The 144,179-nt window shown below is 37.5% G+C and overlaps 3 protein-coding genes across 4 annotated transcripts in view; 1 reads left to right on the top strand and 2 right to left on the bottom strand.

The window, feature by feature from the left end:
• Positions 1-1,555: 1,555 nt before the first annotated feature.
• Positions 1,556-16,561, bottom strand: LOC115422498 (transmembrane protein 26-like). Its single transcript, XM_030138845.1, has 5 exons — positions 16,368-16,561; positions 6,057-6,201; positions 3,433-4,087; positions 1,842-1,947; positions 1,556-1,679 (listed from the first exon to the last, which is right to left on the bottom strand). Exons 1-5 carry the CDS (start codon positions 16,559-16,561, stop codon positions 1,556-1,558), a joined length of 1,224 nt encoding a protein of 407 aa, XP_029994705.1.
• A 19,493-nt stretch (positions 16,562-36,054) lies between these two features.
• gabrd (gamma-aminobutyric acid type A receptor subunit delta) lies at positions 36,055-119,805 on the bottom strand. 2 transcript variants are annotated; one of them, XM_030137746.1, is made up of 9 exons: positions 119,307-119,805; positions 73,382-73,497; positions 65,869-65,936; positions 55,079-55,299; positions 50,002-50,084; positions 46,028-46,165; positions 41,570-41,725; positions 40,046-40,257; positions 36,055-37,120 (listed from the first exon to the last, which is right to left on the bottom strand). In XM_030137746.1, the coding sequence occupies exons 1-9, from the start codon at positions 119,372-119,374 to the stop codon at positions 36,794-36,796; spliced, it is 1,389 nt and encodes a 462-aa protein (XP_029993606.1). In that variant the 5' UTR covers positions 119,375-119,805; the 3' UTR covers positions 36,055-36,793. The 2 variants fall into 2 exon arrangements, with proteins under 2 accessions (XP_029993606.1, XP_029993607.1); XM_030137747.1 differs by lacking the exons at positions 65,869-65,936; positions 73,382-73,497.
• Positions 119,806-134,417: 14,612 nt separating this feature from the next.
• The window catches only part of LOC115422497 (cilia- and flagella-associated protein 74-like), a 120,781-nt gene continuing 111,019 nt past the window's right edge, over positions 134,418-144,179 (top strand). Inside the window, exons 1-3 of the mRNA XM_030138844.1 lie at positions 134,418-134,493; positions 138,479-138,582; positions 141,730-141,811. Coding sequence (XP_029994704.1) covers positions 138,483-138,582; positions 141,730-141,811 — 182 coding nt within the window. The 5' untranslated portion in view covers positions 134,418-134,493; positions 138,479-138,482. The remainder of the gene's footprint in view (positions 134,494-138,478; positions 138,583-141,729; positions 141,812-144,179) is intronic.

Below are 144,179 nucleotides of genomic sequence, written 5' to 3'. Positions count from 1 at the left end.
GTCTGCGCTCTCTGAGTGCTTCTAGTTATGGGCTGTATTATCAGTGAAAACTTTAATTATTGGAATTATCTTAATGACATCATTTTTTTTCCAATATGGACCACTAATTATTGTTGCAGATAATTATGGTACATCCCTATAAAAAAGTCCCATTCCAACAAACCCTGAAAATTTCATCAAAATCTGTCATAACTTTTTGAGTTATGTTGCACACTAACGGACAGACAAACAGACAGACAGACAACAAACAAACCCTGGCAAAAATATAACCTCCTTGGCGTGGGGAGGCCCACGGGGGGGGGGGGGGGGGGGCACTGATCAGCCTTGGCGGAGGTCTGCGCTCTCCGAGTGCTTCTAGTTTATAGTCATTTCTATCACCAAAGGTGTTTGTTCTTTGTTTATTTGAGGAAAACAGGAGGAAAAACAGCGCATAGGCAAAAGAAGCTGTTCTAACCTTCGATGTTTTTTGCATATTTGGATTCTTATTTGGTATTAATTTATCCTTGCACTAAACGGACTGAAAACTAGCTAACGCTAGAGCTGCTGCTGATTATGCAGAACATTCATTCATTCATTTTCTGAACCCGCTTTATCCTCACTAGGTCACGGGGGGTCACTTGGAGCCTATCCCAGCTACATAGGGGTGAAGGCGGGGTTCACCCTGGACAAGTCTCCAGTTCATCACAGACTGAACATATAGACACAAACAATCACTGTCACATTCACACCTATGGGCAATTTAGATAAACCAGTTAACTTATCAGTGCATGTGTTTGGATGGTGGGAGGAGCCAGAGTACCCAGAGAGAACCCACGCAGACAACATGCAAACTCCACACAGAAAGGTCCCACCCCCTGTAGACTGGTGTTGGAATCGAACCCAGGACCTTCTGTCTGTGAGGCACGAGTGCTAACCACTGCACCACCCTATGCAGAACATTTGCAGATAAGTAATGTCAGAGCAATACCTCGTTTTAATAAACAATCTGCATAAACACCACATCCATGGGGGGGCGCCATTCTTATGTGATGTCATAACTCATAACTGTGAGTACATGGATCTAGTACGAATTCACGGGTGGAAGTCACAGGTTTGACTGACATTCCAGTGCATTTACACCGGAAGAAGGTTGGAAAAACATGAGTTGTGGGTGGACTGGAATGCAGCATAAGACCACTTCAAAGATGTTAAGCCTATATTAATCTATTAAAAATCACACATTCTTAAATTTTAGCGTTTTCATCCTCATTACACAAGACTTGTCAGTGAAAAGACTCTTATTGTGGTTTTAAGAAATCCAGCCAAGCCCATCCAGTGGCAGATTTCTGTGTTAGATGTAGCTAAATTGTTCTGTATTAAAGAATCTTCGTCTTCTTTCTCCCAGGGCTGCAGCTGTGGTGCAGGAGCAGCAGGTTTCTACTGGTAACCAGGTTTGAAAACCACAGAACTGCCCTGTGAGTGCCTCCTCTGGTTCTAAACGTCTCTATCTTCCTGTCATCAGGACCTTATTGAAAACAAAGAGTCTGCTTTTGTTCAGTAGTCTCAGTATCATCATCTAGCAGAGCAGGTGAAGAGCAGCAATTTGACAGACGCAGATACAGGGCAGCGCCACAAAGACCTCTGATTGAATTGCCTCTCGCTTCTGAAGCTGCTCTTCATTCCCAGCCGGTGCCAACATGCTGTAGGAGACGGAGAGTAAGAGGGTCATCCATAAATGCACCAGGGCTTCATTCGATCCTCCGTTTGACAGCAGAGGATTGTCTGAGCTGACACAGTAGCGGGTGGAGTGGGGATGGGGATGGGGGGGGGGGGTTCACCCACACCGTGAAGTGGCTCAGAACCTGGAGACCTCAGCCGTCCTCTCAAACATTCTCCTGTCCTTGTGGACTCTCAAAGAGTTTCTGGCTTTAATGGGCAGTGGAGGAATATCTCCAAAGCACCTTGCATCTCTCAAAAAGAGAGAAAGCGAGAGCAGATTATGTCGAACAACTCCCACATAATCACGAGTGTGCTTTTTCAGACAATGCAAAAAAAAAAAAAAAAAAAACATCCAAAATGCAGCGAGCTCTCAAACAGCCTTCCACCGATGATTGTGCTCGAGAGGAAAATCAACCTTGAAAAAAGAAGCAAATCTCTCCACATTCCTCCTACTTGTTACTGTATGAGCAGTCTCTGGTGTGAATACATCAGACTATTAATTACATATATGCAGCCTGAAGGGCTCTACATCTGTTACATTCATCTACCGTATGCATGCCGTCTCCTTCAGTGGACCGTCACATCCTTCTAACAAGGCACACAGAAGAAAACTAAGCAAAAAAATAAAGTTTGACACTGCCTGTGTTTCTGTGTTCCTGCTTCTTTTTTTTTTTTTTTCTTGTCGTCTGTCACTGACATGCTAAGTTCCACCAGACAAACACACCATATTGAGCTTGGCTTTGGTTGACTTGGCAACACTGCCATCTCATGGTGAGCAGAGAGAATAAACAGCACTGGGCTTTTCTGAAGAGGCTTTATTGAAAAAAAAAAAAAAAAAAAAGTTTATTAATTAAGAAATGCATGTTACTAGTGACTAATTCATTTCATATATTGTCTCCTGCCAAAGTCGTCATTCAGTCCTATCATCACAGTAACACACGTTTGATTAAATAACCGCATCGTCATAAATCAGAATTTAACAAGTCACTGATTAGAACCGATCTGTCACAGTGTAAGTCATAAAGCAATGATCATTTCTACCTACTTTATTAATTACAAAGACATTTCAGAGACTGGCAGATCTTCATCTGATCTTTTGTTCCCCACTGTCTGAAATACCACCTTTTTTAAGGGGGCGTCAAAGGAGTTGCATAAATGACACTTAAATCACTGTTTAGATCTTTAGTTACAGTACTGTACAGGAAGCCCTTCTACAGTAGTTCTTCTGCAGGTGTCTTTTACAGCAGATATACTAACCTGAAGGTTAACCTGGTACTGACGCACTGTTGTGTTCTGGTCAGTCTGGTTTTTGTCTTCTTGTGCTGAACGGAAAGCTGCTGAAAACTGAAATTTCCCTCGGGATCAATAATCTATCTATCTATCTATCTATCTATCTATCTATCTATCTATCTATCTATCTATCTATCTATCTATCTATCTATCTATCTATCTATCTATCTATCTATCTATCTATCTATCTATCTATCTAAATTCCTCTCAGATCTGTTCTTCTCTTGGGTTCCATTTCTAGTCACTGAACCTCCAGAGAACAGAGGCTGTCTCTGAACAGAAGTGAAATGCTAGAGCTGGCAGATGGATCGGACTTTTCTCTTAGTGTGTGAAAGCCAGCCCCCCCCCCCCCCCCCCCCCCCCCCCAGGGCCCCAGTCATGCCTCACGGCATTTTAAACCTTTCTATACCTGGACACTTCTCTGATCTTCCTGGCTCACAGTACTTCTTTCCATTTCTGTTTGACAGCTCTGCTCTCCACTACACGCCTCCGTTCTCACGTCCTCCCTGATGCCCGTCCGTGTTCGCCATCGGATCACCAGAGCGGCACACCCTTCTGAGCCGGGTTCACACTGCACCACCAAGATTCGGTAAATCTCCAGGAGAACTATAAGGATGTTTTTGCAGGTGAAAAAGATCATCAGCTGGTTCAGTACCTGTTCTTGGATCATGAGGTAGAGTCGGTAAAGTAGGAACGGGCCGTCTTGGAGTCCGACTGTGAGCAGTAAACTCCACACTTCGCTGGAGCAGAAAGAGGCCAGTGAAGATGTGACTCCAGGGCAGCGAGGCCGACCGCCACCGTCGCCCTTCTGCGGCGCTCGAGTCTGCGTGAGCACCAGAGGAAACTGCATGAGGGCCCATGAGAAGAGGGCCAAGCCCACCACCACGACCACACGCTTAGTTTGGACCTCAGGTTCTCTGAAGGTGTCGAAGATGTCCAAGATGTCTGCGCCCAGTCCCACGTAGACCATGAGGAGCTGGGAGAGCTGGTCACGGGACATGTCTCCTTTAGGCATGAGCCAGCGACCCAGGACCAACACAATGAGCATGGTCTGTTCCAACCCGGCCACCCAGTTCTCTGGCTCCAGCTCCACAATGTCCTGGATGAAGAAAACAGGGAGTCTGTTCACGTCAGGGCTCTCAAACTCATGTTCTTTCAGGTTCCACATTCAGCCTGATTTAATGTCCAGTGGGCCGAACCAGTAAAATAATTACAGAATAACCTGTAAATAATCACAACTCCAAATTTTTGTCTGGTTTTAGTGCAAAAAACCCCAATTAAATTATGAAAATACTTACTATCCAAAAAAAAAAAAAGTAAATAACCTGAAAAAACTGAAATTTCTCAAGAAAATTTAGTGCAATTTTAACAGTATTCTGCCTCAACTTATCATCTATTCATGGCCATTATGGATCAGATCTACAAAGACACTAAACACTTAGTAAAAGTCAGAAAATTGTTAAAATTGTGCTGAATTTTCTTTAGCCATTTTAGGTGAGGACAGGTTTCCTTCCTGTCGTCTGTCCAGAGCAGACGTGTTTCTGAGCTGTCCTTGCCTTCCTCTTTTTTCTCCTGCTTTTGCCTCTGTGTCTTGTTTAACTTTGTCTTTGGATCCACTGCTTGCTGTACTCCCGAACGACTAAATTATGGAATTGATCAACTGGTCACTCAGCGCAACTGACAAGATTTTTCCACCCAGGAACAGGGGCCTGGAGGAGCCCACCTGCCCTGACAGAACTTTTACAGTATGCTATCCACACTTGGAACAAGTGGAGGTAGTATGACTTACCAATAAAAATGTACATTATATAGTCTAAATGTTGTCTAAAATTAACATTTATTTGCAACATATTATAGCAAACTATTACATGATCAAAAACAAATGAATTTTAGCCCAAAAAAATGTCTCTGTTTTGAACGTCTGGGGTCGCCTGACATTTGTGATGTTAAAATGGGGTCACGAGCCAAAAAAGGTTGGAAACCACTGGCTTAGATAATCCTTTCTTATTTTAACAGAACTTGATAAGTGCACTTTTCTTGCCGCAGTGGGTGATGATTTTACTTGATATGACATTTCAACCCAATAATGACTTTAATTTTCTTATTTTTGTACAAGCCTTTTTTGCAGTGCACTTCCTGCCTCTGAAATGTGTAAAGACAAAAATGTCCCAAACTATGTTTAAAGAAAGGAATAATCAAGTTTTTGAACTACCTCAGTTCAAACATGGCTTAAATGTAACCCTGACCATATCCCCCTGAAGGGTCTTAAGGGAGCAGGTGTAAATAAATTGCTAATTGTTATTAGACTGTAATTAACACATTTTTTAAAAAACAAAAAGTTGTTTGTTTATTTTGTGGCATATTATCTGAGTGAGTAGTAAGTAGTATTATAGTATGTTAAAAATATGAGGAAAATATCAGATTTGAAGCATTAAAAAAATAATTTCATAGCTTCAGTCAGTAAATGCATGTTTCTTTGCTTCAAAAATTAAATGTATGGTGTCCAGCTGAGTGGATATTTTTGTTACTCCATGAAAAACAGATTCATAAAAAACTTCCAATTACATTGTTTTTTTTTTGTTTGTTTGTTTTGTTTGTTTTTTTTAATCTCTAAAGAGGAATAAAATCACTGAGGAAAAAAAAAAAAATTGAATAAGGTTGTCATAATTCATGCATGAAAGGGTTAAAGAGGGAACCGGCTCACCAAAGCTCAGTTGTCAGTAAAACACTACAGACTGGTGAGTCCACTCTAGGGTGGACCACGTTCACCCTGATGCCAGCCCACATTTCACTAAAACTTTACATCTATAAGTTTGAAAAGGTGCCACTCAGCCTAAAGCACAGCCAAGGGCTAAAAAATCTCCTAAATCCTACATGAAAGAATTTGTTCCAAAGCCACCCCAGAAAAGCAGAGATCTAAGAGTTTTTTAAGCAGGTGCATGTCTATTACACATTTACTACAAATAATAGTTGATCCGCCCCGTTGTTCCATTTAAATTTGATCCAGTGTTAAGTTTGGAGGTCTTCAATGTGACCATGTGGAGGTGGAGGCAGGGGAAGGCACCTACCACTGTGATGGGGATGTGAGCCAGCAAATGAAGCTCAGGGCCTGAGGAATTGTTGACGGGCAGCTTGGACTGCAACAGGCTTAGCTCCAGAAACCAAATGGAAGGGATTACAGTACTGAGGTAGAGGAAAACCATGGGTGAGAACCTAAAAGAGGACCGCCAACAGAGAGAGAGGAAGAGGGAAGAAGATAGGTTAGGTTATTTTTAGTGCCACACTTCTTTTAAAGAAGAAAGAGGTCCCTTTTTTTCCCCAAAGAAGCATCGGATTTCAGACAGGCAATTATTCTCATCATATATGCAAATCCCACTTGGCAGCGCAAAGCCTTCTCCATGAGAAGCAAACTTCAAAGTAAGACTCGATGAGAAAGAGAGAGGCCTGAAGAAAGCTCATGTCTGTGGATGTCGTCTGCCACAGAGCTACAGCTGCTGAATGTGACTCTGCGTTGAATGGGATGAGACGCTAAATGTTCATATACTTTGGAGGCTGCTGTCATGATGATGGACCTCTGTTTGTTTGGTTTTTTTAACCAATTGTTTTTTAGAAAAGACCTTCGTTGGTCAGGAACAGTGTTGGGAATAACGGCGTTAAAAACAGCAGCGTTACTAACACCGTTATTGTTTTCCAGTAATGGGTAATCTAATGAATTACTTTTGAAACATTACGCCGTTGCCTAGGGCTGTGCAATTTATCGAAATTCAATGACGATTTCGATTATTACACTCAATGATTACAAAAATTATGTAATTATGTAAAACGATTATTAATTTTGAGTTTTAATTCATGTGCATGTAAGGTACCATGAGCTGCTTGGCCCCGCCCCCCTCTAAGCTCCAGCTGCCAGTTAGCCGGCAGGTCCAGCCCACCAGGACAGTTGTACCCAGCGGTCTGGAAAAATGGCAGGAGAATCCCAGCAGAAGTGCTTGGTAAACAAAAAAGGCAAGTCAACTTCAACTGTATGGAATCACTTTGGGTTTGATGAAGAAGACAAAGAGCAGAAACCCATCACGTACAAAAAGTGTTTGGTAGTTGTGTCCGCACCGACCGCTAACACAACAAACCTTTAAACCATCTAAAGTTCAACCACCGCCACCTTTAGGATAATCTGATGAAAAACCGAAACACACAGAAAAACTCTGTCTACAACTTCGTCCGCAATGCAAACTTCAATCTTCGAATCTCTTTACGCTGCAACTCCCTACTCATCACCATCAGAGAGAAAAGAAAACAGCCTCCACTGTCCATGACCTGGTTAAAGGTATGAGCTCCATGAACACCACTGACAACTGGGGCTGCAGACAAATGCTGAATCCACTGGACAAACACTAGGTTTTGCCCTCAAGACATCATTTTACACCAGCTGCTACTACACTGAACATGCTTGAATTTATAATTTGCACTTTACGTGAGTTGTTTTTTTTTATTGCTCTACTTCTATGGTAAGTCTATAGCAGTTTAATTCCAGTGCACTATTTATTTACAAAAGGAAACAGACTTGAATTTACAGTACACTTATTTGCATTCAGAGATTTTTTTGTTACGTACAAAAGTGAACATACTTTGTTTTAGTGGTTAAAAGCTTTATTTATGTTTAAAGAGTATATTTTACATTGTTTTGAAAGAAAAAAATAAACAACTTTAAGGTTAACAAATAATCGTTTTTAGTAATCGTGATTTCAATTATTGCTAAAATAATCATGATTATTATTTTTTTCTATAACTGAGCAGCCCTACCGTTACCGTTACTGGCAGTGAAATGCGGTGCGTTACAATGCACTGATACCTAACAGCTGTTATCTGTCCTGGTTGGCTCAGCCAGGCAACCAGAGGTGTGACGTTCACAAAGGAGTCGAGTCTTTTGAACGGCTCTTTTCAGGGAACAATAAGAACCGATTCATTGCTAGCCGTTCGTTTACGAGTCGTTCTTCTTTTCAAATCCCCCACACTGCCTTCATGCTTCACCTGTGTGTCCATGAGTCTGAGTTGTCCACGCCCCCTTCACCTGAACGACTGATGACATCTACGAGTTTGAGTTGTCCCAGCACAACACAGGCACCTGAACGCAGCTGTGTGCAACTCATTTAGGGGAGGAGTTATCAGCTATTTTAAGGGAGGAGTTATCAGTGAGTCTGACTGAACTGAACACATTTACAGCTGGATCAGGGAAGAGCGACTGAAAACAGTGCAGATGTGGGATTAACTGGAGGAGCATCTTCATCTATAAATGCAGATATGCACCTATCAGGGTTCCCGCGGGGTCTTGAAAAATTCATTAAAGTCTTGAATTTACAAATTGGATTTAATACCTTAAAAGTCTTTCAAAGGTATTAAATTTGATATGGTGGCCTAGGTCTTAAGTTATGTTGCCATAAACTTGGTCACTGTATTGTGTTTAATTGTGTTTGTTAAACGTTCAAGCTGCAAAGAAAGCAATGTTAGTCTATTCGGTTCCATCCTTTCAAACCCGACAATTTATATTGAAATTAGGAACCAATTATTTATTTACTTCTACTTTAGCTAACTTTGCAGCCCCCAGTGGGAAATAACTCAGAATAGTAGGAATCAACATGTTGGAATTAATAAATGCATCCTCCTAAATTCTAGGAGTCTAGGAGCCGGTATGGCTGTGAAATAGGCTTTGAAATGGGCATTAAATTCTGTTTAAATGGTCTTAAAAAGTCTTAAACTTAATTTGTAGAAACCTGTAGGAACCCTGACCTATGTGGTGGACCCCAGCCTGGCCCTGGTGGACCCCAGCCTGGCCCTGGTGGACCCCAGCCTGGCCCTGGTGGACCCCAGCCTGGCCCTGGTGGACCCCAGCCTCACCACAGTCCTGGTATTCAGCAGGCACGTGCACACATAGGACCCAAAGGGGGCTTGAGCCCCTGCCCTTTTCGCCTCATAGAAAAGTGCCCTTTTTACTTTTAAAAAATAAATAAATTCCTGTTCTGCAAAGGAATGTAAAAGAAAATGGCAGTATAAAAACGCCACGGTTATCTACCGTACACATTTCCTTGTAATAGTGCGACATGGTATTGTATGTGTGTCTGATGCCGCTTCTCTGTCCACTGTCTGTCACTGAGGGGCGGGGCTTCCCCATGCTGCACGCTCACATGTATGTCCGGAGAAAGAGAGAGAGGGAGAGAGAGAGAGAGAGAAGTACAAGCTGCGGTCACTCTGTGTGTAGTTTGTGCACAGATGAGACAGGACAGTGGACTGACTTCAACCTTTGTGGCTTATCAACCCCCCCCCCCCCCCCCCCCCAACATTACTGAATGTATTGAATCACAGTGGAAACAGAATCATTCACTCCACTTGATTTTACTGACAATTTACGTTTGTTTCCAGATATTGAGTTTCTTGTACGTTTGCTGCTGTGAATGTTTCTCCAGTAGGAACAGGAAACTCCAGCAGAAGTCACAGTAGGACTGGTTTATGTGGAGCCTGGACTAGTTTTTTAATGAAAGCTGCGTTAATGTGCACCTAGGGAAAAATATCATATTAGCCTTAGCTTACCAGTTTGGAAGTTATAACTCGGGAGTCAGGAAATTATTGTAGTTTATTGTGTAGCTAATCTCAGGTCTCAGACTATGTTAGCTATGCTACGTCAACAACAAATCCTGTAGATCAACATGTTGACTGCAGTCCTGTAGACATGCAGGCTGAACTACAGACTAAACACGACTGTTTTATAGTATTTATTTCTACATTTTTGTCAGTGTTCAATGTTTCACAGTGGAATGTTCATGTGTTACAATCTTTATCTTCAACAATACATAGCCTGATAATAAGCCAATGTTTTATTGCTTTTTAGAATTGCAGCTGAATCACATGTCCTCCAAACCTCAGTATTATGAAACATTTTGACAATAATTTGATGACACAAGAGAAACAGCAATTGCATCACTCACAGCTACACGATACACACAGCTATGTTGTTGTTGTTGTTATCTATGGCTACTTTATTCATTTTACAGTAAGCTACATATTGTGTTATTAAGGCCTGAAAAAAATTTGGCGCACACATACTGCTGTTTTGTGACTTTGAGCCCCTGGCCCTCTAGAATCCTGTGCACGTCCCTGGTCTTCAGTACCTGTCTGCTGTTCTACTCTGTGAAACTGAACCATGAAACACACTCAAACATCAGTTTCCTTTTACAAATTTGAGGGTTTTTCAAAAAAGTAACACAATAATTACATTCCCTGGTAACTAATTACATTTATGAAGGAGTAATTTGTTAACTAATTTAATTACTTTTCGGAAAAGTAACTAGTAACTGTAACTAATTACTTTTTAAAAGTAATTTGCCCAACACTGGTCAGGAATGACTTGAGTGAGACGGCAGGACAGAGGGTGCTGTCAGAGACGTTTCAGCAGATTCAGAACATCAGCTCAGTGAAAGACAGCGCAATAACAGCAGAGAAATAAACTTGTCTTTGACAGACAGTGAAGGAGAAACAGCACCGCAGAGGGAAATTTAGTGGCAGAATATTCCAGGCCCTTCCACCGGCTGCCTCACACCACCCTGGGCAGATGGGACTTTAAAGCATCACACACTTACAACTTTACAAGTTATTTACTTCCCACACAAAAGCAGGTTTGCAGACTGTGACAGCTACACCTCAGTTCTTGTGTTAAAAGAGCGTTGACCATTTAACCTGAAGCCTTTTCACAGACTCTTAACCCTGAGGTCATGGACGTCCTTTCCTTTAGGTTTAGAACAGTACGAGTGTAAAGGCTAAAAGTCATGTATCAGCCTCATCTTCTAGCTTCTGTGTCTAATATATGACTGAAACACTCAATGACTCAAATGTAACCCTGACCCTAAAATGGGTCTCTAATGCTGCGTTTCCACTATGTGGAACCGGCGCGACTCGACTCAGGTACCAGGTCCTATTCCTGGAGACCGTTTGCATTACAGGATACTACTGACTTTACAGTACCTGGTTGTCATAGCGATGCAGCGCGTTATTTACGTGTCGTCTGCTCTTAGAGTTGCTGATAAACTCACTCGTTGCGTGCTGTCTCGTCAAACTCATGCTGAATTTTTATGTCGGCCACCAAAGACTGAATCTCCCGACTGACTGGTGTAGTTTTACGGGCTGTCATCATGTGGATTAACCTACCGACAGATTTACTGTCAACTTCTGTTTTTTGTAAAATGGCGGGTCACAGAGACGACTCTGACCAATCAGTGGTCTGCAGTGTTTACACAGTGTCACCTTTCAGTATATGGTCCCCAGTCCTGGAACCTCAGCAGAGGTGATACCAAAAATCTAGTACCAGGTACCAGATTCCAGGTCCTTTTTCCTAATGGAAACGCAAAAAGGCCGAATCGAGTTGAGCCGGTACCACATAGTGGAAACGTGGCATAAGTTTCCAAAGTTTTCAGCAGTTGTTTACCTGTTAAAGGGACACTGCTTTAATGGTGAGCAATTCCCAAGAAAACATGTACTGTACACATCTGAGTCAAAGTCAAATAAATAAATACACTCTGTGTTTCAGCCAAACACCGACCTCTGGGGCTGAAAACTGAGGTCAAAGGAAAAGAATCCAAATCTGCGGTAAACTGAATGTCCACTAGGAGGCTGCAGTCAGTCCCCTTTGACCGCTGCATGTTAAAATGTCCAACTTCACTGCAGAAAAATGAAAAACTCTGCGTAATTGTGACTGACAGCTGAGTACAGTCTTCTGTGGTTTACTAGTGTTGGCTCAGTTGCATAATAGGACATTCAGAGTTCTTTTGTCCATCCATCCATCCATTCTCTTCCGCTTATCCGGGGCCGGGTCGCGGGGGTAACAGTCTTACCAGGGATGCCCAGACTTCCCTCTCCTCAGACTCCTCCTCCAGCTCTTCCGGGGGGACCCCGAGGCGTTCCCAGGCCAGCCGAGAGACATAGTCTCTCCAACGTGTCCTGGGTCTTCCCCGAGGTCTCCTCCCGGTGGGACATGCCCGGAACACCTCCCCAGGGAGGTGTCCAGGAGGCATCCGAAACAGATGCCCGAGCCACCTCAGCTGGCCCCTCTCGACGCGGAGGAGCAGCGGCTCTACTCCGAGCTCCTCCCTGGTGACTGAGCTCCTCACCCTATCCCTAAGGGTGCGCCCAGCCACCCTGCGGAGGAAACTCATTTCGACCGCGGAAATGAGGAGTTCTTTTGTATTGAATAAAATGTATTTTTCTCCTTTAAAGACAGTTCTGCTGTAGTTGTATTTATGGACTCATGTTTACAAAACCATCACAGGATTCTGTCATGAATTTTACTGGTGCCTGGTTACAATAATCAGTGTAACTTAGCTGCATTAGCTGTTGTTAGCATTAATATGCATTGAATTATGTGGTCTGTCAGCTAGCCTGCTAATTAGCTGAGGCAGCCATCAGTGTACTTGTTCATTTCACACTGTTGTTAAGCACAACTCTGCTGTGTTAATATGTATAAAGAAGCTGAAATGACTTGATGTTTGTTATTGTGACAGTGTTAGTGGATGTGGTCGGTGTTTTCAGTAACACTGTCTCCCCTACAACGATATTAGGGGGAGCGTTACGTCCCCTCTGAATGTCAAGTTAATTGTAAATTATTGTGTCACTACACGGAAGTCCATCAGCTGAAATGTCAGTACGTCAGTCTACCCCCCCACCCCTGGCTGTTAAATATTCACCCACACATGACTGGACACCAGCCGTTCATGGACATGAACCTGGGGAAACACTGTCCTGGTTTCATTCCTTGGTTTTCTCTGCCTCCATCCAGTTTTTTTTCTCCATCAAACCCACTTTGTGACAGCCATGTTGCACATCTGGAGGTTTCAGAATTCACAGAGGGTTTGTTTCTACGTAAATATTGTCTGTGACTTCAGCGCTCCACTCCCCAAAGCCTAAGGCTGCATTCAGACTGCAGGTAAATGTGGCCTAGATCCGATTTTTTCACCCATTGTGTGTCCGATCTGTTAAAGACAGTTCAAACCAAGGTTATAATCGTTATGAAAACTAATGAAATGACGAAAACTAGAATTGAAAAAACATTTTCGTTAAATATAATTTTATATCAATAAAAACTATAATTAAAAGAAAAAAACAATAACTAACTGAAACTGTATTGTGTGTTTACAAAACTAACTAAAACAGATAAAAATGATGGACAAAATTCCCTTCGTTTTCATTTTTGTCTTTGTCAATGTCAGATTGATATGAAATCAATTTATTTATCTCAGGCAGTTTTCTCTAGCAGCACCATACGACACTTTTTGGTCCATCACTTGTGGTTTCCATTCGTCTTCTGGTCCCCACTCTACCTGGAAACATGGAGACTAAAGTTGGGAGAAAGCAGCAGAGTCCTGTCTGGGATTTATTTGAATACGCCGACAGAGAAAAAGAGAAAAGCGACGACTAAACTAAAACTAAACCAAAACCAAGCATTTAGAAAAAAAATTTAAACTAATAAAAACTATCAAACCTGCTCTAAAAACTAATTAAAACAAACTGAATTAGAGAAAAAAAAGTCAAAACTAAATAAAACTAAACTAGAATGAAAAATCCAAAACTATTAGAACCTTGGTTTGAACAGCACTAATCTGACCCAGACCACTTTCATATGTGGTCCTGAATCTGATATGTATCTGATATTTTGCAATGTGACTTCAGTCTGAACGGCTAGGTTGCATTTATCCGACCATTACTTCACTGAAATGCGACAAACGTCACAATTCTGCGTCCCAGGAGGAGGAGCGGCAGAAAAACATGTTTCCTTCTGTAAACACAGTGTGTGTCTGCATGGTCTCGTATTCCATCAGGACCTTTTTAGTCCATGTGGGTCACTTCAGGACCTCTTTAGTGCATGTGGGTCACTTCAGGGTCACGTTCAGTTCAGACTCAAAACTGATAGAAGTTGCATTTAACCCATAAAACCCAAACAGCCTCTGACAGCCAAAATCATCTACTGATCTAAACTGTTAAATAACTTCTGACCCACTAAACCTGTTCATATGTTGAAATAATTGGTGTAAAATACAGTTCTTCATCTTTTCATGGTCATCAGATATGACCCATTTAGATGTTCAGGGGGTCCATAGTTACCATGGAAACACCGTCATCTTCATAGAAGTCGTGTTTAATGTGAAACATTAATGAACGCAGAAAAAAATTGAATTGCACTAAAAAATCCAAATTGTGCCTAACCTCCCGAGACCCAGGAAAGTGAACGTTTTTAGCTTTTTTACATTAAACAGTTGTCTAGACTGGAACTGCATAATGCAACAGTTTTTTCAGATACATTTTAAAAATTATTCTTATCTATCTATCTATCTATCTATCTATCTATCTATCTATCTATCTATCTATCTATCTATCTATCTATCTATCTATCTATCTATCTATCTATCTATCTATCTATCTATCTTTTAATGGAATGTCCTTTGCAATGAACAGCATTTTTAAAGTAAAACTGTCAAACTTTTGTCCCCTACACTGTAAAAAAAAAACAAAAACAAACAAACGTAAAAAAAACGGTATTATTCCGGCAGCAGGGGTGCTGAAAAAATACTGTTAAATAATGGAAAATAACCATTTCATAAAATACAGTAATTTTCCATAATTAAAATACAGTTTTTTACCCTAACTTTATGTGAGATTTTGCTTTTTTTTTTTTTTTTTTTTTTTTTTTTTTTTTTGTTTTTTTACTTTTTAATGTTTAATAAAGAATATTTATATGTATTAAAGCAATCAAATTCCGTATAAATATATATATATATATATATATATATATATATATATATATATATATATATATATATATATATATATGTATAATTTTCAGTGAGACTCAGTTGTCCAATCCACTGATAAAAACTGTATTTGGACAGTTTATCAGTGCTTATACATGTTATACATTCACAAAAATACATTTATTCAACATTTTTGTTGTGAAACCTCCTGTAATTACACAAGATATTTGTCAATTAACAAACAAGTCTGGTTCAACTGACAGAACAAATACTTCTTTAACGGTTAATTGTCAGTAATTTTATCTGGTTTTATTTCTTTTTTTTTTTTTACAGTATTAAACTTTAAAATAACAGTTTAATTTCAAAAACAGAAAAGAAATATTTGTGAAATTATGATACATTTGCAAATGTGTTTTAACTGTATTTTTCTGTGAAAAAAAAAAATTCTTTTAAAAAATGGAAATTTTATGGTTATTCACAGTTACAGTTTTTTCATGTTTTTTTCCATTTGACATGTAAAATCACAGTCTGTTTTTGTCATTTCATTGATATTTTCCTGTATGTGAAAAATACAGGAAAAATCTATAAAATAAACGGTGAAAATTCTGTTAAATTACAGATTTCTTTTTACAGTGTACAGAGAACAAAACTGCATTGCTGGGTCTCTGGAGGATAAGGCCTGCTGTTTGAACGTAGTTTAACTTTGCATTTGATTTATTGTTTTTCAGCTTAAAAAATCTAAACTGTGTACTATAATTGCCAGCTCACATCTATGCTACTGCTGTCATTTTAAGAAGAGTTATGATACTGGTGCAAAACAAACTGGTGACTTGTGTAACAGGATAAGACCAGTTAAACTACAGGTGTCAAACATGTGGTCCGGGGGCCACAACTGTCCAATCTGGCCCACGAGATGAATTTACAAAGTGCAAAATGCAAAAATTACCCTGAAGATATTATCAGTCAACGGCATCAAACTCCAAAATAACAGCATAGTAACCTAGAAATAATGACTGCAAATGTTCCTGTTGGTTTAATGTGAGAAAAATAATATGACATAATGACTATAAATAATGGCAACACCAATTTTTTGTCTTTGATTTATTGCAAAGAACATTCAATTCTGATCACCTTTAATAATAAAATGTCAATAATCTGAACAAATATGAACAACCTGGAATGTCTAAAGAAAAATAAGTGCGATTTGAACAATCTTCTGCCTGTTTTGTTCCTTAGTAGATCTGATCTGTAATGCACATATAGAAATCATGAGTTGAGGCAGAATATTGATAAAATTGTACTTGTTTTTCCTCAGAAATTTCAGTTTTTTCCAGTTATTCACATCTTTTTTGTTTTGGATAGAAATAGTTTCATCATTTAATGCTATTTTTTGCACAAAAAAAATTGGAGTTGTCATTATTTATAGGTTATTCTGCTGTTATTTTACTGGTCCGGCCCACTGCAGATCAAATTGGGCTGAATGTGGAACCTGAAAGAACATGAGTTTAGAACCCTGAGTTCAGTGTTGTGTAGTTTAACTCTGTGTAACTGTTTCCCCTGTTTGGTGTTCAGTATGTGGGACATAAACCTTACCATTTCCACTCGGCGTTGCGGGTACACTTCAGCGTGACGGCCATTTCCACGCCCAGCAGAGCCACGCCCGTCAGCAGCAGCCAATAAAGCGGCTCCCCTTTAACCGCCACCACACGCCACACCGTCACCACCCCGTGGACCGCGAACAGGAAGCGGCTGAGCACAGCTAGCAGGGCGTTCAGGAAGTGACACATAACGCACCGCACAACACCTGGAACACACATGGACACGTGTGGAGCTCACATTCACAGCGCTGGACTCCTGTCAACCCCATAATAATGTTAACCCTTCAATGCACCTTGTATCATATATGATACACACCCATCAAAGGCATTTAGTTATTCATTAACCCTTTCATGCATACTGGTCACTACAGTGGACAGGTATTCTCCAGCCGTTCTCTTATATAGAGGGTCTGCACATACGTCACCTCCCCCCCAGGCCACGCCCCTCTCAGTCAGACTGAGTGTCTTAAACCAACCTGTTCAACATGACGGAGTATAGCAGTAAACACAGCCAGAGCAAAGGACCATGGGAAATCTGAAATGAAATGAAGGACAGTTGGACTGGACATGGATCTGAACGAGCTACCAAAGAACAAGTGGTCCATGAACACTGACATGTGGACCCAAATGGAGGATCCAGACCTGATCCAGGGGGGAGGGGGTCAGTTCTATTTGGACCTGAAACTAATATACATGGTTTCATCAGGACTGACAACCAGGGTCCAAAACTAGGACCAGAACCAGCTGATCCAAAGGGTTTAAAACTAGGGCCCAGAACCAGCTGATCCAAAGCCTCCAAAACTAGGACCAGAACCAGCTGATCCAAAGGCTCCAAAACTAGGGCCCAGAACCAGCTGATCCAAAGGCTCCAAAACTAGGGCCCAGAACCAGCTGATCCAAAGCCTCCAAAACTAGGGCCCAGAACCAGCTGATCCAAAGCCTCCAAAACTAGGGCCCAGAACCAGCTGATCCAAAGGCTCCAAAACTAGGACCAGAACCAGCTGATCCAAAGGCTCCAAAACTAGGGCCCAGAACCAGCTGATCCAAAGCCTCCAAAACTAGGGCCCAGAACCAGCTGATCCAAAGCCTCCAAAACTAGGGCCCAGAACCAGCTGATCCAAAGGCTCCAAACTAGGACCAGAACCAGCTGATCCAAAGGGTTTAAAACTAGGGCCCAGAACCAGCTGATCCAAAGGCTCCAAAACTAGGGCCCAGAACCAGCTGATCCAAAGGCTCCAAAACTAGGACCAGAACCAGCTGATCCAAAGGCTCCAAAACTAGGGCCCAGAACCAGCTGATCCAAAGGGTCCAAAACTAGGGCCCAGAACCAGCTGATCCAAAGGCTCCAAAACTAGGGCCCAGAACCAGCTGATCCAAAGCCTCCAAAACTAGGGCCCAGAACCAGCTGATCCAAAGGCTCCAAAACTAGGACCAGAACCAGCTGATCCAAAGGGTCCAAAACTAGGGCCCAGAACCAGCTGATCCAAAGGGTCCAAAACTAGGGTCCAGAACCAGCTGATCCAAAGGCTCCAAAACTAGAGCCCAGAACCAGCTGATCCAAAGGGTCCAAAACTAGGGCCCAGAACCAGCTGATCCAAAGGCTCCAAAACTAGAGCCCAGAACCAGCTGATCCAAAGGCTCCAAAACTAGGGCCCAGAACCAGCTGATCCAAAGGGTCCAAAACTAGGGCCCAGAACCAGCTGATCCAAAGGGTCCAAAACTAGGGCCCAGAACCAGCTGATCCAAAGGGTCTAAAACTAGGGCCCAGAAACCAGCTGATCCAAAGGCTCCAAAACTAGGGCCCAGAACCAGCTGATCCAAAGGCTCCAAAACTAGGGCCCAGAAACCAGCTGATCCAAAGGGTCCAAAACTAGGGCCCAGAACCAGCTGATCCAAAGGGTCCAAACTAGGGCCCAGAGAACCAGCTGATCCAAAGGGTCCAAAACTAGGGCCCAGAACCAGCTGATCCAAGGCTCCAAAACTAGGACCAGAACCAGCTGATCCAAAGGGTCCAAAACTAGGGCCCAGAACCAGCTGATCCAAAGGGTCCAAAACTAGGGTCCAGAACCAGCTGATCCAAAGGGTCCAAAACTAGGGCCCAGAACCAGCTGATCCAAAGGCTCCAAAACTAGAGCCCAGAACCAGCTGATCCAAAGGGTCCAAAACTAGGGCCCAGAACCAGCTGATCCAAAGGCTCCAAAACTAGAGCCCAGAACCAGCTGATCCAAAGGCTCCAAAACTAGAGCCCAGAACCAGCTGATCCAAAGGTCATTTCCAGTAGACCGTGGACTGACCCCAGTGAATATATGCATGATCTACTGGGACTGAGCAGATTTACTGAGTCTAGTTCAGATCCAGTCCTTTATCCAACACAGATACTACTGCTGTGGACCAGCAGGGCACCACTGCATTCTGGGAAATTAGCAGATTTACACCACCTGTTTTTAAATTAACACATTATTCTGAGAATATTACGGCTTTATTGTCAGAATATGACGACTTTAATCTCATAAACAAATGACACTTTTGTTAAATTATGAGGTTTTTTTATAACTACGACTTTATTCTCATAAAATTACAGGTTTTATCTCCATATTTTCTGACTTTCTTCTGGTAGTGCCCAGTGTTTTTCTTTTCTTCTGTGGTCCTAATACTCCGTCGTAGCTTTATTCTCCAGTTCCTCCGTATTTGTAAAACTAGGTTGGCCTCAGTTTCAGTTCGTTTACTAATCATGTAGGAGCACAAGGTTCACAATCACAAAATGAGACAAAAACCAGGAAAGATCTGATCATGAAACCAAGAGCTGCACTAAGAAGGACCGTTAGCCAAAACAATAGGTCATTTCAGGTCTGATTGGAGCCAAAAATACAGCATCAGTGAATGTTAGCTGACACCAAACAGGGTCCACAGATCTAGGTTTGGTTTCCTGGATTTGTGGATCCATCTCCTTCTCTTTTCTTTGTCTTTGGGTGTCTGTAAACGATAGCTCCCACTGCTTTAAGAACCTGAAAATACAATCAACCAACAACAGCTCTGCCCCATTTTGGATTCAGTATTGTTCTTCAGTTTAGACAGTACTGAAGCCAACGCTGTCACTCATCTGCCTCTGTCTGACACTCAGTGGGCGGAACCATGGTGACTTCCGCTGGTGGTGACGTCACGTGCAGACCCTCTATATAAAGTAAGTAAAGTAAAGTAAATTTTATTTATAGAGCACTTTTCACAGACAGAGTCACAAAGTGCTTTATCAATTCAAATCAGAATCAAATTAAGTTTACAGAGACCCAACAGAATCCTTCAGGAGCAAACACTTGTGATTGGTGACAGTGGAAGGAAAAACTTCCCTTTAACAGCAGAAACCTGGAGCAGACCCAGACTCCTGAAGGATGGACGTCTGCCTTGACCAGTTGGGGTTAAAGAGAGAGAGGAGAGTAAAGGAGGAGAAAAGAGAGAGCGATAGAGATATAGAGAGACTGGGGGGGGGGGGGGGGGTGGATGACACATGGAGTACGTTATGATGAATACATAGAGTGTAGTCAGTCTGTGGTGGTCCTGGGTCAGGTGGGAGACTAAAAAGCCTTTTTGAACAGGAGGGTTTGGAGGTGTTTCTTAAAGCTCTCTACAGAGTCCATGGACTGTAGGTGTAGAGGCAGGTCATTCCATAGACGTGGTCCACAGCTTTAAAAGACCTGTCACCGCGTGTGCTAAAACAGGTCCGTGGAACCATCAGCAGGTGCTGTCCTGAAGACCTCAAGCTACGAGTCGAGCTGTAGGGCTGGATCAGGGAAGCAATGTCTGCAGGGGCCTGGCCATGTAGGGCCCGGAAAGTTAGCACAAGAATTTTGAAATGAAGACGATATAGAACAGGGAGCCAGTGGAGAGATTTAAGGATGGGAGTGATGTGGGTTCTCCTGTTTGTGCGGGTCAGGAGCCTGGCAGCAGAGTTCTGGACAAACTGTAGACGGGCCAGCTCCTTCTTGTTTAAGCATGTAAACAGGCTGTTGCAGTAGTCTAAGCCAGAAGATACAAAAGCGTGAACGATCATCTCGAGCTCATTTGTGGACACCATAGATCTGAGTTTGGAGATGTTGCGTAGTTGGAAGAAACAGTTTTTGACTAGGTGTTTGGAGTAGAATTCTAAAGACATGTCCTGGTCAAAGATGACACCCAGATTCCTCAGTTTGGTCTTTACCGAGGAACTCAGGTCTCCAAGGTGATGTTTGATCCCTGGGATTGCACTATCCGGGTCAATGATGAGGGTCTGTGTTTGACTGGAGTTCAGCTGGAGGCTGTTATCATTTAGCCACTGCTTCAGCTCTGACAAGCAGATGATTAAGGAACTCAGTTTGTGGGGCTCAGAGGAGTTAAAGGAGCAGTATATCTGGATGTCATCTGTGAATAGATGATAGGAGACATCACTGTACTGTCGGATAATGTGGCCAAGTGGGAGGACATAGAGTAAGAATAGGACTGGTCCCAGGACAGAGCCTTGGGGCACACCACACAGTAGATCCGCTGAGTCAGATTGGAAGTTGTTTATTGACACAGTGAAGCTTCTGCCGGTCAGGTAAGAGGAGAACCAGTCTAGCACAGGACCTGACATCCCTACCAGGTCCCTCAGTCTCTCAGTCATTATGGTATGGTCCACTGTGTCAAAGGCCGAGGACAGATCTAGCAGGACCAAGACCGTGGATTTCCCGGAGTCAGCCGCCATCAGGATGTCACTAGACACTTTTAATAGTGCGGTTTCTGTTGAGTGGCGTTGTCTAAACCCAGACTGAAAAGTGTCATAGATCTGGTGTGTCTCCAGAAAAGCTGTAAGAAGGTATATTCATGGTTTTGTTGTTTTAGTTCCAGATCAGCCAACACAGTGGACACTTACGCATCATCCTAAACACTGCATTTCATATCATTACTGTAACCTTACTGTTCTAGATAAACCTGATCTGCAGTAACATGTTTGAGTGTAAATCAATTGCTAGTTATTATTAGACTGTAATTAACAGTTTTCTTAAACAAACAGTTTTTTTTAGTGTATTATCTCCATGAAGTGAGTAATAGTTAGTATTAGAGTATGTTAAAATGTGAAAAAACATCAGATTATCGGCATTAAAAATGTTTTTATTTCATAGTTTTCACACAGTATATCACTTTCTGATGATGGGTTTTAAATACATGTTTCTTTGCTTCAAAAATTAAATGCATGGTGTCCAGCTGAGTGGACATTTTTGTAACTCCATAAAAAATAGGTTCATAAAAAAATTTTCAATCGCATTGTTGTTTTCATGTCTAAAGAGGATTTTTTTTCTGTCTCATTTTGGTTGTTGGGAGTTGATGTTTGTTTCCTGTGTTGAAAATGTTGTCTTCAGTTGAACAAATATTGTATTTCACATCAGAAAAATCAATAAATATATTTGATTTAAAAAGAGGAATAAAAACACTCTGGACAAAAATCTCAACTAAGGTTGTCATAATTCATGCATGAAAGGGTTAATTGTTAAATGAAGTTATTTTCGGCTTTTCTTCAGTTATTATTATTATTTTTATTATTATTATTTTTTTTTTTTTTGTACTCAAATTATGTATTAAAATTTCCACTATTTTGATAAACATTTGTTTTATTTTGTACTAGAATTTCTTAATTATTTTATATAGATTTTTATAATTTTTTACTAAGATTTTTCAATATTTTTTGCAGATTTTTTTTTTAGAATAAAACTTTTCAATCATTCTTTTTATTTTTTTATTTATTTATTTTTAAACAGATTTTTTTCATTTTGTACCAGAGTTTTTCAAACAATCTATAATTTTTACTCAAACATTGTATTCAAGATTCAAGAATGTTTATTGCCATTATGCACACATAACAAATTTTTTCTTAGAGGTAGTTAGTTCTCAGCTAGATGAAAAAAAAAAAAAAAAAAAAGAGAATATACAAACACTCAAGAATATGTGTATCAAGACTATGTACAATTTATATAGAAAGAAATGTAAAAAAACAAAAAAAAAAAAACAAAAACAACAGGTTGTACAGTCCAGTGCTATAACAGTAACAATGAAGTTGAATTAAGTAACTAACATGTTTAATTTACCTAATCTAAACCATCTATTAAATTATTTATATGAAAACAATTATAATTGCATTAAACATCAAATGTCAAATAAAATGCCAATAAAATAATAGGAGTATTAGAAAATATTGGTTCTGCAATATATTGCAATACTTCATTTTACAATACTGTATTGATATTAAAAAGTTTTGTATCGATATTTTTAGGTATTTCTTCAAACGCAGATATTGCAGAGGTTCATTTAAGTTTTTTCTTTTCTATTTTTGTTTATATTTGATGTTGTGACATTAGTTCTGAACTAATAGAATATGAACATTTGAACAGGATCTGAAACTGTACTGTCCGTAAAACATAATTTAAGTTTTAACAGAGGATTATTTTTTGATAAAAATTAGATCCTGTTCTGATTAAATAAAAATGTGTTTAGCATTTATGCATATTTCTAGTGTATCTAAATTCTTCCAGGAGACAATCTTTTACGAAAAGAAACAAAACCAATAAAATATTTAACTTTTTAACAGTATCATGACATATCGTGACATATTGCATTGTGATCCTAGTATTGTGATTTGTATTGTCTTGCCAGTTTCTTGCCGATACACAGCCCTATAAAATAAATATATGTTTGATGTTATCAGTCGTTTCCATTTTCATTCCTGTCAGTAGTTGCCATAGGGGGCCCCAGTTCACTGCTCTGCCCCGGGGCCCCATGATACTGTTAAAACGGCCCTGGGTTGACTTATTACAGTGGAATTCTAATTCAGAAAGAAAGTCAAGCTTTCTTGTGTCAGTGAAAATGCTGTTTAGGTGGCTCTGAAGCATATCCCTAAATCTTTTCTTTAATTGAAAGAACTTTCCATTAGTGGATTGTTTTTGTCTTGTTGATAATAATTCAAGGGCACAATGCAATGATCGTCTTTGCAGATAAAACCACATTTAGATAATGAGACAAAGTAAAACACCTGAGTAAGGGAACTTCCTTTTGTTTTTTCTTAAACACCATTCCTGCGAAAAGTTGATGAAAGCTTATAAAGCATTTCTGGGAAAAACTGGCATTGGGACTCAGTAAATCTGGAGGAAGGTCGTCCCAGACAAGTGCTTTATGAGGCTGTGGACCTAATAGACTTGTTTTATTGTATTTCTGCAGTAAATTGAGTGTCCAACAGGAAACGCTGTCTTAAAGGAAAGAACAGAACAGGCCTCTTCAGTTCAACTGCAGCCTGTAATAAATCCACATCCAGGACTGGACTCCCAGCATGGCCGTTGTCAGAGCTCATAAAACAAGGCCAACCATGAGCAAACACATAGATCTGACATCACTGGGCCATCAACTACTGCTGCATGACATGAATGGAAAACATTCCTCACTGTCAATTAGTCCGCTCTGCAGACGAGCCTGGTGGATGTATGGAGCTGGACCAGTAAATAAGAACAGCACTACACTGAAAAAAAAAAAAAAATCTGGAATTTAACAGAATTTTCACTGTTTATTTGACAGACTTTTCCTCTATTTTTAAGATACAGGAAAATATCAATGAAATGACAACAATAGACTGTGATTTTACATGTCAAATGTAAAATAACACGAAAAAATTGTAACTGTGAATTAGTGATGTAACGATTACCGGTATAACGATAAACGGCGGTAAAATTGCAGACAGTTAGTGTTACCGTTTAAATTCTAATGATCATAACTGTGTTTGAAGCTGTTTTTGAAACGTAGCTCTGTGTCTGTGTTCTCCAGACTTCTAATGAACAGCCTCTACAGCAGGGGTGTCAAACATGCGACCCGGGGGCCAGATGTGTCCCTGCCAAAGGTTCCAATTCGGCACCTGGGATGAATTTACAAAGTGCAAAAATTCCACAGTCTTGAACTGAATTAAGCAAAAAAAAAAAAAAAAAAAAAAAAATTAGTTTGAATTAAGAAAAAAATGCTGAATTAAGCAAAAAAAACAAAAACCTTCAGTTAAGCAAAACATTTTTTGAATTAAGCAAAAAATGCTGAATTAAGCAAAAAAAAAAAAAAAAAAAAGAGAGAGAATTAAGCAAAATCTGAATTTAGCAAAAAATCTTGAATTCACAACTTCAAAGTTTTTTCTTTGTTTTAGTCCAAAAAATACCATTAAATTATAAAAATATTTACATGTATAAATTATCCTGTAACAATAAAATGTGACTAACCTGAACAAATGTGTCCAACCTGAAATGTCTGTATTAAATTCAGTCCAGTTTGAACTCTTTTCTTCCTGTTCCTCAGTGTTTAGTGTCTTTGGAGATCTGATCCAGAATGCACATGGACTAATGAGAAGTTACTACTCAAAAATCACCCAAATTCACTCAAAAATTACCCAAAAACCACCTAAAATGATCCAAAAACACCTAAAAACCACCCAAAAATCACACAAGAAAACACATTAAAAATCACTCAAAAATTACCCAAAAACCACCTAACATTATTCCTATAAATAATGACAACTTCAAATTTTAGTGCAAATACATAACATTAAATAATGAAAATCTTTCCATTTCCAAACTCTCCTGTACCAATAAAATGTGACTAACCTGAACAAATGTGTCCAACCTGAAATGTCTGTATTAAATTCAGTCCAGTTTGAACTCTTTTCTTCCTGTTCCTCAGTGTTTAGTGTCTTTGGAGATCTGATCCAGAATGCACATGGACTAATGAGAAGTGGAGGAAGAAGATTATTTTAATTGCACTTATTTTTCTTCAGAAATTTCACTTTTTTCAGGTTATTCACATCTTTTTTGTTTGGATAGTTTAGAGAAGTAAGTGTTTTCATAATTTCATGTTTGTTTTTTTTTAACACTGAAACAAAGACATAAATTGTAATTCTGTTCTTATTTTACTGGTCCGGCCCACTGCAGATCAAATCAGACTGAATGTGGAACCTGAAAGAACATTTGTTTGACACTCCTGCCGTAAATTCATTAATGACCCTAAGTCCTGGTTGTCTGACTCAGGTACTTAAACCTTCAACTGGATCGACTTTGTGCCATTGAACTGACCTGGACATCAATGCACTGGACGTCTCCCCAGCTGTTATCTTCTGTCTGACATGTGTGCTGTTGTTGTGAATGCCAATAACCCCTGAACACAGTGTGTCCAGTATGTACGGTGCACTTGAACGCAGCACAAACCTACAGTGAGCCGCAGTCCTCCAACAGTCAGGTCACTTTCCACAGTTCCCCCAAAAGGTGTCCGATGGTGTGCAGTGGAACAGGACGAAGGCAGAGCAGTGTCTGCAGCGTTCAGATGTAGCCTTTTAAATGACAGCCCCCCCCCCCCCCCAGGGTCAGTGGACATGTCAGAGGTGTGTTTGTGGGACCAGGACTTCATGGATGTGTTCAATGGGCAGCGACTAGTGTTCCAATGGAGTCTGTGGTAGTGTGTGTGTGTGTGTGTGTGTGTGTGGGTGTGTGTGTGTGTGTGTGTGTGTGTGTGTGGGTGTGTGTGTGTGTGTGTGTGTGTGTGTGTGCACTGTAAAAAAAAATCTGTAACTTAACAGAATTTTTAAGATACAGTAAAATATCAATGAAATTCCAAAAACAGACTGTGATTTTACATGTCAAATGGAAAATAACATGAAAAAACTGCAACTGTGAATGAGCACAAAATTTCCTTTTTTTTTTTCCACAGAAGAATACACTTGAAATAAATTTGCAAATGTATCATAATTTCACAAATATTTCTTTTCTATTCATGAGATTAAACTGTTTAAAGTTTCATCCTGTAGAAAAAAAAAACAATAAAACGAGATAAAATTACTGACAATTAACTGTAAAAAGTATTAGTTCTGTCAGTTGAACCGGACTTGTTTGTTAATTGACAAATATCTTGTGTAATTACAGGAGGTTTCTCAACAAAAATGTTGAATAAATGTATTTTTGTGAATGTATAACATGTATAAGCACTGATAAACTGTCCAAATATAGTTTTTATCAGTGGATTGGACAACTGAGTCTCACTGAATATTATTTATATTCATATATATATATATATATATATATATATATATATATATATATATATATATATGTATTTATTTATAGGGAATTGGATTGTTATAATACATGTTAATATTCTTTATTAAATAGTGAAAAGTCCACAAAAAAAAGGCAAAATCTCATGTAAAGTTAGGGCAAAAAACTGTATTTTAATTATGGACAATTACCATATTTTTATGAGATGGTTATTTTCCGTTATTTAACAGTATTACTCCGGCACCCCTGCTGCTGGAATAATTCTGTTTTTTTACTTTTTTTTTTTTTTTTTTAACAGTGTGTGTGTGTGTGTGTGTGTGTGTGTGTGTGTTTGGATCCCATTGGTGCCACTGCAGGTGATAACGCTTCCTGAACCCGGTGCCCACATCTTCATCTCCATCCGTCATGATGTCATCTCTGCTGGCCCAGAACAAAGTTATCTCCCTGGGAGAAGGCGGCTGGTGCGCTCCCTGTGCACACAGCGCCCCGCCCTGCCCTGCTCCCACCCCAGCCCACCCCACGCCTGCATCGCCGGCCCTGATAACGCCCTCGCTCACCCCAGCCTGGTCAGGCACATACACAGATAAAGGGAAAAAAAAGAAAACATGCTGCAACAGAGGGGAGACGAGATGGGGATGCACCCCTGAGCAGTCAGTGTGTAGGGGTTTGGGTCTGGAGCTGCTGTTGCATCAGCCTGAGGGGGGCGGAGCTGTCCAGGCATGTCTGTCCACCAAAGACAGCCGGCTGATAAGGTGCTTCAGATTTATTTTGGTCAAAGTGCATATTCTAGTCTGGGGCTACGTTTACACATAGTCAGGTATTTTGGAAAATGGATATTGCTCCTTTTTAAAAAGTATCTTGTGCACACATGACCGTTTTCAGAAAAATCTGGGTTTAAACAACCCCCTATAATAATAATAATAATAATAATAATAATAATAATAATAATAATAATAACTAGAAGCACTCGGAGAGCGCAGACCTCCGCCAAGGCTGATCAGTGGCCCCCCCCGTGGGCCCCCCCACCCCCGATCATCACCAAAATTTAATCATTTTTTCCTTATCCCATTTCCAACAAACCCTGAAAATTTCATCCAAATCTGTCCATAACTTTTTGAGTTATGTTGCACACTAACGGACAGACAAACAAACAGACAAACAAACAAACAAACAAACAAACAAACAAACCCTGGCAAAAACATAACCTCCTTGGCGGAGGTAATAATAATAATAATAATGGATTAGATTTATATAACGTTTTTTCTATGAATGCATACTCAAAGCACATACAGTGGCTCCATTATTCACTCACACATTCGCACTCTGGTGGTGGGAAACTACATATACTACAAACAAAAAGTGAAGGATATTTTAACCCTTTAATGCATGAATTCTGAGAACCTTAACCTTAACTCAAAAAGTTAAGGATGGATTTTCAGGAAATTTTCAGGAAATGCTGATTTTGGTGGTGATCGAGGGGGGGCAGATATGTCTTGGTCAGTGCTTTCCTTGTAATCATTTTGTCATCCGTCCATCTGTCCATTCAAGATATAATCACATTATTTGAAGAATGGATTCAGATATCTGCACCAGATTTCTCTTGTGGATGCATCTTGTCATGGAGCAGAAGAATACTGAAAACAGGTGACCTTTGACCTGCTGTTTCCAGGTCCAGTGGCCTTGTGCAGTTATAATATCTGAGTACTTTCACATATAAATATATATGTAATAAGTTTTACACAAAGACAATCTAATCTAAATTATAGGGCAGGAACTTTCAAGGAAAAGCAAGTTTATTTGTATCGCACATTTCAGCAACGAGGCAATTCAAGGTGCTTCACACAGGACGCTGAAATATGACAGGGAAAAAGAAACACATTTAAAACATTCTAAAAGAAACATGTAAAAGGTGATTAAAAACAGCAAGGAAGAAAACAACACATGAAAGCCAAACATATAAAAACACACACGTTAAAGTAAGAGTTACAGTGCAGAGTTTGGAAGGAGAATCTAAAATGTAAAACGTCAAAAGTCTTGTAGTCAGCGGCAGCAGTGAACAGGTGAGTCTGGAACCAGAACCAGGACCCAGTGAACAGGTGAGTCTGGAACCAGAACCAGGACCCAGTGAACAGGTGAGTCTGGAACCTGGACTGAACAGAACTCAGACTCTCAGATCTCAGACCTGATATTTTCTGGTAGTTCGTTCCAGATCTACGGAGCATAGAAACTGAACGCTGATTCTCCAGGTTTAGTTCTGACTTCTGGAACCCAGAGCAGACCGGCACCAGACCACCTGAGTGGTTCAGACTGGACTAGAAGGTCTGTGATGTATTTTGGGCCTAAACCATTCAGTGCTTTATATGCTAGCAAGATAATTTGAAAGTCTGTTCTCTGACAGACAGGGAGCCAGTGTAGAAATCCAGACCACCTGAGTGGACTGAATTTCAACAGAATCTGAAACTATATTTGGGGGGATTAAAAGTGCACAGTACATTATGTTACAATATGTGAGACCAATGCTAAAAGGAAGTACCAGGTACAGTAGAAATGACCTTCCTCTGGTCAGTGAGTAGATCTGTAGGTAACACTACTTATATTTGAACATGTGCTGACAGCTCAGTGGGTAACATTACTGGCTTCAGACATTTATGTTTTACGTTGATTTTCAATTTTCTAACACCATGTGACCTACCTGTCCTACCTCCACCTCTGGTCTAAATGCATCGTCCAAACTATCAGTGGAAAAGACATTTGTCAGGGACACGTCTGACTTTAACAACAGAATCATGGATAAATGTGCATGTTTGAAGGATAGACGGGGAAATTTACATATAAAATCAAATGACTGAAAACACATACTGTGTATTTTATTTTAACATAAATTAATATTTTAAAACGGTGGTGCATGTGCTTTGGTGTCTCCTAGTGGTGATATGTGGGTATAGTGCATCTGAATACTGACTTCACCACCAAAAATAATTTCACCAGCCGCCACTGATCTCAAATAATATACAGAAACTGCATAACAATGTCCTTTTTCAAAGAAATAGCAACATGTTAATTACAAATGTATCCTCCTCCTCATTTTCCACCTCTTTGTTCATAATCTGATGTTTGTCGGGGTTTTCCTGTGAACACACGTGTGCCATTTACTAGTATTGAACTGTAGAAACTAGCAATCTGTGCTGCAAAAGGTTACATCAATAATAACACAATATTCCACAACAGGCATCAAGTAAACAGAATATTCTACATAGATTTTCTGAATTACACTGAACAAAAATATAAATGCAACACTTTTGTTTTTGCTCCCATTTTTCATGAGCTGAACTCAAAGATCTAAAACTTCTGTGTACACACAAGGTTTATTTCTTTCAAATATTGTTCATAAATCTGTGTAAATTTGTGTTAGTGAACACTTGTCCTTTGCTGAGATAATCCATCCTCCTCACAGGTGTGGCAGATCCAGATGCTGATTAGACAGCAGGATTATTGCACAGGTGTGCCTTAGGCTGGACACAATAAAAGGAAGGCCACTCTAAAATGTGCACTTTTATCACACAGCACAATGCCACAGATGTCACCAGTTTGGAGGGAATATCCACTGGTCATGTGACTTCAGGAATGTCCAGCAGAGCTTCTGCCTGTGAACTGAATGTTCATTTCTCTACCATAAGCCATCTGCAAAGGGGTTCCAGAGAATTCATGAAGAAGACTGATGAGGAAAATGGTGGTCACACCAAATACTGACTGGTTTTATCTGACCCCCCTGGACCAGCCAATCCAGTAAAAGTGCACATTTTAGAGTGGCCTTCCTTTTATTGTGTCCAGCCTAAGGCCCACCTGTGCAATAATCCTGCTGTCTGATCAGCATCTGGATCTGCCACACCTGTGAGGTGGATGGATTATCTCAGCAAAAGAGAAAGGAGAAGTGTTCACTAACACAGATTTAGACAAATTTATGAACAATATTTGAGAGAAATAGGCCTTTTGTGTTCGTAGAATAAGTTTTAGATTGTTGAGTTCAGCTCATGAGAAATGGGAACAAAAAAAATTTTTTGCGTTTCTGTTTTTGTTCAGTGTAGGTCTTTTTCCAACAGACAGACTGATCTTCTTCCTGTTTTTAAATACACAGAATATTTAGTAAATGAATCTGGTTTGGGTGTTTTACTGCAGGTTGTGACCTTTGACCCTTGTTTAATGGAGTAAAGACAAAGATCCTCCCTGGTACAGATGGATGCGCCGTAGAAAAGTGCCCATTTGTGTTCACACCTACTGTTAAACACAACGACAGAGGAGATCCACAGGTTTATGTATATGAGCAAGTATGTAAAAGTAGTGTCATGAAATATTTACTGCCACAGGTGGTAGATATCTTTGGTCCCTTTTGGAATTCTTCCACACTATATTTCAGAAACGTATATCTTTATAGCTCTGTCTAGGTTGTGAAGCTCCGTTGAATAAATGCACACAGAGTCAAGGCAAAAGTCGGAGATCGAGAAGAATTCGAGCCGCATGAAGTGTTTTTTTCTTACAAAAAATAAACACTGAGTTGACATCTGCAGAAACAACTGACTTTTCACCGTGGGAGACCATTTTTATATTGTCAGAAGTAGGTTGGGTTTAGCTACAAACCATACCCATTTTTTATCATATTTTGAACATTAATCTAGTCATGTCGGAAACTCCCTTTTTTAGCTTGTCTCTGATAGGGTATGTGTTTTTTTGGTGTCTGTCAGGATTGGTCAAAACATATACATATGCAACTAATTCCCAGTATTAGTTTATCATACATTAATATGTAACTTTTTTTCCCAGAAAATGTCAATTATTTCCCAGAATGTCCAAAATTTCCACTCACATGTACTTCTTTTGTACACCACATTTGCCGAAACTTTCCATGAGCTCACATGTTCTTTCTGCCCGCCCCGTTTTGTAACTTTCCATAAATTCACGTGTTCTTTCGACGGCTACACATGTTCGTTCTTTTGTGGGTCTCCCAGGAAAAAAAGTCAGTTACTCTGGTACAATCCACACATTACACTAAGAATAACTTCTGGCATGCAAATGAATACAGGTTAAGTACTTTTGAATACAAATTGAATACTTTTGATTAAAATACAGATTTTTTGACACCACAGTAGTTCAGGAGAACACAGTGGAACAACATTTTTTAATGGTGTACGTACAGTTCCATGTAAACAGGAAGATGATAAAAACAGTCCTTTTCTTAGACCAATGTGAAGAGCTTTTTCAGAATCTCATCTTTTTCTGAATTATAGAAAAACTTGGAAATTAGTTGTAAACATAATCACTGTCGTGTCAACACGTGCTTTAACATATATTAACAGGAACCACAAACAGAAGTTTGAGAGACTGGGTTATGGGTTTGAACATAATTTCCACTAATATTTGCAAAAGGGTTTGTCTCTTTTCTGTTCCTCCCTGGGGCTCGTTTCTGGGTTAAATTAACATTAGTGCACCCTTCGTCCCAAATAACGAGCTAATGATGGGTCAGCAAATGCAAAATCCATTTCTGGGCTCATAGTTAGCTCACTATTTGCAACTATATGAGAGCGAATGAAGGCAAACGGCTCCACTCCTGCTGTTTCTGTTCATCTGTCAGAATTATGGTTAGAATGAAGAATCATTGTAGGCTGTTTACATCATGTGTCCGGCTGAACGTTTAAGGATGACCCAAGTTCAGGGGGTAAAATTAACTTTTTACGTCATCTGCCATTGGCTAGTGACCTCCAAAAATTTACCGGCCAATACTATTTTTCATCAGCCAAATGAAAAAATCATGCCTTATTGGACTTAAAATAATTACCATACATTTTTATTATGAAAATTAGGGATGCTCCGATCTGCATTTTTGGCCTCAAATACCAATTCAGATGCCTGGGATTCAGTATCTGCCGATACAAATACAAAAAATAATTCTAATTATTATTACTAGTAAACTCTACAGCTTGCTGTGTGGAAGAGTCTCGATTATTAATGACTTGTAGGCTATGTCTCTGTGTGGAAGAGACTGCATCATTCTTTTGTTAAAGGCAACATCCGGCTTGACTGAACTCTCAGTGTGTGGTTCAATCAACACGTGGTAAATTCATTTTCGTCTGTGCAAAATGTTAGTGTTGTAGTCAAGACCAGCTAGACCAAGACCAAGACATTGCTGAGACCGAAACATACCATGACTAAGACAAGACCGAGACCAAATGAGTCGAGTACCACAAAAAATTGGTCTGGATACCTAGACCGGTCTACCTCACTACAAAGGTCCGTGCTCCAGAGTCAGGGTCTACTCCAGGTTTCATTTTTCCTTCCACTGTCACCAAGTGTTTACTCCTGGAGGATTCTGTTGGTTTTCTGTGTCTGGTTTAAGAGTCTGGTTTATTCCAGCTGTAAACGGAAAGTGTCATCAGATAACTTTTGAAATGATGTGGCACTATGTAAATGAAATTTGATCACTTGATTGACTGATAAGTAGAAGAGCATGTGAACCTTGAACCCAACTAGAAATGCAGTTGTTGGTAGTTTGTAGAATGACCTCCAATGTGTCCAGTTTCTGTGGTTTCGGATGGGTGGGGGTGTGGGTGGTGGCCTTGCACAGGTTGAAGGTTGACGGGCCTGTCCACTGGTTTGGATTCTGTGTCGAGGCTTTGGATCGGACTCTCCATGAAGGACTTTGAACTCCCATAGTTCATCAGTGCTTCTCTTCTGCTCTTTTGCATGTGGGGCACAACACAAATCCTCCATATTGAACCTTCAATGCTTTATATAATAGTAGCTAATTTACCCAAAAAGACCCCGAGCTACTTTTGTTTCAGTTCCCAAATAAATGTTTCTCTCTATTTAACCTTTATTAACTGATTTATCACCATTTATTATAATATCATCCTCTGTATTTTGCGTTTCTGGTATTTTCCCATATTTAATTTACTGATCACATAGTTGTTCATTAAAGCTCAGACTAAAGTTAATTGTCATAATATCAGAAACAAAGGAAAACCAAGTGGTGCCAGGCACAACATAACTCGCCCCTCACACATATTTTGCCCATTGTAAGTAAATGGGAAAATGTAAAAAAAACAAAACAAAAAAAAACATAAAACATTTGAACTTTGACCTACTTTACTCAAAATGTAATGACATCTATTCTGGGTCACTGGTAATCTATAAACCCAATTTGGTATAAATTCAACCAATATTTTGGCTGCTAAAGCGTTACAAACAAACAAACAAACCGAACCAAAAACAGTACCCCTTGCCTCCCCTGGGGCAGGGTAATGGAGAAAAAGTAACTTTTTCAGAAAATATGTCTTTAATTGAACATAAAACATGTTCCCTTCACTCTTGCTGGGACACAAACGCTGGTCTCCCACATCCTAGATGGTAGTGTAACGAACAGTGTTATCCAAGTTTGTTCCAAGATATAATCTATTACAGATTACTTGTTACAGTTATTTAAAAGTAATCCCTTACCTTACAATATTACTGTCTCAGAATTGTAATGTGTTCCATGACTCCTGTATTACTTTTGAGTTCCTTTCACTAAAATAACAACACAAGTAGAACTTAAATTCTTCATTTCTGAAAAAATCTATTGTGCTGAAAAACAGTCATGCCTCACTACCACCCTGAATGTCCCTGCCTGAAATAATTAGCAGTTTTAACATTTGCTGGACCACCATTTTATTTATATACAGTACATGTTCTATGTATGTATGTATATATCAGTGGCGATTTTCACAGACTGCAGTGGAAGCCCGGCTTCCCCTAAAATGACTCAAATTAAATGGTTAAATCTGTTCGGTTGTGTTGACATTTTATTGACTCCAAATGTGTTAGAACACATTCATCACAAAGATGAGTTCATTCAGAATCAGCTTTATCACAAACCAACAGACATGATGTTGTTCACTTCTCCTCCATTCCCGTGTCTGTGTTTTCTCCTCCATCTCTGCTCAGTGCATTTGTCCGTAGACTGTGTCCGTCTCTGGGCTTCAATGGGACTGAGTGGAACTGGTTTTTTCATTGCCTCAAAACTGGACGCTAATTAGATAAATGCCACGATGTTGTCCCGCCCCCGGACGCCGGGCGTCTCTGGGGGTGAATGGAGCTGTGGGCGGAGCTTGGCCGGGCCAGACGCCAGAATCCCACGTGCTGATTGGATGATCAGTCCAAAGGCTGAACCCCGTTTGATTGACAGCTGTTTTCAGATCTCCTCCTTCACTGACACAGTTCAGTTTAATACCGTCACACATTCTGCTGGGAAATCACAGAAACCACTACAAAATTACTCGTTCATTTTTTGCACTGTAAATAAAACACACTCATTGGACTTCCTTGTTTCAATTTAACATAATTTCAGCGTTTTCTTGTTTCAGTTCCATAATTTAATCATTTCTTGTTCGAGTTTAATATGGTTTTGTAGATAGTTAAATCAATCAAACTGTCGGCTAGGTCACAGTGAAAGGAGCATCTGTAGTTTAAAAAGGCTGAAGTCTGACACCCACAATGCACTGGGCCAAGGCCGTCTGAGCAGACCAGCTCTGCTGGACATTCAGAGGACACTGGTCCAGTCCTGGAAAAGACACCTATGTATGTTTAAATAACTTGACAATTTTTTTTTGATGTAAGCCGACAATGAGCTTCCCCTGTCTGAAAGACGAGCAGCCAACACTGGTATATATGTATGTATGTATATATGTATGTATGTATGTATGTATGTATGTATGTACATATGTAGACACTCCAATTATAAGCCAATATCCATCTATGAATTAAAGCGTCCTTAAACCTTTTGACTTGAAATACCTTTTTTTTTTGTCTTTTTTTTTGCTTTAACAGACTTGAATTTGCTGCTTCGTCAGCAATTGAAATGTTAATAAGAAATTAGTTTCAAGTGTTCATTTCAGTGGGAATCATTTCATTTCAAACAACAGCATAAGAATGTTTGAAACCAGCAGAAACCTCACCTTACAATATTACTGTCTCAGAATTTTAATGGGTTCCATGACTCCGGTGTTACTTTTGAGTTACTTTCACCAAAATAATGACAGAAGTAGAACTTAAATTCTTCATTTCTGAAAAAATCTATTTTGCTGAAAAATCAGTCATGCTTAACTACCACACTGAATGTCCCTGCCTGAAATAATTTGCAATTTTAACATTTACAGGACAACAATTGTATTTATATACATGTTGTATGTATATACATATATACATATATACATATATATATATATATATATATATATATATATATATATATATATATATATATATATACATATATATATATATATATATACATAGAGAGAGAGAGAGAGAGAGAGAGATACTCCAATTATAAGCCAATATCCATCTATGAATTAAAGCGTCCTTAAATCTTTTGACTTGAAATACCACTTTTTTCTGTCTTTTTTTCGGTTTTTTTTTTTTTTTTTTTGCTTTAACAGACTTTGAATTTGCTGCTTCGACAACAATTGAAATGTTAATAGGACAATCGTTTCAAGTGTTCATTTCAGGGGGAATCATTTCATTTCAAACCACAACACAAGAACGTTTGAAACCAGCAGAAACTGACACAGACACCTGTCTGTGGTGGAAATCTTTTAATGGTGAGGAAACAGGCAGAACTGGCAAATGGAGATAAGACACTCCAGACAGTATCCTTTAAAGAAAAATGAATTAGAAAGAAAGAAGAAGAACAAACAAACAGAGAAATGGAAGGAGTATCCGAGGGAGGGAGGGGAGGGGGTGGGGGGGTGACGTGGGAAAGGGTGAGTTGTCAGCCATGCAGAATAGTAGTAGACCTCATCCTGTTATCCTCTAGTTTGGGCGTTGGAGATAACAGATATTTGAGTCCAGATGGAGGCGTGGAGTTAGTGAAGCTAACTGTCCATGTACGCAGAGTTTAGGGAGTTTAGGAGTCACTACTGCAGGTGTTTGGTCAAGCATGAAGATGTGTAGTGTCCCATGACTGAGTGCATATAACAGGATAACATGGAAATCTGCACGGAATATTTTTCTCCAACAGGCAACAGAGTCCTTTGCCTTTATTCAGTACGTTTGTGGATTTGTATTTAAATAGAAAGTCCCTTTAACACCGTTTGAACCTGTATCTACTTCCATTAATTACCATATTTCCATATTCATTGGTTGTAACACCTCATCCCCTCTTTCTGGTTTATTTATATTATTTGATTTTTTACCGAAGCCGGCAGTATACTTCAGCTGCACCATTCTGCCAGCATTAAAGTGGCACAGCTCTGGCAGTTTTATATACAGCCATGATGGCAGCCGTTCACACAGGCCCAGCGCCGCCGCCACCGCCGCCTCACATGGTGTACGCCACCCAGTAGATCACGTTGACCACGGCGAAGGTGAAGGGAAACACGGCCCTGGCGTAGATGTCGATGGTGTCGGCGTCGATGGGTTTGCAGATGCACTTGGAGCAGCACTTTTTCTCCTCCTCGCTCTCCGGCTCCGGCTGCCTGGACCTTCTCCTCCTGGGCTCCGCCTCCTCGGTACCGCCCTCTCCTGGGATCTCGCTGCCGGAGCGCTGGGCCCGCCCTTGCCGGTTGGAAATCATCACTCCCTGGTTCATTCCCGTAACCGACAGTGAAAACAGAACCATGGCCTGTTTTCCGTTCTTCACAATGGACTAGAGACAGAGAGGAAAAGATGTGGTGAAAAAACGATCCCGCAGGTCAGGGCTGTCAAACTCAGTTTAGTTCAGTTCCACATTCACCTTAAAATGAGCTCAGGTGGGCCGGACCAGTAGAATAATAACAGTGAAAAAAGTAAAATCACATTATGATGTTTATATCTACAACGTTTCCTTGAAAATCTGAATAACATGAATAATTTGAAATGTCTTAAGAAAAACAAGTGCAATTTTAACAATATTCCGTCTTGTTTTATCAGTTTATAGTTTACGCGTGTGTTTCAACTTACATTACAATTACAAATACACAAAACATAGAGTACCAGGTATAATATTGGTAAAATTGCATTTACTTCTCTTAAGACATTTCAGGTTGTTCATATTTGTTCAGGTTATTCACATTTTTTTGTGAAAGGATAGTTTGTAAATGTAAATATTTTCAAGTAATTTTATTTTTTGTCACTAAAACAAAGATAAAATCTGCGGTTGTCATTATTTATCAGTTATTATGATAATATTTTACTGATCTGACCCAGCTGAGATGTAATTGGTCTGTATGTGGAATATGAATTAAAATCATGTTAACATTCTTGATTGTTTATATCTTCAGTGTAATTTTTGCATTTCACTAATTCATCCTACGGGCTGGATTGGACCCTTTGGTGAGCCAAATTTGGCCCCTGGGCCACATGTTTAACTCCTGTGACATAGGTCACTAATAGCCTTTGGTTAGTCCTCTATCATATCAACTTCACACTATCTAACCCAAATTTTATGACCTTTTCAATTTTCATAAATGACCTAAATTCTAAAATCAATAAAGTGCATCATTAGTTGCTTTTCCACTGACCCTCAAATTGCGTGAATATAACTTGTGCATAAAAATTTGCCTAATTGTAAAACGACAATTTTGCCAAAACTCTCGTTTTTCAATGAAAAGTTTTTGCACTTGCAAGAGGTGGTTTTACAGGTGTAGCAAAATTGGTATATCATGCAAAACTGCCATGGAAAGACCTTTTTGTGCAATTAGAGTCATGTGAACAAAAAAAAAAAAACAATGTTGGTGGATTTTACAACAAGAGAAGAAGAAGAGTTTAAAACAAACATGTCGTGGTATGTGTGGACACATGAGGAAACCTAAACATTTTAGAATTTAGTAGGAGATAGAGGGGGAACGAGCATTCTAGATTCAAAACAGCACAGATTTATGTTCATCAGTGTGTTTATGGAATGACTTCTTGTGACATCTCACAGTAATAAATAAACAAATCATCACATTTGTGATTTAATGAAAAAACCGACATAACGCACTTCTGTTTTTTGGACATTTAGTAAATATTAGTAAAGTTTCAGGGAGATGTCCAATGGAAAAGTGACTATTGACTCACACTTCATTGTAAGATAAGGTATCGATGGCTAGGGATGGGAATTGAGAACCAGTTCTTTTTGAGAACCAGTTCCCAGTAGCTCGATGAATCTCTACTTAGCGACGCTTGTGAATGTAGCGGCAGAGTGAACGCCGGGCCGGTTCCGGTGTGGGCAACAAACGTCATAACTCCTCAAATACAAGTTTCCAAAGGTAAGAAAGGAAAGGAAATGAGGTGCACAACAACGGGAGACAGGCCGAGCCGAGTCGAACCGGTTCCACGTAGTAGAAATGCAGCAATAGAGGAATTAGTGAAGTGTCTTTAGTTTCACTTTCACTGCGCACACTGGGGTCACAAGCCAAAAAAGGCTGGAAACCACTGCTATAGAAGGTTGAAAAACACTGCACTAAAGGTTCATAGATGTTTCAAAGTGTTAAAGCTCTGCCCAATGAATGCAAAACACTTTAATTTGAAGTTTTTCCTTTTAAGAGAAAATTCAACTCATTTAACCCTTTCATGCACAGTGGTCACTCCAGTGGTCACTCCAGTGGTCACTCCAGTGGACAGTTCTTCTCCAGCTGTTCTGTTGTTTATTCATGGGTTTTGTTGTTTTAGTTCCATATCAGCCAACACAGTGGACACTTATGCACCATCCAAAACACTGTAGTTCATGCCTTTACTGTTACTTTGCTGTTCTTGATAAACCTGATCTGTAGTAACACATTTTAGTGTAAATCAATTGCTAATTGTTATTAGACTGTAATTAACAAAAAAATTATTCTTATTTTTTTTGCATGTCCTCCTGAGACCCAGGAATGCATTTTGTCCCCTGTAGGGGACAAAAGTTTGACAGTTTTACTTTAAAAATATCGTGCATTGCTAAGGACATTCCATTAAATAATCAATCAATAAATAAAAATAATTTTTAAAAAATGTCTCTGAAAAAACTGTTGCATTATGCAGTTTCCAATCAAGACAATTATTTCATGTAAAAAAGCTAAAACTGTCAATTTCCTGGGTCTCAGGAGGATTTTATCTCCATGAAATGAGCAATAACTAATATTAGATTATGATCAAATGTGAGAAAACAGTGGCAATTTAGCAATTAGCAGCATTAAAAATGTTTTTATTTCATAGTTTTCACACAGTTTATCACTTTCTGATGATGATTTTTTTTTTTTTTTTTTAAATAAATGTTTCTTTGCTTTAAAACTTAAACGCATGGTGTCCAGCTGAGAGGACATTTTTGTAACTCAACGAAAAATAGGTTCATTAAAAAAAAAAAAATCAATTGCATTGTGTTTTTCATGCCTAAAGAGGAACAAAAACACTCAAGAAAAAAATACTGACTAAGGTTCTCATAATTCATGCATGACAGGGTTAAACAACAGTTATTTCTTTCTGAAGGAAAATGGAAAAGTCTTTTCAGATGAAGGTTTGTCAACCCCAGAGTCTGAAGTTCAGACAAACATCCAACGTTCATGTCAAAGTTCTGCTTATTTGTCACATGACGTCCCTACAGAACAGAATGGACAGAACAGGAACGTCTCCTCACCTCTGAGCTGAGCTTGCTGGCTTTGACTTTGGCCTTTTCTTTCAGTCTGTAGTCAGCGTTGTAGTGAGCGAAGGCGTACTCGATGAGCGCCGCGAACACAAACACATAACAGATCCAGAAGTAGACGTCCAACGCCTTAATGGCTGAAGCTCTGGGTAGAGAGGAGCGAGCGCTGACCATCAGAGTGGTCATGGTGAGGACAGTGGTGATACCTGGACAGAAGGAGCACACAGAGGGAGGAGTCAGCCCTGATGTCCGAGACACACACACACACACACACACACACCAAGGTTGTTATCGTCAATGAAAACTAATGAAATGACGAAAACTAGAATTGAGAAAACGTTGTTGTTAACTGACATAAATAAAAAATATAATTAAAAGAAAAAAACGATAACTAACTGAAACTGTATTGTGTGCAAAACAAATTAACTAAAAATTATGGATAAAATTCCCTTTGTTTTCATGTTTGTCAATGTCAGATTGATACGAAATCAATTTATTTCACTTGAGCAATTTTAGCTAGCGGCACTGTACGACACTTTTTGGTCCGTCACTTGTGTTCACTTGTGGTTTCCAGTCGTCTTCTGGTCCCCACTCTACCTGGAAACATGGAGACTACAGTTGGGAGAAAGCAGGTTGAGGTCAGTTCAATGGCACAAATTCGATCCAGTTGAAGGTTTAAGTACCTGGGTCTGACAACCAGGACTTGGGTCACTGATGCTGTAGAGGCTGTTCATTAGAAGTCCATAAAACACAGACACAGAGCTACGTTTCAAAAACAGCTTCAGCAGCAACGAGACCAATACGTCAACCACAACCAGATTTGAGGGTTTGCCAGATTTCTTAAAGTTAGAATAAAGGTTGAGGTTGAGGTTGGTCAAACACTAGAATTGAGAAAACATTTTCGTTAACTGAAATTAATAAAAAATATAATTAAAAGAAAAAAACGATAACTAACTGAAACTGTATTGTGTGTTTACAAAACTAACTAAAATGTATAAAAATTATGGATAAAATTCCCTTTGGTTTTGTCTTCGTCAACGTCGGATTGATATAAAATTGATTTATTTCCCTCAAGCAATTTTCTCTGCTGGCAACATATGATATTTAAGGGTCCGTCACTTGTGTTCACTTGTGGTTTCCAGTCGTCTTCTGGTCCCCACTCTACCTGGAAACATGGAGACTAAAGTTGGGAGAAAGCAGCAGAGTCCTGTCTGGGATTTATTTGAATACGACGACAGAGAAGAAGAGAAAAGAGACGACTAAACTAAAATTAATACTAAAACTAAACTAAAACTAAGCATGTAGAAAAAAAGAAAATTAATAAAAACTATCAAACCTGCTCTAAAAACGAATTAAAACTAACTAAATTAGAGAAAAAAAAGTCAAAATTAAATAAAACTAAACTATAATGAAAAATCCAAAACTATTATAACATTGACACACACACACACACACACACACGCAGAGTCCACTTCCCTTTTATAGAATAGATATAAAACTCATCCTGTAAGCACCAACCTAAGGACACTCGAGCAGGAACTGCTGACTGGCTGATCCAAAATGACACCCATGACATGGCGACCAGTAGTATTGAAGGCATGTATGACTGGATGATGTAGACGCCACGGTTACGTCTCAGCTGGAAGCGCAGGCTCAGTCTTGGAAATCGACCAGCTGAAGCACAAAGAACAGATGGTGTTAGCTGCAGTTCCAGTCCATCCGGTGGGGGCTGACCAGACCTTATTACAGAAAACAATGTGTTACAGTCAAAGGTAAGAGAAGGACTTTTATGATCACTCATACATACGGATGATGTTTGTCAGTAGGGATGTAACCATATGAAAACTTCATATCACGGTATTGTTGAAATGTGCTCAAAATGTTCAAAAAGTACCAATACACACACTGAAATAGTTTAACCAAGTTGTATTTTGAAAAAAAAAAAAAAAAAAACTAAAAAAAAAAAAACAAATAAAATAATAGGCACAATGTACTCTCTGTTGCAGAAACATTCAAATATTAATATGTAAACATCAAACATACAGATGTGCATTAAAGATGGAACCTTATGCACTGTAAAAATAAATAAATGAACATAAAAACGTAAAAAAACAAAACAAAAAAAAAATGGTAATATTCTGGCAGCAGGGGTGCCGAAAAAATACTGTAAAATAACGGAAAATAACCATCACATAAAAATACGGCAATTTTCCATAATTAAAATAGAGTTTTTGCCCTAACTTTACATGAGATTTTGCTTTTTTTTTTTTTTTTTTACTTTTCAGTGTTTAATAAAGAATATTTACATGTATTAAAACAATTCAATTACCTATAAATAAATATATAAATAATTTTCAGTGAGACTCAGTTGTCCAATCCACTGTTAAAAACTGTATTTGGACAGTTTATCAGTGCTTATACATGTTATACATTCACAAAAATACATTTATTCAACATTTTTGTTGTGAAACCTCCTGTAATTACACAAGATATTTGTCAATTAACAAACAAGTCTGGTTCAACTGACAGAACTAATACTTTTTACAGTTAATTGTCAGTAATTTTATCTCGTTTTATTGTTTTTTTTTCTACAGTATGAAACTTTAAACAGTTTAATCTCATGAATAGAAAAGAAATATTTGTGAAATTATGATACTTTTGCAAATGTATTTTAACTGTGTTTTTCTATGAAAAATGAAAAAAAATTCTTTTCAAAAAATGTACATTTTTTGGTTATTCACAGTTACATTTTTTTTGTGTGTGTTATTTTACATTTGACGTGTAAAATCACAGTCTGTTTTTGTCATTTCATTGATATTTTCCTGTAACTTAAAAATACAGGAAAAATCTGTAAAATAAACAGTGAAAATTCTGTTGAATTACAGATGTTTTTTACAGTGTTGTCATTGTTTGACTATTTTCCATATCAAATTTGAGTTGTTTTAGTTTCTTTTTCATAGATAGATAGATAGATAGATAGATTTACCGCAGTTTGTCATTATACCGGTCATTGTTACATCCCTATTCGTTGGTATAGCAGAAACAAAGTCACAGTTTGTTGTAAAGCTAATAACATATCAGACTGAAAATGTGTAAAAGACTACACAACTACACACAGTTGTGCAGGTGAGGTCATCATGACTGTTCAGAGTCCCTGAAGATGTCTCTGCAACGTCAACAGGAGCAGATTTTCACTTCTTTTTTTCTTTGGTCTGAGGTGTTTTGGTGTTGACGTGTATCGTGTGCAATAAGAGATGACAGATGCAGTCCAATGAGCAACACCACACAAAACTAGATGTTATTTTACTGTCTTTACCACAAACTGTGACTTTGATGACTAGTAAAATTATCTTTTAAACACATAGAAGACCCAAACAGTCACTGGTGGACAAAACCATCTACTGATCTAAACTGTTGAATTCCTGTTGATCCACTAATCCTATCAATCCATGTCAATAATTAGTGTAAAATACAGTTCTTCATCTTTTCATGGTCATCAGATATGACCATGTTTGGACGTTTAGAGGCTCCGTAGTTACCGTGGAAACACCGTCATCTTCTACAACATCGATTCACCAGTAAAACCCATGGAGTTGGATCAGTGACAGTGGATGCAAACTTTGCCGCTTCAGTTTGAACTTTTTTGTCATGTGTTTCTGAGGAACACTGAGGAACAACTGAACGCATTATTTGTATTTTAGTCTGTTAGTCTTAGGCCCAATCCCCGATTCACCCCTTGGCCCCTCCCCCTTACCCCTCCCCCTCCATTTCATGAGCTCACGTGAAAGGATAGGGGTGTCTGGATTCCTGATGAGTCAGAGGGGAGGGGCTGGGGCGGGGGGGGGGGGGGGGGGGGGGGGTGCTGTTTGACCCTCGAAAACTGAGATATTTCAGGACCACAGTAAATGGGGGACAGGAGAAATCTCCCACAATAATCATCGGTCAGATTGAGGTAAACACAGTGAAAAAGAGCAGCAGTGATGAAAGAAACACACAAATGTAAGTATTTTCTTTGTAAATAACTTAATAATTTGATCATCCATTTAATGCTGTTTCAATGTGTTACAGATCGCATTTCCGCGGTTTGTGGTTGATAGACGCAAAAAGATGATCAAAGCACATGGAACAGAGACGGTTCCAGCTGCTGACGACAGGGGGAATACTGTCGCAAACAAAGTTGTTTCATCTGTTTATAGTGACATTGATGACTGATGATGATGTAACAGGTCTGGAAGGGTTGGACCATTTCATAGGAGAATGTTTACAACACTAACCCTTACAACTCTGGGTAGTGCCAAGTGCAAGGGCCGAGGGGGAGGAGTAAGGGGGAGGGGCCAAGGGGTGAAGTGGGATTGGGCCTGTAATGAGTCCAGGACAACATACACTGAACAACAATATAAATGCAACCCTTTTGTTTTTGTTCCCATTTTTCATGAGCTGAACTCAAAGATCTAAAACTTCTGTGTACACACGAGGTTTATTTCTCTCAAATATTGTTCATAAATGTGTCTAAATCTGTGTTAGTGAGCACTTCTCCTTTGTCCTTTGCAGATATAATCCATCCTCCTCACAGCTGTGGCAGATCCAGATGCTGATTAGACAGCAGGATTATTGCACAGGTGTGCCTTAGGCTGGCCACAATAAAAGGAAGGCCACTCTAAAATGTGCACTTTTCTCACACAGCACAATGCCACAGATGTCACCAGTTTGGAGGGAATATGCACTGGTCATGTGACTTCAGGAATGTCCACCAGAGCTTCTGCCTGTGAACTGAATGTTCATTTCTGTACCATCAGCCGTCTGCAAAGGGGTTCCAGAAAATTCATGAAGAAGACCGATGAGGAAAATGGTGGTCACACCAAATACTGACTAGTTTTCTGACCCCCCCGGACCACCCAATACAGTAAAAGTGCACATTTTAGAGTGGCCTTTTATTGTGGCCAGCCCAAGTCACACCTGTGCAATAATCCTGCTGTCTAATCAGCATCTGGATCTGCCACAGCTGTGAGGTGGATGGATTATCTCAGCAAAGGACAAAGGAGAAGTGCTCACTAACACAGATTTAGACAAATCTATGAACAATATTGGAGAGAAATAGGCCTTTTGTGTACACAGAAAAAGTTTTAGATTGTTGAGTTCAGCTCATGAAAAATGGGAGTAAAAACAAAAGTGTTGCATCTATATTTTTGTCCAGTGTATATTGACCTACAGTCTTGGTCAAAACATTTGACAGTGACAATTTTGTTTTTGCAAACTTTGCTGCTTCAGTTTTTACTTTGTTTTGTCATGTTTCTGAGGAACAGTGAGGAACAACTGAACACATTTTATGCATTTTAGTCTGTTAGTCTTAGACATTTATTGATAAATAAATAATATTTAAGCAAAAAATACATTTGCATCAGTACCCAAACATTTGCCCATGGGTGTAGTATTTGTTGTTAGTGCTTTTCTTTTGGTCATTTGGAGCCAGTATCTACTGTATTACACTTTCAATATACTTGTGCATCGGCTTCAATTTCAAACCACGGTTGTTGCCCCTTGTTTCCATCATAAAAATGTCCAATTGTTTCTCACAAATAGTTACTTCAGGGATCGTCTGGTTGCTCACTTATGCTTCTCATGGCAAAGCTTAAAGATGTAAAAGCATTCAAAGGTGTTTCAGACTGCATCTGCCCTTCAGCTCCTCTTATCATCTCCTAAACCTCCTGCATGGCTCAGCCTCTGCCAGACTTCATCCATTCCTTCTGTGAATAGAATATAACCACACAAGTGCCTGGAGTTTTCTTTTTAAAAAAAATGTAAAAAGTCCTGCATCAAAAAGGGTTTTTCATCACATGAGGCAAGCCAGCTCCAGAAAGTGAAAATAGTACATAATGCATGAAACACTGAAGAAACATGCGAGGAGCTTTCAAAGCGTCTGCTTTTGTGTAAACACTGACGACTGAATACTGAGAAGAAAACAACACAAACACTCACCAGACTTGAAGTTCATCATCTCAGTGACAAAGCGATAGTCTGTGATGGTGAACTGGGACAGCTCCAGTTTGTCCAGGCCGTGGATGTGTCTTTGACTTTCTGACCAGTGATACACGATGTCCTCTGAGGAGTAACCGTCTGCACGCAGAAGGGCACATATGTTCAAACCACAGAGCTGAAGGAGAGTCTGTTTACATGACCATAAACATCTGGTAACTGCACTCAGATAATTGGAATAATCAGATCTGATGCATTTACATGCACTGAAGAAACACGATAAATCCTAGTGTAGACGCTCCAGTCCATTATTGGATTTCTTTCAGAGTTTGTACAAGGGCACAGGTGTCAAACATGCGGCCCGGGGGCCAAAACCGGCCCACCAAAGGGTCCAGTCCGGCCCGTGGAATGAATTTGTGAAATGCAAAAATTACACTGAAGATATTAACAATCAATGGTGTTAAAATCATTTTCAGTCAATTCAATCTAAAGTGGGTCAGACCAGTAAAATACTACCATAATAACCCATAAATAATGAAAACCGCAAATTTTACTCTTTGTGTAAGAATAGTAAAATTACTTAAAAATATTTACATTTACAAACTAGCCTTTTACAAAAAAAAATGTGAATAACCTGAAATGTCTGAAGAGAAGTCAGTGGAATTGTACCAATATTCTGCCTGTTACTAAAACTTTTGTGTATTAGTAGATGCACTGTGATGTGTACGTCGGGATGCGCATGTGTAAATAAATGAACTAAGGCGTAATATTGTTAAAATTGCACTTATTTTTCTTACAAAATTTCACGTTGTTCATATTTGTTCATGTTATATTCATGTACAGTTTGTAGATGTAAACATTTTCATCCTTTACATGATTTGAGACCTTCATTAACAACAGTAGCATCCCCCAAAACCTCTAATATGACATTTACATGAGCAGATATGGCAGAACTAACCCACAAATGCAGGATTTTCCATTGAAAAATGGGTTTTCTGCACTGGGCTGATGGGCACCCTAAAGATGGCGGAGGGGGGTCTAAAACTTTACGGGTTGGGCCGAACTTTTTTGGGAGAGTTACTGATATATAAGAGATTAACTGGTCAAATTAAGAGCTTGATCGGAAAAGAAGTCCCAAAAATGGGACGCCCTAGTTCGTACGTACATAGTGACGGTAGAATCAAACTTCCTGTTGTTGAGCCTGTTTACTTGACCATAAAAATCCGATAACTGGAGTAATCCGATAATCACTGTATTCAGATGTGATGCGTTTACTTCAGAAATGCGAAAATCAAAAAACCCAGGTTTACATGTTTCAGTCCATTATTTTATTTCTTTCAGAGTATGTACGTACGTTATGATGTAAAACATACACTTCCTGTCATTAGCTGTCCTAATGTGGGAGGAGCTAATAAGACGACAAAATAGGTCACATGTTGCTGCTATCCTTCATTTCATTTCATTGTTTGTTTCCCTTTTTCCTTCAGCTCACGGTGTTGCTGCGTAACTTCTGTTTATGTGGATTTTTATTTTACTTTTACACATGTGCAGATGTAAAAAACCCAAATAAATTAGGTGAACCTGTATACATGCATGAAGACAGAGTACTAGGGAGAAATCTAGATGTGTTAATCTGATTTCTCATAATCAGATTACTGCTGATGATCAGATTATCCTGTTTACATGATCAATAATAACTGAATAACTCCAGAAATCAGATAATAATGGGAGTACTGGTGTGAATGTAAATGGACTCAATGTCTTCCACTCATGTTTGACTGTGTAACTTCAGTTCTTTACTATTTTGTTTTTACGCATGTGCAGACATAAAACAACTAAATAAACAAGTGGTTCCAGGTACAACAAACCCCGTCCCTCACTTGTATTGTAGCTTATTTTGGCATTGATCCAGCTGATGTCATCATGTCTGTCGGCCTGATCCCAGTCCAGGTGTACCAGTATGTTTGCATCAGTTATTCATCAGTATTCCAAACAGATCCTCCAAAACCATTCCCAAAATGTTTCTTTGTCCATCTTATTACTAGATCTGTCAATCCTCCAAATTTGAAGAAAATCGGATAAAAACTGATCAAATGTCGACCCAATGAGCGTGAAACATGTGCACAATTTAACTGTTATAAGAGCAAAATGATTGTCCATAATGTTTTGTAACACAATAAATAATTCCTACTCAACTCCTGTGTCTTTTTTATTCCAAATACACACATCACATTGCTTTTCCTTTATTGATCCTTTTTGTTGAACAGCTGTTTGATTATCAGTTCTTCTTTTCAGTATTAAGACAATCCACCATTGTGTTGTTAACCCCTTCTTTTCCAGCCCTTTAATTGGAATAATAGAATGGGAACCTGTTCTTTCAGTATTATTAGGACTAAATCTGCACAACTAGACAGATGTGGCTCTGCTCCCTGGTATGCTGCACAACATTTGGAACAATGTGTCAAACAGATGTTTATGTGGAAGCGCATGTTTTCAATGGTGCGTTGTTCACCCAAATTCCTGGAGTGTCCGTACACCAATATACTTCCATCACTAATCTGGACTCTATGCCTTACAGATCTACTGTTCTCACTGGTTCCACATGTTTGTGTCCTCCTGTACCAGAAGACTTAGTTCCAGATGGAACACAGATGCCACCATGTGCTCAGACACATTTCCATTCACATCTGCTAGAGTCCGTACACCAGTAGTGTCCGTACACCACATTCTAAATATGTGGCTCTGATTTGACTGTTTCTGTCAATATATGGAATTTTTCAGCAGGCATGCTTTGGACACCACATCTATGCAAGAAACAATGCATGATTCTGCTGAGGTCTGAAACATTTGTATATGTGTGTAGGCATTAAATATGGAGGCTATTAGGCTGGAGTGTCCGTACAGCCAAGAATTTCTGTGTTTGCGAAATTTTTAGTAGACGCCATAATACAAAAATATTTTGGACTTTAAAAGAGAAATATCAGACAAATAAAATGGCCTGTCTGATTTTTGGATAGAGCAGTATTATTTTTATCTATATGCGCACCCTTTCTGGTACCTGGACTGGGATCAGGTCGTCCTGCATGTGCTGATGTCAACATATCAGCTGCCTCTATATTTATGCCAAGTTTGAAGTAAATTGAAACAAAATGTATGTTTTTTTTTTTTTTTTATGTGAGATTTTGCCCATTATAAGTAAACGGGAGAAAAAAAAGACTTTAAAAAAGTCATTAAAAATTTGAACTTTGACCTACAGGGTGTCCCATAAGTCTCCATACATAGGAGACATAATACATTCCATACATATTTGGTTCTAACATGTATTTCTTTATATTTCTTCTTTATAGTTCTTCAGCAGTGGAAGACACGCATTGAAATGTGTTCCCGACAAAATGGCAGTCATATAGAGCATATTATATAAATAAAAATGGTTTATGTCAGAAACGTTTATTTTTCCTATGTATGGAGACTTATGGGACACCCTGTACTTTTCACAAAATGTAATCAGATCTATTCTGGGTCACTGCTAATCTGTAAACCCAATTTGATATGAATTCAACCAGTAGTTTTGCTGCGTGTGTTACAAACAAAGAAACATAAACAAAACAAACCAGAAACAAACCCCTTGCCTCCGGGGGGGTAATCAGATTAACCTGTATACATGCAGGAAGATTGTTGTTAATCTGATTTATTAGAATCAGATTACTGCTGTTATCCGATAAAACAGATCAGATGATGCTGTTTACATAATCAATAATGATCTGATAACTCCAGAAATCAGATATTGATCAGAGTATTAGCGTGAATGTAAACAGACTCAGTGTTTGACCTCTCTTCATATTCTTGTCTCAGTATTTATGATTTATGTGTATTTTGTGTAAAAATAAACCACTTTCACAACCTGGTGTACGTTTCAAATCCAAACATTTCTGTGCATAACACGGAAGATTACATGTTAAAGAGGAGTGGTAACTCACAGCTTTCTAGGTCCAGCATACATTCCTGTTCATCCATCGGGTACTTGGTGAGGTCCATATCACACGCCACGGTCGAAGTAATCCTAGAAACAAGATAGACCAGTAAAGTCCCAGTCAATAACCACTTACACTCTTATTGATCTGATGGAAACTCAAGTGACCAGTGTGGTTTCCACACACCGGTGGAGTTCTACCATCAGACCAGTTCACTCTGAACTCACTGGGCTGGACACTTTAAACTGGAAATACTGAAATATTGCTTAAAATGTGTTCATCTTTTGTAACTCTCATCATATATAATGAAGAGAAGATGCAACATGACACAGTCAGAACACAACACCAGTAGATGAAGTCAGGTTCAGTTTCCATGAATTTAATTATATCAATTTGAAGCATGTGACACAGAAAGAAGAAGAAAATGTAAATTATACGTATTTTCATTGACTGGTCTGGAATAATATCAGGGTTAAAGAAGCAGAAGGTGTAAAACAGGAAAGAAAACCTCCTATAAACCTGTTGTTTAAAGAAGAAGCAGCTTAAACAGTTAAATGTTCACTATGGCATGAGTTTTTCAGAAAATGTCTTCGATCTCCTTATTTTGAAAAGACAAGAACTGCCTCAACCAAGTGCAAAATATTTCTTCAATTTTAAGGATTTTTTTTTTTCCATTATCTATTTTTCAAATGTACATAAAAAATGGCAGCGTATACTGCAGGAAATATGGGTGTGTCTGTTTCCACAGAACCAATCAGATGGTCTCGTTTGTCCTGGTCCAATCAGCAGTAAGGACATGTTGTCCCAGATCCACTCATGGACACTGTTCCATGAACTCTTTCTCCTCTTGTGTCCACAGTACTGTGCTCATACGTGGAGTATATGCCCCCCCCCCCCCCCCCCCCCGTACACACCACAACCACATTATGTCGGTCCTCTACAGTTTACTATGGTTTGGTCCTTTGTAAGGTTATAACAGTTTTGGATTTTTCATTATAGTTAGTTTGAACTTTTTTTTCTCTAATTCAGTTAGCTTTAATTTCTTTTTAGAGCAGGTTTGATAGTTTTTATTAGTTTTCATTTTTTTCTAAATGCTTAGTTGTAGTATTAGTTGTAGTTTAGTCGTCTCTTTTCTCTTCTTCGCCGTCATATTCAAATAAATCCCAGACAGGACTCTGCTGCTTTCTCCAACTTTAGTCTCCATGTTTCCAGGTAGAGTGGGGACCAGAAGACGACTAAACGACGTGACGAGAAGTGACGGACACTGAAGTGCCGTATGGTGCCGCTAGCTAAAATTGCTAGAGCAAAATAAATTGCTATCATATCAGTCTGACATTTACAAAGACAAAAACAAAGGGAATTTTATCTATAATTTGTATAAGGTTTAGTTAGTTTTGTAAACACACAATACAGTTTCAGTAAGTTATTGTTTTTTTCTTTTAATTATAGTTTTTATTTATTTCAGTTAACGAAAATATTTGTTCAATTCTAGTTTTCGTCATTTTGTCAGTTTTCGTTAACGATAATAACCTTGGTCCTTTGGTCATATGACACCGGCATTATCAGTGCCCTGAAACAGGTCCCAGAGCGTAAACATGTTCCAGCTCCACCCCTGGTGTTGGCTCCACCCCCCTGGTGTTGGCGTATGGATAGGACCAACACCACTGTGTCGAAACGATGACGTCAAAGGACCATGTGACCAGAAGAAGAAAACCCCAGACGGAACCTCCTGCACATGCTCAGTGCGTTCTTCTGTGGTTTTCATGTCTCCTCCATAGGCTCTGTCTGTGTTTGTGGACAGCGCCACATACAGGTGTGGACTACGTATGACACCAGTTTAACCCAGTTTTACTCTTTCCACCTGGACGCACAGATTTATGGAAATGATACATGTACAGACGTGAAAACTTTTATTTTCTGGTCCCCTATCCATGGCATGTGTGCTGGTTCTGTCCACAGTACTGTGTCTACACAGGACAGAACCAGGACACCGACTGGATCGGAGGAGCCACTACAAGGAGGAGGAAGAGACGCAGTAAAGGGAGGAGCCACTACAAGGAGGGTGAAGAGACGCAGTAAAGGGAGGAGCCACTACAAGGAGGAGGAGGAGACGCAGTAAAGGGAGGAGCCACTACAAGGAGGAGGAAGAGACGCAGTAAAGGGAGGAGCCACTACAAGGAGGGTGAAGAGACGCAGTAAAGGGAGGAGCCACTACAAAGAGGAGGAGGAGACGCAGTAAAGGGAGGAGCCACTACAAGGAGGGTGAAGACACGCAGTAAAAGGAGGAGCCACTACAAGGAGGAGGAGGAGACGCAGTAAAGAGAGGAGCCACTACAAGGAGGGTGAAGACACGCAGTAAAAGGAGGAGCCACTACAAGGAGGAGGAGGAGACACAGTAAAGGGAGGAGCCACTACAAGGAGGGTGAAGACACACAGTAAAGGGAGGAGCCACTACAAGGAGGGTGAAGACATGCAGTAAAAGGAGGAGCCACTACAAGGAGGGTGAAGACACGCAGTAAAGGGAGGAGCCACTACAAGGAGGAGGAGGAGACGCAGTAAAGGGAGGAGCCACAACAAGGAGGGTGAAGACACGCAGTAAAGGGAGGAGCCACAACAAGGAGGGTGAAGACACGCAGTAAAGGGAGGAGCCACTACAAGGAGGAGACGCAGTAAAGGGAGGAGCCACAACAAGGAGGGTGAAGACACGCAGTAAAGGGAGGAGCCACTACAAGGAGGAGACGCAGTAAAGGGAGGAGCCACAACAAGGAGGGTGAAGACACGCAGTAAAGGGAGGAGCCACTACAAGGAGGAGGAGGAGACGCAGTAAAGGGAGGAACCACTACAAGGAGGGTGAAGACACGCAGTAAAGGGAGGAGCCACAACAAGGAGGGTGAAGACACGCAGTAAAGGGAGGAGCCACTACAAGGTGGAGGAAGAGACTCATGTGGCTCCGGAGCCGCAGGTTGCCGACCCCTGGTTTAGGCCTATTTTGTTCTATTTTGTTCTATTTTGTTCTATTTTGTTCTATTTTGTTCGTTGTTCTGGCTTGAAGTCAAAGGACAGGAGTGAGTATTTCAAATGTTCTTATGTTCAGTTATTTGATGAGAATGGGGGTGGGATTCAATAAGTTTTTCTTCTTCCCACTCCTTTTCGAGTATAGATGAATGATTTTGGAATTTTGAATTTGCATGTATTCTGTAAATGCTCAAAAATAAACAAACGAATGAATGAATGAATGAACATGGTCATGATTGGCCTGTTGTCTCCTACTAAAACTCCAAGGTGTTTCCTCCTTCTAACACACAACCAGAGGATGTAGTCCATCTTTTTTCCTCATCTAAATGTCTTCAGACTGGATGAGGGGTTGATACTAGCAGTATTTTTCCAGTGGTTCTTATGTGTTTTCCTCACTGAGCAATTCACTTTTAGTGTAACTCATGTAATTGTTTTTTTTTCTTTCTTTCTTTTTTTACCTTACCTTACCCTTTGAGTCTCCGGCTTTGAACACACACATCAAAACACATCAGGAGTTTTAGGCTTTAGAAGCTCCCATACAGAGAACTATTTACTATATTAGCTGACAGCAACACAAGGCATTTTCTCCACAAAGACAGTAAAAAAAAAAAAACATGCCTGTGCTCTTGAACGAGGCTTCTGAGATGTACCGGTTTAAAAAAAATCAACATCAAAGAACCAGATATGAACTGTAAAAGTAAAACCGCCTCAATGGATGTGAGCTGAAGAAGTGAAGATCCCAATCCTTTTGCTCTTACCAAGGTTATTATCATTAACAAAAACTAACAAAATGATGAAAACTGGTATTAAAAAAACATTTTCGTTAACTGAAATAAATAAAAACTACAGTTAAAAGAAAAAAAAAAAAAGCATAACTAACTGAAACTGCATTGTGTGTTTACAAAACTAACTAAAAGGGATAAAAATTATGGAAAACAATTCCCTTAGTTTTCGTCTTTGTCGATGTCGGATTGATACTAAATCAATTTATTTCGCTTGAACAATTTTAGCTGATGGCACCGTACGACACTTCATGATCCACCACTTCTTGTCCCTTGTTTAGAGTCGTCTTCTGGTCCCCACTCTACTGTTTGGGATTTATGTGAGTACGACGGCGAAGATGTGAAAAAAATAAAACTAAACTAAAACGAAGCATTTACAAGAAAACACAAACTAAAAAAAAAAAATCGGACCAATGGCCCTGTAGCTTACCAGGCACATTAAAAACTTTGGGAAATGTATCCAGATGTCATTTATTCTCACCCAGTTCTGTGTATTTATTCTATTACAGAAATAGCCCATGTTTTGGTCATAGTCCAATCAGATCTTTGAAAAATGTAAATTCCAACTTGATATCACTGATACTGATTTATTGGATCAATCCACTTCCTATCTGTTATAATGGGAAAATGTGTCAAAGTCGCACCAAATCCAGAATCAGATCCGGATCCAAATAATTTCAATCCCTTGTGTTGACATCATCATACAGAAGCTGTATACCAAGTTTGAAGTCAATCAGAACTGGAGTGTCGGAGAAGAAGACGATTGAAATTTTTGTAACGGACGACAGATGACGACGCCGACGCCAGACGCTGCACGACGACAATAGTTTACGGTCTGTCAGCCGGTAAGCTAATAGGTAGCAAACCTGCTCTAAAAACTAATTAAAACTAACTGAATTATTCATTCATTCATTTTCTGAACCCGTTTTATCCTCATAGGGGTCACAGGGGTCGCTTGGAGCCTATCCCAGCTACTTACGGGCGAAGGCGGGGTTCACCCTGGACATTTCTCCAGTTCATCACAGACTGAACATATAGAGACAAACAGTCACTCTCACATTCACACCTATGGGGGACTTAGATTAACCAGTTAACCTATCAGAGCATGTGTTTGGATGGTGGGAGGAGCCAGAGTACCCGGAGAGAACCCACACAGACATGGGGAGAACATGCAAACTCCACACAGAAAGGCCCCACCCCTAACTGAATTAGAGAAAAAAAAAGTCAAAACTAAATAAAACTAAACTAGAATGAAAAATCCAAACCTATAGAACCTTGGCTCTTACCGGCTGCTGTACAGAATGACGCCATTGGGCTGCAGGCGGATCAGCTTGTTCTCCACGGTGACATCGTGGAACCAGGCAGATTTGGCGTTGACAATGAAGGTGTCGGGCAGCCACAGCTTGTCCACAAATCGACTGTCCAAGCCCAGCGTCTTGTTGGTGTGATTGTAGGACAGGCGGTCATCGTGCCAGCTCTGCCGCAGAAACACGGTCATGGTGTATTCCTGCCAGAAGGACGAAGAAACATACAGACGCATGAGATGAGTCACACATGAGACTGGAGTCAAAGAGGAAACCCAGAAAAAGCTAAGGATGCGCCATAAATGTTTTACACAACCGATACCGATAACACCCATAAGTTCCTGCTTCTCGTAACCAACACCAAACCCCAACAGAGGGTCTGCAGGTGATGTCAGCGCTAGCAGAAGTCATGGCAGTTCCACCCACTGAGTGTCAGAAAGAGGGAGATGAGTGACAGCGTTGGCTTCAATCCTGTCTGAACTGAAGAACTATATTTAATTAAAAAAAAAAAAAACGGGGCAGAGCTGTTGTTTGTTGATTGTATTTTCAGGTTCTTAAAGCAGTGGGAGCTATCGTTTACAGACCCCCAAAGACAAAGAAAAGAGAAGGAGATGGATCCACAAATCCAGGAAACCAAACCTAGATCTGTGGATCCTGTTTGGTGTCAGCTAACATTCACTGATGCTGTTATTATTATATTATATTATATTATATTATATTATGTATATTATTATATTTTTAATATGCTGTATTTTTGGGTCCAATCAGACCTGAAATGACCTATTGTTTTGGCTAACGTTCCTTCTTAGTGCAGCTCTTGGTTTCATGATCAGATCTTTCATGGTTTTTGTCTTCATTTTGTGATTGTGAACCTTGTGCTCCTACATGATTAGTAAACTAACTGAAACTGAGGCTAACCTAGTTTTACAAATACGGGGAACTGGAGAATAAAGCTACGACGGAGTATTAGGACCACAGAAGAAAAGAAAAACACTGGGCACTACCAGAAGAAAGTCACAAAATATCGATATAAAACCTGTAATTTTATGAGAATAAAGTCAAATACAAAAAGAATCACACTGTTCTGAGAATAAAGTTGTAGTTATAAAAAAACCTCATAATTTAACAAAAATGTCACTCGTTTATGAGATTAAAGTCGTCATATTCCGACAATAAAGCCATAATATTCTCAGAATAATGTGTTAATTTAAACCAGGTGGTGTAAATCTGCTAATTTCCCAGAATCCAGTGGTGCCCTGCTGGTCCACAGCAGTAGTATCTGTGTTGGATAAAGGACTGGATCTGAACTAGACTCAGTAAATCTGCTCAGTCCCAGTAGATCATGCATATATTCACTGGGGTCAGTCCACGCTCTACTGGAAATGACCTTTGGATCAGCTGGTTCTGGGCCCTAGTTTTGGAGCCTTTGGATCAGCTGGTTCTGGGCCCTAGTTTTGGAGCCTTTGGATCAGCTGGTTCTGGTCCTAGTTTTGGAGCCTTTGAATCAGCTGGTTCTGGTCCTAGTTTTGGACCCTGGTTGTCAGTCCTGATGAAACCATGTATATTAGTTTCAGGTCCAAATAGTGCTGACCCCCTCCCCCCTGGATCAGGTCTGGATCCTCCATTTGGGTCCACATGTCAGTGTTCATGGACCACTTGTTCTTTGGTAGCTGGTACAGATCCATGTCCAGTCCAACTGTCCTTCATTTAATTTCAGATTTCCCATGGTCCTTTGCTCTGGCTGTGTTTACTGCTGTACTCCGTCATGTTGAGCAGGTTGGTTTAAGACACTCAGTCTGACTGAGAGGGGCGTGGCCTGGGGGGGAGGTGACGTATGTGCAGACCCTCTATAGTTCCCATTCTTCCAGCTCTTTTCTGTTTATGGTGCGTTCCAGGCCATTTTTTGATCTTGTAAGTTACGACTTCAAATCACGACTCACGACTTTGTAACGTTCCAGGCAAGTCACACCAAACTGCCTGAGCACAAGGAATTGTGGGAGTTAGATGTAAACAAACAATCATGGCGGACCATACGCTATGTTCATTTACAATCATTTCTATCGCCAAAGGTGTTTGTTTTTTGTTTATTTGAGGGAAACAGAGGAGGAAAAACAGTGCATAAGGCAAGAGAAGCTGTTCTACCTTTTATGTTATTTGTATATTTGGATTTGTATTTGGTATTAACTTTTTTTTCCACTCATTGGACTGAAAACTAGCTAACACTAGAGTAGCTGCTGATTATACCGAACATTTGCAGATAGAGCAATACCTTAGAGCAGTTGTTTTAATAAACAATTTGTATAAAAACTGCATCCATGGGGACCACCATTGCTGTTTGACAGGCTATGTGATGTCAGAACTCGGAACTGGGAGAACATCGATTTAGTACGAGTTCACAGGTGGGACGTCACAGGTTTGACTGACATTCCGGTGCATTTTCACCGGTAGAAGGTCGGAAAAACACGAGTTACAGGGGGACTGGAACGCAACATAATTTCCAGTCAGCGTTAAACTGTTAATAATCCAATAAAGTCTTCTCCAGAACCTAAAGCCTGTGTCTGCTTCAAATGGACAATAGTCCAAGGGTTTTCAGTTTTATTTCTGTCACAGACTGAATTTGCTGATGATCAACTGTCGCTGTTTTCACACATTCAGCTCCGTTCAGCTTTGTGTCTATAATGTGACCATAAGGAGAGGACAAGGCTGAACATGGACAGCATCCATTAAACTGGGGATAAGATTTAGCAGAGGTGAAAGTGGGCATGGCTACAGATGGCCACACCTACTTTGGTGCTGATTGATCACTGTTCTGGGACATGAAGCTACGATCAGCTGTTTGGACTATCAGTGTTTTTGAATGTCCCTGTTCTTCTGCTGCTGTAGAACCAAAACAACCACTGGATCTGGATCTGGGTCTGGATCTTCCTCTTGGTCTGGATCTTCTTCTTGGTCTGGATCTTCCTCTGGTTCTGGATCTTCTTCTTGGTCTGGATCTTCCTCTTGGTCTGGATCTTCTTCTTGGTCTGGATCTTCCTCTGGTTCTGGATCTTCTTCTTGGTCTGGATCTTCTTCTTGGTCTGGATCTTCCTCTGGTTCTGGATCTTCTTCTTGGTCTGGATCTTCCTCTGGTTCTGGATCTTCTTCTTGGTCTGGATCTTCTTCTTGGTCTGGATCTTCTTCTTGGTCTGGATCTTCTTGGTCTTACAGCTGTACCAGACTATGGAACTGAAAACCCTTTGACTGACAAACACTGGACTGATCCACACCTCTGCTTCTGCTTCTTGGTTTTTATGACGGTTGCCAAGGCAACAACCTACACTGTGTACTGGTGAAATGCATCAAATATAAACAATTTAGATTTATTTTTACCTCCGCCAAGGAGGTTATGTTTTTGCCAGGGTTTGTTTGTCTGTCTGTCTGTCTGTCCGTTAGTGTGCAACATAACTCAAAAAGTTATGGACAGATTTGGATGAAATTTTCAGGGTTTGTTGGAAATGGGATAAGGAAGAAATGATTAAATTTTGGTGGTGATCGGGGGTGGGGGGGCCCACGGGGGGGCCACTGATCAGCCTTGGCGGAGGTCTGCGCTCTCTGAGTGCTTCTAGTTATGGGCTGTATTTATCAGTGAAAACTTTAATTATTGGAATTATCTTAATGACATCATTTTTTTTCCAATATGGGACCACTAATTATTGTTGCAGATAATTATGGTACATCCCTATAAAAAGCACTAGTATCTGACAGTCTTCAGAGGGTTCCCAGCTGAACCTGCATGAATCTGTGTCTGAATCACAGACAAACTCAACTGGAATCCAACTCATTCTAAATGTAACAGTGTAAATGAGGAGCTCTACTGTTCTTTTCTTATTTCTATCATCTGTTCTTTCTTACAGAGCTAAAATCTCCTCAGGCATGTCACCAACAGCAAAGCACAACAAATACATATCACTTTGCAAATATACTGTGAACAAAGAACACAAAAACAAGTCAATCACCAATTAAGAGGGAAAAAGTTGGCCTTAAAAAGGAAACTGTTGATTTGGTACACGGCTAAAATGTCCTTAGGGGGTCAAATGAGTGTCCATTTTTGTCAAAAAAAAACAAAAAAAAAAAAACAGTTGTCCTAAAGTCCTAGAAGTGTGTGTAAATAATGCTAATCCATTTGTGCACAGACTACTGATATTCTCTGACAGTGGAAGCTCTATTTCCATAAATATTGGATTTGGAATAGCACGTGTATGTGAAAACTTTTGCTGGTGGACGGACGTGACATTACCCATGATGCTCTGGTCAGTACCAGTACTTTATTAGGAATAAACTTATAGACTTCCTATTGCTAATTGTGCTCTTCTTCATAAATGTTGGTATTGTGGATCTAAAACAATCCCAGCTGACACAAAAACACTAAATGTGTCAGTGGACGGATGTGACATGGTTGTTGTGGATCCCATCATACTGATGCTCTGCAGCCATGTCAGCGTTTACACTAATGATCCCTGTGCAAAAACTAGGAGCACTATTATTTATTGGATAGTTTAGCATCAGACTAAAGAGGAAAGAACAATATAGAATTGTTCTTTCTGTATAAAAATGCTTCTTATTGTAAAAGTGTTGATGTAAACAGTGCTGTGTGCCATTCTTCATGTATGTATTGGTGGAACAGAAGCAGGATGGATCAGCACCATACTCCAGATTGAACCTGTACAAATAAAACATGTGATATGGAGGAGAGAATCTGGGAAGAAAAACTGGGGAATCCAAAAGAAGAGAAGATTTGTTTTTCAGCTCAGTTCAGTTCAAATAGAACTTGTCCATTTGTGACATGGAAATATAGCATTAATTGTGCTGAAATGGTTCATTTTTGAGCTGAAAACATAGTTCATATGAGCATCAACATGTTGAACAGAACTGAAATCCTGTCCATTTGCAGAACTTGCATTTACCAACACAAAGTTCCTTTGGATTCACTGAGACTGATTTAATATGCACACAGACAGAAGTAAGACCTCTGAGCAAATTCAAATATAATGTTTAAATGCCACCAGTCTTTATGTTATGTTGGATTAACTGCATCCTAACATCAGATTTGTCTGTCGGTATTTCCAAAATCCCTGTCACCTGCATGCACTACTATATCTATACTAATATTCAACCTGTGTAAATAAACAGTGGAATATGTGTAAAAGTGCAGTCTGCCTTCATCTGTGTCGCACCATCGACTCCACCAGCATCTGTGTAATACTACGAACAACTGGCTCCTGGGCTCTGTCGGCCATCTGTCACTGTCCACTGTCACCATATGGGAGATTTATACTAGTCAGATGTCCACAGCTTACATGTAATGGTGTAAGAAAATATCGGTTCTGCAATATATCGCGATATTTCATTTCACAATACTGTATCGATATTAACGCTTTCATGCATAGTGGTCACTACAGTGGACAGCTGATCACAGGTGTTTTCTTGTATATTCTTGGATTTGTTGTTTTGTGCATCATCTCATACACTGCAATTCATACCATTACTGTAACTTTGCTGTTCTAGATTAACCTGATCTGCAGGAACATGTTTGAGTGTAAAACAAATTGCTAATTGTTACTAGACTATAATAAACAGTTTTGTTTTTTTTAAACGAAAACTTGTTTGTTTTTTTGCATATTATCTCCATGCAAGTATGTTAAAATGTGAGAAAACATCAGATTAGCAGCATTAAAAATGTTTTTATTTCATAGTTTTCACATAGTATATCAGTACATACATGTTCCTTTGCTTCTAAAATTAAATGCATGGTGTCCAGCTGAGTAGATATTTTTGTAACTCCGTGATTAAACAGATTCATAAAAAAATCCATTGCATTGTTTTTTGTTTTTTTCATGCCTAAAGAGGAATAGAAACACTCCGGAAAAAAATCTTGATTACGGTTCTCATAATTCATGCATGAAGAGGTTAAAAAGTATTGTATCGATATTTTTAGGTATTTATTCAAATGCAGATATTGTGGAGGTTCATTTTAGTGTTTTTTTTGTTTGTTTTTCTTTTCTGTTCATATTTTATTTATTATTATTTAACACTCTTTTATTCAATAATGTGAGTTCCTTTGTTGGGATTGCACAAAAATCCTGTTCTGATGTTAGTTGTGAACTAATAGAATCTGAACATTTGAACAGGATCTGAAACTGAACTGTCTGTAAAACAGAATTTCAGTTTGAACACAGGAACATTTGGTGATAGAACATTAGATCCTGTTGTGATCATTTTAAAAAAAAGAAACAAACCAAAAAATTGCCTTTTTAACAATCATAATATATCGTGATATATCATATCATGATCCTAGTATTGTGATTTGTATCGTATCGATTCCTGCCAATAGACAGCCCTACTGACGTACTCTAAAACACTGGTGTCAAACATGAGGCCCAGGGGCCAAAACCAGCCCGCCACAGTTTCTAATCCGGCCTGTGGGATGAATTTGCAAAGCTGAAAGAAAATGAGTTTGACAGCCCTGCTCTAAAATGAACCCAGAAAAAATATGCAATTCACATACCATGGGTTTCACACTATGGTTTCAAACAAACTAAAACATTTCTGTACTTCTCCTTCCTTCCTTCCTTCCTTCCTTCCTTCCATACTTCCACTCTTATTTTTGAATCCGTCGTCTCTTTTATCACTGTGTGTTGTGTCCTATTGTTTTATGCATATTTATGGTACTTGATTAACCTGTTTTCTTTTTTTTTATTCTTATAATTGAATCATGCTTTTAGATGTACAGCACTTTGGGCTTCATTATGGTGTTGTAAAGTGCTGTATAAATAAACTTTGATTTGATTTGATTTGATGTGATTCGTATCCACAATATCAGAATGTGTAGCAGTGAATCCACCAGTCCAGTCCAGTTTTCACTCATAACACCGCCCAGAAGCTGCCCTGCTCAGTCACAGTGACCTCCTGCTCGCCTCAGACTCTGGTCACCTACACATTCGTTTCTCCTGGACCTCTCGGCTTCATTCGACACCATTAATCATACCATTCTTCTGTCTTGAATCCTTTCTCTGCATCACTGCCACTGCCCTCCCCTGGTTCAGGTCAGATCTTATAAACAGTCAACAGTTCAGTGATATCAACACCTGCACCTCCTACACTCCTTCTCTGCCCTAAAACAGTAGAAAAAACAGAGTTACCACACTTCCATAGACTCCTATTGTGAGAAATGGCGGACAAAAATATGGACCTACTTCTGGGTTTGGGAGGCGGGGCCAATAGTTCCAAACACTGAGTATGGCGGCGTTGGAACACATTCATTTCTATTTCTGCTGATCTATTAACTCCAGCTCTAAGTTAATCAGATATGGTCATCTTTCAAATGATCCAGTGTATTTCCTGTATTAGTGACATTTCTGTTGTAAAGTCTGTTTTCTTTAGTATGTGTTTGTGTTTGTATCCATTTCTATCTGATCCAACTGTTCAGTTGGATTTACAGCTGTAGTCCTAGAGTTCCATAGTTGGACTGGTCCAGCTGTTCAGATGGAACCACTAGAACTAGAATGATGGAGGTTCTGAGGTACGGTACCATCAGTCCAAATGTGGTTCTGTGGGTTTTATTGGAGTTGTTCTGTTGAACCTGGTGGCGTTGGGTTCAGTTTGTCAGCTGAGGTCATGTGATCATTAGTGTCATTACTGTGGGTACGTGGAACCGGCTCAACTCGACTCTGGTACCAGGTCCTATTCCTGGAGACCGTTTCCATTACAGGATACTACTGACTTTACAGTACCTGGTCGTCATAGTGATGCAGCGCGTTACTTCTGTGTCGTCTGCTCAGAGAGTTGCTGATAAACTCGCTCGTTGCGTGTTGTCTCGTCAAACTCATGCTGAATTTTTCCGTCTGAACCTCCTCGACAAACCATGGTGTAGTTTTACAGACTGTCATCATGTTGATTAACCTACTATTAAACATGCGGCCCAGGGGGCCAAAATCGGCCCCCCAAAGGGTCCAATTCGGCCCGCGGGATGAATTTGCGAAGTGCATGTTGGGGCATCAAACTCATTAATAATATTATAATAACCCATAAATAATGACAACACCAATTTTTTTCTCTTTGATTTAGTTCAAAAAACATTAAATTATGAAAATGTTTATGTTAACAAACTATCCTTTAACAATAAAATGTGAATAACCTGAACAAATATGAACAACCTGAAATGTCTAAAGAAAATTAAGTGCAGTTTTTAACAATTTTCTGCCTGTTCCTGAATGTTTTGTGCCTTTGTAGATCTGATCTGTAATGCATATGTATAAATGGTAAGTTGAGGGATAATATTGATAAAATTGTACTTATATGTCTTTACAACGCTCATTTTTTTCAGGTTATTAACATCATTTTTGTTTTTGTTTTGTTTTTTTAACTTGTCATCCTTTTTGTTTGGATAGTTTGTAAACGCAAATATTGCCATAATTTAACGTCATTTTTGAACTAAAACAATTTGGAGTTCTCAATATTTATTGTCTATCATGCTATTATTATTTTACTGGCCCTGCCCACTTCAGATTAAATTGGGCTGAATGTGGCCCCCAGAAAAAAATGAGTTTGACACCCTTGCTTTATGCAAATGTACAAAACATGCTGTTCTCATCCTAAATGACCCTAAATTGTAAACAGTTCTGTAAAATACTAAAAAATGAACCTATTTGGGAAATGATAGGAGAAACTTTAATTTTTGACACTGGATCTGGTCCTACATCAACAGCATTCTCTTTCTTCCATCATCCAAGGTCCTCAGTAAGCTTCAGAACATACAAAACTCTGCTGCTCGCCTCTAAACCTGCACCCGCTCCCATGATCACATGACCTCTGACCTCCAGAAACTCCACTGGCTCCTGATCCTCCAACACATTCTGTTTATAATCCTTCTGATCCTTCATAAAGCCTCTCAGAACAAGGCCTCTTTCAATATCACTGACCTTCTGCACAAACACTCCCCATCCCACTGAGTCCATCCCGCTGAGTCCAACTTCCTGTCTCCACCCTACAGGACCTGTAGGACCACCCAGAACCTGCAGGTACCTGGGCCCTGTAGGACCACCCAGAACCTGCAGGTACCTGAGGCTTCTCCATCACTGCTCCCTCTGTCTGGAACCAGGCCACGGCCATGATGTGTTTACAGCCAGAGATGGAGAACTTTGACTCGTCAGAATATGACTATAATAATTCTCCAGACCCATGACCCGTCTTCAGGTCTGTACTTTATATTATGGGAGGCTAGTGGTGTCATCCTGACTAGGGATGGGAATCGAGAACCAGTTCTTTTTGAGAACCAGTTCCCAGTAGCTCGATTCCTTGGAATCGTTTGCCTGCCTGCTTAACGATTCTGTTTATGAATTCTGCCTTTGTTGCGCATGCACGATGACGTCACACATACACTGCATTGTTTTGGTCAGAAAGAAGACAACATGGAGTTAAGGCAGAAACGGTCCAAACAGACCACACCAGGTCCAAACAGACCACACCAGGTCCAAACAGACCACACCAGGTCCAAACAGACCACACCAGGTCCAGCTCAGTCAAAGCTTCCAGTTCTTCTAAAGGTGGAATCCCTCCAGTCTGCTCAAACATTCGTCCACATGTGATTCATTTGATTCTCTCCTCAGCGGTGCTTGTGAATCTAGCAGCAGAGTGAACACCAGGCCGTCATCAGGACCCACTTCTGGTTCTGGTGCGGGCAACAAATGTTGTACCCCCTCAAATACAAGTTTCTGAAGATCAGGGAAAGGAAATGAGGAGCACAACAACAGGAGACGAGCAGAGTCAAACTGGTTACATGTAGTAGAAATGCAGCAATAGAGGAATTAGTAAAGAGTCTGGAGTTTCACAGTCACTGTATGCACCCCCCCCCCCCCCAAAAAAAAAAAAAAACAGACCCAGCATCATCTGTTATTATTATTTGTTCATACTGTATATGTTCTATTTTCTGTGCAGATGGAAATATAAAAGACAGTTCATGCAAACACACCTGTTTATTCCCTCACCCAATGAGAATCGGTAATGGAATCAGAATCGTTAAATTCTTATCAGTTCCCATCCCTACTGGTGGTGTTGTCCTGACTTCAGTTTCATTCTTAGTTCACCCTCCGAAAGAAAGCAAAGCAGCCTGTCTTCTTCATTGGATTATCTTGTAAAAGTCTTAATCTCAGAGGATGAAATAAAGGAAGCACAGTTGGATTTGAAGCAGCTGGTAAAGGAGAAAAACTGTTTCTGCAAGGTTAATATTCAAAATGTACGAAACGAATTTTGTGTCAGTTTTATTAAAAAGAAAGCGCTAACCTTTAATCCTAAAACTGTCTTTTCGATAAAGACCGGAATACATATGGAATGTGTTTTATAAGTCCTTTAAATAAAGTGAAGGGATGTTAATTCAGCCATTTCTATTTTACACTGATATCAAACTTGCTGAGCTGCAGTATTTGAAAAAACAAACCAACCACTGATTCCCAGCTTTAGAAAAGCCAGTGGATTCATATTTAAAGCGAGGACAGACCTTCGCTGAATGAAAGTCAATCACACTCACACTGGAGTGGGTCTGCTGTAAAACCCATGAAGGTATCGAATTATCAAAAGAACTCCTCCAGTGTGTCATACATGTTCACATCAAGTACTTCCAAACGCTCAAGGGGGATAAATCAGGATTATGCTAATCTGCGATCTCTGCGCAGAGCTCTGGAGGAGCTGTGATCAAAGAATGTGAGTGAGGACGGAGGCGAAGGGATGAAATACTTTACCATGTTGGCCTCGGATATGTGGTCGATGCTGGCAACCTCGATAGCCATGGCAACGTTCACCGGAGGACCTGTAGGGGGAGACGTGAGAAAAGAGCAAACCTGCCCCCGCCCCACCCAACTCACACACACACACACACACACACACACACACACACACACGCACACATGCACACACATACACACACACACATGCACACACACATACACACACATACACACACACACATGCACACACACATACACACACACACACACACATACACACACACATGCACACACACATACACACACACACACACACACATACACACACACACACGCACACACACACATGCACACACATACACACACACACACGCACACACACACATGCACACACATACACACACATGCACACCCACACATGCACACACACATACACACACACACATGCACATACACATGCACATGCGCACACACATACACACGGACACACAAACACACGCACACACACACACACACACGGGCACACATGCACACACATACATGCACACAAACACACACACGCACAGATGCACACACACATTCACATGCATGCACACACGCATACATGCACACACAGACGCACGCACACATGCACACACATACACACAAACACGCTCGCACACACACACATGCACACACACGCACACACACACACATATGCACACACACGCACGCACACACACACATATACGCACACATATACACACACACACACATATGCACACACACATATGCACACACACATGCACACACATGCACACACACACATGCACATACACACATGCACACACACACGCACACACACACATGCACACACACACATATGCACACACACACACATGCACACACACACACACACACACACACACATGCTCCGCTCCAGGTTTCTGCTGTTAAAGGGAAGTTTTTCCTTCCACTGTCACCATCACTAGTGTTTGCTTCTGGAGGATTCTGTTGGTTTCTGTAAACTGGCTTCAGTCTGGTTTGGACCAACTCTACATATAAAGTGTCAAGAGAGAACTTTTTTTGTGATCTGGCACTATATAAATAAAATTTGATTGATTGAGTGATTTAATTGGTTTTCCCTGTAAGTCGCTTTGGAAAAAAGTGTCTGTCAAATGCATAAACAGAAACATGCACACACACACGCACACACATCCACACACACACATGCACCGATGCACGCACACATGCACATGCACATGCATACACACACATGCACACACACATACAAACACATGCACACACACATGCGCACACACACACATACACACCAACACACAAGCACACACACACACATGCGCACATGCTCACACACACACACACACATACACACATGCACACAAACACACACACATACGCACACACATGCTCACACACACACAGTCAGACACACACACACACACACATGCTCACACACACACACACATAAACATGCACATACACATGCACACACACGCACACACACACACACATGCTCACACATGCACACACACGCACACACACCTACACACACACACACACATACACACACACATGCTCACACACACACACACAGTCAGACACACACACACACACACACACATGCTCACACACACACACACACACACACACACACACCTTCTCTGCTTCTTCCATCTCCATTAGCCCCACCCATGCACACTCCATCCATCATCCATCTGCTTCCCTTCTTCCCACCTTCCGTCCTCCCACGTCTCACACACTCCTACAGCGCATGGAGATTAGACCTGATCCACTTTAACCATGCTAAGTGGCACATCCCACTGTGGGCATTCACAAACAGCGCTGGGCGTTCATGGAGCGGCACAGAGTGAGCTTCTGCCAGCGTTCACACAGCCTTCACTCAACACTTCGCCATATGATTAGCATGGAGCGAGCCTCTGCCATCGGACGCTAGAGGAGCTCAGTGATGGAGAACAGAAAGGCTGTTTATACTGAACATTAAGGAATCATATATGATCATTTCCTCATCATCCAACACATCACAAAGCCATTTGAGTCAGATCATCACCTTTGAGCTGGACTCCACATGTACAGTACCTGGTGTGAGGGGACTAACAATAACATGTTTACTGTGAACCAAGGTCGCAGACATTCAAGGGTACGGCATACCCCTGATGCAACAACAGCTTTAGTGGAAACGTCATATAAAATATGGTTTTACTGCATTCATACTGGATAACAGTGTTTTTCAACCCTGGGGCCGAGACCCCACGTGGGGTCGCCTGGAATTCTAATGTGGTCACCTGAAATTTCTAGTAATTAATAGGGGTGTAAGAAAATATCCATTGTGCAATATATCGTGATATTTCATTTCACAATACTGTATCAATATCAAAAAGTACTGTACTGATATTTTTAGGTATTTATTCAAATGCAGATATGGCAGAGGTTCATTTTTGTTTTTTGTTTTTTTAATTGTTTATATTTCATTTATTATTATTTAACACTGTTTTATTAAATAATGGTTATTTGAATCATCCCAAAAGCACTTTTTACTGAGAGGCAGATGGTAGTTCCTTTGTTGGGATCGCACAAAAATACTGTTCTGATGTTAGTTGTGACCTAATAGAATATGAACATTTGAACAGGATCTGAAACTGTAATGTCTGTAAAACAGAATTTAAGTTTTAACACAGGAACATTTTGTGATGTAGCATCAGATGTTGTTGTGATCGAATAAAAATAAAAACATATTTGTGCATATTTCAGGTGTAATTCAATTCTTCAAGGAAATTATCATTTTAAAAAAAGAAACAAACAAAAAATTGCCTTTTTAACAGTATCATGATATATCATATCATGATCCTAGTATTATGATTTGTATCGTATCACCAGATTCTTGCTAATACACAGCCCTAGTAACTGATAAAAAAAAAAAAAAAACAATTTACTAATAAAAAATGTATGGTGAGTTGACAGAGCCAATCCCAGTCCATAACAGTCAAACTGTGGTTGTGAAACTGCAGCACTGTGGTTCTGTTTCTGTGTCACATGTTCACTGTGGTCAGTTTCAGATGCTGCAGCTCTTTCATAATTCATAGTTTCAGTTCTTGTTTGTTCAGTATTAATTGTCCTCCTTGTAAATCACAGCTGGACTGACTGGACAGATCCTGACCAAGGAAAATCCCATTCTCCCTTTGTGCAGTAATCTACACCTGGATTTACTGCCTCTGTCCACCATAATAGACATTATATAGACTACATGTCAAATAAAATTAACTTTTTTTAAACATAGTATAGCAAACTATTACATGATCAAAAACAACTTAATTTTAGCCAAAAAAAAAAAAGTCTCTGTTCTGAATGTCTGGGGTCGCCAGAAATATGTGATGTTAAAATGGGGTCAGGGGCCAAAACAGGTTGGAACCCACTGCTGTACAGGCTACATTATTTATACGTGTATCAAAAAACAATTAGTTTTATTTTATGAAGTTTGAGTGAATAGCATGAATCGCAAATACGTTGGAAAGAGTCACTACATTGTAAAAACAAACCAGAAATGAGCCAAATATTCTTTTTTCCTTTTATTTGAATTTGTCAAATGCAACAAATAGTTCTATGGAGTAAGGAAGCTGTCCAAATATTAGTGTGCATCAGACAGATATGTGTGCATATGAGCCTGTAGTTGTGCAGAAATAAAGATTTGTAAACTCTTGAATGAGTTCAATTGTACTTAAAAGGTATTGTTTTTATTTTATCAGAAGAGGAATAAAACAGCAAACTGTTAATGGATTGTGAATGTTTGTGGGAAACACTAATTCTTTAACCCTTTCATGCACAGTGGTCACTCCAGTGGTCACTCCAGTGGACGGTTCTTCTGCAGCTGTTCTACTGTTTAATCATGGCTTTGGTTGTTTCAGTTCCGTATCAGCCAACACAGTGGACACTTATGCACCATCCCATAATACACTGACATTCAGACCATTACTGTAACTTTGCTGTTCTTGATAAACCTGATCTGCAGTGACATGTTTGAGTGGAAATCAATTGCTAATTGTTATTAGACTGTAATTAACTTTTGTTTGTTTGTTTGTTTGTTTGTTTGTTTGTTTGTTTGTTTGTTTGTTTGTTTGTTTTGCATATCCTCCTGAAACCCAGCAATGCATTTTGGCCTCTGTAGGGGACAAAAGTTTGACAGTTTGACTTAAAAAATGCTGTGCATTGCAAAGGACATTCCATTAAAAAATCATAAATAAATAAATAAAAATGATTTTAAAAATGTATCTGAAAAACTGTTGGATTATGCAGTTTCCAATCAAGATAATTTTTTGAATGGAAAAAAGCTAAAACTGTTAATGTCCTGGGTCTCGGGAGGATTTTATCTCCTTGAAATGTGTAGGGGTGTTAGAAAATATCAGTTCTGCAATATATCACAATATTTCATTTCACAGTACTGTATCAGTATCAAAAAGTACTGTATCGATATTTTTAGGTATTTATTCAAATGCAAATGTTGTGGAGGTTTATTTTTGTTTTCTGGTTTTCTTTATTGTTTCTATCTTATTTATTATTTTTTAACACTGTTTCATTAAATAATGGTTATTTGAAACATCCTAAAAGTGCTTTTTACTGTCTGAGAGGCAGATGGGAGTTCCTTTGAAAACTAGGAGAATTACAAAAATGTTGTGATACAGCATCAGTTCCTGTTCTGAAATAAAAATATGTTTAGTATTTGTACATATTTCTGGTGTAACTCAGTTCTTCCAGGAAATAATCTATGAAAAACAAAGAAACAAACAAAAAATTGCCTTTTTTAAATGTATCATGATAAATTGTGATATATCGAATCGTGATCCCAGTATTGTGCTTTTTATCGTATCGCCAGATTCTGGCCAATACACAGCCCTAGAAATGAGTAATAACTAATATTAGAGTATGATAAAATGTGAGAAAACAGTAGCAATTTAGCAATTAGCGGCATTAAAAATGTTTTCATTTCATAGTTTTCACACAGTTTATCACTTTTTGATGATGATTTTTTTAAATTAATGTTTCTTTGCTTCAAAACTTAAATGCATGGTGTCCAGCTGAGTGGACATTTTTGTAACTCCACAAAAAATAGGTTCATAAAAAAAAAATGAAATCAATTGCATTGTTTTTGTTTTTTTTTCATGCCTAAAGAGGAACAAAAACACTCAAGAAAAAAATATTGACTAAGGTTCTCATAATTCATGCATGAAAGGGTTAAATTCTTTTGGTCTGTTGTCACTTGCTCATGCTGATGTTTACTTGATCCTTGCACTAATGACAGAGTCCTCAATGGCTGTGGGATGAGCTGAATGAACTGAAACTGAAAAGAAGAGCCATGATTTCTTAACGGTCATAAGCAGCCTTTCATATCCGCCTCCATTCGCAGCTCATTAACATTAATAGGAATGCAGCAGATAGCATGTGATGCCGGCGAGGGCGTGTGGTGCACATGGTGGCGTGTTTCTGGTGGTGACAGCGATGCTTTTTGCTCCACATTTTCACCTTTTGCTCAGCTGAGTTAAGCTGTGAGATTGAGAAATCTATCGCTGTGGTCATTGGATGTTTCACATCTTGCAGCCATTCTTAGCATCTTCCTGCAGAGCGGCGCTCATGGTCCGCACCGCTCTGCTCCTTTTAGTCACTGATGGATGGTGTCCTCTTTAATCCTTTAAGCCACAGGTGTCAAACGTGCAGCCCGGGGGCCAAACCAGCCCCTGGGATGAATTTGTGAAATGCAAAAATTACACTGAAGATATTAACAATCAAAGATGTTAACAGGATTTTAGGTCAATTCAATCTAAAGTGGGTCAGACCAGTCAAATATTATCAGAATAACCTATAAATAATGAAAACCACACATTTTCCTCTTTGGTTTAGAGTAAAAAAAAAAAAAAAAAAAAGGAAAATTACACAAAAATGTTTACATTTACAGACTAGATTTTTACAAAAAATGTGAATAACCTGAACAAATATGAAGAACCTGAAATGTCTTAAGAGAAGTATGTGGAATTTTAATAATATTCTGCCTGTTATTAAATGTTTTGTGTTGTTGTAGATCCACTGCACTGTAAAAAAGAATCTGTAATTTAACCAAATTTTCACTGTTTATTTTACAGATTTTTCCTGTATTTTTAAGATACAGGAAAATATCAATGAAATGACAAAAACAGACTGTGATTTTACATGTCAAATGTAAAATAACATGAAAAAAATGATAACTGTGAATAACCATAAATTTCAATTTTTAAAAGATTTTTTTTCTTTTTTCACAGAAAAATACAGTTCAAATACATTTGCAAATGTATCATAATTTCACAAATATTTATTTTCTATTTATGAGATTAAACGGTTAATTTAAAGTTTAATCCTGTAAAAAAAAAAAAAATAATAATGATAAAATGAGATAAAATTACTGACAATTAACTGTAACAGAAGTATTTGTTCTGTCCGTTGAACCAGACTTGTTTGTTCATTGACAAATATCTTGTGTAATTACAGGAGGTTTCACAACAAAAATGTTGTATAAATGTATTTTTGTGAATGTATAACATGTATAAGCACTGATAAACTGTCCAAATACAGTTTTTATCAGTGGATTGGACAACTGAGTCTCACTGAAAATTACTTATATATATATTTATAGGGAATTGGATTGTTTTAATACATGTAAATATTCTTTATTAAACATTAAAAAGGCAAAAAAAAAAAAAAAAAAAAAATCAAATCTCACGTAAAGTTAGGGCAAAAAACTGTATTTTAATTATGGAAAATTACCATATTTTTATGAGATGGTTATTTTCCATTATTTAACAGTATTTTTTTCGGCACCCCTGCTGCTGGAATAGTACTGTTTTTTACTGGTTTTTTTGTTTGTTTGTTTGTTTTTTACAGTGTGTGATCTGTAAGTTGTAATGCACATGTATAAATGATAAACTGAGGCGTAATATTATTAAAATTGCACTTATTTTCATTAAGAATTTTCAGGTTGTTCAAATTTGCTCATGTTACATTCAAGTACAGTTTGTAGATGTAAAAATTTTCATTATGGAATTGTATTTTTTTCACTCAAAAACATAGAGACAATTTTGGAGATGACATTATTTCTAAGTTCTTATTCTATTATTATTATTATTTTACTGGTCCGGCCCACTTCCTGTCATGTCAGGCTGAATGTGGCCCCTGAATTAAAATGAGTTTGACACCCCTGCTTTAAGCAAACATCCACTCCTCCATATAAAGGTTTTACATCCTTTCCAAACCTTTCACCCTTACTAAACAGACCAAGTGGGCTTTTACAGAAGGCAAACAGAGGTTCCATTTGTTTTCTGAGCCACAAAAAAAAAAAAAAGCACAAAAAAGGCATCTATCAGGCGAATGGAACTGGATGATGAAATGTGTTGCTCATTTTTGTGTCTGTGGGCTATGTTAAGGATGGCTGTAAATGTGAGAGGGTGAAATGCAACCCAATGCCACGAGCCGTAGATCTCATACTCACCTCCTATCCCAGGGCGAAAATTTCTGGCATAGCCCTTCATTAAATCATCCAGATTAGGTAACCAGGATATTTCAATGTCTGTACCTACATAGTCCCCGATGTCACTCAGCATGGCCCTAAAGGAGACAAACAGAAACACAGCAGGCTTCAGCAGTGGACCATGGACCCACACGGACCCAGGTCCACACATAGACCCAGGTCCACACATGGACCTAGGTGTCCACACACGGACCCAGGTCCACACATGGACCCAGGTGTCCACACATGGACCCAGGTGGACCTAGGTGTCCACACACGGACCCAGGTCCACACATGGACCCAGGTGTCCACACATGGACCCAGGTGGACCTAGGTGTCCACACACGGACCCAGGTCCACACATGGACCCAGGTGGACCTAGGTGTCCACACATGGACCCAGGTGGACCCAGGTGTCCACACATGGACCCAGGTGGACTTAGGTGTCCACACATGGACCCAGGTGGACCCAGGTGTCCACACATGGACCCAGGTGTCCACACATGGACCCAGGTGGACTTAGGTGTCCACACATGGACCCAGGTGGACCCAGGTGTCCACACATGGACCCAGGTGTCCACACATGGACCCAGGTGGACTTAGGTGTCCACACATGGACCCAGGTGTCCACACATGGACCCAGGTGGACTTAGGTGTCCACACATGGACCCAGGTGTCCACACATGGACCCAGGTGGACTTAGGTGTCCACACATGGACCCAGGTGGACCCAGGTGTCCACACATGGACCCAGGTGGACTTAGGTGTCCACACATGGACCCAGGTGGACTTAGGTGTCCACACATGGACCCAGGTGTCCACACATGGACCCAGGTGTCCACACATGGACCCAGGTGGACTTAGGTGTCCACACATGGACCCAGGTGGACCCAGGTGTCCACACATGGACCCAGGTGGACTTAGGTGTCCACACATGGACCCAGGTGTCCACACATGGACCCAGGTGGACCCAGGTGTCCACACATGGACCCAGGTGTCCACACATGGACCCAGGTGTCCACACATGGACCCAGGTGTCCACACATGGACCCAGGTGTCCACATGGGAACCTCACATACAGTCTGGACAAAAAATCATCAGTTTTAAGAAAACAGTTTGTAGAACAACGAGGGCAGAACAACATCCTGTAAACATAAACAGAAAACCTTAAAACAGTGACGTTCTCCTGGTGGATCGGTCCGGATATCATCAGAAAACACTGTTGTACAGTTTAATAGAAAATATCTGCTTCAGACATTAAGGGCTGGATCTACTAAGATCCCAGTTTGCGTGTACTAATTTGCATGTGCAATCTAGAATTTCGTATGTGGGGTTGAACCACTGTTTGCGGGTGATTTACTCAGATTACTTGCACAAATGTCAACAGGTGCAAAGTCTTTCAGACCACCCTGTGTAAATGAGGGTTTTGGTTGTGCTAAACTGCACTGGGATACGCCAGCATTAACAGTGACTGAATGATCCACACGCACGGAAATGAAACACTGGAGGAGTTTTGTCATAGAAGGTGTTGCATGATTTATTCATTCATTTATTTTTCATTTTAAAGGTGTGTGTGTGTGTGTGTGTGTGTGTGTGTGTGTGTATGTGTGTGTGTGTGTGTGTGTGTAAGGGTGTGTGTGTGTGTGTGGGGGGGGGGGGGCACATATGTCTCAGTTATTTTTTCTTCCGTCATTCCAAAAATGTTCACAGGAAGGTGTTAAATGCGTTCTCTGCACCTGGTTTCATCATTTCTTTTTCTCCTATCCACGTCCATGTGTGTAGTTACCCATCCAAACCGTTTGCTCCTCCTTTTGAGTCGTTTTAAATACAGACACAGATTCTATCAGCAACAATTCTTTCTCGTTTGATAAATCACTTTGCGTGTGTTAAATTAATATATTTACATGTTCTCCTCCCAGCACACACACAATTGCATGTAAATGCCCCATTTTGCATATTCATTCATTAGGCATGAAAAAAACAGTACGATTAAATTTTTTTATGAATCTGTTTTTCATGGAGTTACAAATATGTCCACTCAGCTGGACAGCATGCGTTAAATTTTTGAAGTGAAGACACATCTATTTAAAACCCATCGTCATAAAGTGATCTACTGTGTGAAAACTATGAAATAAAAACATTTTTAATGCAGCTAATCTGATGTTATCTCACATTTTATCATATTCTAATACTAGTTATGGAGATAATACGCAAAAAAAAATTTAAAAAGTTGTTTGAGAAAATTAGCAGTTGATTTACATTCAAACATGTTAGTGCAGATCAGGTTTATCAAGAACAGCAAAGTTACAGTAATGTTCTGAATGTCAGTGTAGATGATGCATGAGCGTCCATTGTGTTGGCTGATATCCTCCTGAGACCCAGAAAAGGGAAAATCTTTAGCTTTTTTACATTAAACAGTCGTCTTGATTGGAAACTGCATAATGCAACAGTTTTTTTTTTTTTTTTCAGATACATTTTTAAAATTATTTTCATTTATTTATTTCTTAATGGAATGTCCTTTGCAATGAACAGCTTTTTTTTTTTTTAATTAAAACAGTCAAACTTTAGTCCTGTACAGAGGACAAAAGTGCATTGCTGGGTCTCAGGTGGACATGGAATTAAAACAACTAAACCCATGAATATACAAGAGAACAGCTGGAGAATATCTGTCCACTATAGTGACCAGTATGCATGAAAGGGTTAATCTGACTTATGAATTATTTACCGTGAAGAACAGAAATCATTTTATACTTTAACATTAGCAGCAAATCCTCAAACTGTGCCATGAGGAAAATATGACACAAAGGGCAGTTTTTCCCCTCATTGTTCAGAGTGCTGTTATTTGAAGTGCAGTTGGCTCTTTAGTGCAGGGGTGTGTTTTCCTGGAGGATGGTTCATGTTTCTGCCCCTCCACAGCTCACAGGGTACCACACACTGAGCCTTAGCCCCCCAACGTTAGAAGTACAAAGAAAACTGCCTTAAAATGACACTTGAAAATACTGTTTGATTGGATTCCTTTCAGCTCATCTAGTAGTAGTAGTAGTAGTAGTAGTAGTAGTAGTAGTAGTAGTAGTAGTAGTAGTAGTAGTAGTGTAGTAGTAGTAGTAGTAGTAGTAGTAGTAGTAGTTTATTTGGCGCACATAGAACCATCAGATAGCAAAGAATCATACAACATGGTCAAAACAAATAAATGAATACAACTTTTTTGTACTCGAAAAGGAGTGGGAAGAAGTATAACTTATTGACTCCACCCCCTTGTTACAAACTAATAATCAAACTAGATCCGCCTCCTTTGCTTTGTTAACACACATTTTCCTCTGTATATTTTTTACAATAACACAAAACATCCATAAAAAACATTCATATACACTTTTTTTTTAGTCACCTCGGACACAATCAGATTTACAATAATCAACCGTCTTCAATATAAACTATAATATACATATCCACCTCAGATATTTACTCCAAATACAATGATCAATAAATATGATAGTATCTTCCTATCATGATAACCAATCAACTATAATATCTTATTTTATGCGTACTTCTAGTGTTCTATATTTTGTTACTATAGTGGATTTATTCATCCTTTTAAATGCACAGATTGAAGAAGACATTTTTCAGTTTTGCTCCAGATTATTCCACAGATGAACCCTCTAACACAGATACACTGGCTTTTTCTGTTTGTTCTACACTTCATTTTCTTGTAGATTTCAGTTCCCCTTAAATTCTAATTCCTTTGCCTGGGCTCAAACATCTCCTGTAGACTGTAGGGGAGCATATGTTCATGGGCTTTAGACATTAGAGTAAGAGTATGGAGGTCAATCAGATCATGTAGTTTTAGAGCATTTAATGTGATAAATAGGGGATTTATTGGAGCTAGGTACTGTGCTTGATTGACAAGTCCAATCTCCACCTTTGCACAGTAAACACACACCTGAGCTGTGTTTTCCATCCAGGCCATAACAGAGAAATTAAAAGTGTATCCGTGTAATAAAAAGGGAAGTAATGGACCGACCAGTGGAGGCTTTAATACAAGAGCAACGCGGCTCAGAAACCAGCAGATGGCACTTTAACCCTCTGAAACACACAGCTGATGAACACAGGCTGTGTGTGCACATCCACGCTGTAGATTCACAGTTAACCCTTAAACAGCCAAACAGCCACCCACCACCACGAGAATCTACTGATCTGAACTGTTTAAGAACTACTGAGCCACTAAACCTATCAAAACGCTGAAATAATTGGGGTAAAATACAGTTCTTCATCTTTTCATGGTCATCACATATGACCCATTTGGACGTTCAGAGGCTCTGTAGTTACCGTGGAAACAGTCATCTTCTCCAACATTGATTCACCAGTAAAACCCATGGAGTTGGATCAGTGACAGTGGGTGGACACACTGGGGTTATGTTCAGGTAATTTATTGAAAAATTCACTTTTTCTTCAGTTTTCTCTGCTTCTGATAAAATAACCCTCAACTTTAATCTGAGTTTTCATGAACATCTACATGATCAGTGAATTAAATATAGGAAGACACCTGATTTTACTGAAAAGAAAAAAAAAAAAAAAAAAAAGCAAATACAGAGGATAATATTATATATTGGGGGTAGGAATACATAAGTTTGTACTTCTTCCTACTCCTTTTCAAGCATGTATAATTTAATTTCATATTATTATTGTTATTATTATTATTATTATTTTTTTTTTTTTATTTTTTTTTTTTTTTGTTGTTGTTTGTTTGCTTATCAGTCATTTATGTAGCAGTACTTATATTTTGTTGGTTGATTTTTGTATTGATTTCACTGTCTACATGTTCAAAATAAAGATTTCATTCATTCATTGACAATAAATGTTGATGAATCACTTAAGAAAAGTGAAATATAGGGAGGGAAAAACACAGTATTTTGGAACTGCCATAAAAGTAGGGCTCTGGGTTAATGTCACTGCCAATTTATGCTGTTCACACACATATTCTGTCAAATGTTACATCTAATACAGGTTTGACTGAATTACAGTAAATATAGTGAAAAAAACAGGCTTCAGTAGTGTTTGCATCAGGAAGGAAAGGGTTTGATCATACAAAAAAACAGAAAAAATCAGAATAAACAGCATTTTTTTTTTATATTCTGTGTTTTTAACCCATAAAGACCCAGTGCTACTATTTTTTGCAGTTTGCAAATGAATTTTTCTCGATATTTACCCTTTCTTAATTGATTTATCACTGTTTATTGTAATATTATCCTGTTTATTATGCATTTCTTCAGTAAAAATCAGGTATTTTTCTGTATTTCATTTACTCATCATGTAGATGTTCATAAACTCTCTGTGTACATTCAAAGGTTATTATATCAGAAACAGAGAAAACTGAAGATAAGGTGACTTTTTCAGTCCAGTGTGTCATTAACTGAACATAAACCCAGTGTGTCCATCCACTGTCACTGATCCAACTGCATGGGTTTGACTGGGGAATCAGTGTTGGAGAAGATAATGGTGTTTCCATGGTATTGAACATACATCAGTTTTTCTCAGTCTCTGAATCTGGATATATCCAACTAGAACATAGAGGAAATATGTAAACAGCATTAAAAACAAAACTCTCTGAAAACATAATATACAGGTTGTATGGTACGGATAAAAGATAAAATACTGATTTGGTATCATGAACCACAAGAGTATTCAAGAAAAAGTCGATCATAGACACTAAAGTCTGAAGTCTACCTCGAGAAAAGTTCAGGTGTTTTCAGTGCTTTGCACATGTCCTGCATTTGTTTGGTGTTTCTTAAAAAGAAATAATGATACTTTTTTTTTTTAAACTTCACTCAAAATGTCACTTAAGCTCATCTAGTTTTCACCCACTGATCTTCTTGACATGATCACATTTGAGAGGAAGTTGGTTAATAATATGTGCATGGACCCAAAACGAGACTACAACATTCACTAAATTAATACACACAAAAAATATATATATAAGTATAACATATATACCAAACACCATGAAATACCATATCAGATAGAAACAGAAAAAACCAAACAAACAAACAAACTATGGAATAATTTGAAATCATGTTACACAGAAGTTAAAGGGGACAAGACTGGGTCATGATTTATTATTATGATTTCTTTTGTTTACAAATTCCTTGTATATCTGTTGGCTCCAGAATTAACAGCTCAGGTAGAATATGACAATAATTACAATAATACAACATCTGACCGATGAAGTTTGGAACAGAAGAAGAACCAATTCAACCAACTTTATTTGCAAAAAATTAGCAATTCTCTTCCCAAACCTAAAGTCTTGAATCAAATGACTCACCAGGAAGAGTAGAGAGTAAGAGTACAAAGGTAATGGAATAAACGAGACAAGATAAAAATGATGGAAAAGACACAACTGGATAAAAATGATTACAAATAAAAAAAAAAAAAAAAGAAAAAAGATATAAGAGAACAAAAAAACATGGTTAACCCTTATTTTTGTGGCAACTTGTAAATGATTTTCTCTCTACATTTATCTTTACTGTAGTGATTTACCACCATTTACTATAATATTATCCTCTGCATTTTGCAGTTTTTAGAAAAATCAAGTATTTTCCAAAATTAAATTGACTGATTTTCATAAAAGCTGAGTACAAATAAAGATTATACCAAAACTAGTGTGGTGACCTGTGGGGATCCACGGGTTCTAGATGTGGTCATTTTTATCCTGTTGTGTATTCGTGCATGCTGTTCCACATTTGTCCAGCAGTCACCGCCAAAGCATTCTGGCCATAGCAACATGACTGTAAGGATATTTTATTTAAAAATTATTGATATCTCCCAAAATATTGGTCCTATCAACTTGTCGTTTTCACTAGTCGGTTCATTTACCAAAAATACATAAGTATGACAAACTGCAGCCGTCAGCTGTGTACGGAGTTAGTGTGAATCCACACACACACACACACACACACACACACACACACACAGAGGCCAATTGGCATTTATAAAATAAAACTGAGGAAAAGTGAGATCTTTAGCAAAGTCTGTCGGTACCCCGTCCACCAAGGCCCTTACTAAACACCAAGTGTGCCTTTTTCACACACTTGTGGAATAATGTCAAAAAAATTTCATACAGTTTGTTTTTAATTCTTTTACACTTTTTTCTGTTTCATCAACTTGAGCCGTAAATAAAAATACCAAATACTCAATAATTGCCACATTTTTTAACCCTTTAAATGCCATGTTTGTAATGGAAACAAACCATTCTTTTGGATGCAAAAAACAAAAAAAATTGTTTTTTTTTTCAATATACTCTATAAAAAGTGGATCACATATTATTTGATTTTTTCATCCTGGCATATGTCAATGATTAACTCCAACACTGGTTAATTTGCATTATTATTTTTGGCGTTAGGTCAGATGTTCAAAAATACTAGCATCTGTCACCAAGTGTGCGTAAAATGCACACCTATAACTCAAACTATTAAATATTATATATTGATTTATTTTTCTGCTTTAATTAGATTTTATTTTTGTAAATCCAGGTCAGCCCTAATCATACAGATCAAATAATCATTCATTTTAGATTTTTTTTTAACCTTTTAAATGATCTCTTTTCATCATGATGTCATGACATTTTTTGATGCAAAAAACATAAAATATGTTTTTGTGTTTTTTCAAAATACTACATAAAAATTGGATTACATATTATTTGATTTTTGCAGCCTGGCATATGTCAATGACTAACAGCAACACTAACAACATTAATAAATTACTTTAGCCCCTCCCCTCTCAAACGAAGCCCAGATCTCAGTAAAAGCAGCATTTATGCCTTAAAGGCTTTGGACCCAAAACAGTGGTTCTAATGTTAGAAATAGTGCATTTTATGCACACTTGGCAGACAGATGCTAGTCTGGTCATTTTCTTTTGTTTACAATGTGCACATTTTAGTTGGTGGACAGAATTTTAAAGACCATACACAAATCAACATCTTTTGAATTCTAACCTTATTTAAATTGTGAAAAATAATATGAAGTTTTTTAACACAAAGTGCAAAGTGTGCCTAAAAAGCACACCTGGATACTGGAGGGTTAACTGAACATAAACCCAGTGTGTCCATCCACTGACATTGATCCAGCTCCATGGGATTGACTGGGGAATCAGTGTTGTAGAAGATGACGGTGTTTCCATGGTAACTACAGAGCCTCTGAACGTCCAAATGGGTCATATCTGATGACCATGAAAAGATGAAGAACTGTATTTGACACCAGTTATTGACATATATCAGTAGGATTAGTGGGATGTGTAGATGCATTAGTAGATGTGTTTGGTCACCAGTGGATGTTTGGGTCTTTAAGGGTTAATATTCAGTCCTCTACAAACAGTCAACAACAATAGTCCAAATACTCCAACCACATCATGAACGTTTCCTCTGAGACTCCATTTTGTAGTGGCAGATGTATTTTTAGTCATGCAGTCACTGTCATGTGTGAACTGAATGGGAGCACAGAGTGACTTCATTAATCACTATGTGACTCCTGCGTTTGTTCACTAATTGGCACTTTCTAAATCTGGAAGGAACGAGCTTTTCCTTCAACAAATCCACACCAAGGTCAGCGGGGATGTGGTGGGAAGCTGGAGAGGACAGACTCTGCTTCTGCGTTCTCTGTGTGAGTTTAACCCATGAAAACCCAAACCACCTCTGGAAAAAACCAAAAGCATCGACTGACTTCAAAGAACTCCAGAAACAATACACTGTAAAAAAACAAACAAACAAAAAAAAAACAGTATTATTCCAGCAGCAGGGGTGCCGAAAAAATACTGTTAAATAAGGGAAAATAACCATCTCATAAAAATATGGTAATTTTCCATAATTAAAATACAGTTTTTTGCCTTGACTTTACATAAGATTTTGCTTTTTTTTTTTAACTTTTTAATGTTTAATAAAGAATATTTACATGTATTAAAACAATCAAATTCCCTATAAATATATATATATATATATATATATATATATATATATATATATATATATATATATATATATATATATATATATATATATAGGATGGGGAAGCAAAATTTACAATGAACATTTAGTTGTTTTTTCTCAGCAGACACTACGTCAGTTGTTTTGAACCCAAACATATATTGATGTCATAATCATACCTAACACTATTATCCATACCTTTTCAGAAACTTTTGCCCATATGAGTAATCAGGAAAGCAAACGTCAAAGAGTGTGTGATTTGCTGAATGCACTCGTCACACCAAAGGAGATTTCCAAAATAGTTGGAGTGTCCATAAAGACTGTTTAGAATGGAAAGAAGAGAATGACTATGAGCAAAACTATTACCAGAAAGTCTGGAAGATACTATTAAAGAAGAATGGGAGAAGTTGTCACCCCAATATTTGAGGAACACTTGCACAAGTTTCAGGAAGCGTGTGAAGGCAGTTATTGAGAAAGAAGGAGGACACATAGAATAAAACATTTTCTATTATGGACATTTTCTTGTGGCAAATAAATTCTCATGACTTTCAATAAACTAATTGGTCATACACTGTCTTTCAATCCCTGCCTCAAAATATTGTACATTTTGCTTCCCCACCCTGTATACATATATATATATATATATATATATATATATATATATATATATATATATATATATATATATATATATATATATATATATGTGTATATATATATATATATATATATATATATATTTTTTTTTTTTTTTTTTTTTTTTTTTTTTTTATTTATCTATTTTTTACATTAAACAGTCATCTTGATTGGAAACTGCATAATGCAAAAGTTTTTTCAGATACATTTTAAAAATTATTTTCATTTATTTATTTCTTAATGGAATGTCCTTTGCATTGAACAGGATTTTTTTTTTTTATTAAAACTGTCAAACTTTAGTGCCCTACAGAGGACAAAAATGCATTGCTGGGTCTCAGGAGCACATGGAACTAAAACAACTAAACCCATGAATACACAAGAGAACAGCTGGAGAATATCTGTCCACTGGAGTGACCAGTATGCATGAAAGGGTTAAATATAGGAAAATAGTACATGATTTACAGTGGAAAAATGCCAAATATAGAGGATAAAATTATAATAAATGGTGATAAATCACTTGAAAAAGGTTAAATACAGACAAAAATTCCTTTGGGAACTGTCATAAAAGTAACACTTGGTTTTTATGGGTTAACATGACGGTAGAAGCTTGTATTTATCACACATGAGCTGCAGAGAACCTGCTGCTATCAGAAGTACAGCAGCGCTTTGTGGAACAGTGTGGGTGGAAGCAAGTATGGCATGATTCCCCTTCTCACTCTCTCTCTCTCTCTCTCTCTCTCTCTCTTTCTCTGTCTCTCTCTCTCAGTGTGTTTTGATTGATTTTTTTCCCTTTTTCTGCAGAAGCAAAGCTCCGTTAGAGGCTACTGCTGCTCATATGCAGCTCTGTTTTCTATTTTTAACCCATAAAGACCCAAACATCCACCAACGACCAAACCATCTACTGATCTAAAATGTCAAATATCTGTGGATCCACTAATCCTGTCAATACATGGAAATAATTAGTGTAAAATACAGCTCTTCATCTTTTCATGGTCATCAGATATGACCATATTTGGACGTTCAGAGGCTCCGTAGTTCCCGTGGAAACACTGTCATCTTCTACAACACTGAATAGAAAGTAAAATGCATGGAGTTGGATCAGTGACAGTGGATGGACACACTGGGTTTATATATATATATATATATATATATATATATATATATATATATATATATATATATATATTATATATATATATATATATGTATAAAATACAATGAAGGAAAACAAATTTAAAAAAACACAATTAATTACAAATAAATTACAAATAATAAGTAATGTGAAGAAAATTAGCAAAAGATGTTCTAAAATAAAGTTAAAAAAAAAAAAAAAAGAATAAAATAAGCAACAAAATGAACAAAAACAGCCAAAGTAATAAATAAAATAAATAAATCAACAAAATAATACATAACATGAACAATATAAGCCATAAATTGAACAAAATTGAAGAAAACAATAAAACAGGCAACAAAATGTAAAATGAACAAAAATGAACAAAACATGTGCATCCATGAAAACACCTTCAGCTTCTCCAACATTGATTCCCCATCAAACCCATGGAGTTGGATCAGTGACAGTGGATGGACACACTGGGGTTATGTTCAGTTAATGACAGATTTTCCTACACAAACAGTCATGTTTTCTTCAGTTTTCTCTGTTTCTGAAAAAATAACCCTCAACTTTGATCTAAGCTTTTATGAACATCTACATGATCAGTAAATTAACCCTTTCATGCATTAATTATGAGAACCTTAGTTAAGATTTTTTTTTTTTCCTGAGTGTTTTTATTCCTCCATAGGCATGAAAAAAAAAACAATGTGATAAAGTTGTTTTTTTTTTTCATGGAGTTACAAAAATGTCCATGCATTTAATTTTTGAAGTAAAGAAATGTGTTTAAAACCCAATATCAGAAATTGATATTAAAACAATGAAATAAAATCTGATGTTTTCTCACATTTAACATATTCTAATGCTAATTATTACATGTTTCATGGAGATAATGTGCAAAAAAAAAAAAAAAAAACCTTTTTTTTTCTAATACATAATAACTGATTTCCACTCAAACATGTTAGTGCAGATCAGGTTTATCTAGAACAGCAAAGTTACAGTAATGGTATGAATTACAGTGTATGGGATGATGCATAAGCGTTCACTGTGTTGGCTGATATGGAACTAAAAAAACATAATGCATGAATATACAAGAGAACAGCTGGAGAAGAACTGTCCACTGGGGTGACCAGTATGTATGAAAGGGTTAAATACAGGAAAATACCTGATTTAGACTTAAAAATGTAAAAATACAGAGGATAATATTAGAATAAAGGGTGATAAATCAGTTGAGAAAGGTTAAAAATAGAGAAAAATTCATTTGGGAACTGACACAAAAGCAGCACCAGGTTTTTATGGGTTAAAAATACATCAGAAGTAGTCCAATTCCAAAGAGGGATTTTTGCAGTTGAAAAAGCAAATACTGGAAACGGAAAAGGCTTTAATCAGCCGGATAAATCTCATCTCCCAGATCAATCCTCAATAATTGCTCCGGAGTGGTAAAATGGGCACCCATGGAAAATATCACAGGGTGTCGCCTCATGAAACCCTGTCCTGGAAGAGAGTCGGAATAGGCTCCTCATAAGGGCTTTATTTCCTGACTCAAATTAACATTTTTATGGCCACAAAATAAAAACCAGAGGAGAAAAGCAGCTCTCTGAGGAGAAAATAAATATTACAGTAGACTGTTAAAAAAGACAAGTCGAGTTTGATTGGTGTCTGGAGAGGCCGGGCATTGGCTAAACATTTGCACATCTCTATTTCCTAACTCCTCCATCCATGACAAACACTCCAGTATGTTTTTTTCCGGACTCCGCTTCCTCTCCCTCTCGTCTATATTTCACTTTCATTTAAACGCCTCTCGAGGCCTGGCTCTGTTTACGAGCTAACATTAAACAGACGGAGAGCAGACAGAGCAAACAGACAAAGAGTGGAGATGGATGGGGCTCACATTTAGAGCAGCTTTTTTTCCGATGTGCTGCGTTCTCTAAAAGGCCTAATTAGTTCTCTCCACTGACTCTCATCAGGACTTCATGTGTTTCAGAGCCATACAGAGAGAAAGTTGCAACACTCTTTGACATTGCTGCTACAGTGAACATGTGGTTCATGTAAGCCTCAATAGTTCCAAACAAACGGTGCGTTGCCATGTTCTTCTATAGGACAGACAGCAGCGAGTGGGTTATTACAGGTAAGTATACAACAGCTAAAATGTAATAAATGTATAATGTAATAAAAAGGTTTTATTTATGTCTGTGTTCATATTAAATCAGTCTCAGTGAATCCAAAGGAACTTTGTGTTGGTAAATGACAGTTGTTCAAATGGACAGGATTTCAGTTCTGTTCAACATGTTGATGCTCATATGAACTATGTTTTCAGCTCCAAAATGAACCATTTCAGCACAATTAATGCTATATTTTCATGTCACAAATGGACAAGTTCTATTTGAACTGAACTGAGCTGAAAAACAAATCTTCTCTTCTTTTGGATTCCCCAGTTTTTCTTCCCAGATTCTCTCCTCCATATCACATGTTTTATTTGTACAGGTTCAATCTGGAGTATGGTGCTGATCCATCCTGCTTCTGTTCCACCAATACATACATGAAGAATGGCACACAGCACTGTTTACATCAACACTTTTACAATAAGAAGCATTTTTAGACACAAAGAACAGTTCTAGATTGTTCTTTCCTCTTTAGTCTGATGCTAAACTATCCAATAAATAATAGTGCTCCTAGTTTTTGCACAGGGATCATTAGTGTAAACGCTGACATGGCTGCAGAGCATCAGTATGATGGGATCCACAACAACCATGTCACATCCGTCCACTGACACATTTAGTGTTTTTGTGTCAGCTGGGATTGTTTTAGATCCACAATACCAACATTTATGAAGAAGAGCACAATTAGCAATAGGAAGTCTAGAAGTTTATTCCTAATAAAGTACTGGGACTGACCAGAGCATCATGGGTAATGTCACGTCCGTCCACCAGCAAAAGTTTTCACATCCACGTGCTATTCCAAATCCAATATTTATGAAAATAGAGCTTCCACTGTCAAAGAATATCAGTAGTCTGTGCACAAATGGATTAGCATTATTTACACACACTTCTATGACTTTAGGACAACTGTTTTTTTTTTTTTTTTACAAAAATGGACACTCATTTGACCCCCTAAGGACATTTTAGCCGACAAATAACACACACTCGTCTATTTACAACTGCTGCGTCACTACTGTATTGTATGTCCCAAAAAAAATTACAATCGGAATTTTCCGCAGTGATAACTTTCAAAATAAATAAACAATCTAAATGCTCTTTCAGTGTATGAAATGATAACTTTTTACCTAAATCTTGCAGAAACCCCATTTGATTTGGTTCAGTGGTTACCAGTGTTGGGCAAATTACTTTTAAAAATTAATTAGTTATAGTTACTAATTACTTTCCCAAAAAAGTAACTGAATTGGAAATGGAATTACTCCTTCATAAATGGAATTAGTTACCAGGGAAAGTAATTATTGTGTTACGTTTTTGAAAAACCTTCAAATACGTAAAAGGAAACTGATTTTATAGTGTGTTTCACAGGTCAGTTATAGAGTAGAACAGCAGACAGATACTGAAGACCAGGACTGGGGTGAAGAAATAATTACATTTTGGTGGCGATCGGGCCTGTTTGTTGTGGACCTAGAAAAAAAACAAAAACAAAAACAAGAACAACCAGAAAAGCACTCGGAGAGCACAGACCTCCGCCAAGGCAGATCAGTGTGCCCCCCCGATCATCACCAAAATTTAATCATCTCTTCCATGTGCCAGTATCAACATTTCCTGAAAATTTCATGAAAATCCCTCCATAACTTTTTGAGTTATCTTGCTAACAAACAAACATGCACACACACACGCAAACACACAAAGCACAGTGATCACAATACCTCCTGGTGGAGGTAATAATAGGGATATTTCAGGAAGCATACAAGGGGGAGAAATGCAGAATAATCTCAGCTTTATACAAAGGTTTGATGTCCTGTAGAAATAGTTCCTGTCTTTATATCAAAGAGAAATGGGAAAAGGAGCTTGGGGAAGAAATAACTGAAGAGGAATGGTCTACCAGGTGTGAAACGCAAAGCACTTCCACTAGGTCCAGGACGTGGAGAGAGTTCAATTGGAAAAATCTGATCCGATATTTCATTACTCCTAAAATCAGGAGGGGAGTGGTAACAATCCAGTAACCATGCTGGAGATCATGCAGACTCATGGAAGTAGACCAGACGCATATATTTGGACTTGCCAAAAGATAAAAACATACTGAGACAAAATATGGCAGACCTTAAAAACAAAAAAAATAGGATATGAAATACCCAGATCTTGCAAGGTACTGTACCTGGGACTTTTGACAGGTGAGGTAGTACAAAAAGAGGATCAGTATTAAATTAACCCTTTCATGCACAGTGGTCACTCCAGTGGTCACTCCAGTGGTCACTCCAGTGGTCAGTTCTTCTCCAGCTGTTCTCTTGTATATTCATGGCTTTGGTTGTTTTAGTTCCATATCAGCCGACACAGTGGACGCTTATGCACCATCCCATAATACACTGACATTAAAAACATTACTGTAACTTTGCTTTTCTTGATAAACCTGATCTAACATGTTCGAGTGTAAATCAATTCCTTGTTATTGTTATTAGACTGTGATTAACAACAAAAGTTTTTGTTTTTGTTTTTGTTTGTTTTTTTTGGCATATTATGTCCATGAAGTAAGTAATGACTAGTATTAGAGTACACTACAAATAAAAAGTTAAGGATTTTTTTATTTTGTTTTGTTTTTTTTGTCATTTTTGCTATTTGTGAATCAAACTTTGTCTGGTCATTAAAAAAAAATGTGTTTCAACTCAATTCACACAAAAAAAAGTAAAAAGCGTTGTGCAAGAATCCCAACTAAAAAAAATAGCCCAAAAATTAAAAAATATCCATAACATTTTGTTTGTAGTGTATGTTAAAATGTGAGAAAACATCAAATTAGCAGCATTTAATCTTTTTATTTCCTAGTTTTCACACAGTATCTCAGTAAATACATGTCTCTTTGCTTCAAAAAGTAAACACATGATGTCCAGCTGAGTGGACATTTTTGCAACTCCATGAAAAATAGCTTCATAAAAATAATAATAATGATAATAATAATAATAATAATAATGGCATTGTTTTTTTAATGCCCAAAGAGGAATAAAGAAAAAAATCTTGATTAATGTTCTCGTAATTCATGCATGAAAGGGTTAAAATATTGTTATCTGTAAGTAAAAAGTCCATCACAAGATTGTGGTCCAAACTAACGGCTCTGACCATGGACCAGTGGGCGTGCACTGGAGGAGACCGATGTTCTGGAGAGACTGACACAAACTGAGACTGCAAGAGTCACAGTTTAAGAACAAGTGGGAAAAATGGACCAATTATTCAGGACTTGCAGCTGACGTCACTGGTCATGTGATTGTTGTTTACACTGCCATATTAGTAGGCACGCTATCTGGATCCAGAAAGTCACAACTGTTTCTTTATCTGCTGTTTTTCTGTGGACTGGTGTTTGTGTGTTTGTTCTTTGTGAGTCTGTCTGCTGTGATAAAGGATCATAGATGAGTTTACAGGTTTACGAACAACAGTGATGTGCGTGTAACTCGGAGGTCAAACCAGTGTTCCCAGCTCCAGCCGGCTCCCATCAGCCGTACACCTGCAGGCTCTGAACTGGTGAACCAGCCCAGATGTTCACTGTAAAACGCTCCATCAACTGTCTGTGTCCTAAAGCCCCGCCCATCTGCATCATGTGACTGGACCTCATGTGGAAGGCTGTCCCATAGTTACAATAGACCGGCACAGACGGGGGGGCAGTATTGTCACCAGCTCCAGCTGAACTCAGCGGTGTCGCCGCTGTAGCTCCGCCCACTTCCATCTGCCTCACCCAGCTGAGGAAACTCAAAGGGAGCAGGTAGATCCACACCCACTGTGTCTGTAGGTGATGGTCCAGGGGAAGTCCTCCTGGAGGTTTAAAGGGTCTGCAGCACCGGACCACATGAGGACTATTCTGTTTTTACACACCGCTAAGGCAACAGGCACGCAGGCTAACTATACTGAGAAGCTAGGCTAACTGTACTGAGAAGTTAGGCTAACAATACTGATAAGCTAGGGTAACTATACTGAGAAGCTAGGCTAACTGTACTGAGAAGCTAGGCTAACTATACTGAGAAGTTAGGCTAACTATACTGAGAAGTTAGGCTAACTATACTGAGAAGTTAGGCTAACTGTACTGAGAAGTTACGCTAACTATACTGAGAAGTTAGGCTAACTGTACTGAGAAGTTAGGCTAACTATACTGAGAAGCTAGGCTAACTGTACTGAGAAGCTAGGCTAACTATACTGAGAAGTTAGGCTAACTATACTGAGAAGCTAGGGTAACTATACTGAGAAGCTAGGCTAACTGTACTGAGAAGCTAGGCTAACTATACTGAGAAGTTAGGCTAACTATACTGAGAAGTTAGGCTAACTGTACTGAGAAGTTACGCTAACTATACTGAGAAGTTAGGCTAACTGTACTGAGAAGCTAGGCTAACTATACTGAGAAGCTAGGCTAACTGTACTGAGAAGTTAGGCTAACTATACTGAGAAGCTAGGCTAACTATACTGAGAAGTTAGGCTAACTACACTGAGAAGCTAGGCTAACTGTACTGAGAAGCTAGGCTAACTATACTGAGAAGTTAGGCTAACTATACTGAGAAGCTAGGCTAACTATACTGAGAGGTTAGGCTAACTATACTAAGAAGCTAGGCTAACTATACTGAGAAGCTAGGCTAACTGTACTGAGAAGCTAGGCTAACTATACTAAGAAGTTAGGCTAACTGTACTGAGAAGCTAGGCTAACTATACTGAGAAGTTAGGCTAACTATACTGAGAAGCTAGGCTAACTATACTGAGAAGCTAGGCTAACTGCGGTAATAACTGTAAACAGCGGTGGGCAGAACAGAAGCAGCGCTGCCCCCAGTGGAACCCAGCGGTCTGTATGCAGAACTGATACTGGTGAAAGAGAAGGAATAAACGGCACACAGGAGTTTAACAGGTCCATCCTTTAACACGCTACAAACTCAGTGTGACTTCCTCCTCCAAGTCTTAATGGATGCATATGTCACATGAAACTCATCTATTGCAACCAACCACAACACATGTGGTTACCATGGTTACACTGCTTAAAGCTTTGTGTTACTGTGGATCTGCACAGGAGAAAGAGAAATATCACCAACAATGAGCAATTGTACGATCCAAGGAAAGCTAGCCTACCAATATGGCGTCGTAAACAGAAAACCACGTGATCATGTGACGTGTGTGCAAAACCTGAACAGAGGGCAGAAAGAGGACGCCACCACCATTTCTTCTACTACCAGACATCAAGGACATGATGATTGATCGCAAGACTGAATACTCAAAACAAAACAGTGTTTCACCTTTCCACTGTAATAGTTCAAGAAAACTTTAATAAAAAATAAGTTAAGACAACAGAAAAAAGGTCATTTGTATTTGTTGGCGTTTATCCCAGTAGGAGAATTATGTGGTCCTGGTTCTGTCTTCTAGTGTCTTTTTGTTTTTTCGTGTCTTTTTGTATTGTACAGCACTTTGGCAACCTTGTGTTTATTAAATGTGCAAAATAAATAAAGTGGATTAGATGTTAGTGTCATGTTATGCTTTTCAGTAGTGGGTTTGACCACTGAAAGGACTGACTTTAGCAAACATTGGGCTACTGCTACTGAAAAGGACTCCTCCGTTGTTTGTGAGTACACTAACACGCCCTGATCACCAGCTCACTGCTTCTGGACATACAGCAGCGGTGTCACACTCATTTTAGTTGAAGGCCACATTCAGCCTAATATGATCTAAAGTGGGCTGGACCAATAAAATAATATAAGTAACAGGAGAAGAACTTTTGAGTGTAAAAAGTAAACTCTGTAATGAAAATGTTTATATCCACGAATTCAGTGTCGGCTGCTCGTCTTTCAGACAGGGAAGCTCATTGTCGGCTTACATTTAAAAAAAAGTCAAGTTATTTAAACATAAATTCGTCCTCCATTCCTTTTTAAGAAAATGCTCAGTGACCTTATCGTACCAACTAAACAAGAAAACGTTGAAATTATGTTAAATTGAAACAAGTGTTTTCTTTCAGGTCAGTAAATGAACAGTTCATTTGGTTTCTGTGATTCCACAGCAGAATGTGTGACGGTATTAAACTGAACTGTGTCAGTGAAGGAGCAGATCTGAAAACAGCTGTCAATCAAACAGGATTCAGCCTTTGGACCCATCCTCCAATCAGCACGTGGAAGCTCAGCGTCTGGCCCGGCCGAGCTCCGCCCACAGCTCCGTTCACCCCCAGAGACGCCGAGCGAGCAATTAGTGTCCAGTTTAGAGTCAGTTTAAACCAGTTCCACTCAGTCCCATTGAAGACGCTGAGCGTCTACGGACAAATGCACTGAGCAGAGATGGAGGAGAAAACACAGACACGGGAATGGAGGAGAAGTGAACAACATCCAGTCCACTGATCTGGGATCAAACTGATTCTGAACCAACTGGTCTGAGAGATGAACGTGTTCCAACACATTTGGAGTCAATGAAATGAAAACAACTGAACAGATTTGAGCATTTAATAGAGTCATTTTAGGGGAAGCTGAGCTTCCACTGCAGTCTGACACTGAACACCTCTGCAGGAATTGTACTTGAACATAACATGAACAAATATGAACAAGCTGAAAATTTTATAGTAAAATAAGTGCAATGTTAACAGTATTATGCCTTAGCTTATCATTTATACATGTGCATCACAACTTACAGATCACAGTGGAACTACAAATACACAAAAACATTAAATAACAGGGAGAATATTATTAAAGTTCCACATACTTCTTTTAAGACATTTCAGATATTCATATTTTTTGTAAAAGACCAGTCTGTAAATGTAAACATTTTGTGTAATTTTACTTTTTTTTTACACTAAAACAAAGAGACAAATTTACAGTTTTCCTTATTTATAGGTTATTCTGATAGTATTTTACTGGTCTGACCCACTTTAGACTGAAATGACCTAAAATGATTTGAACATCCTTGATTATTAATATCTTCAATAATTTTTGCATTTCACAAATTCATCCCAGGGGCCGGACCGGACCCTTTGGCGGGCTGGATTTGGTCCCCAGTCCGCATGTTTGACACCTCTGACACAGAGTTATCCATGTACCTTCATAACAACAGCAAGTAGGTTTAGGAAACGAGCACAAGACAAAACATAATGAGCTGCAGTTGAAAACCCTTGGCCTTCAGTCCATGCATAAGCGTTTGCACACATGGACGGACAGACGGCCGACGAACTGATGACAGTACCCTGCAGCGAGGCCTGAGGGTACTAAAACTACCTGCAGGCATCACATGACACCATTATGAACTGTAAATAAATGACAAATAGATCAGTTTCATGATGACGTAGGACGTATGCTGCTCACACACCTTGGAGGCAGAAAGCACGCCGAGTTCGTAGCAAAACACTGACTGTAATTGTGAATAATGCTGTTGTCTTGCTGTGCCGTGGGTTGTCAGAACAGAAAGAACACACAGAAGGATTTAAACTTCTACAAAATTCCTGCTGGTAAACATCCTTTCCAGAAAAATCAGCGAAAGTTCTGGTTGCAGGCCTTAAGACGGGAGAACTGGTCTGAGGAGGAACTTCAGAATGCTGGTGTGTGCGGTGCACACTTCAGATCTGTACGGACTGGACATCTACCAGACAGAGGTCGAGTTACCAGAAATATTCCGTCATTGACGGATTTTTTTTTTTTAAATGACGGAAAATTCTGAAGGCCGTCCGTCATTTTGACAGATTAAAATACTGAGGGTAAACGTTGTTTAGCTAACTTTAGCCAAAATTAGATGCTACTTTGCTAGTGCAAACTGTGCAGACAGCTGAGTCTCCTCAGTTCTTTTACAGTCCAGTAAATGTGATGGCACTGATAAACACGGAGAAAAAAGAGGGACTGACGGTGAAGGACGAAGGACAAGCAAGTTATACGCCAGTTCTGATGGTGTTTGGTGTGTTACATGTACGCATTTTCTACCTTTCATGTGTTATGGCGTCAGTTTGTGTCCAGATCTGTGGTTCACAGAACCTGAACCCGAACCCTCAGTGCATGGGATTGTCACTGCATGAACAAACACAAGGAAAGTTTAGAATGTCTACAGAGAACACACCAACTAACAGTGGTGTATAGAATTATGCGCGCAGTGATATTGCGTTGGTTTATCAGCCAGCAGCAACTATAGCTGCTGCATCATTGAGATGTTTTTGAACATTAAATACAATCAAATATATCTCATTATCATTAAAAATAAAAATTTGAAATGATAGATAATAATATGTCATGACAGAATTTTTACAACCCTGTCCGTCAAAATGACAGACAATAAAAATGTGTAACGCAACCTCTGCTCCCCACCCGTCTGTGACAGTCTGCTTTTCTACTATGGGACAGCCTTCCCGATGCGGTTAAGTCAAATTATGCGGCCGTGAAAGAGAAGATGGGATCGGCTTTAGGACAGAAACAGTTAAGGGACAGTTTTAGAGCTAACATATTCGCTCGTTCATGAGTTCCGGGGAAGAGCCTGGAGGTGTATGTGAGCCGGCTGGAGCTGGAACTGGGGTTTTTGCCTCCGAGGTGTGTGCGCATCACTGCGGTTAGTAAACACTGAAACTCATCTATAGAATTAAATAAATGTCAAAGTGGACCCATATTTGTACCACAGGAAATGACACTAATGATCACATGACCTCAGCTGACAAACTGAAGCCAACACCACCAGGTTCAACACAACAACTAAAATAAGACCCACTGAGGACCACATTTGGACTAACGGTACCTTCCCTCTAGTTCTAGTGGTTCCATGTGAACAGCTGGACCAGTCCAACTATGGAACTCTAGGACTACAGCTGAAAATCCAACAGAACAGTTGGATCAGATAGAAATGGATCCAAATGCTAACCCTAACTTTATTACGAATGAATTTGCAGACATCACTGCTACTGATGTCCTCATCTGGATTTTTTTGCTTTCAGTTTTTTTTATTAGTTTTGCCGATACCGATCCCACACCCATACTCTTTACTATGAAATTTTGATTTGAATTTGGAGTCATTATTTGGAGGTTATCATACGATTATTTTACTCGAGCTCACAATTGGGCTGAATGTGGAACCTGAACTAAAACAAGTATGACACCTGTGACTCTTAATAACTTTAGTATAATTTTTGCACTTTCCAAATTCCAAATTAGAACCTTTGGTGGGCCAGTTTTGGCCTGTGGGCCGTTGCTATAGTGTGTCTATACAGTGCAATAAACTGAACTCAGCACCACCAAGTTCAGCAAATCAACTAAAATAAAACCCACTGAGCGTCACATTTGGACTAATGTTACCTTACCTTAGAAATCCATCATCTGGAGTTATACTGGTTCAATTTCAGCGACTGGACAAGTCAAGCTAGCTAACTATAGGACTACAGCTGAAAATCCAGCCGAACAGTTGTATAAGATAAAAATGTATACAAACGCAACCACAGACCAAAGAAAACAGAATTTACGACAGAAATGTCACTAATACAGGAAATAGACTGGATCATTTGAAAGATGACCATATCTGGTTAACTTAGCGCTGGAGTTGATAGATCAGCAGAAATAGAAATAAATGTGTTCCGACGCTTCCATACTCAATATTTGTAACTATTGGCCCCGCCCCCAGAACCCAGAAGTAGGTTCATATTTCATTCGCTTTTTTTTTTATTTATTTTTTTTTTATAACGGGAGTCTATGGAAGTGTGGTAACTCTGTTTTCTCCACCACTCTGGTGTGTTTCACTGGCATCATTGTGACATGGGCACGACGACCAAATCACCAAGTATGATGAGACGAGTGTGAATTAGGGATGTAACGATTACCGGTATAACGATAAACCACAGTAAAATTGCCAACGGTTGGTATTACCGTTTAAATTAAATTGTACAGCTGCTTTTATGTCTCTTTTAATTTATTCTTGTATTTTAGTCTATTATTTTGCTTTTTATTCTTCTGTATGACAGGGTTTTAATTGTACAGCTGTTTTATGTTTTTTAATCTATTGTTGTATTTTTCTTTCATTTTTTGGTTTTTCCCTTGTAAGTCGCTTTGGAAAAAAGCGTCTGCTAAATGCATAAATGTAAATGTAAATTCTAATTATCATGATAACTGTGTTTGACTACTGCACTTTTCCAGAGAAAACACCCATGTAAAGATCTGCTTTCATTTCAAATATTTGAATATAGTTTTAATTTATTACAATTTTAATTTTCTATACCTAATATTTGGAACCAATATTCACTTTTAAATTCTTTGAAAAGGTTCGTTAAGCATCTGTGTGTTATTTATGCAATAAAGTATATACATTTTTCAAATCGGATTTTATATATTTTTTTGTATTTTTGTCCTTTTATGTTTTTATAGTAGGTTAAAGTGAAAAAATAATAGACAGATGATATAGATGAAGTTGTGCTGAAAAAACAGATCCCAAACATGGGTATAGTAAACATTTGTTTCTATAGTATATAAAGGCAAAACCAAAAGGGCTGAAAAACAGACAAAATAGACTCAGACCACTAAGGGTTAATATTTGAATGTTTCTGCAACAGAAAGTGCATTGTGCCGATTATTTTATTTGTTTTTTTTTTGTTGTTGTTGTTTTTTCCAACTTGGTTAAATTCTTTCAGTGTGTGTATCAGTACTTTTTGAACATTTTGAGCACAGTTTCAATAATACTGTGATAATAATGATAACCGTGATAATTTTGGTCACAATAACCGTGAAATTAAATTTTCATATGGTTCCATCCCTAGTCTGAGTATTATATAAATACTACCTGTCAATAAGCATCTGCTTCATTTTAATTAATAGGAGTGTGTAGGCTGCCGTGTGTGTGTGTGTGTGTGTGTGTGTGTGTTTTCTATTGTCTGTACAGTATTTCACTGCAGTAATAATACAGAATGTGGACAGGTTCTCCTTCAGCACAGATGTTTGTGCTGGAACTGCAGCGCTGACACATTACATAACTGAACACTTCCAGTCTATAAGTTATGAAATTGTTGCTTCGCCTCAAACTCATCTGAAAGTAAACTACATAAGCTACAAAACATACACTACCATATTATATAAGTGTGTATTATACAACACAATGGCTGCATTCATACAAACAGATGACAGCTTCATAATTGAGAATTTTTTTATACTTTTTTTTTTTTTAACCATCAACCAGAAAACTCCAGTGACAGTTTGAATGAAAAATGCATTTTGCCAAATGACTCCAGTTAATTAACCCTTTCATGCATGAATTATGAGAACCTTAATCAAGATTTTTTTCCTGAGTGTTTTTATTCTTCTTTGGGTATGAAAAAAGCAATGTGATGGTTTTTTGTTTTTTTTGTGGGTTTTTTTAACCTATTTTTCATAGGGTTACAAAATGCTGGACACCATGCATTTACTGACATACTGTGTGAAAACTATGAAATACATTTTTTTAATGCTGTTAATCTGTTCTCACATTTTAACATTCTATAACTTCCTGAGATCCAGCAACGCATTTTTGTCCTCTGTAGGGGACAAGAGTTTTACAGCTTTATTTTAAAAAAAAAATGCTGTCCACTGCAAAGGACATTCCATAATTTTTTTAAAAAACAATCTATCTGAAAAACCTGTTACATCATGCTGTTTCCAATCAAGACAATTATTAAATGTAAAAAAGCCAAAACTTTTTCCTTTCTGGGGTCTCTAGTTATTACTCAGATATGCCAAAAAAAAAAAAAAAGTTGTTTAAAAAAACCCTGGTAATTACAGTCTAATAACAATTAGCAATTGATTTACTCTCAAATATGTTACTGCAGATCAGGTTTATCAAGAACAGTAATGGTATGAACGTCAGTGTATGGGATGGTGCATAAGCGTCCACTGTGTTGGTTGATATGTAAATAAAACAACAAACTCCATGAATATACAAGAGAACAGCTGGAGAACAGCTGTCCACTGTAGTGACCACTGTGCATGAAAGGGTTAAGCCACAACTTCATGTGCATGGTCGCCCATTCATTTATTGGTGAAAAACTGCCTGATGATGACACATTAAAGATTTGGGGTCAAATTCAGGAGGCCTACGTGGTGATAAAATATGGAAAAAAACAACTTCAGTCCTTCAGAAAATGCTATCTTTAACCTTCAGGGATCTGGGTGAGCATATTATGCACACTTTATACTATAAAAGTTATACAAGTTCAAGATATTTTTCACATTTGTATTAGATTACAATTCAAATGTTGTTCATTTTTACATGATTTTTAATATTCTGACCCAGCCACTAAAATCAGCCCATTGTAAACAATAGAAAATGACCACATTACAGACACGACATTAAATACAGTGAAAAGTTCACATTATAGCATTTAACATTTGATATTTGACATAATAACAGGATGAAGAAACAATACAATTTTTACATGGACAGACGGACGGACGGACGGACGGACGGACAGATGGACAGACAGACAGACAGACAGACAGACAGACAGACAGACAGACAGATAGATAGATAGATAGATAGATAGATAGATAGATAGATAGATAGATAGATAGATAGATAGATAGATATGGCGTGTTTGCATTACAAACATGTCATATAAATAGTTCAAAAACATGACAGTTATTGAATATTTGATATTTTTGTTTATGGCTCAAGATGATGAAATACAAAAAAAAAAGTGAAAACCAAACTGCGTGACAAATATTTGGACATTAGTTGGGTGTCCTCTGGTGGTCAGAAGGACACCAGAGGGTTAAGGATGAGAAGGTTTATATGTGTGCCACAGCTACAGTAAGGACTAGTTGTCTAATTTTTAACAGACTCAACGATTGTGTGTGAGTGGCAGGTTACAGATAAAGACCTCTGACATCAGATCCAGGGGATAATGTCAGTGACTGTGTGTCAAATCCTCATTATGCTGTGCAGTAGGTTTAGTATTCCATCTGTAAATGTATCTTGACCTGCGTTGCTGCTGTTACCCTGGAAACAGAAGCACAGACCACTCTGAATATTTGACCTCAAAACTGTTCTATGCTTTACGACGGCGTATTAGGGCCACATAAGAGAATAAAAACACTTATCACTACGAGAATGAAGATGTAAAATATCGAAATATAACCTGCAATTTTATGAGAGTAAAGTCAAATACAAAAAGAGTATAATTTTACGAGAATGAAGTCGTAATATTCTCAGAATAATGTCTTCATATTTTGAGAATAAAGCCATAATATTACAAGAATAAAGTTGTAATATTAAGAGACTAACATTGTAATTAAAAAAAAAAACAACATAATTTACGAGAATAAAGTTGTAGCCACTTGTCACATAATGTAGACCTTGGAACATTTTGTGAGGTTCTTCTTTGGGGTTTACGCACAAAAGCCAAATACTGAGCCTATTAGCCCCGCCCACCACCAACACATTAGCATTCGTCCAAAGGCCTTTGACGTGAGTTTGCACATGTTTGAGTTTGTTTCGTCGTAAGAACCAAACAAATGTGGAGCAGATGACCTTTTTTGTGGAGGAGTAACAGAGTGGAAACATTCGACTGCAGAACCATCAGTGGTTACACCTGAGAGTTAGAAGAATATTATGACTTTAATGTCATACAAGTATGACTTTATTTTCTTTAAATTATTAGGTTTTTTTTTTAACTACAACTTTATTCTCATAATATTATGACTTTATGCTTGAAATATTACAACTTTATTCTCATAGTGACTCAAGTGTTTTTATTTTTCCTATGTGGCCCTGATACGCCGTCGTAAAGTCACCTTATAGTCACTTCAGGTTTTATAGAAGCGCTCGTACAGTCACCCCTGTACGGACTTCCTTAATGGATTTATAAGAGTCATGAGAACTCAGCACCGCCTCACAAAGCATCTCTACAAATATGATCTGGAGCAGAGAACATGAAATATTTAAAGTCAGGAGTCACAGTCAGACGGACCAAGACTCTCAGAGGAAAGAAAAATCATTTATTCTGTCAATTTTCAGACATTTCCTGTCACAGTCCCATTTGTCTGAATGAATCAGAACATGAATGGATTCTATTCTCCTCTGTGATACCCACAGCTTAGCCCTCGACAGTCTGGTAACTTTCTTTTACTCATTCTTTTTCTTTTGCGATTGCTTTCTTTTTCCTAAATATCCCCTCTGTAAGAAAATACATTTCATTTTATTTATATATATACATATATATATATATATATATATATATATATATATATATATATATATATATATATATATATATATACAGGGGTTGGACAAAATAATGGAAACACCTTAAAACATCAACAAAATATAATTTAATATGGTGTAGGTCCGCCTTTTGCGGCAATTACAGCCTCAGTTCTCCGAGGTATTGATTCATACAACTTGTGAATTGTTTCCAAAGGAATTTGAAGCCATTCTTCAGTTAGAATACCCTCCAACTCTTTTAGAGACGATGGCGGTGGAAATCGACGTCTTACTTGAATCTCTAAAACTGACCATAAATGCTCAATAATGTTGAGGTCTGGGGACTGTGCCGGCCATACGAGATGCTCAACTTCATTAGAATGTTCCTCATGCCATTCTTGAACAATTCTAGCTGTATGGATTGGGGCATTATCATCTTGAGGTGAAGGTGTTTCCATTATTTTGTCCAACCCCTGTATATATATATATATATATATATATATATGTATATATATATATATATATATATATATATATATATATATATATATATATATGTATATATATATATATATAAAATTATTATTATTATTATTATTGGTGACAAATAGTGATGCCACCTTTATATGGAAAGTTGTTGTTTTTGATTTTGTATGTCAGAGGGAGTGTAAGAGAATAAACAGTCTTACAGATGGACTGTTACACTGGTTGAAGTTGTAGACCTTTGTGTTCATATCCTCTAAATGAAAGCACTGGGAGGACAGAAAAGGTCCAAGCACTGAAGAAACAGCACAAGCTGTTGTTCAGTCGTTGGGTAGGTGACATTCTCCTCATGTCTTCAAAGTTGATCTCCTTCCAGTTCTGTCCACGTCTGAACTAATGTAGAGGTGTGAGGAGTGACCATACACATTAGTATGAACTAAAACTACAGGATCTGTCTGTGTGTGTGTGTGTGTGTGTGTGTGTGTGTGTGTGTGTGTGCGTGTGTGTGTGTGTGTGTGTGTGTGCGTGCGTGCGTGCGTGTGTGTGTGTACATATGTATGTATTGTTATGGGCACAGATTACCCCACAGTTATTCCCTCCACCAGGAGGTATTGTGACTGTCACTGTGACTGTCACTTTGCTTTGTGTGTTTGCATGTGTGCGTGTGTGCATGCGTTTGTTTGTTTGTTTGTTTGTTTGTTTGTTTGTTTGTTTGTTTGTTTTAGCGAGATAACTCAAAAAGTTCTGGATGGATTTTCATGAAATTTTCAGGAAATGTTGATACTGGCACAAGGAAAAAATGATTACATTTTGGTGGTGATCGGGGGGGCACTGATCTGCCTTGGCGGAGGTCTGCGCTCTCTGAGTGCTTTTCTAGTTGTTCTTGTTTTTGTTTTTTTTCTGGGTTCGAGTTTGCCCACAGGTCACTGAGGGTCAGCAGGTTCTGCTGTGGTTTCTTCACCTGCTGTGTTCAGGTCAGCTGTAGGAGCTGGAGCTCAGCAGCTCAGTGGGCGGTGGACTGTCCACACAACAACAGTCCTGTGGTTGTCTGACACTAGCCTGGAGCTGGACACCTTCCATCTGTTTGTTCTCCCCCCATCCTGAGTGACACCCCTTTCCACACTTTTATTTAAGGCCCAACTTTTCAGTCTGTCTATTGTTGTTATAGACTTAGTGACTGACAATGTCCTTTTAGAACCCCTTTAAAAGGACCTACTTTGGTTTTTACCCCTTTTCCTTGGTTTTTTGTGTGTACGTGTGTGTGTGTGTGTGTGTGTGTGTGTGTGTGTGTGTGTGTGTGTGTATGTGTGTGTTTTAAACTCTACAACCAACAACAACTTACTACTGCACCTTCTGTTGTGTCATTTTAATTTTCTCTTTTTGGATTCTGTATTTTTTTTGTCCTGTATTTCTGTCTTTTTATTATTTAAGCACTTTGTGTTTTCCTTTGGATGTTCAGCTTATTTATGTATATGCACAACTGTCTTTGTATATGAAATGTGCTCTATACCATCCAAAGAATTTACTTATATCTATTAAGACAAATATATTGTGCACTGTTGAAGTAGTGACGTCATTTTCATTTACTGGAGTTTTAGAAAGGGTCACACATATAATTGAGAGTGCTTTAAAGAGCACGGGGAAGGCTTATGTAAATAAAAGATCCTTCCTCGACTTTACCAGATATCAATAATGTGAGTCACAAAATGTGTTCCTTACTAGCATGCACAAATTCTTCAGACTGTACTGAATCGTCGGACCTTGGTGAAACATTAACTTCAGTCCATGACCTCGTCTGTGACCATATACCAGTTCTGTAAAAACCCTGTCAACCTCCAGATATGACTTTGTAATTCTATCACAAATGTAATGTTTCCAAATCTACAAACCTCATCCTCAGCAGATACAGTTAAAGGGATGACTAAAGCGATGACATTTACAGCTGTGTACAGTCGGACACCTTTAGCGTCAACGTTTCCCTGCAGTACCTCACCCTGTACAGGATCAAATCACTGTTATTGGGGAACGTTCTCTGTGGACAGCAGGGTGGTGGTGGTGGGGGGGGGGGGTTTCCGCTGACTCAGCCTCTCCTACAGATTAGTCAGGAGCACCATGTCACCTGAGCACAGACTTAAGGACAAGCATGAGGGAGTGGAAAGATCAGGAAGTGTTCAGATGTAATCAGCTGAAAGCACACTTCCACCTCTAACTAAATCCAATCCAACTTTATTTATAAAGCACTCTAAAACAACCACAGTGGACCAAAGTGCTGTACAGAAGAATAAACGCACAATACAAATGTCCGTCTGTACACCTTTAGACACACATCCAAACACTCAGATACTTTTCAATCCTCTACTGTCATGAAGAAGTGAAACATGGTACCCTGAAATGTGAGATAAATTATTTGGATAGTTTAATAAGCAAATAATGGTCTTAAGAATTTTATTTTCTATCTATCCATCTCTTTGTTTTGATTATATATATATTGCGGATGTAACCATATGAAAATTTCATATCACGGTTATCATTATTATCACGGTATTGTTGAAATTGTGCTCAAAACGTTCAGAAAGTACTAATACACACACTGAAATAATTTAACCAAGTTGTATTTAAAAAATAAAATAAAATAAAATAAAATAATAGGCACAATGTACCTTCTGTTGCAGAAACATTCAAATATTAACCCTTAGTGGTCTGAGTCTATTTTGTCTGTTTTTCAGTCCTTTTGATTTGGCCTTTATATACTATATAAACAAATGTTTACTATACCCATGTTTGGGATCTGTTTTTTCAGCACAACTTCATCTATATCATCTGTCTATTATTTTTTCACTTTAACCTACTATAAAAACACAAAAGGACAGAAAACACAAAAAAATATATCAAATCTGATTTGAAAAATGTATATAATTTATTGCATAAATAACACACAGATGCTTAACGAACCTTTTCAAAGACTTTAAAAGTGAATATTGGTTCAAAATATTAGGTATAGAAAATTAAAATTGTAATAAATTAAAACTATACTCAAATATTTGACATAAAAGCAGATCTTTACATTGGCGTTTTCTCCAGAAAAGTGAGGTAATCAAACACAGTTATCATGAGAATTAGAATTTAAACAGTAATACTAACTGTCTGCAATTTTACTGTGGTTTGTCATTATACCGGTAATTGTTACATCTTTAATATATATATAATTTTTTTTTTCTTTTCATTTTCTTTGTTTATTTTGAGCATTTACAGAATACATGCAAATTCAAAATTCCAAAATCATTCATCTACGTTTGAAAAGCAGTGGGAAGAAGAAAAACTTATTCAGTCCCACCCCCATTCTCATCATCAGATAACTTAATGCAATAACATTTTAAATACTCACTCCTGTCCTTAGACTTCGAGCCAGAACAATCAACAAAATATCTTTTATTTTCAAAGGGAAGTGGACACACACTAACTCCGTACACAGCTGACTGCTGCAGTTTGTCATACTTATGTATTTTTGGTCATGGAACAGACTAGCACAAACAGCATGTTGATTGGACCAATATTTTGGCAGATATATTTAATTTTGAATGCAATAGCCTTCTAATCACGTTGCTATGCCCAGAATCACATGATGGCTTTGGCGGTGACTGCTGGACTAATGCGGTACAGCAGGAGTGAACACAACAAATATCCGTGCTGGGGGACCAGGATGTTGCCCCTCAGGGTCAGGATGTGGATTTTAAAAACACCCCCCCTTTTTGCATCCCACCCTCACTACTGACAATGATGAAGTCGAGAATCTACAGAAAAATGACAAAACAGCGGATGTGACTGTTTGGTTTGAGGACGACTGTTTTTTAAGCCTCAGGTTTGGCATGTTGGCCGTCGTCGTTTTGTTTCATCTAAGATGTAAGAGAAAGATAAAACTCTCCAAACTAACACTAACTTACTGAAAATACAGACCACATTAAATATAGGGCTGTGAATTGGCAAGAATCTGGCGATACGATACAAATCATAATACTAGGATCAAAATATGATATATCACGATATATCATGATTCTGTTAAAAAGGCAATTTTTTGTTTGTGTCTTTCTTTTTAAATGATTATTTCCTTGAAGAATTGAATTACAGCAGAAATCTGCACAAATACTAAACACATTTTTATTTGATCACAACAGGATCTAATTCTATATTACAAATGTTCCAGTGTTCAAACTGAAATTGTGTTTTCCAGACATTCCAGTTTCAGATCCTGTTCAAATGTTCAAATTCTATTAGTTCACAACTAACATCAGAACAGGATTTTTGTACAATCCCAACAAAGGAATGAACATTATTTAATAAAATGAAATATAAATATTGCGATATATTGCAGAACCAATATTTTCTTACACCTCTAGTTAAATAACACTGTCATGATAAACTAATTTTACATGATATATGATAATACAAACATCTGTGTTTGACAGCATTACAGGGACACTCATGTCATGGATAAAAACACTGATTAGCTCTGGCTGAAATAATGACCAGGGTACCTGACATAGCCAAGAGGTTTTTTTTGTTGTTTTTTTTTATTAGTGGTAGCTAACAAGACAATGTGGACAGAAAAACAACAACACATAAACAAAGGGAAAATCAAACAAACAAACCAAAAACAACAACAACAGAGTATTGACAAAAAACGACAACATCATATTACAATGAAAAAGATCATAAACGTAAAGATGTAAACGTAAGGCTGTGTATCACCTGATTTGTATTTGATGATTTGTAATGTGGATTACATTTTTATTGTTTTTACTTTACTTTATTATTTCAGTTATATTGTATTTTTAATTTTTTTTTTTTTTGTGTGTGTATTGTTCATTTCAGGGGAGGTATTCATATAAGCCTTCTTTTTGGCTTCTAACCTCTCCTGCACAATTTTGTTACTTGTTTGAATGTTGCTGTTTTTTCTATTGCTGTTTTTATTTTGTGCAAATAAATTACATTACATTACAAAGAGCAACTAAACAATATAGCTTGGTTAGGGGCGATAGGGAAAAGGGGAAGAAGGGGGTGTGAATGAAAGAGAGAAAGAGAGAGGGGGGAGTGAGGGGGGAAAAGAATAACTGTAATAATACAAAAATATATAATAATAATAATAATAATAATAATAATACCAGCAGTCTAATTTGCTAGTCTTATTGTGGCGGTGGTAGCGGTGGAGGCAGACACAATACAGCAATGAGTTAAATAATGTAATATTTGTAATAATGTATTTATATCAGTTCCTATCAGTTTTGAGTTTATATGAGTCACTTTAAATTAATATGGCTATGGGGGGTGGGGGGTGGGGGGGGCACACAGACATAGTCAAGAGTTGGTACAGTCTAGAAATGCTGTTTGTAATGAAAGGACTAAACTGAAGGCCTACAGCCCTGTGACCGTACAGATGTTTCCGTGTGATGAAGCCAAATGCTCCTTAGCTTTGTCACCAGTTCCATCCAGTCTACGCTGGAACCCGTGACCCAGCTCAGGCAGACTGAGGAGGCTTGGATCGGAGGAGGCAGTGGGCTGTTCTCTCCAGCACAACCTGTGTGGATGGTAACCGCCGCCATGGCAACTCCAGCTCCAACTCACAGTAACTACGCAACAGACACATGAGGGTTCAGTCAAACCTTCTGATGGCCCTGGTTCTGCGTGTGAGACACATGTTGGATTATGTTGAAGAAAACTGTCTCCTGATCACTCTGAAGGATTTTTGTGATTCCGAAGACTGAAACTGAATGAGACTTGGTAGTAATTGTGCACACTGAGGTAGTGGACGCCAAGGTTCTAATAGTTTGGGATTTTTCATTATAGTTTAGTTTTAGTTAGTTTTGACTTTTTTCCTCTAATTCGTTTCAATTCGTTTTTAGAGCAGGTTTGCTTGTTTTTATTAGTTTTCATTTTCTTCTAAATGCTTAGTTTTCGTTTAGTTCTATATTAGTTTTTCATATTTTGTATTTTCTCGCCGTCATATTCAAATAAATCCCAGACAGGACTCTGCTGCTTTAGTCTCCATGTTTCCAGGTAGAGTGGGGACCAGAAGACGACTGGAAACGACATGTGACGAGAAGTGACGGACCGTCAAGTGTCGTATGGTGCCATTAGCTAAAATTGCTCAAGTGAAATGAATCGATTTCATATCAATCCAACACTGACAAAGATTAAAATGAAGGGAATTTTATCCATAATCTTTTATATATTTTAGTTAATTTTGTAAGCACACAATAAGTTTCAATTATTTATCTTTTTTTTCTTTTAATTATAGTTTTGATTTATTTCAGTTAATGAAATTTTTTTTCAATTCTACTTCTCGTCATTTCGATAATAACTTTGGTGGACGCACACGGCCAATAATGAATGTAGACAGAACAGCCACCTGAAACAAATGGTGTCCTCTGAACATTTCACTATGTAGCATCCACTCACACAGAAGAAGCCCACACCAGCAACAGACAACCATCAGCTGCACTGGGACCAGCAGCACCAGCCTGTGGTCGTACAGCTCAGACACAGCAGCATCTGCACGATGCTCCGCCAAACCAACACAACGAATGACAAAAACGAGTCAGGTATAGATGATGGCAGGGCTGTCAAACTCATTTTCTTCGGGGGGCCACATTCAGCCCAATTTAATCTGCAGTGGGCCGGACCAGTAAAATAATAGCATGATAGCCAATAAATAATGACAACTGCAAATTGTTTTAGTGCAAAAAACAATATTCCATTATGCCAATATTTACATTTAAAGCTATCCAGACAAAAAGGATGCGAATAACCTGAAAAAAATGGAGTTTGTTAAGAAATATAAGTACAGTTTTATCAATATTATATTACTTATCATTTATACAGATACATTACAGATCAGATCTACAAAGGCACAAAACATTCAGTAACAGGCAGAATATAGTTAAAATTGCACTTAAATTTCTTCAGACATTTCAGGTTGTTCGTATTTGTTCAAGTTATTCACATTTTAAAGGACAGTTTGTTAATGTAAACATTTTCACAATTTAATGTTTTTGCACTAAATCAAACAGAAAAATTGGTGTTGTCATTATTTATAGGTTATTATGATGTTATTTTTGAGTTTGATGCCCTAACTTGCACTTCTGCAAATTCATCCCGCGGGCCGGATTGGAACATTTGGCAGGCCAGTTTTGGCCCCCGGGCCACATGTTTGACACCTGTGGACTATGGTCTCACTTGGACCAATAATAAGAAAATGTGCAATAAAAAAAAATAAAACAACCCGTAAAATGAAAAAAAATTAACAAAGTATGTGTCCATAGTTACCATGGAAACACTGTCATCTTCTACAACACTGATTCTCCAGTCAAACCCATGGAGTTGAATCAATGCCAGTGGATGGACACACTGGGTTTATGTTCAGTTCATGACAGATTGGACTGAAAACGTCATTTTTTCTTCAGTTTTCATTGTTTTGATATAATAACCCTCAACTTTAATCTGAGCTTTTATGAACATCTACATGATTAGTGGATTAAATATAGGAAAATATGTTATTTTAACTGAAAAAAAAACATAAAATACAGAGGATAATATTATAATTAATGGTGATAAATCACATAAAAAAGGTTAAAATAGAAAAACTCATTTGAGAACGGACACAGAAGTAGTTCTGGGTGTTTATGGCTTAAACTCATCTGGGCAGTGAACGCCTCACAGAACCAGACAGTCTGGATCCAACACTGGCTCCGACTACAGCCTCAGACCAGATCACATTCCACCTCAGATCAGCTGAAAGCTGAATCTGACACATTTTTATGTTTTTAACATCTAGTTATGATAAATATGTTTCTGAGGTTTTAGTGCTTTGAATGAAAGCCAGGGTGTTGAAACATACGACTGAAGACCTGAAGCAGAGGACTGAGGCTGAACCCCAGTACGGAGGGCAGGTTTACAGTTTTAAGTCCTGACACTGCTGTGAACATGAAAATATACAGATGAGATGAAAAAGACAAGAACCTGTCAAATGGAAACCTGGGATTCAGATCAATACTGAATTTGACATTGATATTTGTCTCTGTGAGAGGACCTCCTGTTCAACCACAACGTTATCAATTCCTATCAATACCCCTTATCTGGCTGTCATTATTTTATTTTATTTTATTTTTTATTGGTTATTTAGTGATTCATTTGTGTTTATTATGATTTCTGTTAATATCATCACGATTATTATCACTGTTGTTAATGATATATAACACAGGTGTCAAACATGCGTCCCACCAAAGGGTCCAGGGTTGGGATGAATTTGTGAAATGCAAAAATGACACTAAGATATGAACAATCCTTTTAGTTCAGGTTCCACATTCAGACCAGTTCAATCTCCAGTGGGCAGGACCAGTCAAATACTATCATAAGAACATAGAAATAATGACAACTCCAAATTTTTCTCTTTGTAAATGTAAATATTTTCATGTATTTACACTAAAACAAAGGATAATTTCACAAAAAAATGTGAATAACCTGAACAAATATGAACAACCTGAAATGTCTTAAGAGAAGTCAGTACAATTGTAACAATATTCCTCCTGTTACTCAATGTTTTGTGTGTTTGTAGATCCACTGTGATCTGGAAGTTCTAATGTACATGTGGAAATGATAAACTGAGGCAGAATAGTGTTCAAATTACACTGATGTTTTCAGTTTGTTCATGTTATTCACATCTTTTGAAAGGACAGTTTGTAGATGTAAACCTTTTCATAATCTAAATTAATTTTTTTGCTCTAAAACAGAGAAAAGTTTGGAGTTGACATTATTTCTATATTATTCTGTTATTATTTTACTGGTCCGGCCCACTGCAGATCAGATTTAGCTGAATGTGGAACTGAACTAACATGAATTTGACATTAAAATGACATTTGACATTTAAAATGAGCTTTTTTTTTGTTAATCATCATTTTTTGTTGTTACCAGTTCCGTTGTTTTTTCTTTCTTTTCTCTCTCTCTCTCTCACACACACACACACATATACTGATGAATATATAATTAGTTTCTGTTTTTGTTTTGTTTTATTTGTTGTCTTGTCTTTCACATGTTTTGTTGTGTACTGCATCACTTAATAAAATGAATGAAGAAACTAGAAAAGCACTGGAGTACCAGAAGAGCACAGACCTCCGCCAAGGCAGCCCCCCCCCCAGATCACCACCAAAAATTGCATCATTTGTTCCTTGTGCCAGTATCAACATTTCCTGAAAACTTCATCCAAATCCATCCCTAACTTTGGACTTATCTTGCACACAGACAGACGAACCCAGATGAACACAGAGCCTCCTTTGCACAGGTAAATAAATCAGTCCTGTTTACTCCATGGTGTCAAAGCTGAGGTATCAGTCGGACCACAGTGAAGTCAAATCCAGTCAGAAAAATCTGAAACACAATGAAGTCAAACTGAACCCACTGACGGCCTCTACGGCTTTATTCTGTTATTCTATTATCCAACTGTGCCTTTAGTGCTGCACAGCCACATTGTGCACTTTTACATGGAGAGTGTGTTTGGTTGAATGTGACAATTCAGCTTCAGTGAAAAGCTGTGAAATTCATGCCACACCGAGGGTGGAAACGCACAAGTGAGCGAAGCAACTTCTGTGAAACGGAGAAACGACGAGGAGCGAAAAGCAGAGCCAGAGCAATTCTGTTCTGTTTGCAACTTTAGACCACTAAAGGCAAAACAGCCACAAGTGTGTGTGTGTGTGTGTGTGTGTGTGTGTGTGTGTGTGTGTGTGTGAGAGAGAGAGAGAGAGAGAGAGCTGACACATAATGAGGTGCTAGAAAAAGCCCACACTCTGCATTGTGCTGAGAAATAAATAATAACTAGAAAAAAATCAGTCAGGGGCCAAAGAGGCAAAAGTCACTTTTCCATCGACCCTCAAACTGCACAAATATAACTTGTGCATAAAAATTTGCCCAATGGAAAAACAACAATTTTGCCAAAATTCTCATTTTTTTGTTGTAGTTTTTGTTCTTGCAAGAGGTGGTTTTTCAGGTGTAGCGAAATGTGTATATTGTTGAAAATTGCAATAGAAAGACCTTTTTGTGCAACTAGAGTCATGTGAACAAAAAAAAAACAAAACATGTCGATCTTGTTACAGCAAGAGAAGAAGAGTTTTAAAACAAATGTACCGCAGTGTGTGAACCCCAGTCATTTCTGAATTTTGTACAGGACAAGGCTGAAACTTTGAGTATCATTATTGTGACATTATTGTGAAAAAAATATTGTGGAATAAATGTACAATCTTCATGCAGTGTCTTGTGTTGAATTTATTGGAAAAATTGTCTAGTTTCAGAATATAACATCTAAAAATGTGTATCACCTGTCCTTGTGTGACGTTTTGCATGATGTTTGCTGAAAAGTGGAGCAAAAATGACCCTTTTTCAGTGACAAATAATTTGCAAACCCATATTAATCCTGTTGCTGCTGTCAAATGTTCACTGAACTTGCTTCGTTCGAACCTTAGAAGCAGAGCTGATGGTCTGTCCTTCTGAATGAGGATGAGTTTCAGGGATTTCAGTTCAAAGTCAATGACGTCAGATCAGACAGTTCCTCAGAAGACGTCCTGGGACAGTTTGGTTTGGATTTTTTGGCTTCTAGGTAAGATTTGGACTTATAATTCTGTATGTACAGTTGATATGATCATAAATCTGTATGTATTATACACTCAAAAAAATGATTCTTGGCTCTAATAAACATCAAGTAATATTTTAAAGTAAAATGTAACTGAAATATACGAAATTTAAAGTTTATTTATCCGAAAAAGTCAAACATAATGTGAATATGCTTAGTATAAAGTGAAGCTAAACAAATAAAGTAAACTTTATTTACTAGATCGCATAAAAAGGCTGAGTGTCACAGTCAAACACAGTTTATGTAAAAGTTTGCATTAACTAAAGCAAATCTGACTGAAGGTATTTAATTTATTCATATTGACTCCATATGGTAGAAAAAACATTGTATTAAATGCAACTCTTTAGATTAAACTTATGTAATAAAATTACATGGAAAATTTACATGTAATTAAAATACATAAAGTCAACATTTTTGGCCTACTTATTTTTTTGAGTGTACACCATTCTCTTTCTTTTTCTGTTGTGAATAAAGCATTACCCAAAAATTAAGTCTATTCTAAAATTAGATCAGCAAAATCATTACTTTTACTAACACTACCCCCATCAGTTTTTAGTTTGTGAAAAAAATACATACCATTGTAAAAAAAAAAAAACAAAAAAAAAAAAAAAAAAAAAACTTGAATTCACTCAGTTTTCAGTATCTAGCCTCCAAAATGTAATCAGTTCTGCCCACCTCCATGGGCTACAGTTAGTTTATAGTATTTAGGCCCATTTACTTTCCTAAAGTGAGATCAAGTTTGTTTTACAACCAAATTTTCATATTGGTTTTTGAAACTGCCACCAATTTGTTAGATTTGGACATGCTCTGCTAATGATGAAGCCAATTTAGTTACTTACAATTTAGTTACTTAGTTACTTAGTTACTTACTTAGTTAGTTAGTAGGTTACTTACTTACTTACTTAGTTAGCTAGTTAGTTAGTTACTTAGTTAGCTAGTTAGTTAGTTACTTTCTTACTTACTTAGTTACTTACTTACTGACTGACTGACTGACTGACTTAGTTAGTTAGTTACTTACTTACTTACTTAGTTACTTGGGTTAGGGTTAGTGTTTGTGATGTGAAAATGGAGTCAGGAGCCAGAAAAGGTTGGAGACCACTGCTATATAATGTAAATTTTTATTAGTAAGTTTTAATTTTTTATCAATTACTAGAAATTCCAGGTGACCCCATTTGAATTCCAGGTGACCCCACATGGGGTCCCGACCCCAGGGTTGAAAATCACTGCCTTAATGTCACTAAAATGCAACTCAAACCTTGAACCTTGTCATAGGGTAGAGGGGTCATGAGCATTCTAGATTCCAAACCACACATATTTGTATTCGTCAACATGCTTCTGAAATGACTTCTACTGACATCTCACAAAAAGTACACAAACCATCGCATTTGTGATGTAATGGAAAAACTGACATTACACCCTTGTGTTTTTTGCACATTTAGTAAATATGGGTAAAGTTTTGTCCATTGGGAAAGTGCCTAAACTGGTCCAAAACCACCCGGAGCATCAGTAACTTTAACCTTTGACCTTTTCTGCGTTCACACTGACACAAATACAGAAGGAGCTGCTGGGAACCACGCCTGGAAAAACAGCACGCATCAGAATATGAAAAAAAAAAAAAAGAGTTTTAGTGGTCTTAAAAGAGCAAAATGTCAGAGGACTGGAAGTCACCACCTGGTTTATATGTGGTTTATAATCCACAGGATGTGGACCATCTGGGGTCACGCTTGGATTATGTTTTAACCCTTTCATGCATGAATTATAAAAAAAAAGTATCCAGATTTTTTAGATTGATTTTAGTAATGAAAATTAGGCAAAACTTGAAATGCACTTAGAGGGGTTTTTTTTGTTTGTTTTTATATTTATTTATTTATTCATGGTCATCAGATATGACCATATTTGGACGTTCAGTGGCTCCGTAGTTACCATGGAAACACTGTCATCTTCTCCAACATTGATTACCCAGTAAAACCCACGGAGTTGGATCAATGACAGCAGATGGACACACTGGGTTTATGTATAATCAATAAAATTAACAAAAATAAATAGAAAGGTATAAAATAATAAATAACTTGAAAAAAATTGATCTAAATGAAGTTTTAAAAAAAAGACTAAAATAAGCAACAAAATGAACAAAAACAGCCAAAGTCATCAATGAAATTAACAGAATATATAATAATTAATCAATAAAATAATAACACGAACAAAATAAGCCGCAAATTTAAAAAAAAAAAAAAGAATAAAATAGGCAACAGAAGAACAAAAACAAACAAAATAACAAGTGATATGAATAAAAATGAACAAAATGAATTTAAAAAAATGAACAAAATAAGGATGTAGATGTTTGTTTATATGTTCACTTAATGATAGATTTAGTTTAAAAAAAAGTCACTTTTTCCTAATTTGTTTCTTTTTTATGTAAAAACCGATGGAGTTGGATCAATGACAGTGGATGGACACACTGGGTTTATGTTCAGTTAATGAGAGATTTTACTCACAAAGTCTCTTTTTCTTCAGTTTTCTCTGTTTCTGATGTAATAACCCTCAACTTTTCTCTGAGCTTTAATGAATATCTACATGAACAGTGAGTTAAATACAGGAAAATACATGATTGTCACTGAAAAAATGCTAAATAAAGAAGATATTACCATAAATGGTGATAAATCACTTAAGAAATGTTAGATATGGAGAAAAATCCATTTGAGAACTGACACTGAAGTAACACTGGGTCTTTATGTGTCCATAAATACGGACGTCATGCATGAAAGGGTTAAATACAAGAAAACACGTGGTTTTCATGGAAAAAACACAAAATACAGAGGATAGTATTATAATAAATGGTGATAAATCATTTAATAAAGGTGAAATCAAGAGGAAAAATGATTAGGTAAGTGTTATAAAAGTAACACTGGGTCTTTATGGGTTAAACTATGTGTCCATAAATGTGAACGTCATGCATGAAAGGGTTAAAAAAAAAAAAAACATGTAGGCACTCGAGCATCATGTTACTATTGTGAAGGGGTAGGAGAACTGAACTGAAGATGAATATCAAAAGCAGTTTATTAAAGTAATGGAAGTGTCATCACAACATGAGGTGATACTGGAGGACTGAATTTCATAAACCAGTGTGTTGAATTAATATATGAAGACAGATATTTAGGGACTGAAGTTAGTAAATGCATGGTTCCTGTTTTTAACTTCATTTCCCATCATGCAGCATGGTACTGTCCAAGGTTCTAATAGTTTTGAATTTTTCATTCTAGTTTAGTTTTATTTAGTTTGGACTTTTTTTTTTCTAATTCAGTTCGTTTTAATTCGTTTTTAGAGCAGGTTTGCTAGTTTTTATTCGTTTTCTTTTTTTTTCTAAATGCTTAGTTTTAGTATTAATTGTAGTTTAGTCGTCTCTTTTCTCTTCTTCTCTGTCGTCGTATTTAAATAAATCCCAGACAGGACTCTGCTGCTTTAGCCCAACTTTAGTCTCCATGTTTCCAGGTAGAGTTCGGACCAGAAGACGACTGAACGACAAGTGACAAGAAGTGGCAGACCGTGAAGTACCGTATGGTGCCGCTAGCTAAAATCGCTAGAGCGAAATAAATCGATTTCCGACGCTGACAAAGACGAAAACAAAGGGAATTTTATCCATAAGTTTTATATGTTTTAGTTAGTTTTGTAAACACACAATACAGTTTCAGTTCGTTATTGTTTTTTTTTTTCTTTTAATTTGAGTTTTTATTTATTTCAGCTAATGAAAATCTTAGTATAATGCACGTTCCGTGTCTGGTGTCCAGTAGGGCGTCCGATCAATGTTGCAGCACAGGAGGGCGTACGGGTGCAATGCCGCTGTTGCACCACGGGAGGGCGCTATCATACAATATCACCACGGGTACAATGCCGCTAGTGTTTTTTCAATCCTAGTTTTCGTCATTTTGTTAGTTTTCGTCAACGATAATAACCTTGGTACTGTCATGGGCATAGCAATGGGACTGTAAGACAATTGGATTCAAAATTACTAAGATCTCCCAAAATACTGGTCCTATTAACTTGTCGTTTTCATTAGTTTGTTCATTGACCAAAAATCCTTAAGTATGACGAACTGCAGCAGTCAGCTGTGTACGGATTTAATGTGATGCCTGAGACACACACACACACACACACACACACACACACACACACATAGAGTCCACTTCCCTTTTATAAGATTCTTATTCTCACTGGATAATTTGATGCCACTTATGTAATCGTCAGTGCTTTGTTGTTTAATTTGACTCATATTCTGCAAGTGTGTGTTCTGTTCTGACAAAGGCAATTTTGGCAAAAATGTTCCTGTGATGAAAACACTTAAAAAAGAAGAACATTTTACAAATCTAGAGGAACTGTTCCAAATAATTATAGTCCAAAAGCACTTTCTCAACATTCGAGTATGCATGAGCATGTAAAAATGTTAAATATAATAAACACTTACGTTTTTTGTGTTTTAGTCGATAATATTATCAGAATAAAATAGAATTTATTGTGATATAATGTTATATTGTAAAAAAACAAAAAAAAACATGATTATGTTTTCATCACCAACCTCTAATTCTGACCATAAATCATTATCATGACAAATATGTTAGTGCTTTTACAACTATAACTCAGGACAAAAGATGACCCTTTTAAATATTTATGAAATAATAATTTGACATTTATCTTGATAATTATCAATATGATAGTGGTTTTTTATGGTGTATATTTCAAATGACCTGTGTCACTCGGGGTTATGCTCGATTTTTCAGCAAAAACAGGAAGAACAATTAGTGAGAAATGGTTTTATGTGGAGTTAATTACAATTATATACAACTGTATTATTATTATTATTATTATTATTATTATTATTATTGTGATATAAAAATACATTTGTCTTTTTGGTTTTGTGAGCTAAAACACTCATGACATCTTTTAATGTTAACGTGAAATGTTTACTTCATTTTATTTGTACATATTTTAGTGTAAACCAAACATTTTGTCATTATATCTGTTCTGAAGATAATTGTTCTCTAGATATATGAAATATCCTGCTCATGCTCTGACCATAACGAAGAGTTAAAAACACAAATAACCACTTGGTTTTGCATCTTTCTCCCAGGATTCAAACAGTAACTGCAGACAAATAATTCATATTTATTTGATGTCAGTCTGGACTGATCATCCTGTGGATAAATACGACAGCATCTGTCCCCCCCCCCACCCCCCCACGCCCCCAAACACACACACACACAAACACACCTTCCCTCAATCCCTTCAAAGTGATTTTTCTCAAAAAGCAAATTCTGCTTCTACGTGTACATCTGAACCCTTAAACACCCAAACAGCCCATGGTGACCAAAACCATCTACTGATGTAAACTGTTTAACAACTTCTGAAAAACTGAACCTAGTGATACATGTCAATAATTGGTGTCATAATACAGTTCTTCATCTTTTCATGGTCATCAGATATGACCATATTTGGACGTTCAGAGGCTCCGTAGTTACCATGGAAACACCGTCATCTTCTATAACATTGATTCTCCAGTCAAACCCATGGAGTTGGATCAGTGACAGTGGATGGACACACTGGGTTTATGATCAATAATAAGTAAGATTAACCAAAATGAGTTGAAAAAAATTACAAAATAATAAATAATGTGGAAAAAAATACACAAAAAGTTAACTAAAATGAAGTAAAAAGAAAAGAATAAATTAAGTAACAAAATGAAAAAAAGAAGCCAGATTAGCCACTCAAATGAACAAAAATGAAACATACATCAACAAAATAATAACATGAAGAAAACGAACCACAAACAATGAAAAATATGCAATAAAAACAAATACAATAATCTGTAAAATGAATAAAAATGAACAAAATAATCCGTGTGTCCATAGCTACCATGGAAACACTGTCATCTTCTTGGAGTAATGACAGCGGATGGATACACTGGGTTTATCTATCTATCTATCTATCTATCTATCTATCTATCTATCTATCTATCTATCTATCTATCTATCTATCTATCTATCTATCTATCTATATCATTGGATTAAATATAGGAAAATACATGATTTACATCGAAAAATGCCAAATACAGACAATATTATCACCATAAATGAAGATAAATCACTTAAAAATGGTTCAATATGGATAAAAATTCCTTTGGGAAGCGCCACAGAATTCCCACTGGGTGTGTGTGGGTTCAGGTGCACAGACAGAGGGACTGCCAGTGGTCCGGCCTCCTCTAGTCCAAGTGGATCCTGATCTGGTATGTGACCCCTGCCCCAGAGGGGGGGTGGGGGTGGGGGGGCAGCATCAGCGTTAGAACCTTCAACCTCACCTCATTTCCATGTATCCATTAAAAAAAGACAGAAAAGCAATCACCTCATTCTATGCATATGCAAATAGTGTCATTATGCAAATAGTGTCATCAGGTCCGTCCGCCTGGAGGTGAAGCAGACAGCAGCTTCAGGTGGAGGGGCGGAGCCTGGAACAAGGGCTTTCTAGAAGGACGCCTGCACCTTCAGGACTGTGTACGTTCATATTAAAAAGATAAAGGTGTGGGAGGAGCCCAGAACATCCACCTGCCGGTCACCCAGGCGTCAGTAGGCCTTTAGTTTCAGATGGTGGGTTTGGATGGTGATGCCTCTGTACGGTCACCGTTTACATGAGACACTGTTAACCCATGAAAGCCCAGGGCTGCATCTGTGGCAAGTCCCACATCACATTTCCTCTCTGTTCTACCTTCTTGTCAGTGATTTAGCACTATTTATCATAATATTATCTTCTCCATTTTGATTTTTTTCAGTGAAAATCAGGTCTTTTCCTGTATTTATTTGACTGATCATGTACTTTAATCATCAGGCTGAGATTACATTTGAAGGTTATTACAACAAAAACAGAGAAAAGTGAAGAAACAGTGTCTTTTTCAGTCCAATCTGTCACTAACTGAACATAACCCCAGTGTGTCCATCCACTGTCACTGATCCAACTCCATGGGTTTGACTGGAGAATCAATGCTGTAGAAGATGACGGTGTTTCCATGGTAACTATGGACACACTGATTATTTTGTTCATTTTTATTCATTTTTACAGGTTATTGTATTTGTTCTTATTGCACATTTTATTTTTTGTGGTTTGTTTTCTTCATGTTACTTATTATTTTGTTGATTTATGTTTCATTTTTCTTCATTTTAGTGGCTATTCTGGCTTTTTTTTTGTTTTGTTTTTTCATTAAGTTGCTTAATTTCTTCTTCTTCTTCTTCTTCTTCTTCTTTTTTCTTCATTTTAGTTAACTTTTATTGTATTTTTTCCACATTATTTATCATTTTGTATTTTTTTAAACTCATTTCTGTTCATTTTACTTATTATTGACACATAACCCCAGTGTGTCCATCCACTGTCATTGATCCAACTCCATGGGTTTGACTGGAGAATTAATGCTGTAGAAGATGATGGTGTTTATACGTTCACTACGGAGCCTCTGAACATCCAAATATGGTCATATCTGATGACCATGAAAAGATGAAGAACTGTATTTTACACCAATGACTGACGTGTATTGATAGGATTCATGGCTCTAAGGTTATTAAATATTTTAGATCAGTAGATGCTTTTGGTCTGTGGTGTATGTTTGGGTCTTTAAGGGTTAAATACAGGCGTCATTTACAGTATTTACAGTATATATATATATTTTATGAAATCCCTGTCGTGAACTTTTCTGGCAGCTGATTCCCCCTCACAGACATGCAGAGGGTCTTACCTGGTGAAGATGTCCCCTCCAACAAACAGCAGAGCCACAGTCCACAGCACCAAAGTTGGAGTCTCCATTCCAAAGGCTCTGGATGATCAGGAATTATTCAAAATAAAAGAAAAAGAAGGAGAAAAGTTTCCCAGGGTAGAAATGAGAACGCCGAGGAGTTTGTTGAAGTGTGATGGTCGTGTTTTTTTTTTCTTTTTTTTTTTTTTTCAGTGCGCTCTCCTCGTGATCCGACGGTGCGCAGACAAAAGTAAAGTGCGCTGGTGCTGATGCTGCTGAAGATGAGGATGAGGATGAAGATGAGGATGACCCATGGTCAGACCTCCACCAGATTCCGACAGAAGGCGCACACACACTTAAACACACACACACATACACACACACGCACACACACTTACACACACTCACACACACAGGAGCAAAACGGGCAAGGAAGGGAAAATAAAGTCCCGGTCCGACCGTAACACAAGACACGAAAACAAGCGACGATGCCGAAGCCGGAGCTGAAACTGAAGCTGAAGCCTGTCCTCCAGCGACGGAGAGAGAGAGGGAGGGAGAGAGAGAGAGAGAGAGAGAGAGAGAGAGAGAGAGAGAGAGAGAGAGTCACTAATCTGTCGATCCCTCCTTGCATGGCCTCTAAACGTCAGATTGAATCCGCGGGGGTGGGAGGGGGGGGGTATCTGCGTGTGTGTGTGTGTGTGTGTGTGTGTGTATTGGACAGGGATGTGTGTATGGGGGGGGGGGTATGTCACTAAAATAGTTCTTCCTGTGCATCTGTTATGTAATATTGGACACATTTGACTCATCTCCATTGGATTATTATTATTATTATTATTATTATTATTATTATTATTATTATTATTATTATTAATAGAGGCAGAACTACCATAGTCTGAGTACAGATGATGATTTGTGTTGTTTTCCTTTCGGACTAAACTTCAGACAGCTGGTTCTGTACAGTAAAGGTCTGAAGGAGAACAAAGGAGAAAAAAAATGTATAAAAGCATCTGAAACCTGAACAAGTGACACCAGGAAACAAACCTGAGGTGAAGTGAGCAGCGGCTTGGATATTCAAGAGCCATCCCCTTAGGGGCTACCAATAAATTACTTCTCTAAACGTTTTTCTTCAATAGATTCTCAGTCATGTGACCCAGTGACTCCAAACCAGCCTCAAATTATTCTAATAAACAGAACCTCTAGGAAACACCACTTAACCATTTCATGCATGGATTATGAAAACCTTAGTCAAAATATTTCTCCTGACTGTTTTAATTCCTCTTTATGCATGAAAAAAAAACATGCAATTGAATTTTATTTAATGAACTTCTTTTTCATGGAGTTACAAAAATGTCCACTCAGCTGGACACTGTGTGCTTAATTTTTGAAGCAAAGAAACATGCATTTAAAAGGAAATATCCGAAAATGATAAACTGTGTGAAAACTATGAAATAAAAACACTTTTAATGCAGCTAATCTGATGTTTTCTCACATTTTAACATACTCTAATGCTAGTTATTACTCACTTCATGGAGATAATATGCAAAAAATAAACTTTGATTACAAAAACTGTTAATTACAATACAATAACAATTAGCTGCTGATTTCCACTCACACATGTTGGTGCAGATGAGGTTTATGAAGAGCAGTTACAGTACTGGTGTGAGCTGCAGTGTATGAGCTGGTGCCTGAGCGTCCACTGTCAGCCGATAAAACCAGTGGTTCCAGGTACAACAAGCCCCGCCCCTCGCACATTTTCTATCTTATTTTGGCATCGATCCAGCTGATGTCATCATGTTTGTGTGCGCTGATGCCAGCATATCAGTTGCCTCTATATGTGTTCCAGGTTTGTCGTAAAGTGAAACATAATTGATGCTATTGTAGACATTTGAAATTTTGCCCATTATAAATAAGTAAATGGGAGGGAAAAAAAGATTTGAAAAATTCATAAAAAATTTGAACTTTGACCTACTTTTCCCAAAATATAACCACATCTATTCTGGGTCACTGGCAATTTATAAACCCAATTTGGTATGAATTAAACCAATAGTTTTGCTGCTACAGTGTTAACAAACAGAAAAACAAACTAAAAACAACAACCCTTCCCTCCCCTTCAGAGGGCGGGGTAGGATTCAAAGGATTCAAAGGAGTTTTATTTGTCATTCCATCACAAAGAAGGGACCGAAACTGGTTTCTGAGGACCTGTATTTGCCACATCAATAAAATAAATAACTAATAAATAAATGAATACATTAAAACCGACTAAAACTAAGGCTAATTTAAAATAAGTAAAATATGTGTCTAAAATTAAACTTTAAAATACCTACATAAAAATAATAGCACATATTTACCACCTAACCTAGCCTATACACAGTAGACACTGAGTACAGTGCAAACAGCAGATAATAACAACAGGAGTAATAAGAAAACCCATGAACGTACACTAGAACAGCTGGAGAACAGCTGTCCACTGTAGTGAACACTGTGCATGAAAGGGTTAACATTTCTCTCCAGTCTATATTAATATTTTTTATGAATATTATTCATATTTTTAGGACAAAATGTCTGTTAAGCTATTGAAGAAAAACAAACGTTTATTGTAAAAAAAAAAGAAAAAAAAAAAAAAAGAATAATATTCATAAAAAAAATATTAATATAGACTGGAGAGAAATATTAAGTGGTGTTTCCTAAAGGTTCTGTTTATTACAATAATTTAAGACTGGTTTGGAGTCACTGAGTCACATGACTGAGAATCTATTGAAGAAAAACGTTTAGAGCTGTAATTTGTTGATAGTCCCTAAGGTGATGGTTTTTCAGTGTCCGTCGAACATCCAACCCACTGCGAACTCCACCTCGGTGGCAACAAACCCCGCCCCTCATGACTATTATTATCAACTCTCCTTTTACAAAACAGAGAATAAACAGAACAAATATGAACAAAATGAGACGTTGAAAGGGAAGTCAGAGTCATGTGATCAAGGGTTCTGCCTGATACTAAATGTTTGGTGTGTTTGTAGAGCCACCGGAAGTTATAATACACATGTGGAAATGATCATGGAAATGATAAATAACAATGTCCAAACATCAAACAGTTTTAAAACAAATACAAGCAAATGATTTTTACAAAATACAGAGAGGAAAAGGCCTGGGGGGGGGTCCGGTTGTTTTTCACAGTGGGGCTTTGACACATGTGTGCTGATAATATCAAGTTTAAATATGGATATATGAATATATTATTACTACATTACTATATAGGACAATAAAGAATATTATATGTATTTATATAACATATGTATATGTGTTTTTGTTTGTTTTGTTTTACTTTTTTAGTTTTTATTTATATCTGGTAGGATAAGTTGTAAATGGGTATTATCATATTAGTGTATATAGGAAAAAGGATGTGTGATATTGTTATACGATTATTATTATTATTATTATTATTATTATTATTATTATTATTATTATTATTATTATTATTATTATTTATTGTTGTTTGTTTGCTTATCAATCATTTATGTACCAGTACTTATATTTTGTTGGTTGATTTTTGTTTTGATTTCACTGTCTACATGTTCAAAATAAAGATTTCATTCATTCATTCATTCATTCATTCATTCATTCCTAAACTGAGGCAGAAAACCGTTAAAGTTACACTTATGCTTCTTAATAAATATCAGTTTTTCATGGTTTTTCATGTTGCTCACATTTTTTAAAGGATGGTTTGTGTTCATAATGTAATTGAACTGTTTTCACTCTAAAACAGAGAAAAGTTTGGAGTGTACATTATTCATCTGTTCTTCTGTTGTTATTTGACTGGTTCTGATCCACTTCAGATCGTGTTGGTCTGTATGTTGGACAGTCCTGGTACACAGGAGTTAAACAGTCTGGAGCGAACAGACTTTGGGCTCAGGGTCTCCAGACTTTTAGGTTCTATTTAATGAATTTATCTTCTGTTTTTCCTGACAGCAGCTTGTCCATAGTTACGGTAAAATTCCCATATAAATACTGTATTGCAAATAAAATTAGAATTATACATTTCCAGATTTTACATAACGTATATTCCCTCCAACGTTATTTTGTCTGGATTTTCTGACGTGGAAGAAATGTGTAACTTTTGTCCTTCTTGTCCTGAAACTACTCTACACTTATTCTTTTTATGTGAACACACTTTTTCTAACTTCTGGTGTAAAAATGAAAAATATATCATATCTAAAAGTAATGAAAAAATAAGGATAACATCTCAAAATGTAATTACATATTTTGAACAAGACATTTGTAATTTAGAATTTGTTGTAAATTTGATCATTTTATTTGGAAAATTTCATATTCACAAAAATAAATATACCAGAACACACCCAAATTTTAAAATCTTCCTGATGGAATCTGAAAAATACATTAAACCTTTAGAATTTATCTTTAACAAAAAAAAAAAAAGCACTAGCACTTTGGCAATTTGTAAAGAATTCTTTAAAATAGACTAAACTTTCTGATGTATGTATGTATGTATGTATGTATGCATTTATTTAGTTATTTATTTATTTTTATATACTATTATTTGTCTATTCTACTTTGTGTCTTTATGCATTTTTTTTCTTAAATACATTTGTTCAAATGCTTTTTCTTTTTGACATCTTGATGTTTGTTTGTTTAAAATACATATGTTTTGTGCACCCAAATATTGCCAATAAAGTTGAAAAAAAAAAAAAAAACATTTGCAGTAAAATAATTTCAAAGACAATGGAAGATGTTTCATGAAGTTTTCTCTTTCACTGTCCCTGAGCTTTACTCCTTTCTTCATGTGTGATGGGAATCATGGTAAATACTAGTTACAAAACTCCAAAATTGCACATGAATGCCTCATAATGCCATATTTTCCACTGGAGAACTGGGGAAAATTTGGATCTACAACATAAAAATAACGAGGGACTCATCATATTCAACGATAAACAATGCTTTTATTATCATTCTGCTGCATTTATAGTATTCACAATGTACAATTAAAAATAAATAAATAAATAAATAAAAATAATAATAATAAAATGCTGTATCAGATGAATAAACATGTCCAAATCTGTTTTACCCAAGTATCAGGTCACCATGAGTTGGGAGTCTGCCATTTTTCATGTCACAATGACAACAAAAGCACTTGAACACAACACACTTTGAATTCACTGGTAGAAAGGCTCATGTTCCTGACATCACCTGAAGGCACACGCCAAAGCAGATGATTATTCAAACGGAAACAAAATCATATTTTGATCCTGTTTGATTCAATAGTTTTATAGTTTATGTATAAGTTTAGACTTCCTGTTCCTTTTTGACCATATGCAAAATTCAGACCTGCACGTACCTGAAGACAGATTCTGCTCATTTAAAGGTTATTTTGTTTTTGTTTTAATTTGCTTCATTTTGTTTTATTTTGTTTCTTTGCATGTTCGAAATAAATAAATAAATGAATAATAAATAAATAAATAAAATTACATAAAATAAATAGTTTTCACAGCTAGTTTTCACAGCTTTACACTGAAAAAAAAAAAAATCTGTAATTTAACAGAATTTTCACTGTTTATTTTACAGATTTTTCCTGTATTTTTAAGATACAGGAAAATATCAATGAAACGACAAAAACAGACTGTGATTTTACATGTCAAATGTAAAATAGCATGAAAAATTGTAACTGTGAATAACCATAAAATTTCCATTTTTTAAAAGAATTTCTTATTTTTTCACAAAAAAATACAGTCAAAACACGTTTGCAAATGTATTGTAATTTCACAAATATTTCTTTTCTATTTATGAGATTAAACTGTTAATTTAAAGTTTAACACTGTAAAAAAAAAATAATTAAACAAGATAAAATTACTGACAATTAACGGTAACAGAAGTATTAGTTCTGTCAGTTGAACCAGACTTGTTTGTTCATTGACAAATATCTTGTGTAATTACAGGAGGTTTCACAACAAAAATGTTGCATAAATGTATTTTTGTGAATGTAGAACATGTATAAGCACTGATAAACTGTCCAAATACAGTTTTTATCAGTGGATTGGACAACTGAGTCTCATTAAAAATTATTTATATATATATTTATAGGGAATTGGATTGTTTTAATACATGAAAATATTCTTTATTAAACATTAAAAAGTCCAAAAAAAAATTTGCAAAATCTCATGTAAAGTTAGGGCAAAAAACTGTATTTTAATTATGGAAAATTACCGTATTTTTATGAGATGGTTATTTTCTGTTATTTTACAATATTTTTCAGCACCCCCGCTGCCTGAATAATACTGTTTTTTTACTTTTTTTTTTTTTTTACAGTGTACTCTTGTAGACTGTGGTCAAATGTCCCACAGTAACAGACATTTTGGTGTTGGTGACGTAACTGTCTAAACCATTCAACATATAACTGAATATTTATTCAATATTTTTGTCCCAACCCATGACTTTCTTGGCTCATAAAATTATGTTTTTGATTTAATAAACATGTAAATATTGACACGGTTCAAACCATTCAACCACTGTCTGGCGCTCATTTTTTTTTACCTTTGAAATCTGTTATTTCTGTTCTTTTTAAACCTTTTGTTAAGGCCTGTTTTCGTACTGATCCTGTTTACAATCAGACATTTTTAGCAAAAACAATATTATGTGGACCTATAATTAGAAAGAATATTAAAATGTCTATTATTAACACTTCTTTTGGTAATTTTCTTACTTGATTCTGGACCAAGAGGCTGACGACTAGAATGGGTTTTTGGTCAGTGAAAAAGTCCCAGTCCAGTTTGGCTGAAGCTCCACAGACTGTTACATCATCCTGTTCCAAGTATCCGGCTGCTTCCCACATCACTGTCCTTATTATTATTAGATGGACTATACTGTTTCAGGGGCCAGAGACCTCCATTTAAAGTCATGCAGTTTGGACTGAAACACTGGGGATTAAAGAAAAGCACCCACAGAGTATTATGTTCCAGCATCACTGACACAAAGGCCTGAGAGAAGACTACTACAGCCGATTAAAACTATCCCATTAACAATTACACATGTGGTCAGAGCCGAATTTAACTACACAACACATTCAATCCATTTTATTTCAGCGTATTTGGATCACATAAGTTAAAAAAAAAAAAAAAAAAATACTATTCACTACAAGAATAAAGTCATAAAATATTGAGATAAAACCCAAACCCGTAATTTTATGAGAATAAAGTCAAATACAAAGAAGTCATAATAGTTCGAGAATGAAGCCTTAATATTATGAGAATAAAGTCGTAGTTTAAAAAAACCCTAATAATTTAACAAAAATGTCATAATGAATGTATAAAACAAAGAATAACTTACTGCCGGCAATATTCAAGAAATGTTTTGTGAAAGAGAGGGAGGCTATGATTTAAGGGGAAAATTACATTTAAAGATTCCTTAAGTACGCAGTAGGTTAAAAAGTTTCTATATCACCATCTGTGGAGGAAAACTGTGGAACACATTGTGTGTGGAGATCAAACAAATATCAAACATAATTCAGTTTAAAAAAGATATAAAGAATTGATCCTTGTGAGGTCCAGTATTTAATAATGACACTGAGGTCTGTTTGTTTACGGATGATGTTGGACTGATGAATCTGTTGTAATTATTGAAGAAAACTGTTGAATTGTTGAGTCTGTTTGTATGACTGAACTGCCATGATCATATTGTTGTGTGTAATTCAGTTACTGCATTATGGAGTTGTTGTGGTTCGATGCTAAAATTAGGAAAATGGTATTGTTTGATTCTTGTATCAAGTTAGTGATAAAAGTGTAAACGCACTTGAGGGGTTGGATTAAATAAGTTTATACTTCTTCTACTCCTTTTCGATCATGCAAAATTCAGACACGTACTTGAAGAAAGATTTTGTTCATTTAAATGTTATTTTGTTTCTGTCTTAATTTGCTTTGTTTTGTTTTAGTTTGTTTCTTTGCATGTTATAAATAAATAAATAAATAAATAAATAAATAAATAAAAAAGCTGGACTGACTGTACAGATCCTGACCAAGGAAAACCAAATTCTCCCTTTGTGCAGTAATCTACACCTGGATTTACTGCCTCTGTCCACAATAATATACATTATATAGACTAAATGTCCTCTGAAATTAACCTGGATTTGCAATATAGTATAGAAAACTACTACAGGGTCAAAAACAAATTAATCTTAGCAAAAAATAAGTCTCTGTTCTGAATGTCTGGGGTCGCCAGAAATTTGTAATGTTAAAATGGGGTCACGAGCCAAAAAAGGTTAGAACCACTGAACTAAAACATACAGAATAGTTGTAGTTGACATTATTTATATCGGCTAAAATTTCCTTAGGGGGACAAATGAGTGTCCATTTTTGTCAAAAAAAACCCAACAAAAAAACAGTTGTCCTACAGTCATAGAAGTGTGTGTAAATAATGCTAATCCATCTGTGCACAGACTACTGATATTCTCTGACAGTGGAAGCTCTATTTTCATAAATATTGGATTTGGAATAGCACGTGGATGTGAAAACTTTTGCTGGTGGACGGACGTGACATTACCCATGATGCTCTGGTCAGTCCCAGTACTTTATTAGGAATAAACTTCTAGACTTCCTATTGCTAATTGTGCTCTTCTTCATAAATGTTGGTATTGTGGATCTAAAACAATCCCAGCTGACACAAAAACACTAAATGTGTCAGTGGACGGATGTGACATGGTTGTTGTGGATCCCATCATACTGATGCTCTGCAGCCATGTCAGCGTTTACACTAATGATCCCTGTGCAAAAACTAGGAGCACTATTATTTATTGGATAGTTTATCATCAGACTAAAGAGGAAAGAACAATCTAGAATTGTTCTTTCTGTCTAAAAATGCTTCTTATTGTAAAAGTGTTGATGTAAACAGTGCTGTGTGCCATTCTTCATGTATGTATTGGTGGAACAGAAGCAGGATGGATCAGCACCATACTCCAGATTGAACCTGTACAAATAAAACATGTGATATGGAGGAGAGAATCTGGGAAGAAAAACTGGGGAATCCAAAAGAAGAGAAGATTTGTTTTTCAGCTCAGTTCAGTTCAAATAGAACTTGTCCATTTGTGACATGAAAATATAGCATTAATTGTGCTGAAATGGTTCATTTTTGAGCTGAAAACATAGTTCATATGAGCATCAACATGTTGAACAGAACTGAAATCCTGTCCATTTGAACAACTGTCATTTACCAACACAAAGTTCCTTTGGATTCACTGAGACTGATTTAATATGAACACAGACACAAAGAAGAGCTCTGAGCACATTTTATCTGACAGGTTATTATGTTGTTCTTTCACTGGTCTGGCCCACTTCACATCATATTGGGAGGCTGTGTCCCCTGAACTAAAATGAGTTGGACCCCCCTACTTTATCAGAATACTGTCGGGGTCTCAGGTGTGGGACCGCTGCCATGAGGGTGTGATTATGGTCTGTGCCTGATTGAACTGATCAACAAATCTGGGATCAAGAGTTCTGAAATGTCATTCATCTTCCATTCTGGCAGGTTTTCCAGGCTTCACTCTTTTTCCTCTCATAACAGTGTACGTAGGGATGTAACGATTACCGGTATAACGATAAACCGCAGTAAAAAACCCGACAGTTAGTATTACTGTTTAAATTCTAATTATCATGATAACCGCACTTAGAGAGAGAGAGAGAGAGAGAGAGAGAGAGAGAGAGAGAGACCCGGTCCAAGCACACAGAGAGAGAGAGAGACTATCTATCTATTAATGAAAAGAAATGAAAACAACTCAGACTTGATCTGGAAAATGGTCAAACAGTGGCCATAAGGTGACATTTTTAACACACGTGTGTATGTTGTATGTTTGATGTTAATATTTGAATGTTTCTGCCAAGAGAGAGTACATTGTGGCTATTATTACCTCCTCCAGGAGGTATTGTGATCACTTTCCTTTTTGTGTTTGTTTGTTTGTTTGTTTGTTTGTTTGTTTGTTTTCATCTTTAGTGTAAAACTCTTCCACCCATCTTTCCCAGATCTTCTCCACAGATAGGCCTAGGCCCTGGGACCAACCCATTCCATTTTGGTCCCAGTAGGACAAAGTTCAAGGTCACAGCAAGGTCTCAACATCTACAGTTTTCCATCTGTCATCATTGAGACATTTTCCAAAATTCATCCAAAATTCAAAACGACTCTGATTCTCCTCCAGTTGGATCCACCTGTAGCTTAGAACAGTCTCTTGTATGTGGAACTAAATTGTCCACATCCACTGTGGAATGTGGACTCTGTGGACATTTACACTGAACACTGAAAATCCCATTTCCCACACATTTAAAATTAGAACTCAACTAATATTGATGTGAATTGAATATATTTTGACAGACACATGACTGGGACCAAGCTGCAACTTTGTACCAAATATCGTTCCGCTCCATTTCTCTTCTGTTACACTCTGTTGACTTTTATTTTTTATGCACCATTTTCAAAAAATCATCAAAAATGCAATTTGTGAATGAAATATCATTATGAAATTTGTTGTGCACACCCATAGACATATGTTCTATGACATAAGTTCCATTTTTTGCTGTTCAACAAAAATAATTTAAACAGAACTAGTCCATCCACACATGCACACCGTTCAGGGTGCTTGGCGGAGGTTTGCGTTCTCTGAACACTTGTTTAATTTATTTTTTCCAAAATACAGCTTAAATTATTTCAGTGTGTATATAAGTACTTTTTGAACATTTTGAGCACATTTCAACAATATCGCGATAACAACAATAACCGCGATAATTTTGGTCACAATAACTGTGATATGAAATGTTCATATCGTTATGTCACTAAGTGTATGTAACCTGTTTTATGTTCTATGGGGGAGGGGGGGGGGTGCAGTACAGTGCAGAGTGGTACCAGTGCACCTGCCCTGGTTTCTGCTGCCTCACCCTGGGGGGTGGGGGGTGGGGGTGGGGGGGGGCACAGGCCTGGAGTCAGTGGCTGTGCTTTCAAACCGCTGGCGTTTCTTCCCACAGTTCCTTCCACTTGGATTTGCAGTGCGCTCCTCTGACATGAATATACCGCAGCAGTGAAGTGGACTGTGTTTTACACAGAAAGAGGTTCTGATTTCATTTGTTTGTCCTCCCTCATTTATTCTCCTCCTCTCTGCTCACACTGTTTCCTCCCCCTGTTGTTCTCTACATTTATTTCCTTTGCAGTTCCATGTAGATCTCCAACTACATCCCCCCATTACCAGGGCTGTGTATTGGAAAGAATATGTTTGTTTTGTTTCTTCTTCTTAGACAGGGGTGTCAAACATGAGGCCCAGGGGCCAAAACCGGCCCGCCAAAGGGTCCAATCCGGCCCGTGAGGTGAATTCATGAAATGCACAAATGACGCTGATGATATAAAGCCCATATTAAGCCCTACTTTTGTTCTCAAGTGGGTTGGATTAGTAAAATATTATCATAATAACCTACTAATAATAACTGCAAATGTTTTCCTCTAGTGTAAAGGCAAAATATTAGAGGTGTTATATGGACACAATTGCACCATTTTTCTCCAGAATTCTCAGGATGTTATTGTTATTCACATTTTTTAAAGGATAAGTTGTAGATGCACACATTTTCATCATGTAATTTTACTTTTTTTTTTTTTTTTTTAGTGTTATTTCATATGTTTTTTTTTTTTTTTTTACTGTTATTATTTTATTGGTCTGGCCCGCGTGAGATTACATTGGACTGTATGTGACCCCTGAACTAAAATGAGTTTGACACCCCTGTTCTAAGAGAATATTTCCTGGAAAAATTTAATTACACCAGAAATATGCACAAATATTAAACAATTTTTTGTATTTGATCAGAACAGGATTTAATACTATATTACAAAACTTTCCTCTGTAAGAACAACATTTTGTTATAAATAATAATAAATTAATATATAAAAGTTATGTTTTATAGACATTACAGTTTAAGACCCTTCTCAAATGTTCATATTCTATTAGTTGTGAAAAGAATGCATAGTACACAGTCCCTGAATCATCCAACATCAGAACATTATTTTTGTGCGATCCCAGCAAAGGAACTACCATCTGCCTCTGTCACACAGTAAAAAAGTGCTTTTAGGAGGACTGAAATAACCATCATTTAATAAAACAGTGTTATCAGTTTAAAAATGTATAAATACATAAAAATACTAAATTTCTAGTATACAAACAACAGAATAACGACAAAATACCCATGTGAATATAGAAATGAAAGAAACCCAAAAACAAAAAAATGAACATCTGCCATATCTGCATTTGAATAAATACCTAAAAATATCGACACAGTACTTTTTAACCCTTTCATGCATGAATTCTGAGAACCTTAATGGGTCAAAACACAGTCATGTCCCATCAGAGAGCGAACTTTAATTCATCGCCATTTCAACATTTATTTCAGTATAAAGTAGCTCCTTGTTTTGGATAATCCCTTATGGACCAACTAAAGCAAAAAGGAATTTAAAAGTAAAAATGTGGGTCATTTACCAAAACTAATCTGTCAGATTGTCTCTAAAATGTCCCATCAGAGAGATTTTGAATACTGTGTTTTGACCCTAATGAAGTTATTTTTCCTGAGTGTTTCTATTCCTCTTTAGGCATGAAAAAAACAATGCGATTGAAAAATTTTTTATGAATCTATTTTTCATGGAGTTGCAAAAATATCCACTCAGCTGGACATCATGCATTTAATTTTTGAAGCAAAGAAACATGTATTTACTGATATAATGAATGAAAACTATGATTTTTTTTTAATGCTGCTAATCTGATGTTTTGTCACATTTTAACAGACTCTAATATTAGCTATTACTTTATGGAGATAATATGCAAAAAACAAAAAACTACAGGGTAATAACAATCACAAGCAACTGTTTTATGCTCAATCATGTCAGTGCAGATCAGGTTTATCAAGAACAGCAAAGTTACAGTAATGGTCTGAATGTCAGTGTATGGGATGGTGCATGGGTGTCCACTGTGTTGGCTGATGTGGAACTGAAACAATAAAATCCATGAATATACAAGAGAACAGTTTTGAATAACTGTCCACTGGAGTGACCACTATGCATGAAAGGGTTAATATCAATACAGTATCATGAAATGAAATATCTCGATATACTGCTGAACTGATATTTTCTTACAGCCTACCCATGACCTTGTATCTTCCTCTATCTCTCCTCTCCCTCTTTCTCTCCTGCATGCACATATTTATTCAGTTCCCTGTGGTAATAAGATTCCTGTATCAGTATCTTCCAGTATGTTTTAGGTCACACACATTTTTCATTTGTTGATAAACTGAGGGATATCTTAATCTTTCTATATATATAAAAAAAGAAGCTTGCTTGTCAAAAGTCAGTTTCGGAAACATTTCCATTTGTAAATCAGATAGGGCCGTACAGTATCTGGGAGCCGACTGCCAGGTTTGACAAAGGATTCTGCAGAACTCACACATTAATCATTGTTGGTTTATTCAGCTGCAGTATTTTCTGCTGAGGGAAGCACAGCTGAAATAAACCTGAGCTATTATGAGAAATGAGAAGAAAGGCACTGTTGTTGTGTCCAAAAGAGCACTATATATGTGATGTATTATTATTATTATTATTATTATTATTATTATTATTATTATTAAAAAAAATCCTCAAGGTTCAAGGTTCCTTTATTTGTACCCGTGAGTAGGTTTGTTTCGCAGATGAAGTGATTGCTTTTGGCATTACAAGACATACATTGAACCTGTTCGGCAGGTACTTGATCGAGCGTCCAGACAAAACAAAAAGTGCTCAGTGTTCCACCATTCATCAGTACAGCAGCATGGATAAGTATAAGAATAAAATAAATAAATAAGATCAAATAAATAAAAACAAGATGCAATAAAACACAAAAAAAACCCAGAGAAGATAAAAACAGTCTCTGGGATAAAAACCAGGCTAAGAACATAAAATTAAAAAATTCAAAGTCACAATAATAATAATAATAACAGAGTAAATAGGATAAATAACTAAAATAAGTTAATAAAATTACTTTTTTATTTCCCTATTTTATTCCAAATGTATCTCCTATTTAATCAAAATTAACCCTTTCATGCGTACTGGTCACTCCAGTGGACAGTTATTTTACATCTGTTCTCTTGTATATTCATGGGTTTTGTTGTTTTAGTTCCATATCAGCCGACACAGTGGACGCTTATGCACCATCCCTGTAATTCAGACCATTAATGTGTGTGACGGACTGCAGTGGGACGAATAAGAGTGAATGGTTGGATGTGAATGAATATTTAATATAGATTGAGTTATAGAAATGCATTTTTTTTTTTTTTTACTGTTTTTTTAATGTTTTAATTTTTATTAATGTCTGTTTTTTTAATGAGAACATCAGCCTGTTCAGGGACTACAGGTGGAAATGAGCACTAGTGTTAGAACCTGGTACACTACATCTGTCCTGTTTAAGGTTCATGGTATGTTTTTGCGTTGTCCTTGTCTAAATAAATAAATAAAATGGAAAAAAATAACTTTGCTGTTCTTGAAAAACCTGATCTGTAGTAATATGTTTTAGTGTAAATCAATTGCTAATTATTATTAGACTGTAATTAACAGTTTTCTTTATCAAAAAGTTTTTTTTTTTTTTTTTTTGCATATTATCTCCATGAATTGAGCAACAACTAATGTTAGAGAATGATAAAATGTGATAAAATGGCATTAGTGGCTTTAAACATGTTTTTCACACAGTTTATTACTTTCTGATAATGCATATTAAATACATGTCTCTTTGCTTCAAATATTAAATGCATGGTGTCCAGCTGAGTGGACATTTTTGTAACTCCATAAAAAAACATAGGGTCATAAAAAATGTCAGTTGCATTGTTTTTTTTCCTGCCTAACAAGGAATAAAAACACTCAAGAAAAAAACATTGACTAAGGTTCTCATAATTCATGCATGAAAAGGTTAACCTTTAATTTGAGACAAATTTTATTATAATTACATTTCTGACCCTTCATTATGTAATAATCGACACCATCTTGTTTATTTAAAAAAAAAAAAAAAAACACCCACGTACAGTCAACGTCTCACCACGTCTCAGCCACGCCCCTTACGTCCCGTCTCCAGGGCAACGGAAATGAAACAAATATGGCGGATTAAGTTTTGATGTTGGGGTACTTCAGCGAAAGGAAAACCTGAAAAACAGAGGTATGACCGGCTAAATTGTGTCAACTTATTTCTTCTAATGAGATAAATGACGAGTCCCGCTATAATTATAACACAGCTTTTAGGTTTTATGTTTATAGAGCGACGACTTTCACTCTGAAACCGGACAATTTAACGGAAGTGACTGTAATTGAACTATTTAACAAGACGGCGGTGAATGTGAACGTGCTTCGTAATTCGAGAAGAGATGTACTCACATCAAATTAAACTAACTATTAAAAACGACGTCCGCTTTTGTAGTGACACCTGTGGTTTAGGTCATTTCCACAGTAAGTGACAAAGTAACAGTTAAACACTGACTGTGACACAGAGTTAACCCTTAAAGACCCAGTGTTACTTATCTGGCACTTCCAAAAGAGTTTTCTCTCTATATTTAACGTTTCTTAAGTAATTTTTCACCATCTATTATAATATTATCGTCTTTATTTTGTATTTTTACAATAAAATTCAGGTATTTTCCTCTATTTAATTCACTGATCATGTAGATCAGGGGTGTCAAACTCATGTTAGTTCAGTTCCACATTCAGCTAAATTAGATCTGAGGTGGTCTGAACCAATAAAATTATAATTTGATAATATATAAATAATGTGAACTCCAGACTTTTCTCTATGTTTTAGAGTGAAAAATGTAAAATTATAATATGAAAATGTTTACATCTACAAAATATCCTTTCAAACAATGTGAATAACATGAATAAACTGAAAAAAATGTGTAATTTTAACAATATTCTGCTTCAGTTTATCATTTACACGTGTACATTATAACTTACAGATCACAGTGGATCTACAGATACACAAAACATTTAGTAACAGGTGGAATATTATTAAAATTGCATGTACTTCTCTTAAGACATTTCAGGTTATTCAGATATTTTTGCAATATTATACTTACATGAAAATATTTACATTTATAAAGAGAAAAATTTGGAGTTGTGAGTATTTATGGGTTATTATGACCCACTTGAGATTGAATTGGTCTGAATGTGGAACCTGAACTAAAATGATTAACATCTTAGTGTAATTTTTGCATTTTATAAATTCATCCCAAGGGGGCAGACTGAACCCTTTGACAGGCCGGATTTGGACCCCGGGCCACATGTTTGACACCTGTGATATAGATGTTCATAAAAGCTCAGATTATAGTTGACGGTTATTACATCAGAAACAGAGAAAACTGAAGAAAAACAGACTTTTTCTGCAAAATATATCACCAACTTGACATAAACCCAGTGTGTCCATCCACTGTCATTGATCCAACTCCATGGGTTTTACTGGTGAATCAATGCTGTAGAAGATGATTGTGTTTCCATGGTAACTATGGACACACTTATTATTTTTGTTCATTTGACAGGTTATTGTATTTGTTTTTATTGCATATTTTATTTTTTCTTCATGTTACTTATTATTTTGTTGATTTATGTTTCATTTTTGTTCATTTTAGTGGCTATTGTGCCTTTTTTTTCATTTTGTTGATTGATTAATTAATTAATTTTACTTCATTTTAGTTAAATTTTTGTGTATTTTTTCCATCCACTGTCATTGATCCACTGGTGATGATTTACTGGCGATCTTGTACACGTTGGTGTTTTGGACTTTTTCATAAATTCAACCATTTTACTTTTCATCGAAGCTGAATGATGTACTTTGCATCATGTCTCCTGAACTGAACATGAAAACACAAAAATCTGAAGACCAAATGTTCTGATAGTCAAGGACAACAGCAATAGCATTTACAAGATCAACAAATCAACTCCATTTCGCCATTTACGTTTCTCCATGGATGGATTTTGTATCCCATGTCCTTTAACCCATACAGACCCAGTGGTAATTTTGCTCCAGTTTCCAAATGAATTTTTTTTCTCTAGATTCAACCTTTCTTAAGTGATTTATCACTATTTATTATTATCCTCTGTATTTTGGATTTTTTCAGTGAAAATCATGTATTTTCCTATATTTAACCCTTTCATGCATGAATTATGAGAACATTAATCAAGATTTTTTTCTTTAGTCCTCTTTGGGCATTAAAAAAACAATGCGATTAATATTATTTTTTTTTTTTATGAAGCCTTTTTTTCATGGAGTTGCAAAAATGTCCACTCAGCTGGACACCATGTGTTTAATTTTTGAAGCAAAGAAACATGTATTTACTGATATACTGTGTGAAAACTGTGAAATAAAAACATTAAATGCTGCTAATTTGATTTTTTTCTCACATTTTAACATACACTACAAACAAAAAGTTATGGATATTTTTAATTTTTGGGCTGTTTTTTTCAGTTGGGATTCTTGCACAATGCTTTTTACTTTTTTGTGTGTGAACTGAATTGAAACACATTTTTTTTAATGACCAGACGTAGTTTTATTTACAAATGGCAAAAATCACAAAAAAGACAAAAAAAAAAAAAATATCCTGAACTTTTTGTTTGTAGTGTACTCTAATACTAGTCATTACTCACTTCATGGACATAATATGCCAAAAAAACAAAAAAACTTTTGTTAATTACAGTCTAATAACAATAACAAGGAATTGATTTACACTCAAACATGTTAGATCGAGTTTATCAAGAACAGCAAAGTTACAGTAATGTTTTCAATGTCAGTGTATTATGGGATGGTGCATAAGTGTCCACTGTGTCGGCTGATATGGAACTAAAACAACAAAACCCATGAATATACAAGAGAACAGCTGGAGAAGAACTGTCCACTGGAGTGACCACTGTGCATGAAAGGGTTAATTCACTGATCATGTTCAATCAAGCACCAGAGTACAGCTGAGGGTTATTATATCAACAACAGAGAAAACTGAAGAAAAAGTGTCTTTTTCAGTCCAATCTGTCATTAACTGAACATAAACCCAGTGTGTCCATCCACTGTTATTGATCCAACTCCATGGGTTTGACTGGTGAATTAATGTTGGAGAACAGGGGTGTTAAACTCATTTTGGTTCAGGGGCCACATACAGCAAAAAAAAAAAAGACCTCAAGTGGGCTGGAGCAGTAAAATACTTACATTATAACTTATAAATAGTGACAACTCCAAATCAATCTCCTTGTTTTAGTGGAAAAATGTAAAGTGACAGTATGAAAATATTTACATTTTCAAACAATCCTTTCATAAAAAACTGAGAATAAACTGAACAACCATGTTGAATTAGAAAATTATTCATAAAAATAAGTGCAATTTTAACAGTATTCTGCCTCATCTTATCATTTATGCATCTGCATTACAGATCACAGTGGGTTTACAAGGACACAAATTATTTACATTTTATTGTTTTAATGTTTTTTTTTAATGGTTTTATTGTTTTTTTTATGTACAGCACTTTGGCCAACTGTTTTGTTATTTTATAAATAAAGTTGGATTGGATTATGTTTAGTCAGTTCAACAGGCATATTATTGATAAAATTTGGGACTTTGGAGTTATCATTATTTAAAGGCTATTAAGTTATTCATTTACCAATCCGACCCACTTGAAATCAAACTGGGCTGAATCTGACCCCTGAACTAAAATGACTTTGACCCCCTTGACCTTTAAATCTTCAGTGTAATTTTTGCTTTTCACAAATTCATCCCAGGGGCCAGAATGGAACCGTTGGTGGGCTGGATTTGGCCCACGGGCCGTATGTTTGACATCTGTGTTGTAGAAGATGACGGTGTTTCCATGGTAACTACAGAGCCTCTGAATGTCCAAATGGGTCATATCTGATGACCATGAAAAGATGAAGAACTGTATTTTACACCAATTATTGACATGGATTGATAGAATTAATGGATCCACAGGAATTAAACAGTTTAGATCAGTAGACGGTTTCAGTCGTCTGTTTGGGTCTTTAAGGGTTAACGCTGCTGACTCTGGCCTGTTATTCAACAATTTATTAAGTGATGTCAACTTTTTGAAAATCTATTTGAAGGTTTGTTGTGGTGTTAAGCTGTCTGTTTTAATCACATGCAGCTGTGTCATTGTCAGAGCCATGGAGCTGAAGGACAGGGCCAGTCCACCTGGTGTGTGGTCTGTCCAGGGTGAACCTGAAGGCAGCAGCAGGGCCTGTCTGTTCACTGAGGACACTGAGGGTGAGTCCCAGCTTCAACAGCCTCGCTTTCATCTGGACGTCCTGTGACTTTACAGCTGCTTCTTTTTTCTCCAAATGTTCTTTATTGAGCCAAGATATCTTAGAGGACAGAACTGTCATTTCAGTGCTCAGGTCTGCTTATATACAAAAAATAAAATAATTAAAACTAAAATAAAAATAAAAAGCAGCTAAAATTTCCTTAGGGGGTCAAATGAGTGGCCATTTTTGTCAAAAAAAAAAAACAGTTGTCCTAAAGTCACAGAAGTGTGTGTAAATAATGCTAATCCATTTGTGCACAGACTACTGATATTCTCTGACAGTGGAAGCTCTATTTTCATAAATATTGGATTTGGAATAGCACGTGTATGTGAAAACTTTTGCTGGTGGACGGACGTGACATTACCCATGATGCTCTGGTCAGTCCCAGTACTTTATTAGGAATAAACTTCTAGACTTCCTATTGCTAATTGTGCTCTTCTTCATAAATGTTGGTATTGTGGATCTAAAACAATCCCAGCTGACACAAAAACACTAAATGTGTCAGTGGACGGATGTGACATGGTTGTTGTGGATCCCATCATACTGATGCTCTGCAGCCATGTCAGCGTTTACACTAATGATCCCTGTGCAAAAACTAGGAGCACTATTATTTATTACCTCCGCCAAGGAGGTTATGTTTTTGCCAGGGTTTGTTTGTTTGTTTGTTTGTCTGTTTGTTTGTTTGTTTGTCTGTCTGTCCGTTAGTGTGCAACATAACTCAAAAAGTTATGGACAGATTTGGATGAAATTTTCAGGGTTTGTTGGAAATGGGATAAGGAAGAAATGATTAAATTTTGGTGGTGATCGGGGGTGGGGGGGCCCACGGGGGGGGGCCACTGATCAGCCTTGGCGGAGGTCTGCGCTCTCCGAGTGCTTCTAGTTGGATGATTTATCATCAGACTAAAGAGGAAAGAACAATATAGAATTGTTCTTTCTGTATAAAAATGCTTCTTATTGTAAAAGTGTTGATGTAAACAGTGCTGTGTGCCATTCTTCATGTATGTATTGGTGGAACAGAAGCAGGATGGATCAGCACCATACTCCAGATTGAACCTGTACAAATAAAACATGTGATATGGAGGAGAGAATCTGGGAAGAAAAACTGGGGAATCTAAAAGAATAGAATATTTGTTTTCCAGGTAAATTCAGTTCAAATAGAACTTGTCCATTTGTGACATGAAAATATAGCATTAATTGTGCTGAAATGGTTCATTTTTGAGCTGAAAACATAGTTCATATGAGCATCAACATGTTGAACAGAACTGAAATCCTGTCCATTTGAACAACTGTCATTTACCAACACAAAGTTCCTTTGGATTCACTGAGACTGATTTAATATGAACACAGACACAAATAAGACCTCTGAGCACATTTTAGCCGATATACAAGTAGGGCAGGATTACCTCCTAAGACTTGGAACATTGTCAAGGCTGATATTTCAAATGAAAATGGTTCACAAAAATAAAGGAAATGAGTAGACAAAACAAAAACAGACAACAGTTAAGGCAGCTTAGGAACATTAACCTTCCATCCTGTTCTCCCACTGACCTTCCCCCATCGTCCTTCCCCTCTCCCATATCCCTGTCCTCTACCCTTAACCCCCCCCCCCAACTGATATGGGCAACAATGTGTAAGACTTGGTCATAGTTTAAGAGCCTCTGTGTTCAACGTGTGCTCTGAGAGGTTTTCACATGTTATTATACTGTCCAAGTCTGTCTTTTTAATATATATCTTATCCTTTCTAAGTGTAGCGTGCTGGTTATATCATGGAGCCATATTTTGGAGGACTTTAGATCTGCTTCTTAACCCATAAAGACCCAGTGGTACTTTTGTACCAGCTCCCAAAATAATTCTTCTGTATATTTAACCTTCCTTAGGTCATTTATCACCATTTATTATAATATTATCTACTTTATCTTGCATTTTTTTCTGTGAAAATCTGGTATTTTCCTACATTTAATTTACTGATCATGTAGATTTTCGTTAAAGATCAGAGTAAAGTTTAGAGTTATTGAATCAGAAACAGAGAAAACTGAAGAAAAAGTAGCTTTTACAGTAAAATCTCTCATTAACTGAACATAAACCCAGTGTGTCCATCCACTGTCATTGATCCAACTCTGTGGGTTTTACTGGTGAATCAATGTTGGAGATCAGGGGTGTCAAACGTGTCCCGGGGCCTAAATGCATCCTGCCAAAGGTTCCAATCCGGCCCATGGGATGAATTTACAAAGTGTATAAATTCCACAGTCCAGGCTGTGGAACTCATTTTAGTTGCGGTTCCACATACAGACCAGTTTGATCTTCAGTCAAATAATAACAGCAGAAGAACCGACAAGAAATAATGACTCCATATTTTCTTCTTGGTTTGATGTGAAAAAATATTACACTACGCCTACAATTAATGACAACTTCAAATTTTTGTCTTTGTTTTAGTGCAAAAAATAACATTAAATTATGAAAATATTTACATTTCCAAACTATCCTTTAACAATAAAATGTGACTAACCTGAACAAATATTAACAACCTGAAATGTCTAAAGGAAATTCAGCCCAATTTTAACAATTTTCTTCCTGTTCCTCAGTGTTTAGTGTCTTTGTAGATCTGATCCAGAATGCACATGGACTAATGAGAAGTTGAGGCATAATATCATTAAAATTGCACTTATTTTTCGTAAGAAATTTCAGGTTTTTTCAGGTTATTCACATCCTTTTTGTTTGAATAATTTATAAAAGTAAGTATTTTCATTATTTAATGGGGTTTTTTGCACTAAAACAAACACAAAAATTTGGAGTTGTCATTATTTACAGGTTATTATGCTATTATTTTACTGGTCCAGTCCACTGCAGGTCAAATCTGCCTGAATGTGGAACCTGAAAGAACAGGCATTTGAGAGCCCTGATTTAGAAGATGACAGCGTTTCCACGTTCCACGTCAGATTAACATCTGACCATTTAGATCAGTAGTTGGTTTTGGTCCTCGAGGGCTGTTTGGGTCCTTATGGGTTAACTGTTACAGACATATGAATGCTTCTAATGAGTTCTTGGACATTCTTTTTTTTTTGCATTCTGTCAGTTTCTTTTCAACACTGGAACTTCTACGTTATTTCAGATGAAGTTATGCTGGAGGACAGTGTCACAGATGGAGGCCTAGCCACTCCACCTGATTTAGAATGGTTGGAAGAGTTATACGAGTGAGTATTTCTTGATTTTTCTGACAGTCTTCTTTTCATTTCAGTGATCAGCTTAAATGTTTTTATTATCTGGACCAGTGGGTGTCAAAGTGGGGTCCACCACCCATAACCAGGGCTTCTGCAAGATGATGGGATGTAAATGACATTTCACTGTATCAGTGGAAGTCTATATCTGTGCCATATGCACCAATGACTGCACTAGAATATATTCATACTGATTTATTTTAATGAAATTCAGAAAAAGCAATGAAAATGAATAGTTCTCAAATATTTCTGTTCAAATGCAGCCGTGCATACCATATTAAAAATAATAATTATACAGAGTTTCCCACCAGTGGCTGACGTTCCACTGTGCAAACCCAGCATCCCACTGTTCCGTCAAACACCTTCTGGAAAAAGTTCAGCTTTTTTTACATTTACTGATGTCTATGGACCTGCTGGTGTCCTTTGTCATAATGTTTTATAGTAGGTGTGTTTGACTCATATGTGAAGCATCCATGTATCACAGAGCAACTCTGAAGTGTCAGTATTTTAAGGATTATTCTGATTTCCCCTTTAACACTGATAGGATGACTTCTGTTCTGATTTTCTTTTCTTTTTTTCCTTTTTTTTTTAGAGCTTTAAGAGCAATAATGACATTGTTTTAAAGATGACATGCATTCTGAAAGTCAGCTCCAGGAGACTTTTCATATTAAATGACTGGCTTTTGTAGGACCATTCAGTTGTGCATTTGTTCACTGTGTGAATACATATGATATTAATTACCTGAAAAGTATAAATGCTCTTAATTTCTGTAATTTGAGTGAAATGACCGGTCTAATATTCATTCATTCATTCGTTTTGAGCAGAAAAAATTAAACATTTTATGTGTACAAGGAACTAATATTTGAGCCAACATATTAATAAATAAAGGTGATCAAGACAAAATAGCAATTGCCATGTACACTAGTAATAACAAAATAAATTCAATATGTTTTGCTCAAAAGGGAAGTAGAAAACTTATTAAACCCCACCCCCATCTCACATTTATATAGCAGAACACATTACTTTTGCTTCCTTAAGGATATAGTAACATCTGTTTAAAGTCCTAACAATGTAAATAACCAACAGAAAACAGATTCGGAAAACTGAGGTATATTACACATAGTAACTAGAAGCACTCGGAGAGCGCAGACCTCTGCCAAGGCTGATCAGTGGCCCCCCCTCGTGGGCCCCCCCACCCCCGATCACCACCAAAATTTAATCATTTCTTCCTTATCCCATTTCCAACAAACCCTGAAAATTTCATCTAAATCTGTCCATAACTTTTTGAGTTATGTTGCACACTAACGGACAGACAAACAAACAAACAAACAGACAAACAAACAAACAAACAAACAAACAAACAAACAAACAAACCCTGGCAAAAACATAACCTCCTTGGCGGAGGTAACTATCTAAATGATAGTCTGCCGAACTTATAATACAATATATTACAACAATAATCACAGACCAACAATGGTAATGGAAGTGACACGTACCAACATGGTAAACAACAACAACAAGCACAAACCAACAAAGGTAAAAAAAAGAGCCAAGGCTGGAATGGACCTGCATGTTGAATTAACATTAACTACAGCGTTAATCAGTGTGAAGCTGATCTGAAATATTTAAATAGGAAAAACTACAATTCAACTAATTCCAATGGCATCTAAGGTTACCAAGGACAGTGAAACTAAGTTTGATATGAGCAATGATTATGAAGGCGTCTGTAAAAATTTACCCTGAAAAATGTACTGTTTATAGGAGTCACTGATCTAGACAGACCATATTTTACACATTTTAATACTTGGCTGTATCGAGGCAATTTAATTGATGCTATACAAGTATTAAAATTCAGTCCCCAGCCTTTCTCATGGTAACAACGCATTTTAATATTTTATTTTAGAAGGAATCAAGTAATTATGTCATCTACACAAGAAACATGTACATTGTAAAAAAAACAAAAACAAAGACAAAAAACAGTATTATTCCGGCAGAAGGGGTGCCGAAAAAAATCCTGTTAAATAATGGAATAACGGAAATCTCATAAAAATACGGTAATTTTCCATTAAATTACAGTTTTTTGCCCTAACTTTACATAAGATTTTTCATATTTTTTGACTTTTTAATGTTTGATAAACAATATTTCTATGTATTAAAACAATCAAATTCCCTATAAATATATTTATAAATACTTTTCAGTGAGACTCAGTTGTCCAATCCACTGATAAAAACTGTATTTGGACAGTTTATCAGTGCTTATACATGTTATACATTCACAAAAATACATTTATTCAACATTTTTGTTGTGAAACCTCCTGTAATTACACAAGATATTTGTCAATTA

The sequence above is a fragment of the Sphaeramia orbicularis genome, chromosome 7 (assembly GCF_902148855.1).
Source record: "Sphaeramia orbicularis chromosome 7, fSphaOr1.1, whole genome shotgun sequence".
Lineage (NCBI taxonomy): Eukaryota > Metazoa > Chordata > Actinopteri > Kurtiformes > Apogonidae > Sphaeramia > Sphaeramia orbicularis.
This window is presented reverse-complemented; position numbering and strand designations above follow the sequence as displayed.

What these genes read in the sequence shown, in the direction of transcription:
- LOC115422498 (XM_030138845.1), bottom strand. Translation starts at nt 16,561, where the DNA reads ATGTGTCACTTCCTGAACGCCCTGCTAGCTGTGCTCAGCCGCTTCCTG. An exon ending in CGCAACGCCGAGTGGAAATG is followed by an intron (nt 6,202 to 16,367) that starts GTAAGGTTTATG and finishes GTCCTCTTTTAG; the next exon opens with GTTCTCACCCATGGTTTTCC. An exon ending in TCAAACAGAAATGGAAAGAA is followed by an intron (nt 1,948 to 3,432) that starts GTACTGTGAGCC and finishes TCTTTTTGAGAG; the next exon opens with ATGCAAGGTGCTTTGGAGAT.
- gabrd (XM_030137746.1), bottom strand. Translation starts at nt 119,374, where the DNA reads ATGGAGACTCCAACTTTGGTGCTGTGGACTGTGGCTCTGCTGTTTGTT. An exon ending in TTTTCGCCCTGGGATAGGAG is followed by an intron (nt 65,937 to 73,381) that starts GTGAGTATGAGA and finishes CTCCCCCTACAG; the next exon opens with GTCCTCCGGTGAACGTTGCC. An exon ending in ACATATCCGAGGCCAACATG is followed by an intron (nt 55,300 to 65,868) that starts GTAAAGTATTTC and finishes TCCTTCTGGCAG; the next exon opens with GAATACACCATGACCGTGTT.